The sequence below is a fragment of the Cibotium barometz genome, chromosome 11 (assembly GCF_041138505.1).
Source record: "Cibotium barometz isolate CiBa-2024 chromosome 11, ASM4113850v1, whole genome shotgun sequence".
Taxonomy (NCBI): Eukaryota; Viridiplantae; Streptophyta; class Polypodiopsida; order Cyatheales; family Cibotiaceae; genus Cibotium; species Cibotium barometz.
In genome coordinates, this window is record NC_141056.1 from 17,998,625 (window position 1) to 18,142,803 (window position 144,179).

The window sequence follows — 144,179 nt, forward strand, 5'->3', positions numbered from 1 at the left end:
ACTTCTCAAGAGTCCCACCAATTTTAAGGATTCAGAACAATGAGTTCAGAAGTGAGAATCGATGTTTTGGATATCAAGGTTTTGGTCTTCATTCGAGTACAGCCCAAAAGAAGTTCTTTATCTCTTGGGGAGTATGTGAAGTTATCCCCCAGATATTGTGAGCCTTATATCTGAATTCAATGAAAGTAGGTGACTTAGCCTACAAGCTTCTTTTATCTCTTCATCTCAAAATTCTTAATGCCTTCTGTAGAAAAATGTGTCAAACCCAAATCATGGAAAGACGGTAAAACTTCAGTGGCAAGTTACCGTTGGCTTCTAAGTTACGCTAGCTCCTTCCTTTATATAAGTCGTAACTTTTACTTGTCGCTCACAGTAATCTTACTTCCATCGATCTCCTTTCTTTCTTAATCTCCTTCATGGCTTGGCAACAAGAACTAGTTTTATCCATAATGATTCCTCACCTTCAAGACGCAAGTGAATCTGTGAAGAAGGATTTTATAGAGCAGTATGAGCGCTCACTTTTCCCTCACTTGGGAACTTCTGTAGCGCAAACCAAATGGCGGACCTATCAAAACATAACTAGGGTAACACCCTGGGGTCAGCAGCACTTTCGTAACAATGTCCGCTTGGCCATGGTTATTGAAGCTTTGGGTTTGGGTCCCCGATATTACTGTGTCATGAGATCAAGGCATCTTGGGTTTTCTGAGCGGGTCTTCTTACTGGCATGTTTTCTTCCTCATGAGAAGATATGCCTTTATCCCGTTTTTGGCTTGCCTCTCAGAGGTCCTTTTGTTAGATCACCTCATACCACTGAGATAGGTGCAGCAATAACCAACAGAATTATTCCCATAGATGAGTTACCTTATACTTGTGCAGCTTGTGAGGACTGCTTTTGTGATCATATGATGGACGGGCTTATGGAAGTGTAAAGAGTTCTTCTATCTTTACTGTATAAGTTCCGAGAATGAATAAAGTTTAAATCTTGTTCTTATTTTGAATCTTGCTCTCTTTAAGACGTTTCTTGGTGGTTAATCTTGATTAAAATTTTTCTCTAAGTCTCATATTCGTGCATCTTGCGAAATTATCCCAGTTTGCGAGATGAGGACATCTCGCATTTTTTAAGTGGGGTAGAATGTAAGATTCCTCTCCCACTCCCTTTTTGATGTCTAGTATCTTTCCCTGTAATCAATCCCTCTTCAGAAATATAAAGACCTTGTTTCTATCTGTTTTAGCCTAGAGAGAGAAAAATATTCTAGAGAGAGAATATTCAGATTTTGAATATTTTTGGATAGAAAAATATCTCTTCTAATTCAGATGAGTTCCCCTGAAACAGAAATTCAAAAAGAATTTTCCAATGTGCAATTGGAATTAATTGGAAATAGGTATAAAGAACCTTAGTCTAAGGGTCTAGATTTTCAGAAATCTTTAGACTATGGTCCAATTAAGGTTCCTATGGGCCAATAGCATCAATCCATGTGTAGGGAAGAGATAAATCCAAATTGTAAAAAGAAGATACCCAAAAATGAGTAAATGCTCACATAAGGTGAAGAGTTGAAAATGTACAAGGTTTATTAGTAAAAAACTATGAGCAATATTAAAAATATGAGATATTTTGGGTATCCAAAAATGAGTAAATGCTCACATAATGAGCAATATTAAAATGATGCCATTATGACACATATGTAAGGAAGGGGAATTCTTTAAAGGAGGTGCATATTTCACATAAGATGAAGAGTTGAAAATGTACAAGGTTTATTAGTAAAAAACTATGAGCAATATTAAAATGATTCCATTATGACACATATGTAAGGAAGGGGAATTCTTTAAAGGAGGTGCATATTTCACATAAGATGAAGAGTTGAAAATGTACAAGGTTTATTAGTAAAAAACTATGAGCAATATTAAAATGATTCCATTATGACACATATGTAAGGAAGGGGAATTCTTTAAAGGAGGTGCATATTTCACATAAGATGAAGAGTTGAAAATGTACAAGGTTTATTAGTAAAAAAACTATGAGCAATATTAAAATGATTCCATTATGACACATATGTAAGGAAGGGGAGTTCTTTAAAGGAGGTGCATATTTCACATGCTTGAATGAGTTTTAAACTCATAAAAATTGAGATATTTCATCTCTCCTCTCTCCTCATTCAAGTCTAGTTCCAAAAAGTTAGCTTAACTGACCTAAAAATGGTCAAATATTGACCAAACTGATTTAGAAAATTCTAGAATCAGTTTGTTTGGTTAGGAGCTCAATTTTTCCTATAAATAGAAGCCTCCCCCTTGTTGAAAAATAGTTAGTGTTTATGCATCGTTACTCTACTCCACCTAAGCCAAGAACTGTGAATTCATTTAATAATTCACTAGTTTTTGGAGCTTCCCTCTTTCTTCAATCCCCATTAGTGGCTCCATCAACATACTTAACCAATTGATTGGTTGGGGGCCTCTACCGTGAACAAAGAATCAAGCAAGTTGTAAGGTAATTAGTGAATATTGATCTTTCTATAATTTCTCAATGTTTCTCTCTTCTCAACCCCTCTCAAGCTTGAGAAGTTTAATTGGTATGGTTTTTTTTTAAATACTATTGAAGTTTGAATAGTAGTGAAGAGTTACATAAGTTAATAAATGCTATTGAAGTTAATTTTCATTTATGTTTAAATTCTAATGATTTTTATGTAAACTCTCTCTCTCACTCAAGAAATGGTCATACTCATGACCCGTTCTCAATCCAAATCAAGCTTTTCATAAAGCTTTTCCTTAACCCAAGATTAAGCTATGCTTGAGGCCAATTTAATGGCTTTTTTCTATGCTTTTAGTTTATGCATATTGATGATTCAATCCACTATAGATTAATGATCCAATTAGAGATCATTTTAATTATTTCCTTAATGATAAGCTTTATCCCTTAGAAAAAATTGAGATTTATCAGTCATAGCAGCGGAGCTATGGCAAAATTTTTATAAAAATTATGCATAAAATAATTTCATTCAAAGCATAAAAAGAGGACTTCCTACCATATTATAGGAATTATCATCCTAGATTAATTGAAAGAATTTCATTATAATCATGGAGAAATTGAATTTTAATATCATGCATAAAGGATAATTTTTTTATATCAAAAGTGTTACTTTTATCATTTTTAATTTTCATGCATAGAAGTATGCATAAAGGAAAAATTTTTATATCAAAAGTGTTACTTTTATCATTTTTTAATTTTCATGCATAGAAGTATGCATAAAGAAAATTTTTTTATATCAAAAGTGTTACTTTTATCATTTTTAATTTTCATGCATAGAAGTATGCATAAAGGATAATTTTTTTATATCAAAAGTGTTACTTTTATCATATTGGATTTCATGCATAGAGGTATGCATAAAAGTTGAATATTTTATTATAAAAGTGTTACTTTTAGCATAATTGAATTTCATGCATAGAGGTATGCATAAAAGATATAGGAAGTGATAAGATATGATAAGATGCATGTGGATGTGGATGTGGATGTATGAATGTGGATGTATGGATGTGAATGTGGATGTGGATGTGGATGTATGAATGTGGATGTATGGATGTGAATGTGGATGTGGATGTGGATGTATGAATGTGGATGTATGGATGTGAATGTGGATGTGGATGTGGATGTATGAATGTGGATGTATGGATGTATGAATGTAGATGTATGGATGTGAATGAGGATGTAGATGTGGATGCATGGATGTAAATGTGGATGTGGATGTATGGATGTATGCATGTAGATGTGGATGTATGGATGTGAATGAGCATATAGATTTGGATGTATGGATGTGAATGTGCATGTAGATATGGATGTATATATGTGAATGGGAATGTGGATGTGGATGTATGTATGCATGTGGATGTGGATATGGATGTGTATGTATGAATGTGGATATGGGATGTGGATGTATGAATGAGGATGTGAAAATGGAAATAAGGATGTAGATGTGGATGCATGGATGTAAATGTGGATGTGGATGTATGGATGTATGCATGTAGATGTGGATGTATGGATGTGAATGAGCATATAGATTTGGATGTATGGATGTGAATGTGCATGTAGATATGGATGTATATATGTGAATGGGAATGTGGATGTGGATGTATGTATGCATGTGGATGTGAATATGGATGTGTATGTATGAATGTGGATATGGGATGTGGATGTATGAATGAGGATGTGAAAATGGAAATAAGCATGTAGATGTGGATGCATGAATGTGGATGTATGGATGTGAATGAGGATATAGATGTGGATGTATGGATGTGAATGTGCATGTAGATATGGATGTATATATGTGAATGGGAATGTGGATTGGATGTATGTATGCATGTGGATGTGGATATGGATGTGTATGTATGAATGTGGATATGGGATGTGGATGTATAAATGAGGATGTGAAAATGGAGATAAGCATGTAGATGTGGATGCATGAATGTGGATGTATGGATGTGAATGAGGATATAGATGTGGATGTATGGATGTGAATGTGCATGTAGATATGGATGTATATATGTGAATGGGAATGTGGATGTGGATATATGTATGCATGTGGATGTGGATATGGATGTGTATGTATGAATGTGGATATGGGATGTGGATGTATAAATGAGGATGTGAAAATGGAGATAAGCATGTAGATGTGGATGTATGGATGTGGATGTGGATGTGGATGTATGAATGTGGATGTATGGATGTGAATGAGGATGTGGATGTGGATGCATGGATGTAAATGTGGATGTGTATGTATGGATGTAGGCATGTAGATGTGGATGCATGAATGTGGATGTATGGATGTGAATGAGGATATAGATGTGGATGTATGGATGTGAATGTGCATGTAGATATGGATGTATAGATGTGAATGAGAATGTGGATGTGGATGTGGATGTATGTATGTATGTATGTATGTGGATGTGGATGTATGAATGAGGACGTGATAATGAATGTATGCATGTGGATGTAGATATGGATGTGTATGTATGAATGCGGATATGGATGTGGATATGGATGTGTATGTATGAATGTGGATATGGGATGTGGATGTATAAATGAGGATGTGAAAATGGAGATAAGCATGTAGATGTGGATGTATGGATGTGAATGTGGATGTGGATGTGGATGTATGGATGTGGATATGGATGTGAATATATGATATGTGATGTGAAGGAATCTGAAGTGAAGAGATGGAAAATGATATGATTGGATGAGTACACATATAAATGAAATGTGGAATAAGTAATGTGGATTGCATGAGGGATAATGTGGAAAAATGAGAGTTAATATAGAAATTGTATTTGTAAACTGTTTGTAAATGCTGTTTGTAAATGGCTGTTTTATGTCAAGAATGCTGGGAAAGCATTTTGACCGTCTTGTGATTAAGGTCGTGGAGACCTAACTGATAAAGTTGCAACTGCTGACGGAGAGTCAATGGAGGACGTCTCGCGTAGCAAGGTCGGCCGAGGTCTTGACCAGCCTCGGTTCGATTAAAATGGTGAGCTTCCGGTACGGTGGATGAGGGACCAAGGAAGCGGCCTATGAGTGAAGCGCTAGGTCACCTGCGAAGGATCCTAGAGGGTGCTGACCATACGGTGCTCGGGCTCTGGGTCGCCCAGGATACCCACGCGTGCGTCGAGGAAGATATTGGAACAAGGAGTAAGAGTTGTTTTCTGGAACCGGGCATGGATCTGGTTGACTGACCTTGCTGGTCCTCAACGAATGAGTCCATGGCTCTTTTATATGGATCTGTTGGTTGATCTTGCTGATCTTCAACGAGAGTCCATCTTGATAAGTGATTATATTGTTGAGTATTATGGGCTAGGAACTATTGAAACGGCCCCTGTGTGGACAGGTGGTGAGCGTTCTAGTTGCCAATGATGCCATAGATACTCTGATGAAGGAATGATGGAAAATTATGATTCAACTGGATAATTTGGGAGATTGTGATCAGTGGTACTATGGTTTCATTAAAGGATTGTTTTAAAGTTAGCTGATGCTAAGAAAAAGGCAATTTTCATATTGGGTGTGTAAGTGGTGTGGCTAGTTTTATGTTTGCATGAAATTCCGGCTAGGGGGCCTTGGGAACTCTTTTCCTTGGTACCCGGGACAAAACCTAACCAAATTCCAAATTGGATCCCATCACTACAGTGGTTGGGCGGTTGGCTAACCCATGGGATCGGATGGGGTTAGGCTGGACTGATGGATCCGTAAATCGAGACTCAATTTCTGTTATTACGATAGATAAAGTAAATCCCGGATAGTAATTGTTCTATGGATAGGAATCAACGGCTGTGCCTCCTTGGTGGGGAAAAAAGCGTTGATCCCAATGATCCAAGTGCAAGTTTCTTCCTTGATCTGACCAAGTATCTTTATAGATGCAGTCGGATCTGTTTGATCAGTAAGAGTTTTGACTACGTTAGAGTAAAAATTATCCTGGTGGAATCGCCCGTGCTTTCCAGATAAGGGAAGTTTTTTCGGGTCTGGTTTTGGAAAAACCGACGGATTAGTCTTTTGTCCGGATATCCGTGGATGAGGCCCCGAGTGTGGGACCCTGCCTCGCGCAAGAAGTGCTACTTCCGCTGCTAGTACCCCGAATCCGTTGCGCGGTGGGAACAGGGATCTCACAATCGGTCTCTGGATGATAAGCTGTGCTAAAGCAAAGTTGAGTCCCCAGAGCTTGAAATAGAGACTGCCAGAATTTTGAGGTGAAGTCAGAATCCCGATCACTTACTATCCTTTTTGGGAGACCATGAAGTTTGAGGACTTCCTTGATGAATATTCGAGCAACATCAGAAGCTTTGAAGGTCTTTTTTGCTGGTATAAGGTGAGCTACTTTGGTAAGTAAGTCCACTACTACTAGAATGGAGTCATATCCTCCTTGAACAGTGGGGAGACTTGTGACAAAATCCATACTAATGCACTCCCACTTCATTTGGGGAATATCTAATGCACTCCCACTTCATTTGGGGAATATCTGTTGAAGCTTTCCAGGCATCTTGACCCTTTCAGCCTTGATCCTTTGGCATGAGAGACACTGTTTCAAGTACCGAAGCACATCATTTTTCAAGCCTGCCCAATGAAAGCTCCTTCTTACCGCATTTAATGTTTTTGCATAACCTGGGTGTCCTGCAGACAGCAGGGCTATCATGAGCTTCATGGAGGATTAGTTTCTTTAAAGCAGGATCCTTAGGGATACATAGCCTGTGATTGAAGTAGAGGCTTCCTTCATGAGTGGAGTATCCCTTGATTAGATTCTTCTCTTTCTCCGAATGTCCCCCTTCTTCTACTAACTTTATCATCCTCTGATAATCTGGGTCATGAGATGAGACTTCTACCACCTTGACCAGTATGGGATTATTTGGCATTGATTCAAGAAAGATTTGCGGCTAAGTGCATCAGCTACCACATTATCTTTCCCAGGGCGGAATTTGATGTCGAAATCATATTCTTGTAGAATTTCAATCCATTTCCTTTGCCGCATGTTTTGAGGTTAGGCTGGGTGAAGATCCACTTTAGACTTTTGTGGTCAGTTACAAGCTGGAATTTGCCTCCCAAGAGATAATGTCTCCATAATTTGAGGCAATGAACAACTGCTAAGAGTTCCAAATCATGGGTGGCATAGTTTGCTTCATATTGCTTCAGCTTGCGGGAAGTATAAGCGACTGGTCTTCCTTCTTGGCCTAAGACACCACCAAGTGCTAGACTACTAGCATCGGTAACCACTTCAAATTCCTTGGAGAAATCAGGAAGCTTTAAGACTGGGGCAGAAGTAATAATGACTTTCAGCTGATCAAAGCTGTTTTGATGGATTGGCAGCCACACTATTTTGCAATCCTTCTTAAGAAGATCTGTCAAGGGTGCAGCTACCAAGGCATAATCTTTGATAAAAATCCTATACCAACCCGTGATTCCCAAGAACCCACGAACTTCACGAACTGATTTAGGGGGTGACCATTCTAGAATATCCTTGACCTTGGCGGGATCTACTGAGATGCCGTCTTTGGAGACGATGAATCCAAGATACTCAATTTGATGAGTAAAGAAGGTACATTTGCTCTTCTTGGCATAGAGTTTGTGTCTGCGCAGCAATTGCAGAACTCTACGCACATGCTCCTCATGCTCTTCCATTGATTTGGAGTAGATTAGGATGTCATCAAAGAAAACAAGCACAAACTCATCCAAGTACGGGCGGAATATATCTTGCATTAGGCGGTTGAAGGTTGCAGGAGCATTGGTTAACCCGAATGACATTACAGTAAACTCATAGTGGCCATAACGAGTATTAAAGGCTGTTTTGGGTATATCTGCTTCCTTGACTTTGATCTGATAGTAACCAGACCTCAAATCTATTTTTGAGAAGACTTTGGCCCCATGAAGCCTGTCAAGAAGTTCATCGATGCGAGGGATAGGATACTTATTCTTGACAGTGACTTGATTTAGCCCTCGATAATCTATGCAGAGGCGGAGAGTCCCATCCTTCTTTTTTTGGAAAAGAACAGGTGCTCCCCAATGAAGAGCTACTGGGGCGTACAAATCCTTGTTCAATGAGTTGGGAAAGTTGCTCCTTAAGTTCAATGGCTTCAGGAAGGGATATTTTATAGGGAGTTTTTGAGACGGGTTGAGCTCCAGGGATCACCTCGATTTCATGGTCGACTTCTCAAGGAGGCGGTAACCCTGTAAGCTCGTCAGGGAAGATGTCAGAGAATTCTTGGAGCCAAGAGGGTTCTGTCTCCATACTAGGTTCAATGACTTTGTTGAGTTTGACTAAGAAAACTTGCTGACCCTTACGTGTCCCCTTGAGAAGATGTTTTGCCTTGACTACCCTAGACTTAGGTTTTCCTGTGATTCCCTGAACAGATATTACTTGGCCATGCTCATTTTCAAAAGTGATACTCCCCTGGTTACAATGAATGCTAGCTTTGTTTGCAATTAACCAGTCCATCCCAAGGATTCCATCATAAATTCCTAGTGGCAAGACTCTAAAGTGACCATGAGTTTGCTCATTACCCAGCTCAAAATCAAGGTTTCCTATAGAGTGGCGAGATACTACTTCTTTCCCACTGACTAACTCTACAATCATTTTTCTAGCTAATTTTTGACTCAAGTTTAATTTTTGCAAGCACCTAGGAGAAAGGAATGAATGGGTACTGCCACAATCAATCAAAAGCTGAAATGGCTTACTGTGATGAGTGGCGGGGGCTTGGATTACACCAAATTGTTTATTCGGACCATGGTGTTCTACTGCCGCATGGACGGTGGCGCGCTCTTCTTCAGCCTCTTCCAAGGTTGGTTCTTCACTTATAACACAGGCAGTTCTAGCAACTGTTCCTCCGCGGCCTCTGCCACGACCACTGCCTCTTGCACCTTGGTGGGTAGGGGTTCCACGGCCTTGATTTCCTCTGTTACCTTGGGGAAATGATGTTGCCATCTTGGGACAGTTGGCTCTAAAGTGTCTCGGCTCATTGCACTCAAAACACAGAGGGCCTTCTCTGGAAGAAGCAGCATACGAGCGGGGGGCAAAAGAGTTGCCTTGTCGCCCTCTGTTGTAGTAGGGAAAATTCTGTTGAGGTTTCTTGTAGGGTTGATCTCTAAGGTTTGCCTCAGGGTAAGATCTCTTTTGATTCTTCGGTTTGTTAGCCTTCATTTCTTTCACAAGGGGCTTAGCTCGTATGAGAGCATCCTGTAATGTGCTTGGCCTCATTGCTTCAAGGCGGGAATCTAGGGGTTCATTTAGCCCTTGGCAGAAACGAGCCACTTGCTGGGAAGTAGTCATAGCTGGGGCATACTTCCGAAGGGTAATGAATTTGGAATAGTAGTTCTCAAGAGTTAAGCTGCACTGTCTAAGACTAAAGAACTCATTCATCTTTATGGATTCATGGGATGGAGGAAGATATCTTTCCTTCACTGCCTGCTTGATGTCTTCCCACGTTTGAGAATGCTCGGTGACTTCCTTGTCACGGCACCACTGTTTCCACCAGAGTTTAGCATCTCCAATGAGGCGAAACCGTGCGAGCATAGACTGATTTGCTACTCCAGTACCGGCAGCAGAGAAATAATCGTCCATCGCCTCAATCCAGACTTCAGCATCCTTCTCAACCTTTGAACCTTCTCCTTTAAAGGAGGGAGGTTGCATTTGCTTGAGCAGGAGCTTCTTCTCCTGGGTATCGGTATAAAGCGCATTGGGAAGTGGAGGGTGGTCATCCTGGCCATCATCGTAAAAACAATTTTTAAGATTACAAGATTCATGTTTGCACAACGCTTAATTTTTGGAGAGCAAAACCATTGAAATTATTTTATTTCCAAATATTTACAAGGACAAGTTTTATTACAAAGATCTGAGACTAATATAATTAGTCTTATTTGACATCAAGGGAAATTCCTAGGCTTCACTGTGACATAAGGGTAGAGCGGTCCACATATGTGAAATATGGGGGTTCCGCTGTAGTTTCTAAGACTCTAAAAACTGATGGTAAGGGTGGTAAACTCTGGATTGGGGTAGGTCCCAACACTGCTACTCTATCAGCAGGTAAGACCTGCATCACTTTGTCATACACCCAACGATCCTGAGGTATGCGAACCCCATCTATAGTCACCGAGGTGTCGGCCCTGGGGGTACCGACGAACCAAAATAAGCGGATCATCTTCAGCTTCTCAATCCAACGAATCCGCTTAAGGTCGGTGGTAAGGTTCCCAATCTGATCTGCTCGGATGATGAAGTATCTCGGCCCACGACTCCAGAAATCTCTACCCCATCCTCTCTGAATACGAGAGAAATGAGGGAGGGATATCTTCTCTAATATCTGCACCATGGTGTCGCGGAACTCGAAATTCGAGGAGTGACTAGCAGTCTCAAAGATGCATTGGAAAACTAGAAATTTGGAGTAGGCATCTTCCTCTTCCTACAATCATTCAAACATCGATTTAATTTATTTGTTTTAGTAGGATGTCTTTACTAATTAGCATTATGTTAGGTAAAACATTTATTACAAAACAGTCCTTAAACTGCAATTCCTAGGAGCCAAACTTGCTATGATACCAATTGTAAGGTTCCTTCCTTTAAAAATGGGAGAAACACTTAAGATAGTCCGCTAAGTCTTATCTTGGGAAAAATTTCCTATTCATCGACACCTTGACCCTGTAGAGATTCAAGGATACGATTCATAGGTATGACCTAGCTCTATCCCGCAGGGGGAGCGTGATTTCCTAAACATCAAATCACCCATAGGGCAATTGATCAAAAATTTGGCAACTACTAGACTTGATGTCTAGAGACAACGCTTTTTCCCTCATCTTATGCAAGGCACAGCCGCTGACCTAGTTTTCTAGAATAGAGTTGCCCAAGAACCTAACTATCTAACGTAGGGCTTTCACTTAATCTATTGGAAAGCTACCCGACTAATCAGGTCCACCCATCCGTAGGATGGTGCCGTCAGGGCATTCCATCCTCCCACTTTCCACCCTACTCACGCATCAATTTGTTTTCTAATTAATACTACCACACTGTTTGACATAAATAAACATATTCCTTAATTAGGACCCTTCTTCACAAGGTTCGTTATAACAGCCTTCTTACACAATACAATCATACCAAAGACAAGATGCAATTATATAAAAAGTTTATACATGAATCCATTTCCATACAAGCCAATCCGGCTCTCTTATTCTTATCCTGTCTCGATGATCTAGAATTCGACCTTCCAGCCTCTACATGCTGGGCAAAACCCTACGGGACCATACACCTCATCGTCGGCCGCTGGCGAGGACTCAAGCCGGCCTGTCGCCCTCTCAGGCTCCATCGCTCGATCCTCCCGCCCCTCAGAGGGATGTCTGCACACTAGGGTGGGCTTATTTACCGCACTAGCCTGGGCCCTCAGAACTAGGCAGCCTCATAATCTCTCGCCTCAATCGGCGATCCTTATTCTCCCAAAGGTATGAGGGATACCTTGGGCCATTCCCGGGCTTTGCTAATGACGCCGCCCGGCTACACAAGCACGGAACGGAGTTAGCGTTGAAGCCAAAAGAAATCTTGAATTCCAAAGATAACAACTTCAATGCAATTTTCTAAGTATAGCATTCACAATTCATGAAGATAGCAATTTCAACGCAATTTATCGAAAACAACATCACATAATTCGTAATTTCATATAACTTTTATGTCCTCATTTTAAAAGAAAAAAAACACCATTCATTAATACTAATTTAAGGAAAATTCTCTTCTTTTGAAAATAAACCAAGCTAACCTGGCCACCGTTTCCTTGTGAGGGACTTGAAAAGGGAGGACCGGAGCCGCATTGGGCGCATCTCCCTCCATCTCGTTGTTACGTGCGCCTCTTGAGGCAATATTTTGCCATCTCTGGGATGAGGCCATCTTAGGCGTCGCCTTGTAGAGCTCGCTGTTGCGATCGAAACGCTTCAGTCGGATCTGAATTCCGAGCTCGTTTGCTCACCGTATGAGCAAAAGAATATGGCGCACGAACCCTTGCTTGAGCCAAAAATCCCTTACTAAAGTCTACGCAAATGGGGGGGGGGGAATTGTGAGATGTCCTTAAGGCCAAAGGCAAAAACGTGGAGAGGGCTCGGAGGGGTTGCTGCAAGCCTCTCTGTAAGTCTATTCACACGGGGGGGGGGGGGGGGGGGGGGGGGGGAGAAGAGTTAAGGACACCGGCCTCTAGCAAGAGGGGGATGGAGGAAAATTGGCTTATCTGAAAAGAGCCAAATGAGGGGGTGTGAGAGGGGTGGCTGCAAGGGCGGCTGTACTTGCAGCAAGTACGCTACGGCGGTACGGATGGCAGCACAACAGGGCATACGCTACACAGAAATGCGTGCCGACTGAGGAGCACCCCCCGGGGGTTTATATAGCTGAGGGGTGAGGGTACGGGCGCTGCGCAAAGCAGGGACGAAAGGACGGTGTACCTTCAAAGGCTATGGATCAGTGGCCTGCATGGGTCTACGGGAAAGGTACGGTGTCGGTTGTCTGTGAAAGGAGTGGTACGCATGTACCTTATCCGGTCTGGGTGTGCGCGTGGACCATACAGTGGGCGGCCGTCCTTTGGTTCTTGGGGGGCCATTGTACGGGCGCCCTAGTAAGTGTGTACGGACCAAATTTTGGGGCGGGATGCCCAAATTTGGGGCGTCCACCTCAATTTGCGTGCCGGACCGCCCCGGGAGGCGAAAATTTTTTTTGTCCAGGAGGTTCTCCTGGTCGCAGGGGTTCAGACCGTTCGTCAATCGGACGTGCGGTCGTGTATTTATTAAGGTTTAAAGGTCGCCGTTTTTTAACTAAAATGATTAAAATTAGCGTGTAGGCTTGATCCGGTGTCCGTTTTGGATGCTGTAAAATCCTATATTAAGGTAAAATCGCGCGCAGATTCTAAATTTGGGCTCAGAATTTGAAGATTCTAAGTAGAAATGACTCAAATAATAAAATCATTGATATTTATACCATAAAAACTCATAATTACATGGATATTTCTTTATTAGTGAAGATGTGTACGTTACAGGATATGAATGGGAATGTGGATGTATGTGAATGTGGATGTATAGATGTGAATGTGGAATGTGGATGTGGATGTATGTATGTATGTGGATGTATAGATGTGAATGAGAATGTGGATGTGGATGTATGTGAATGTGGATGTAGATGTGAATGTATAGATGTGAATGTGGATGTAGATGTGAATGTATAGATGTGAATGTGGAATGTGGATGTGGATGGATGTATGTATGTGGATGTAGATGTGGATGTATAGATGTGAATGGGAATGTGGATGTGGATGTATGTATGTATGTGGATGTGGATGTATGAATGAGGACGTGATAGTGGATGTATGCATGTGGGTGTGGATGTATGGATGTGGATATGGATGTGTATGTATGAATGTGGATACGGGATGTGGATGTATAAATGAGGATGTGAAAATGGAGGTAAGCATGTAGATGTGGATGTATGGATGTGAATGTGGATGTGGATGTGGATGTATGGATGTGGATATGGATGTATGGATGTGGATGTATGGATGTGGATATGGATGTGAATATATGATATGTGAGGTGAAGGAATCTGAAGTGAAGAGATGGAAAATGATGTGATTGGTTGAGTACATATATAAATGGAATGTGGAATAAGTAAGGTGGATTAATGAGGGATAATGTGGAAAAATGAGAGTTAATATAGAAACTGTATTTGTAAATTATTGTAAATGCTGTTTGTAAATGGCTGTTTTATGTCAAGAATGCTGGGGAAGCATTTTGACCGTCTTGTGATTAAGGTCGTGGAGACCTAACTGTTAAAGTTGCAACTGCTGACGGAGAGTCAATGGAGGACGTCTCGCGTAGCAAGGTCGACCGAGGTCTTGACCAGCCTCGGTTCGATTAAAAATGGTGAGCTTCCGGTACGGTGGATGAGGGACCAAGGAAGCGGCCTATGAGTGAAGCGCTAGGTCACCTGCGAAGGATCCTAGAGGGTGCTGACCATATGGTGCTCGGGCTCTGGGTCGCCTAGGATACCCACACGTGCGTCGAGGAAGATATTGGAACAAGGAGTAAGAGTTGTTTTGTGAAACCGGGCATGGATCTGGTTGATTGACCTTGCTGGTCTTCAATGGATGAGTCCATGGCTCTTTATATAGATCTGTTGGTTGATCTTGCTGATCTTCAACGAGAGTCCATCTTGATTTTTATAAGTGATTATATTGCCGAGTATTATGGGCTAGGAACTATTGAAAAGGCCCCTGTGTGGACAGGTGGTGAGCGTTCTAGTTGCCAATGATGCCATAGATACTCTGATGAAGGAATGATGGGAAATTATGAATCAACCGGATAAATTGAAAGATTGTGATCAGTGGTACTATGGTTTCATTAAAGGATTGTTTTAAAGTTAGCTGATGAAAAAGGTAATTTCATATTGGGTGTGTAAGTGGTGTGGCTAGTTTTATGTTTGCATGAACTTCCGGCTAGGGGGCCTTGGAACTCTTTTCCTTGGTACCCGGGACAAAACCTAACCAAATTCCAAATTGGATCCCATCACTACAGCAGTTGGCTAGCCCATGGGATCTGATGGATCCGTAAATCGAGACTCAATTTCCGTTATTACGATAGATAAAGTAAATCCCGGATAGTAATTGTTCTATGGATAGGAATCAACGGTTGTGCCTCTTGATGGGGAAAAAAGCGTTGATCCCAATGATCCAAGTGCAAGTTTCTTCCTTGATCCGACCGATTATCTTTATAGGTGCAGTCGGATCAGCGTGATCAGTAATGATCTTGACTACGTTAGAGTACAAAGTTATCTTGGTGGAATCGCCCGTGCTTTCCGAGTAAGGGAAGTTTTTTCCGGGTTCGGTTTTGGAAAAACCGACGGATTAGTCTCTTGTCCGGATATCCGTGGACGGGGCCCCGAGTGTGGGTCCCTGCCCCGCGCATGAAGTGCTACTTCCGCTGCTAGTACCCCGAATCCGCCGTTGCATGGTGGGGACAGGGATCTCATAGTTGGTATCAGAGCTTTTTGGTTAATAAGGATCAATCGAGAAGCCAAATATATCAAAAATTTATCAAGAATCAAAAAGGTTGTAATTGTGTGATATAATTCATACAAATTGATATTCAATCTAAAAATTCATAAATTAGTAATTAAATGGAAGTACCGCAATTATATGGAACCCTCACTTGCTTGAGGCCTAGACATGATGGTATTTACCTTATAGTTCCAAGTATTATGACGACCCGTATATACCGAGGGTATAACTGCAGCTCTTTACCGGTAGTATATACGAGTAAATCCAAGACTTGAAATTATAAGCATTAATGCTATCCAGATGATGATTTCGAATGTGGTTGATATGATTTTAATTTTGTTTGAGAACTGATGAATTGATTTGGATTCTGATTGAAAAATGATGATTTCTGAAATTTAGTTAAAATATAATAACCTGAGCAAAACTACAATGAGGATGAATGGGACGAGTCCCTGTGATGATAAATGATGATAATGATTTCAGCAAATCACTATGAGATTAGTGGATTGTGCTGTCAAATTGCTACTGTTAACACTTGACCATTAGATCAAGTTAAGGGATGACAAATTGAGAACTTACTTGACTGTAATTCCCGTGGAGGAATGTTCAGAAGGAAATTTTTCGGTCTAATGGACCTTTATCATGTTAAAGATATGAATGATATGATCTGAATGAATTGTTATTTAATGATGAGTTCTAAGGGATATTTATCCCAGTATTCTGTTGGGTTGACCAGAATATAAGGAACCCCAGAATACAATTGGATGTTAAGAAAAAGAGTTGTCCTCTACCTTGTTGCGAGATGAGGACATCTCGCACTTTTTTAAGTGGGGTAGAATGTAAGATTCCTCCCCCAGCCTTAGAGATATACAGGAGTAAGAATCTCCCTTTCTGATCTTATAATTATTCTCTCTCTAAAATAAAAAGAAAGATTCTGTTTAAAAAGGGAAGACACTTTCCCCAGAATACCTTCTCAGGAGCCCACTTGTTTTAAGGACTCAGAACGATGAGTTCAGAAGTGAGAACCGGTATTTTGGATGCCAAGGTTTTAGTCATCAGTTATTAAAAGATTGCCCGACTCCTACCATAAGGGCACAAGGAAGTCTAGAACCCAAATTCAGAAACCAATTCCTTCATACCAATCTAATCAGGGTCCGTCTCTCGGACAAGATTGCTTAACTCCATTAACTAGGTCCGACCCATTGATTAGGGTCGAGATGACCAGTCAAATGCTTGGCGACTTACAGCATCAGATGCAAGCAATTCATAAAGATATAAACTCTGCCTAGGATTGACAGAGACAATATACGGATAAGAAGAGGACAGTCAGAGAAATCAAAGAAGCAGTTATAGTCCTCAATTGAATACGGACCAAAAGAATTTCTTTATCTCTAGGAGAGTATAAGTAGTTATCCCCCAGATATTGTGGACCAAAGGAAGTAAGTGACTTAACCTACGAACTTCTTTTATCTCCTCATCTCAAAGTTCTTAACGCCTTCTATAGAAATATGTGCCAAACCCAAATCATGGAAAGACGGTAAAACTTCAGTGGTAAGATACCGTTGGCTTCTAGGTTACGCTAACTCCTTCCTTTATATAAGTCGTAACTTTTACTTATCGCTCACAGTAATCTTACTTCCATGGATCTCCTTCTTCTTAATCTCCTTCATGGCTTGGCAACAAGAATTAGTTTTATCCATGATGATTTCTCACCTTCAAGACGCAAGAGAGTCTGTGAAGAAAGATTTTATAGAACAGTATGAGCACTCACTTTTCCCTCACTTGGGAACTTCTGTAGCGCAGACAAAATGGCGAACCTATCAAGACATAACTAGGGTAACACCCTGGGGTCAGCAGCACTTTCGTAACAATGTCCTATTGGCCATGGTTATTGAAGCTTTGGGTTTGGGTCCCCGATACTACTGCGTCATGAGATCAAGACATCTTGGGTTTTCTGAGCGGGTCTTCTTACTGGCGTGTTTTCTTCCTCATCAGAAGATATGTCTTTACCCCGTTTTTGGCTTGCCTCTCAGAGGTCCTTTTGTTAGAACACCTCATCCCACTGAGATAGGTGCGGCAATAACCAACAGAATTATTCCCATAGATGAGTTACCTTATATGTGCGCAGCTTGTGAGTGCTGCTTTTGTGATCATATGATGGACGGGCTTATGGAAGTGTAAAGAGTTCTTCTATCTTTACTGTATAAGTTTCGAAAATGAATAAAGTTTAAATCTTGTTCTTATCTTGAATCTTGCTCTCTTGAGACTTTTTTTAATTGGTGGTTAATCTTAATTAAAAAATTTTCTCTCAGTCTCATACTTGTGCATCTTGCGAAATTCCCCCCAGTTTGCGAGATGAGGGCATCTCGCGTTTTTCAAGTGGGAGAGAATGTAAGATTCCTCCCCAGCCTCTCAAAATGTCCAGCATCTTCTCCTGTAATCAATCCCTCTTCAGAAATATAAAAGACTTGTTTCTAACTGTTTTAACCTAGAGAGAGAGAAAATATTCTAGAGAGAGAATATTCAAAATTTTAATATTGTTGGATAGAAAATTATCTCATCTTATTAAAATAAGTTCCCCTGAAACAGAAATTCAAAAAGAACTTTCCAATGTGCAATTGGAATTAATTAGAAATGGGTATAAAGGACCTTAGCCTAAGGGTCTAGATTTTCAGAAATTTTTGGATTATGATCCAATTAAGGTTCCTATGGGCCAATAGCATCAATCCATGTGTAGGGAGGAGATAAATCCAACTTGTAAAGAAGATACCCAAAAAAAATGAGTAAATGCTCACATAAGATGAAGAGTTGAAAATGTACAATGTTTATTAGTAAAAAACTATGAGCAATATTAAAAATATGAGATATGTAAGGAAGGGGAGTTCTTTAAAGGAGGTGCATATTTCACATAAGATGAAGAGTTGAAAATGTACAAGGTTTATTAGTAAAAAACTATGAGCAATATTAAAAATATGACATATGTAAGGAAGGGGAGTTCTTTAAAGGAGGTGCATATTTCACATAAGATGAAGAGTTGAAAATGTACAAGGTTTATTAGTAAAAAACTATGAGCAATATTAAAAATATGACATATGTAAGGAAGGGGAGTTCTTTAAAGGAGGTGCATATTTCACATAAGATGAAGAGTTGAAAATGTACAAGGTTTATTAGTAAAAAAAACTATGAGCAATATTAAAAATATGACATATGTAAGGAAGGGGAGTTCTTTAAAGGAGGTGCATATTTCACATGCTTGAATGAGTTTTAAACTCATAAAAATTGAGATATTTCATCTCTCCTCTCTCCTAATTCAAGTCTAGTTCCAAAAAGTTAGCTTAACTGACCTAAAAATGGTCAAAAATTGACCAAACTGATTTGGAAAATTCTAGAATCAGTTTGTTTTGGTTAGGAGCTCAATTTTTCCTATAAATAGAAGCCTCCCCCTTGTTGAAAAATAGATAGTGTTTATGCATCGTTACTCTACTCCACCTAAGCCAAGAACTGTGAATTCATTTAATAATTCACTAGTTTTTGGAGCTTCCCTCTTTCTTCAATCCCCATTAGTGGCTCCATCAACATACTTAACCAATTGATTGGTTGGGGGCCTCTACCGTGAACAAAGAATCAAGCAAATTATAAGGTAATTAGTGAATTTTGATCATTTTCTATAATTTCTCAATGTTTCTCTCTTCTCAACTCCTCTCAATCTTGAGAAGCTTAATTGGAATGGTTTTTGAATGCTATTCAAGTTAATTGATGAATGTTAGTGAAGAGTTACATAATTTGATGAATGCTATTGAAGTTAATTGATTAATGATAGTTAAGAATTACATAAATTTCCATCTATGTTTAATTCTAATGGTTTTTATGTAAATGGGAATGGGAATGTGGATGTGAATGGGAATGTGGATGTATGTGAATGTGGATGTATAGATGTGAATGTGGAATGTGGATGTGGATGTATGTATGTATGTGGATGTAGATGTGGATGTATAGATGTGAATGGGAATGTGGATGTGGATGTATGTGAATGTGGATGTAGATGTGAATGTATAGATGTGAATGTGGAATGTGGATGTGTATGGATGTATGTACGTGGATGTAGATGTGGATGTATAGATGTGAATGGGAATGTGGATGTGGATGGATGTATGTATGTGGATGTGGATGTATGAATGAGGACGTGATAGTGGATGTATGCATGTGGGTGTGGATGTATGGATGTGGATATGGATGTGTATGTATGAATGTGGATACGGGATGTGGATGTATAAATGAGGATGTGAAAATGGAGGTAAGCATGTAGATGTGGATGTATGGATGTGAATGTGGATGTGGATGTGGATGTATGGATGTGGATATGGATGTGAATATATGATATGTGATGTGAAGGAATCTGAAGTGAAGAGATGGAAAATGATGTGATTGGTTGAGTACATATATAAGTGGAATGTGGAATAAGTAAAGTGGATTATTGAGGGATAATGTGGAAAAATGAGAGTTAATATAGAAACTGTATTTGTAAATTATTGTAAATGCTGTTTGTAAATGGCTGTTTTATGTCAAGAATGCTGGGGAAGCATTTTGACCGCCTTGTGATTAAGGTCGTGGAGACCTAACTGTTAAAGTTACAACTGCTGACGGAGAGTCAATGGAGGACGTCTCGCGTAGCAAGGTCGACCGAGGTCTTGACCAGCCTCGGTTCGATTAAAAATGGTGAGCTTCCGGTACGGTGGATGAGGGACCAAGGAAGCGACCTATGAGTGAAGCGCTAGGTCACCTGCGAGCCACGAAGGATCCTAGAGGGTACTGACCATACGGTGCTCGGGCTCTGGGTCGCCTAGGATACCCACACGTGCGTCGAGGAAGATATTGGAACAAGGAGTAAGAGTTGTTTTGTGAAACCGGGCATGGATCTGGTTGATTGACCTTGCTGGTCTTCAATGGATGAGTCCATGGCTCTTTATATAGATCTGTTGGTTGATCTTGCTGATCTTCAACGAGAGTCCATCTTGATTTTTATAAGTGATTATATTGCCGAGTATTATGGGCTAGGAACTATTGAAAAGGCCCCTGTGTGGACAGGTGGTGAGCGTTCTAGTTGCCAATGATGCCATAGATACTCTGATGAAGGAATAATGGGAAATTATGAATCAACCGGATAAATTGAAAGATTGTGATCAGTGGTACTATGGTTTCATTAAAGGATTGTTTTAAAGTTAGCTGATGCTAAGAAAAAGGAAATTTCATATTGGGTGTGTAAGTGGTGTGGCTAGTTTTATGTTTGCATGAACTTCCGGCTAGGGGGCCTTGGAACTCTTTTCCTTGGTACCCAGGACAAAACCTAACCAAATTCCAAATTGGATCCCATCACTACAGCGGTTGGCTAGCCCATGGGATCGGATGGGGTTAGGCTGGACTGATGGGTCCGTAAATCGAGACTCAATTTCTGTTATTACGATAGATAAAGTAAATCTCGGATAGTAATTGTTCTATGGATAGGAATCAACGGCTGTGCCTCTTGATGGGGAAAAAAGCGTTGATCCCAATGATCCAAGTGCAAGTTTCTTCCTTGATCCGATCGAGTATCTTTATAGGTGCAGTCGGATCAGCGTGATCACTAATGATCTTGACTACATTAGAGTACAAAGTTATCTTGGTGGAATCGCCCGTGCTTTCCGGGTAAGGGAAGTTTTTTCCGGGTTCGATTTTGGAAAAATCGACGGATTAGTCTCTTGTCCGGATATCCGTGGACGAGGCCCCGAGTGTGGGTCCCTGCCCCGCGCATGAAGTGCTACTTCCGCTGCTAGTACCCCGAATCCGTTGCATGGTGGGGACAGGGATCTCATAGTTGGTATCAGAGCTTTTTGGTTAATAAGGATCAACCGAGAAGCCAAATATATCAAAAATTTATCAAGAATCAAAAAGGTTGTAATTGTGTGATATAATTCATACAAATTGATATTCAATCTGAAAATTCATAAATTAGTAATTGGGTCTTCAAATGGAAGTACCGCAATTATATGGAACCCTGACTTGCTTGAGGCCTAGACATGATGGTATTTACCTTATAGTTCCAAGTATTATGACGACCCGTATATACCGAGGGTATAACTGCAGCTCTTTACCGGCAGTATATACAGTAAATCCAAGACTTGAAATTATAAGCGTTAATGCTATCCAGATGATGATTTCGAATGTGGTTGATATGATTTTAATTTTGTTTGAGAACTGATGAATTGATTTGGATTCTGATTGAAAAATGATGATTTCTGAAATTTAGTTAAAATATAATAACCTGAGCAAAACTACAATGAGGATGAATGGGACGAGTCCCTGTGATGATAAATGATGATAATGATTTCAGCAAATCACTATGAGATTAGTGGATTGTGTTGTCAAATTGCTACTGTTAACACTTGACCATTAGATCAAGTTAAGGGATGACAAATTGAGAACTTACTTGACTGAAATTCCCGTGGAGGAATGTTCAGAAGGAAATTTTTCGGTCTAATGGACCTTTATCATGTTAAAGATATGAATGATATGATCTGAATGAATTGTTATTTAATGATGAGTTCTAAGGGATATTTATCCCAGTATTCTGTTGGGTTGACCAGAATATAAGGAACCCTAGAATAAAATTGGATCTTAAGAAAAAGAGTTGTCCTCTACCTTGCGAGATGAGGACATCTCGCACTTTTTTAAGTGGGGTAGAATGTAAGATTCCTCCCCCAGCCTTAGAGATATACAGGAGTAAGAATCTCCGTTTCTGATCTTATAATTATTCTCTCTCTAAAATAAAAAGAAAGATTCTGTTTAAAAAGGGAAGACACTTTCCCCAGAATACCTTCTCAGGAGCCCACTTGTTTTAAGGACTCAGAACAATGAGTTCAGAAGTGAGAACCGGTATTTTGGATGCCAAGGTTTTAGTCATCAGTTATTAAAATACTGCCCGACTCCTACCATGGAAAGGGCACAAGGAAGTCTAGAACCCAAATTCAGAAACCAATTCCTTCATACCAATCTAATCAGGGTCCGTCTCTCGGACAAGATTGCTTAACTCCATTAACTAGGTCCGACCCATTGATTAGGGTCGAGATGACCAGTCAAATGCTTGGCGACTTACAGCATCAGATGCAAGCAATTCATAAAGATATAAACTCTGCCTAGGATTGACAGAGACAATATACGGATAAGAAGAGGACAGTCAGAGAAATCAAAGAAGCAGTTATAGTCCTCAATTGATGCAAGCAATTCATAAAGATATAAACTCTGCCTAGGATTGACAGAGACAATATACGGATAAGAAGAGGACAGTCAGAGAAATCAAAGAAGCAGTTATAGTCCTCAATTGAATACGGACCAAAAGAATTTCTTTATCTCTAGGGGAGTATAAGTAGTTATCCCCCAGATATTGTGGACCAAAGAAAGTAAGTGACTTAACCTACGAACTTCTTTTATCTCCTCATCTCAAAGTTCTTAACGCCTTCTATAGAAATATGTGCCAAACCCAAATCATGGAAAGACGGCAAAACTTCAGTGGCAAGATACCGTTGGCTTCTAGGTTACGCTAACTCCTTCCTTTATATAAGTCGTAACTTTTACTTATCGCTCACAGTAATCTTACTTCCATCGATCTCCTTCTTCTTAATCTCCTTCATGGCTTGGCAACAGGAATTAGTTTTGTCCATGATGATTTCTCACCTTCAAGACGCAAGAGAGTCTGTGTAGAAAGATTTGATAGAACAGTATGAGCACTCACTTTTCCCTCACTTGGGAACTTCTGTAGCGCAGACAAAATGGCGAACCTATCAAGACATAACTAGGGTAACACCCTGGGGTCAGCAGCACTTTCGTAACAATGTCCTATTGGCCATGGTTATTGAAGCTTTGGGTTTGGGTCCCCGATACTACTACGTCATGAGATCAAGACATCTTGGGTTTTCTGAGCGGGTCTTCTTACTGGCGTGTTTTCTTCCTCATCAGAAGATATGTCTTTATCCCCTTTTTGGCTTACCTCTCTCAGAGGTCCTTTTGTTAGAACACCTCATCCCACTGAGATAGGTGCGGCAATAACCAACAGAATTATTCCCATAGATGAGTTACCTTATACGTGCGCAGCTTGTGAGTGCTGCTTTTGTGATCATATGATGGACGGGCTTATGGAAGTGTAAAGAGTTCTTCTATCTTTACTGTATAAGTTCCGAAAATGAATAAAGTTTAAATCTTGTTCTTATCTTGAATCTTGCTCTCTTGAGACTTTTTTTAATTGGTGGTTAATCTTAATTAAAAAATTTTCTCTCAGTCTCATACTTGTGCATCTTGCGAAATTACCCCCACTTTGCGAGATGAGGGCATCTCGCGTTTTTCAAGTGGGAGAGAATGTAAGATTCCTCCCCAGCCTCTCAAAATGTCCAGCATCTTCTCCTGTAATCAATCCCTCTTCAGAAATATAAAAGACTTGTTTCTAACTGCTGTTTTAACCTAGAGAGAGAAAATATTCTAGAGAGAGAATATTCAAAATTTTAATATTTTTGGATAGAAAATTATCTCATCTTATTAAAATAAGTTCCCCTGAAACAGAAATTCAAAAAGAACTTTCCAATGTGCAATTGGAATTAATTAGAAATGGGTATAAAGGACCTTAGCCTAAGGGTCTAGATTTTCAGAAATTTTTGGATTATGGTCCAATTAAGGTTTCTATGGGCCAATAGCATCAATCCATGTGTAGGGAGGAGATAAATCCAATTTGTAAAGAAGATACCCAAAAAAATGAGTAAATGCTCACATAAGATGAAGAGTTGAAAATGTACAATGTTTATTAGTAAAAAACTATGAGTAATATTAAAAATATGAGATATGTAAGGAAGGGGAGTTCTTTAAAGGAGGTGCATATTTCACATAAGATGAAGAGTTGAAAATGTACAAGGTTTATTAGTAAAAAACTATGAGCAATATTAAAAATATGACATATGTAAGGAAGGGGAGTTCTTTAAAGGAGGTGCATATTTCACATAAGATGAAGAGTTGAAAATGTACAAGGTTTATTAGTAAAAAACTATGAGCAATATTACAAATATGACATATGTAAGGAAGGGGAGTTCTTTAAAGGAGGTGCATATTTCACATAAGATGAAGAGTTGAAAATGTACAATATGTAAGGAAGGGGAGTTCTTTAAAGGAGGTGCATATTTCACATGCTTGAATGAGTTTTAAACTCATAAAAATTGAGATATTTCATCTCTCCTCTCTCCTAATTCAAGTCTCTCCTCTCTCCTCTCTCCTAATTCAAGTCTAGTTCCAAAAAGTTAGCTTAACTGACCTAAAAATGGTCAAAAATTGACCAAACTAATTTGGAAAATTCTAGAATCAGTTTGTTTTGGTTAGAAGCTCAATTTTTCCTATAAATAGAAGCCTCCCCCTTGTTGAAAAATAGATAGTGTTTATGCATCGTTACTCTACTCCACCTAAGCCAAGAACTGTGAATTCATTTAACACTAGTTCTATAATTGGACACTAAAGTGTCCTGAGGACACTAAAGTGTCCTGAAAGTTAGCATTTTTCTTGATTTTTTGTGGGCAATCTATTAAGAGTTTTGAAACGCTTAACATCCACAGATGTTCCTCAAGACCCAGAAAAAAAATTTGAGATTTTTTAAATTGCACTTTTCTTAGCTTTTGCAAGGCAATATTTTAATTTTCTTAGACGCATGCTGATAAAACGCATGATTTTTGCTGTTTTCAAAATAGTAGTAATTTGTACATAACTTTTAGAAGGGACATAGTTTGATCATGAAACTTGGCTTGATGGAAAGCCCATGATGTAAACTAAATCTTGAAATCATTAAACGATAATTATTGGATAAATTTTTGACTCGCTAATATTGAAATGATGTTTTTTATACAGGTGGAGCATGAATTTTTCTCCTTCCATATGCAAGCTAATAATGTAAAACTTGAGGTGCACCCATGTTATATAGGGTAAATACTACTTTGTTTTGAATTTTCCAAAACTTTAGAGCCACTTTTTGGGCCTCTTCTCATACATGGCCTTTTGCGCAACCTATTTTTAATACGTAAAATGTCTAATTATGAGCCTAATTTTGATTTTCATCAAAGGGGAAAGCTGTGTAAGTGCATTATTGTTGTAACTATAGGTGTAGACTACTTGTGCAAGCATAGTTATGATTAGTTTTTGAAAAAAGATGATCAAATTTTGTATTTTTGTTTTTTACAGTTTTTTTAGAACTAGGCGATAAGAACCTACTTAAGTGGAGGCTAAGTTAGTGTCATACACATCAAATTATGGCTTATTTATCTCATCTCAAGCATGAAAACCAATAATCAACATTCTCATTGATAGGGCTACAATTTTTTTTAGTGGCGTGATTGAGTTTTGATAATATGCGTTACTTTTGCTGATTTTATACAACTTTTTTGAAAAAAATTCTAGAAAAGGAAAATGATTTTTTTGGTGAACTTCTACCTCCTTGGACTGATGTATGCTATCAAAATATCTTGGGAAAAATGCTATTGATATGATTGGATTTTTTTTTTTGAGAGAATGATGCTTGCATATTTGGAAAAATCTTGAAAAATCCTAAAAAATGTTCATTTTCAAGACATATGCTACTTTGTTGCTTATGTACTTCCAAATAAAAAGGCATTTTATATGTTTAGCATTTTTTACATAAGCATAGAGTTATGTTCTACATGCCCAATGAAGCATTTTGGTTTTTAAAGCCTATATTAGGAGTTTGATTTTTTTTCGCAACCCCCAAAAAAGGACACTCAAGTGTCCTGTTTTGGTACCAAACTAGTGTTAATAATTCACTAGTTTTTGGAGCTTCCCTCTTTCTTCAATCCCCATTAGTGGCTCCATCAACATACTTAACCAATTGATTGGTTGGGGGCCTCTACCGTGAACAAAGAATCAAGCAAATTATAAGGTAATTAGTGAATTTTGATCATTTTCTATAATTTCTCAATGTTTCTCTCTTCTCAACTCCTCTCAAGCTTGAGAAGCTTAATTGGAATGGTTTTTGAATGCTATTCAAGTTGTTAGTGAAGAGTTACATAATTTGATGAATGCTATTGAAGTTAATTGATTAATGATAGTTAAGAATTACATAAATTTCCATTTATGTTTAATTCTAATGGTTTTTATGTAATTTCTCTCTCTCACTCAAGAAATGGTCATACTCATGACCCAGCCCTCTCAATCCAAATGAAGCTTTTCATAAAGCTTTTCCTTAATCCAAGATTAAGCTATGCTTGAGGCCAAATTAATGGTTTTTTTTCTATGCTTTTAGTTTATGTATATTGATGATTCAATCCATTATGGATTGATGATCCAATTAGAGACCATTCTAGTTATTTCCTTAATGATAAGCTTTATCTCTTAGAAAAATTGAGATTTATCAGTCATAGCAGCGGAGCTATGGTAAAATTTTTATAAAAATTATGCATAATATAATTTTATTCAAAGCATGAAAAGAGGACTTCCTACCATATTCTAGGAATTATCATCCTAGATTAATTGAAAGATATTCATTGTAATCATAGAGAAATTGATATTATGCATAATTGATTTTCATGCATAGAGGTATGCGTAAAAGATTATTATTTTAACATAAAAGTGTTACTTTTATCAATTTTTATTTTCATGCATAGAAGTATGCATAAAAGATATAAAAAGTGTTACTTTTATCATTTTTAATTTTCATGCATAGAAGTATGCATAAAAGAAAACTTTAAAATCAAAAGTGTTACTTTTATCATTTTTAATTTTCATGCAAAGAAGTATACATAAAAGCATAAAAAAAATTTATATCAAAAGTGTTACTTTTATCATTTTTAATTTTCATGCATAGAAGTATGCATAAAAGAAAATTTTTATATCAAAAGTGTTACTTTTATCATTTTTAATTTTCATGCATAGAAGTATGCATAAAGGATAATTTTTTTTATATCAAAAGTGTTACTTTTATCATTTTTCATTTTCATGCATAGAAGTATGCATAAAGGATAATTCTTTAATATCAAAAGTGTTACTTTTATCGTTTTTAATTTTCATGTATAGAAGTATGCATAAAGGATATTTTTTTTATAGTAAAAGTGTTGCTTTTATCACATTTGAAATTCTTGCATAGAGGTATGCATAAAAGATGATTATTATATTGTAAAAATGTTACTTTTGTCATAATTGGTTTTGATGCATAGGGTTATGCTTAAAAGATATTTTTATACTAAAAGTGTGATTTTCATCATAAATAGATTTTATGCATAAATTAGATGCATAAGAGAAATTCTTTTATTCTAAAAGTGTAATTTCTACTAAATTGAATTTATGCATAAGAAGATGTATAAAAGATTGATTTTAATTCAAAAGTGTCATTCTCATCTAAAATGAATTTATGCATAGGAAGATGCATAAAGATTAAATTTTAATTCAAAGTGTCATTCTCATTTAAAATGAATTTATGCATAGGAAGATGCATAAAAGATTGATTTTTATTTCGAAAGTGTTAGTATCCTTAAATGGAATTTATGCATAATTAGATGCGTAAAGAAGTTTTATATCAAATATAAGAATTCTCTTATATTCTATAAATAGATATGGAAAGGGATAGGATGTGATAAGACGTATATGAGAAGAGTTATGATGTGATAAGATGAGTTAAGATGTGATAAGAGACCTATGGGATGAGTTAGGATGTGATAAGATGAGTTAAGATGTGATAAGAGACCTATGGGATGAGTTAGGATGTGATAAGATGAGTTAAGATGTGTATGGGATGAGATAAGAAGTGTATGAGATGAGATAAGATGTATATGGGTTGTGATAGGGCGAGAATGGATGTGATGTAAAAGAATAGATGTGAAGGCGTATGAGGCCATATGAATGGAAATGTAGAAATAGATGAATGTAGATGTGGATGTATGAATGTGAAAGTGCATGAAGATGTATACGCATAGATATGAATGTGGATGTAGATGTATGCATGAAGATGTATATGCATAGATGTGAATGTGGATGTAGATGTGGATGTATAGATGTGAATGTGAATGTGGATGTATGCATGAGGATGTTTATGCATAGATGTGAATGTGGATGTAGATGCACGGATGTATAGATGTATGCATGAAGATGTATACGCATAGATGTGAATGTGGATGTAGATGTGGATGTATAGATGTGAATGTGAATGTGGATGTAGATGTGGATGTATAGATGTGAATGTGAATGTGGATGTATGCATGAGGATGTATATGCATAGATGTGAATGTGGATGTAGATGCACGGATGTATAGATGTGAATGGGAATGTGGATGTGGATGTATGTGAATGTGGATGTGAATGGGAATGGGAATGTGGATGTATGTGAATGTGGATGTGAATGGGAATGGGAATGTGGATGTATGTGAATGTGGATGTATAGATGTGAATGTGGAATGTGGATGTGGATGTATGTATGTATGTGGATGTAGATGTGGATGTATAGATGTGAATGGGAATGTGGATGTGGATGTATGTGAATGTGGATGTAGATGTGAATGTATAGATGTGAATGTGAAATGTGGATGTGGATGGATGTATGTATGTGGATGTAGATGTGGATGTATAGATGTGAATGGGAATGTGGATGTGGATGTATGTATGTATGTGGATGTGGATGTATGAATGAGGACGTGATAGTGGATGTATGCATGTGGGTGTGGATGTATGGATGTGGATATGGATGTGTATGTATGAATGTGGATACGGGATGTGGATGTATAAATGAGGATGTGAAAATGGAGGTAAGCATGTAGATGTGGATGTATGGATGTGAATGTGGATGTGGATGTGGATGTATGGATGTGGATATGGATGTGAATATATGATATGTGATGTGAAGGAATCTGAAGTGAAGAGATGGAAAATGATGTGATTGGTTGAGTACATATATAAATGGAATGTGGAATAAGTAAGGTGGATTAATGAGGGATAATGTGGAAAAATGAGAGTTAATATAGAAACTGTATTTGTAAATTATTGTAAATGCTGTTTGTAAATGGCTGTTTTATGTCAAGAATATTGGGGAAGCATTTTGACCGTCTTGTGATTAAGGTCGTGGAGACCTAACTGTTAAAGGACGTCTCGCATAGCAAGGTCGACCGAGGTCTTGACCAGCCTCGGTTCGATTATGAGGGACCAAGGAAGCGGCCTATGAGTGAAGCGCTAGGTCACCTGCGAGCAACGAAGGATCCTAGAGGGTGCTGACCAAACGGTGCTCGGGCTCTGGGTCGCCTAGGATACCCACACGTGCGTCGAGGAAGATATTGGAACAAGGAGTAAGAGTTGTTTTGTGAAACCGGGCATGGATCTGGTTGATTGACCTTGCTGGTCTTCAATGGATGAGTCCATGGCTCTTTATATGGATCTGTTGGTTGATCTTGCTGATCTTCAACGAGAGTCCATCTTGATATTTATAAGTGATTATATTGCCGAGTATTATGGGCTAGGAACTATTGAAAAGGCCCCTGTGTGGACAGGTGGTGAGCGTTCTAGTTGCCAATGATGCCATAGATACTCTGATGAAGGAATGATGGGAAATTATGAATCAACCGGATAAATTGAAAGATTGTGATCAGTGGTACTATGGTTTCATTAAAGGATTGTTTTAAAGTTAGCTGATGCTAAGAAAAAGGTAATTTCATATTGGGTGTGTAAGTGGTGTGGCTAGTTTTATGTTTGCATGAACTTCCGGCTAGGGGGCCTTGGAACTCTTTTCCTTGGTACCCGGGACAAAACCTAACCAAGTTCCAAATTGGATCCCATCACTACAGCGGTTGGCTAGCCCATGGGATCGGATGGGGTTAGGCTGGACTGATGGATCCGTAAATCGAGACTCAATTTCTATTATTACGATAGATAAAGTAAATCCCGGATAGTAATTGTTCTATGGATAGGAATCAACGGCTGTGCCTCTTGATGGGGAAAAAAGCGTTGATCCCAATGATCCAAGTGCAAGTTTCTTCCTTGATCCGACCGAGTATCTTTATAGGTGCAGTCGGATCAGCGTGATCAGTAATGATCTTGACTACGTTAGAGTACAAAGTTATCTTGGTGGAATCGCCCGTGCTTTCTGGGTAAGGGAAGTTTTTTCCGGGTTCGGTTTTTGAAAAACCGACGGATTAGTCTCTTGTCCAGATATCCGTGGATGAGGCCCCGCGAGTGTGGGTCCCTGCCCCGTGCATGAAGTGCTACTTCCGCTACTAGTACCCCGAATCCGTCGCATGGTGGGGACAGGGATCTCACAGTTGGTATCAGAGCTTTTTGGTTAATAAGGATCAACCGAGAAGCCAAATATATCAAAAATTTATCAAGAATCAAAAAGGTTGTAATTGTGTGATATAATTCATACAAATTGATATTCAATCTGAAAATTCATAAATTAGGAATTGGGTCTTCAAATGGAAGTACCGCAATTATATGGAACCCTGACTTTCTTGAGGCCTAGACATGATGGTATTTACCTTATAGTTCCAAGTATTATGACGACCCGTATATACCGAGGGTATAACTGCAGCTCTTTACCGGCAGTATATACGAGTAAATCCAAGACTTGAAATTATAAGCGTTAATGCTATCCAGATGATGATTTCGAATGTGGTTGATATGATTTTAATTTTGTTTGAGAACTGATGAATTGATTTGGATTCTGATTGAAAAATGATGATTTTTGAAATTTAGTTAAAATATAATAACCTGAGCAAAACTACAATGAGGATGAATGGGACGAGTCCCTGTGATGATAAATGATGATAATGATTTCAGCAAATCACTATGAGATTAGTGGATTGTGCTGTCAAATTGCTACTGTTAACACTTGACCATTAGATCAAGTTAAGGGATGACAAATTGAGAACTTACTTGACTGAAATTCCCGTGGAGGAATGTTCAGAAGGAAATTTTTCGGTCTAATGGACCTTTATCATGTTAAAGATATGAATGATATGATCTGAATGAATTGTTATTTAATGATGAGTTCTAAGGGATATTTATCCCAGTATTCTGTTGGGTTGACCAGAATATAAGGAACCCTAGAATAAAATTGGATCTTAAGAAAAAGAGTTGTCCTCTACCTTGCGAGATGAGGACATCTCGCACTTTTTTAAGTGGGGTAGAATGTAAGATTCCTCCCCCAGCCTTAGAGATATACAGGAGTAAGAATCTCCCTTTCTGATCTTATAATTATTCTCTCTCTAAAATAAAAAGAAAGATTCTGTTTAAAAAGGGAAGACACTTTCCCCAGAATACCTTCTCAGGAGCCCACTTGTTTTAAGGACTCAAAACGATGAGTTCAGAAGTGAGAACCGGTATTTTGGATGCCAAGGTTTTAGTCATCAGTTATTAAACTACTGCCCGACTCCTACCATGGAAAGGGCACAAGGAAGTCTAGAACCCAAATTCAGAAATCAATTCCTTCATACCAATCTAATCAGGGTCCGTCTCTCGGACAAGATTGCTTAACTCCATTAACTAGGTCCGACCCATTGATTAGGGTCGAGATGACCAGTCAAATGCTTGGTGACTTACAGCATCAGATGCAAGCAATTCATAAAGATATAAACTCTGCCTAGGATTGACAGAGACAATATACGGATAAGAAGAGGACAGTCAGAGAAATCAAAGAAGCAGTTATAGTCCTCAATTGAATACGGACCAAAAGAATTTCTTTATCTCTAGGGGAGTATAAGTAGTTATCCCCCAGATATTGTGGACCAAAGGAAGTAAGTGACTTAACCTACGAACTTCTTTTATCTCCTCATCTCAAAGTTCTTAACGCCTTCTATAGAAATATGTGCCAAACCCAAATCATGGAAAGACGGTAAAACTTCAGTGGCAAGATACCGTTGGCTTCTAGGTTACGCTAACTCCTTCCTTTATATAAGTCGTAACTTTTACTTATCGCTCACAGTAATCTTACTTCCATCGATCTCCTTCTTCTTAATCTCCTTCATGGCTTGGCAACAGGAATTAGTTTTGTCCATGATGATTTCTCACCTTCAAGACGCAAGAGAGTCTGTGAAGAAAGATTTTATAGAACAGTATGAGCACTCACTTTTCCCTCACTTGGGAGCTTCTGTAGCGTAGACAAAATGGCGAACCTATCAAGACATAACTAGGGTAACACCCTGGGGTCAGCAGCACTTTCGTAACAATGTCCTATTGGCCATGGTTATTGAAGCTTTGGGTTTGGGTCCCCGATACTACTGCGTCATGAGATCAAGAAATCTTGGGTTTTCTGAGCGGGTCTTCTTACTGGCGTGTTTTCTTCCTCATCAGAAGATATGTCTTTACCCCGTTTTTGGCTTGCCTCTCAGAGGTCCTTTTGTTAGAACACCTCATCCCACTGAGATAGGTGCGGCAATAACCAACAGAATTATTCCCATAGATGAGTTACCTTATACGTGCGCAGCTTGTGAGTGCTGCTTTTGTGATCATATGATGGACGAGCTTATGGAAGTGTAGAGAGTTCTTCTATCTTTACTGTATAAGTTCCGAAAATGAATAAAGTTTAAATCTTGTTCTTATCTTGAATCTTGCTCTCTTGAGACTTTTTTTAATTGGTGGTTAATATTAATTAAAAAATTTTCTCTCAGTCTCATACTTGTGCATCTGATATGTAAGGAAGGGGAGTTCTTTAAAGGAGGTGCATATTTCACATAAGATGAAGAGTTGAAAATGTACAAGGTTTATTAGTAAAAAACTATGAGCAATATTAAAAATATGACATATGTAAGGAAGGGGAGTTCTTTAAAGGAGGTGCATATTTCACATAAGATGAAGAGTTGAAAATGTACAAGGTTTATTAGTAAAAAACTATGAGCAATATTAAAAATATGACATATGTAAGGAAGGGGAGTTCTTTAAAGGAGGTGCATATTTCACATAAGATGAAGAGTTGAAAATGTACAAGGTTTATAAGTAAAAAAACTATGAGCAATATTAAAAATATGACATATGTAAGGAAGGGGAGTTCTTTAAAGGAGGTGCATATTTCACATGCTTGAATGAGTTTTAAACTCATAAAAATTGAGATATTTCATCTCTCCTCTCTCCTAATTCAAGTCTAGTTCCAAAAAGTTAGCTTAACTGACCTAAAAATGGTCAAAAATTGACCAAACTGATTTGGAAAATTCTAGAATCAGTTTGTTTTGGTTAGGAGCTCAATTTTTCCTATAAATAGAAGCCTCCCCCTTGTTGAAAAATAGATAGTGTTTATGCATCATTACTCTACTCCACCTAAGCCAAGAACTGTGAATTCATTTAATAATTCACTAGTTTTTGGAGCTTCCCTCTTTCTTCAATCCCCATTAGTGGCTCCATCAACATACTTAACCAATTGATTGGTTGGGGGCCTCTACCGTGAACAAAGAATCAAGCAAATTATAAGGTAATTAGTGAATTGTGATCATTTTCTATAATTTCTCAATGTTTCTCTCTTCTCAACTCCTCTCAAGCTTGAAAAGCTTGATTGGAATGGTTTTTGAATGCTATTCAAGTTAATTGATGAATGTTAGTGAAGAGTTACATAATTTGATGAATGCTATTGAAGTTAATTGATTAATGATAGTTAAGAATTACATAAATTTTTATTTATGTTTAATTCTAATGGTTTTTATGTAATTTCTCTCTCTCACTCAAGAAATGGTCATACTCATGACCCAGTCTCAATCCAAATGAAGCTTTTCATAAAGCTTTTCTTTAATCCAAGATTAAGCTATGCTTGAGGCCAAATTAATGGTTTTTTTTTCTATGCTTTTAGTTTATGTATATTGATGATTCAATCCATTCTGGATTGATGATCCAATTAGAGACCATTCTAGTTATTTCCTTAATGATAAGCTTTATCTCTTAGAAAAATTGAGATTTATCAGTCATAGCAGCAGAGCTATGGCAAAATTTTTATAAAAATTATGCATAATATAATTTTATTCAAAGCATGAAAAGAGGACTTCCTACCATATTCTAGGAATTATCATCCTAGATTAATTGAAAGATATTCATTGTAATCATAGAGAAATTGATATTATGCATAATTGATTTTCATGCATAGAGGTATGCGTAAAAGATTATTATTTTAACATAAAAGTGTTACTTTTATCAATTTTTATTTTCATGCATAGAAGTATGCATAAAGGATATTAAAAGTGTTACTTTTATCATTTTTAATTTTCATGCATAGAAGTATGCATAAAAGAAAAATTTTATATCAAAAGTGTTACTTTTATCATTTTTAATTTTCATGCAAAGAAGTATACATAAAAGCATTAAAAAAAATTTATATCAAAAGTGTTACTTTTATCATTTTTAATTTTCATGCATAGAAGTATGCATAAAAGAAAATTTTTATATCAAAAGTGTTACTTTTATCATTTTTAATTTTCATGCATAGAAGTATGCATAAAGGATAATTTTTTTTATATCAAAAGTATTACTTTTATCATTTTTCATTTTCATGCATAGAAGTATGCATAAAGGATAATTTTTTTATATCAAAAGTGTTACTTTTATCGTTTTTAATTTTCATGTATAGAAGTATGCATAAAGGATATTTTTTTTATAGTAAAAGTGTTGCTTTTATCACATTTGAAATTCTTGCATAGAGGTATGCATAAAAGATGATTATTATATTGTAAAAATGTTACTTTTGCCATAATTGGTTTTGATGCATAGGGTTATGCTTAAAGATATTTTTATACTAAAAGTGTGATTTTCATCATAAATAGATTTTATGCATAAATTAGATGCATAAGAGAAATTCTTTTATTCTAAAAGTGTAATTCCTACTAAATTGAATTTATGCATAAGAAGATGTATAAAAGATTGATTTTAATTCAAAAGTGTCATTCTCATCTAAAATGAATTTATGCATAGGAAGATGCATAAAAGATTGAATTTTAATTCAAAGTGTCATTCTCATTTAAAATGAATTTATGCATAGGAAGATGCATAAAAGATTGATTTTTATTTCGAAAGTGTTAATATCCTTAAATGGAATTTATGCATAATTAGATGCGTAAAGAAATTTTATATCAAATATAAGAATTCTCTTATATTCTATAAATAGATATGGAAAGGGATAGGATGTGATAAGACGTATATGAGAAGAGTTATGATGTGATAAGATGAGTTAGGATGTGATAAGATGAGTTAAGATGTGATAAGAGACCTATGGGATGAGTTAGGATGTGATAAGATGAGTTAAGATGTGATAAGAGACCTATGGGATGAGTTAGGATGTGATAAGATGAGTTAAGATGTGTATGGGATGAGATAAGAAGTGTATGAGATGAGATAAGATGTATATGGGTTGTGATAGGGCGAGAATGGATGTGATGTAAAAGAATAGATGTGAAGGCGTATGAGGCCATATGAATGGAAATGTAGAAATAGATGAATGTAGATGTGGATGTATGAATGTGAAAGTGGATGTATGCATGAAGATGTATATGCATAGATGTGAATGTGGATGTAGATGTATGCATGAAGATGTATATGCATAGATGTGAATGTGGATGTAGATGTGGATGTATAGATGTGAATGTGAATGTGGATGTATGCATGAGGATGTATATGCATAGATGTGAATGTGGATGTAGATGCACAGATGTATAGATGTGAATGGGAATGTGGATGTGGATGTATGTGAATGTGGATGTGAATGGGAATGGGAATGGGAATGGGAATGTGGATGTGGATGTGGATGTATGTGAATGTGGATGTGAATGGGAATGGGAATGTGGATGTGAATGGGAATGTGGATGTATGTGAATGTGGATGTATAGATGTGAATGTGGAATGTGGATGTGGATGTATGTATGTATGTGGATGTAGATGTGGATGTATAGATGTGAATGGGAATGTGGATGTGGATGTATGTGAATGTGGATGTAGATGTGAATGTATAGATGTGAATGTGGAATGTGGATGTGGATGGATGTATGTATGTGGATGTAGATGTGGATGTATAGATGTGAATGGGAATGTGGATGTGGATGTATGTATGTATGTGGATGTGGATGTATGAATGAGGACGTGATAGTGGATGTATGCATGTGGGTGCGGATGTATGGATGTGGATATGGATGTGTATGTATGAATGTGGATACGGGATGTGGATGTATAAATGAGGATGTGAAAATGGAGGTAAGCATGTAGATGTGGATGTATGGATGTGAATGTGGATGTGGATGTGGATGTATGGATGTGGATATGGATGTGAATATATGATATGTGATGTGAAGGAATCTGAAGTGAAGAGATGGAAAATGATGTGATTGGTTGAGTACATATATAAATGGAATGTGGAATAAGTAAGGTGGATTAATGAGGGATAATGTGGAAAAATGAGAGTTAATATAGAAACTGTATTTGTAAATTATTGTAAATACTGTTTGTAAATGGCTGTTTTATGTCAAGAATGCTGGGGAAGCATTTTGACCGTCTTGTGATTAAGGTCGTGGAGACCTAACTGTTAAAGTTGCAACTGCTGTGACGGAGAGTCAATGGAGGACGTCTCGCGTAGCAAGGTCCTGACCAGCCTCGGTTCGATTAAAAATGGTGAGCTTCCGGTACGGTGGATGAGGGACCAAGGAAGCGGCCTATGAGTGAAGCGCTAGGTCACCTGCTCGACGAAGGATCCTAGAGGGTGCTGACCATACGGTGCTTGGGCTCTGGGTCGCCTAGGATACCCACACGTGCGTCGAGAAAGATATTGGAACAAGGAGTAAGAGTTGTTTTGTGAAACCGGGCATGGATCTGGTTGATTGACCTTGCTGGTCTTCAATGGATGAGTCCATGGCTCTTTATATGGATCTGTTGGTTGATCTTGCTGATCTTCAAAGAGAGTCCATCTTGATTTTTATAAGTGATTATATTGCCGAGTATTATGGGCTAGGAACTATTGAAAAGGCCCCTATGTGGACAGGTGGTGAGCGTTCTAGTTGCCAATGATGCCATAGATACTGTGATGAAGGAATGATGGGAAATTATGAATCAACCGGATAAATTGAAAGATTGTGATCAGTGGTACTATGGTTTCATTAAAGGATTGTTTTAAAGGTAGCTGATGCTAAGAAAAAGGCAATTTCATATTGGGTGTGTAAGTCGTGTGGCTAGTTTTATGTTTGTATGAACTTCCGGCTAGGGGGCCTTGGAACTCTTTTCCTTGGTACCCGGGACAAAACCTAACCAAATTCCAAATTGGATCCCATCACTACAGTGGTTGGGCGGTTAGCTAACCCATGGGATCGGATGGGGTTAGGCTGGACTGATGGATCGACTCAATTTCTGTTATTACGATAGATAAAGTAAATCCCGGATAGTAATTGTTCTATGGATAGGAATCAACGGCTGTGCCTCTTGATGGGGAAAAGAGCGTTGATCCCAATGATCCAAGTGCAAGTTTCTTCCTTGATCCGACCGAGTATCTTTATAGGTGCAGTCGGATCAGCGTGATCAGTAATGATCTTGACTACGTTAGAGTACAAAGTTATCTTGGTGGAATCGCCCGTGCTTTCCAGGTAAGGGAAGTTTTTTCCGGGTTCGGTTTTGGAAAAACCGACGGATTAGTCTCTTGTCCGGATATCCGCCCGTGGGGACGAGGCCCCGAGTGTGGGTCCCTGCCCCGCGCATGAAGTGCTACTTCCGCTGTTAGTACCCCGAATCCGTCGCATGGTGGGGACAGGGATCTCACAATGGTGGTGGAAAAAGTAAGGCAAAAATCCTAAAAGAAGTGTTCCAACGGTTCTATAGAAGGATACTACAATAACTACACAAAAAAGAAACCTTGAGGTCATCCAAAGTGATGCAAACACTCAGACATATGGAAAGGAAGAGATTGAAGCATTCCGAAGCATTTAAAAACTCAGATGCCATACAAGCACAAAACAAATGGAGAGAACAAAAGATTTTTGTTAATCATGGTTGGACAGATAGATGTAACACATGTCTTTTACAATGTATCTTTCCATTCTAATGACTTTTGCAATTCCTGTGGTTCTGGCTTTCCTTTATACCTTAGCAAACGGTGTTTGTCGTACTCTTCTAGTTCCTTTGGGTTCTCTATGCCTAGAGACAATGCTACTGCAGCATATATATGAAAGTAACCCCTTCGATTGCTGGCATAACCAGGGTAGCATCCAAAAATGTCTAAGGCAGTAGACTTCTCTATCAAAATAATCTTCTCATAACTTTTAGGAATAATTATTCCACCTAGGAACAGGGACAATGTCTTAAATAAAAAATTTGCAACTCTCCCTTCCTGGCTCATAGCATTGTGGTAGATTATCATCTTTGCCTTGGACAATTTCGATAGGTAGTGAGAGCTGCGTCTCGGCCACAATACTCCCTTTATGCCACTGCAAGAATTCGTCATTGACTTCAAATGTACTCTGCAAAACAAAATAATTAAGGAAACATAAATCTACATATCACATTCACACACACACACACAACACACACATACACAAAGAGAGAGAGAGAGAGAGAGAGAGAGAGAGAGAGAGAGAGAGAGAGAGAACCTGAGTCTTATCTGTCACACGAACAATTGGTCTTGCCAAAGGTTAATAGAACTTTTACTATCATCTACTACTCTGTTCATCCATTCCTTTGTGGAGTCATTCAACTTATCATAGCCATATTTGGCCTGAAGCTCCATGAAGGTTTTATCGTCTGGCACAAAGCTATCATCTTTGAACTTATGTGCTTTGCCCAAACATATGCTGAGACAATCTTTACTATTGTAATTTTCCTCCAATGCTAAGTCATCACTCTCATCTTTTGAGACAAAACCACTACCCTCTTCCTGAAAATTGGCAATAGCACATATAGAATCTTCCCTAAGGTTGAAAATATTCTGAGCATCAGATAAGAGTACATAACGTTTGTTATCCAACCACAACGAATTCTGGCAACACTGGCAATATTAGACCACACTGGTCCACTTTAAAGCGATCTACATCTAGAGGTCTCTGTATTGTGCACGTCTTAAGAGCTACAATATCCGTAGACTTTGTCTCCTCTTCCTCCTGTACTAACTGTATCTCTTCCTCAACTTGTGCCTCTTCAGAAGGCAACTTATGTGCTTTGCCCAAACATATGCTGAGACAATCTTTACTATTGTAATTTTCCTCCAATGCTAAGGCATCACTCTCATCTTCTGAGACAAAACCACTGCCCTCTTCCTAAAAATTGGCAATAGCACCTAGAGTAGAATCTTCCCTAAGGCTGAAAATATTTTGAATGTCAGATGAGAGTACATAACATTTGTTATCCACAACAAATTCTTGCAACACTGGCAATATTAGAACACATTGGTCCACTTTAAAGAGATCTACATCCAAAGGTCTCTGTATTGTGCACGTCGTCTTAAGAGCTACAATATCCATAGACTTTGTCTCCTCTTCCTCCTGTACTAACTGTATCTCTTCCTCAACTTGTGCCTCTTCAGAAGGCAACTTATCTTCTTGGGGAATCTCATCTTGAGTCGTACCTTCATAGAGCAGCTCTTCACCCCTTTCAGGAAGCTCTTTATAGAGCAGCTCTTCACCCCTTTCAGGAAGCTCTTTATAGAGGCAGTGCAAGTAGCAGAGGAATCCAAATGGCTCATACAACAGCCTGCAGCAACTTAAGTGCAAGGTACACCAAGTAGGTTTGTAGGAAGATTGGAGTTCCTGGTACTTCTTATATAGAAAACTGTTTGCCTTCTTGCTTCGTGCACAATCCAACAAGTGCACATAAGCCTGATTACTTATAGCAGTAGCCTTCCTTTGGATACTAATTTTTCAAAACCGTCCCTGGTCCAAAATTGACTCTACTTGTTGCAAAGGCTTGTTAAACATCTCAGCAATAATGTGAAAGTCATCAGCAACCTTCCTTTGGATACTAATTTTTCAAAACCGTCCCTGGTCCAAAATTGACTCTACTTGTTGCAAAGGCTTGTTAAACATCTCAGCAATAATGTGAAAGTCATCAGCAATAATGTGAAAGTCATCAGCAATAATGTGAAAGTCATCAGCAGCAACCTTCCTTTGGATACTAATTTTTCAAAACCGTCCCTGGTCCAAAATTGACTCTACTTGTTGCAAAGGCTTGTTAAACATCTCAGCAATAATGTGAAAGTCATCAGCAGCTCTCGTGTTACAAATAAACTCAAAATGTTTCTCATCAATTAAGGCAAGATCATTGCTCTCAAAAATTTCCTCCTTCTTGTCCTTCATGATGTCAGTGCTAAGAACTTGCTCCTTCCTCTTTTTCTTCTTCTTCTTTGGCATCTCTATGTCAGCAGTTGGTCCTTTCTCCTCCTTAGCCTCCATTGAAAAATCAAAATCCCTCTTAATAGAGAGCCTCTGCTCGCGAGCAGGTCATTTAGAAAGGGATGCCAAACTGAGAACACCTACTTTCTCCTATTCATCTGCCTCCATATCCTGGTCTTCTGAATGGGGTTCCTCATCACTATGATCCTTTACAAAGTAAAGGGGGGAACTTGATTCTCTCGGCTCCACAGTTGGAAATCCTTGATCCTCTGTCTGTCCTCTCACAAGCTGTGGCTCCTCTCACAAGCTGTGGCTCCTCTATCCATGCCATAACCTCCGCAAGGTCGTCAGTAGTGAAGTCAATAGATCTTTTCTTTGTGGTCATCAACAACTTTGTAGACTTCATCCGTGCGTCGCTCCTCCCCACAACACTAAATTCAGGATCCAGCAAGTGCCGTGGCCCCCCGCTTAAGCTTTCTCTATTTTGTAAGACACTGGCAAGAATTAGAAAAGGGGAGAACCCTCTGTTTATATTTGTGCAATTTGGCACGATAAAGCACCTTCATTACCCTTACAAGAGCCATATAAGGCCAAACCACACAAACCTCTCTCTCTCTCTCTCTCTCTCTCTCTCTCTCTCTCTACCTCTCTGTGTGTGTCTGTGTGTGTGTGTGTGCGTGCGTGCATGTGTGTGTGTGTGTGTGTGTGTTTGTGTGTGTATGTGCTAGACTGCACAAGCAAGGCATCTATCACAGTTAGTGGTTTGGCACGATAGCGAACTTGCGTTAGACATGCAAGTGCCATATTGTGCCAAATTATAAAAATACCTCTCTCTCTCTCTCTCTAGCAGTATTGGATGTGTATATCTATGTTGTATGTGTTTCTCCTTGTGTGCGTGTGTGCGTGTGTGTGTGCATGTGTGTGTGTGTGTATGTGTGTGTGTGTGTGTGTGTGTGTGTGTGAAAGATTGTGTCTGCCTATGCATGCATGTCTGTGTGTCTGTGTATCTGGGTGTGTGTGTGAAAGATTGTGTCTGTCTGTGTATACATGTCTATGTGTCTGTGTATCTGAGTGTGTGTGTGTGTGCAAGAGAGAGAGAGAGAGAGAGAGAGAGAGAACTTACGTGTTGCCATTACTGCCCGCTTACGTGGGCGTGGATTTTGGATTCTCTCTCTGTATGTCGCTCTCTCTCTCTCTTTCTCTTTAAAAAATGAGAATTGTTTATAGTAGCGTGGGGATTACGTAACTTTATACGAGCCCACGTGTGTAGTAATAACGGACACGTGTGATGTTGACCATTGACACGTGGGGCTTGTGAATATTAAAAACGACACTTTTTTTATTCTATTTGTAAACGGTGCGCAGAGAGAGAGAGAGAGAGAGAGAGAGAGAGAGAGAGAGAGAGAGAGAGAGAGAGAGATCCATCAAACACGACAACGATCCATCGAGAGCACGACAAGCCACCGATGGTTTTGGTATGTCTTTCTCTTGCACATGCTCATGCACCCACACACACACACACATACACACACACAAGGAGAAACACATACACACACACACACACATACACACACACAAGGAGAAACACATACAACACAGACGTACACATCCAGTACTGCTATAGAGAGAGAGAGAGAGAGAGAGAGAGAGAGAGGTATTTTTACAGTTTGGTGCGATATGGCACTTGCATGTCTAACGCAAGTTTGCTATCGCACCAAACTGCACTAACTATGATAGATGCCTTACTTGTGGGGTCTAACACGTACACACACAAAGGACACACACACACGCACACACACACACACACACACACATAGAGTGTTATGTATCTTTCTTCCAAGTTGATTGGTAGCTCATGGCGAGGACAAAGGCTACTGCAAGGAGACAGGGTAAGGGGCCTGGAAGTAGGCCGCAAGGCTGCCTCTCAGAAGAAGCCAAGAAAAGGAAAACCTATCCATATTCTGAAGCAGGCCAGAACAAGGAGATTTTTGTAGAACTTCTAACATTCTGAGGGAGATCAGGAAAGCTCAAAATTGTGTGGAGTTATGTGTTCCCAATCTCTCTTTCCAGAGGGTGTGCAGGTCTATATGTGAGAATTGGAGGCTATCTGCTGTAAGGTGGAAGAGGACAGCCTTGCTCTGTCTACAGCAGGAGGTTGTTGAAGACTTTCTGACCTGTGTGTGTTGTGTGTGCCCATGCAAATAGGATGACTATAATTCCCAAGGACAGTGAGACACTGAAGATGCTTAGGTGGAGGTATGAGAAGATTCTACACCTGCACAGCTTATAGATCCAAAGATGAGAGACATCCTCATGATTCCACCACCAGGAGCTCCTCAGGATAAAATAAAAATTATAGAGATTACACATGATATGAACACAAGAGCCAAGGCAAAATAGGAGGCCAGATGGGAGGAAGATCACAAGGCCAGAAAAGACAAGGATCTACAAGTAAAAAGGACCCCAACAAATCTCCAAGAACAGTACATTAAAGAAACAGAAGAGTTGGACTCTGCCAACCTAGAGATGCTAAGGAGCTTGCAGAGGGGCATTTTTGTCTTTGTGAATATGGAAGATGGTGAGAGATAGCTCTCTCTTGACCTCATGGATGTCAGAACTTTGATGGATAGGACATCACAGATCTCAGATACTATCCTATACATGCATTTAAAGTAAGATGCGAATTGCATTTTTTGATGATATGGTCCTTCCGTCTTTAGTTCTTTCCTTTTTCCTCAACGAGTTACCCTTGTTTTTGCAGTTTAATAAAGTGCCATCTTTTGCGTGAGAGCCATTATGAGGTTATTCTAAACTCTCAGGTGGCACCATTGCTAAGAAGAAGAAGGAGTACTTCTTCCTAGCAAGAGATTCAAAAGTGGTTCACCTATTTGAACATGCTGGAGATTACCGTAGTAATTCTTCCATATGAATATGTTACTTCTCTATCTTGTTAGTCATATGCATCTAATAGATAGGGGATGCCTTAGTTTTAGATATTTCTGCTTTTGAAGGAACCATTGGAGCCTTGCCATTATAGAATTGGATAAGAGAATCATGTGGACCCTTACTTCAGTACCAAGATCACATCCTGAGTTAGGCCTGTAAGTAATTCAAAGCACCTTTCCCTAGTATGGCAAGCCAAAGCCCTCTCAGCACATAGAGGAAGAGCCATGATGAAGTTAACATTGAACAACCCATGGCTAATGGGCAGAGCCAAAGCCTAAAGAGAAGACAGATGCGAAACAAACTGCAGAGACCAAGCTAGGATCTGGTAGGGGGGCGAACAATGAAGAACCTAAGTCTGATGAGGATCCCAAGGAGGCTAGTGAGGATCCCAAGCTTGATGAAGATCCCAAGCCTAATTTACTTGATGTAATGTAACCAACTCAATCTTAAGAATTGTTTCTATTAGGTGTTTTTTGTCCCTTAACAATGATTATAAATTTCAATCATATTCAGATTGATTAGAAGTATGAATCATGTTAATAATGGTTTCAGATACTGAGGAGGCTTATCATCTTGGATGTTAATGGATTGCTGCTTAGAAGACAGCCCAAGAGCTTTGGACCAAGTGTTACAGGAGGGAATTACAAAGTTGGGGGAATGCATGTCATGCTAAGGCCCAAACGGTATCAATTTATCAACTTTGTAACTAAGCACTTTAGATTGGCCATCTGGTCGTCAACGATGACGCATAATTTGAGGCCTCTTGTCACGCTAGTTTTGACAGAATCTAAGATTGAGGAAACAGAATTGTATTTTGTATATGAACAAAGGCACTGTTACATTGACCCAGGTGTTTGTCATCCCAACAACCTGGGGTGCCCTTACTTATGAAGCGCTATGTGGATATCCAACATCCGTATAATCCCACAAATACATTATTAATTGATGATACCCATGAGAAGGCTATGTATAATCCCATTGGAACATGGATATCACCCCTTCCTTTCGAAGGTAATGCAAATGATGTTTATTTGGAAGAACAATTGATTCCATATTTAGATGGATTGTACAAATCAAAAGACTCTGTACAAGATTATGTAATGAGAAATCCATTTTTGTAATGTAATGTCTTCAACTGTTCTGTTCTCACTCAAGTAATGTGTCGTGGAAAATAGTATACATTGTCTTGTTTTTTGAAAGTACTGCTTCTTGTTTTTTGAAAGTACTGCTTCTTGTTTTTTGAAAATACTGCTTTAAACAAAAGGCTCTTGATTAATTATGTTAAAAGAGTACATTCAAATTTTTAATGTCAAGTATGAGTGTCATTAACAAGATAGACTTGATTAATTATGTCAAAAGAGTACATTGAAGTGGGTTTTGTCAAGTAGGAATGATCTTGACTGTGTTACCCAATTCTTTACATTGTATTAGTCGCTCCCTTCTAAGGAGGACCTTTCTTCCATTGTGAATGAAAGTACAGTGTGCCGGCATGTCTTGCAAGGGTTCTTTGACAATATCCTTCCTTAGCTGTAGATTGCATTTCTCTCGTATAGAAACAATTGTCACCAGTGATTGAAGCTTCATCAATCACTTCAATGTCTATGACTTTGTCGTCCATTACACTTGCGGCTTCCTGATCCATTGGTACGAACTCTACATTGATGTAACGGGACCTGCTATACCAGAAGGACAAGATAAAGTTTGAGTTTGCAATCATGTACTTTGCAACTACTGTGTCTCTAGTGCAATGTTACAATGGATATTGTCAAAAACTTTATTCGGCCATCCCTCATCAAGAAGTCTTGCTAAGAGGAGTGTATCCTCGCTATCTTCACCTGAAATAAGCTAAAAAGCTCCACGAACACAGTAATTGGTAGGTAAACCATAATTTTTACTACATGAGTTGCAATGCTCCCTCGTAGAGAGCATTGCACATCCTTGAAGAGCTTGCTCTTTTCTGACACCATTACTGAGGGGTCTATGATAGGCCAATCCATGTAGTTCCACTCAGCTTGCAAAGGTAGCTCTTCCAAGTGGCCACACGACTATGTTTCTTGTGTAGTAGACAGTAGAAATGATCATAGAAAAAGGCTCCTACATCTACAAGGCTTTTGTTTCTCCTTCCCGCATACGGTAGCCGACCAATGTGTGCATGAACCACATTCATAATCCCAATGATGCACTAAACTGGCTCCCACTCCTCGCCCTAGGACTTGAATCATCTATGATGGCATTAGTGGGGCAAAATCGGGATGATATATGTGAGATCCTCTGCCCCCTCCGTGCACGGATTCTCGATTGCTGGCAGCGGAAGCAGCTCCCTCATGCACGGGGAAGGGTTTCCCACTCGGGGCCTCGCCCTCGAATGTCCGGGCACGAGACTAAGCTGGTGGCCATTCCGAAAACCGAAACCGAGAAAATTTTCTATGCCCAGAAAACAGGGACGATTCCACCATTTTGATTTTCTTAACGAATTTTTCTAACGAGTTCAAGATACTGAAATATCCTTCAATTGAGTAAACCCGATAGAAGGAAAACTATCATGACTTAACTTGAAGAAATCAACGCTTTTTTCCTAATTCAAGATCAAGCACAGTCGTTGATCTATTCATTTGAGAATTCTTCAGGTTATTATTTTTGAGTTCTAAGCGTATTCTTATTGTTCAATTTCATTATTAAAACTCTACTGATTCCAGCCTAACCCTATCCGGCCCATGGGTTAGCCCACCACCCTACCAGTGGAATCGGTAGAACCAAACAATTACTCACCCTACCCATAATTGAATGCCTTTCTTAACTTTAGCTTTAGAAAACATATATGCACACACTCCTCTTTAAAAATTGAACTTATAAAATGATCCATTGAATAAACAGTTATTGATTACAGATATCATAACTCAAAATTTCCATCCAGTTCCTTGTTTCTTAAAAACAGGTATCACTCTGGACACTCCGTCGTCGAGACCAGCTGGTCAGCAACAACGAGATCCAATATAATAGATTACAATAATTTTTTTTGTCATCATACATATATATCTTCCACGACATATGCATGGGTGTCCTAAGCACCGCGAGCCCGTGCATCACCAGGTCAGAACCCTCAAAGGATCCTCCTTAGATGTCCTGGCACTTCACTCAGGGAACCGCTTCGTCAGCCCTCGCCCATCGTACCGGAAGCACACCATTTTTCACCATACCACCGAGGCTGGTTTTTGCCGCGTGAGCCATCCTTTGAACACTCCCCAGTTGTTGCAACTGAACTTCCCTTAGAAAAACACATATACTAAATGCTCCCTCCAGCATTCTGGCGTAAGACAGTCCTTTAAGAAAACAGGGTTTCTATGCAAGTTTTCAATTTTGATTTTCTTTTAAATACAATGAGTATATCTTAAATCCGCATCCAAGACTTCTAGATCGCAGGTTTTAATTCCAAATAGAATTCCTTGAATTCTGTAACCTTGATCCTTAGATCAAAATCAAAGGGTCTCAACTTAGTTTCAGATTCGGTGGGTGATTTGAGTGTATTTTTCTTGAACTGATCACATCGTCTTTCCTTGAAACTGACAAAGGAGTTTGGTCTTGGTCATAGCCTGATTCAGGATTTGAGTCTAGTAAGGTTCTTCCTGAACTATCTTTCGCAAAAAGGGGGTGATATTTTAATTACTATTTTTTTAAATTTTATTCATTGAATATTTGCTTAACTGATTTCTAAATTAATCACGAATTCCTATGAAGAATAATTTAATCATTTATCTAAAATTCTGACTTTGATAGGTTTTTCTGAGTTTTTTCATTACCATCCAAGTGAATATGAAACGATAGAATTTTTTTTCTCACAGAGTATTTACTTATTCATTCATCAATTATTCATGGAAATTAAACATAGAATTAAAGAGAACCCTAATTTTGATATAAAAATCATTTATGCATCAATTTATGCATAAAATCAATTTTGATGAAAGTAACACTTTTATAATAAAAAAAATCTTTTATGCATAAAATCAATTTTGATGAAAGTTACACTTTTATGATAAAAAAATTCTTTTATGCATCATTTTATGCATAAAATCAATATTGGTGAAAGTAATACTTTTATAATTAAAAAAATTCTTTTATGCATCACTTTATGCATAAAAATTAATTTTGAAGAAAGTAACACTTTTATAATAAAAAAATTCTTTTATGCATCACTTTATGCATAAAAATCAATATTGATGAAAGTAACACTTTTATAATAAAAAAATTCTTTTATGCATCACTTTATGCATAAAACCAATATTGATGAAAGTAACACTTTTATAATAATAATAATAATTCTTTTATGCATCTTTCCATGCATAGAAATTAAATCTAATGAAAATAACACTTTTATAATAAAAAAAATTTCCATATGTATCTTTCTATGCATAGAATTTAAATCTAATGAAAATAACACTTTTATAATAAAAATATATCCAATATGCATCTTTCTATGCATAAAATGAAAATAACACTTTTAGAATACACAAACGGAGGGGATTACTCTTTTTGAATAACACAAAGATAAAACTTATTTCCACAAAATTTAAGAAAATTTTGCCATAACCTCCTTTGTATGGCTGACCATTTCTCAATTTTTACATTCTAAACCTACTTAGAATTTACCCCAAGATAAATTTAGCACTCTAATATAATCAATTCTCATTTTCTTAAGAGTAAACAATACGAAAAGTTTAATACATCTTGGATAAAGAAGGGCTGAATTCACAATGAAGAGAAGGGGGAAGCCTTTCCATCAAGGCATAACATCCAATTTCACATTAAAAAAAACAAGAAATCAGAAAACCATAGAATAGAATTAAAAAAAATAGAATTTCTAACTTACATGGAGTTTTGTGAGCTTTCCTTTGGCTTGAGGGATTGAGGGTTCTACTCTTGCTTGGATCAAGAGTGGCCACCAATTCTTTGTAGAGGAATTAGTCAAAAACAAGTGAATTATCAATGAATTCAATGTTTTTGGCTCCTCTGGGGGAGGAGTAGGGTAACAGTGCATAAAACACTATTAAGCTTCTACAAAGGGGAAGGCTTCTATTTATAGGAAAAAGTGCGTCTCTAACCAAGCAAACTGATTCTAGAATTTTCCAGATCAGTTTGGTCAATTTTTGACCATTTTTGGGTCAGTTCAGCTTACTTTTTGGAACTAGACTTGAATTAGGAAAGACGAGAGATGAAATATCTCATTATTTGAGAGTTTAAAACTCCACCACACATGTGAAATAGGCGCCTCCTTCATGAGGGGGAATCCCCACTCTGAGGTATCAAAATCTCATTTTTTTAGTATTTCCTTTGGTCCTTAGTCCACTCTTCATCTTATGTGAGTATTTACTCATTTTTGGGGGGTTTTTCTTTATTTCTTCAATTTATCTCCTCCCTACATTTGGATTAATCTGATTGGCCCCTCAGAACCTTAATCTAAAAATTTCAAAAAATCTGGGCCCATAGGCTAAGGTCTTTTTAGCAGATTATAATTTATTTCTACTAATGCACCTTAGGAAATTCTTTTTGAACTTCTATTTTAGGGAATTTATTTTAATAAGAAAGGATATTTTTCCATCCAAAGATATCTAAAAATTGAGTTATCTCTCTCTAAAACATTTTCTCTCTCTAGGCCAAAACAGCAGTTAGAAACAAGATCTTTTATTATTCTGAAAAGGGGATTGATTATAGGGGAAGATACTGGACATCTTGAGAGCTGGGGAGGAATCTTACACTCTCCCACTTGAAAAATGCGAGATGTCCTCATCTCACGAATTGGGGGTAATACAGTTCGGCTTCTTTCTCCCAGGTGGCATCTTCAAAAGTATAGAACTTTCATTTGACCAATAATTCTCTCAAAATTATGTTCTTGAGAACCTTCTCTCAAACATCAAGGATTTCTTTAGGTTGGAGTTCCATCTGCCCTTGGGTTGAAGAAGTTAAGATTTCATCAAGCACATGATTCGGGCTTGGCACATACTTTTTAAGTAGGCTAACATGAAATACATTATGTATTTTGAGATGTGGAGGCTGAAGAAGCTCGCAGGCTAAGTTACCTTCTTTCTTTGTAATCAGATATGGCCCACAATACCTGGGGGATAACTTCTTGTACTTCCCAAGAGATAGAGAACTTCTTTTGGGGCGTACTCGAATGAAGACCATCTGTCTGTCCTCTTCTTATCTGCATACTGCTTCTGTCTATCCTGGGCAGCTTTTATATCTTTGCAAATTGACTGCATCTGCTGCTCCATGTCATCAAGCATCTATCTGGACATCTCGACCCTAATCAATGGATCGGACCAAGTTAATGGAGTTAAGAAATCTTGTCCATATAGAGCTTTGAAAGGGCTCATCCCGATACTTTGGTGATAAGAAGCATTGTAAATAGCGAACTCGACTAGGTGCAGATAGCTTAGCCACTTCTTGGGCTCCCTGCCAGCATGACTGAAGTATATCTTGGATTACTTTGGTGATAAGAAGCATTGTAAATAGCGAACTCGACTAGGTGCAGATAGCTTAGCCACTTCTTGGGTTCCCTGCCAGCATGACTGAAGTATATCTTTGATTACTTGGTTTATCCTTTCTATTTGACCGTCGATCTCGGGGTGGTAAGCTGTGCTGAGATCCAAGAAAGTTCCTACTGCTTTGAAAAATGCAGTCCAGAATCTTGATGTGAACTTGGGATCTCGATCACTTACTATTCTCCTGGGTAGGCCATGCAATCTGAAGATTTCCTTGAGAAACACTCTGGCCACATCCACTGCAGTGTAGGTTTCTTTTACAGGAATCAGATGGGCAACTTTGGTTAGTCTATCAACTACCATGAAGATGGAGTTGTAACCTGTTTGCACTGAAGGTAATCCAGTAATAAAATCCATACTGATACATTCCCACTTCATCTAGGGGATGTCTAACTAATGGATGCAACTTCCCATGCATTTTTACTCTCTCGGCTTTGACTTTTTGACATGTCAGACATTGACGTACACGATTAAGTACATCCTTTTTTAGACCAGGCCAAAAAAAGCTTTTCTTTACAAACATGTAGGTCTTGATGAAACCTAGATGTCCTACAATAAGGCTATCATGGGCTTCATTCATTAGTCCCCTCATCATTGGGAATGCATAGCCTGCGATTATAATACATAATTCCATCATCCACGCTGAACCCTTGAACTCGGTTCAACTCCTGAGGAGTTTTGCTTTCCTGCATAAGTAGGGTAGCAATAGGGCCAAAGAATCTATCCTACGTGATCTTCTCTCTTGCCTCATTAATCAATGGATTTGACACCACTGTAATTGCAAGCAAGGAGGCTTTTCTGCTGAGAGGGCATCTGCTACCACATTTTCTTTGCCTGGGTGGTACTTGATTTCAAAATCAAATTCTTGCAGGGTCTACATCCACCTTCTTTGGCGCATGTTGAGATCCTTCTGTGTGAAGATCCACTTTAAGCTCTGATGATTTGTCTCATCAAAGTGAATCTTTGACCCAGTAGGTAATGTCTCCACAACTTCAGGGCATAGACTACTGAAAGTAGTTCCAGGTCATGGACAACATAATTCCTCTCATGCGTTCTGAGTTTTCGGGATTCATAGGCCACTGCATGACCTTCCTGCATGAGTTTTCGGGATTCATAGGCCACTGCATGACCTTCCTGCATGAGTGCACCGAGGGCAAAACCACTGGCATCAGTCACTACCTCAAAGGGTAGAGAGAAATCAGGCAACTTCAGAACGGGATTGGTTACCAAGGTGGTCTTCAGCTTATCAAAAGCACTCTAGCACCTGGCAGACCATTGAAACAGGGTATTCTTCTTGAGATGATTAGTCAAGGGGAAGCTATGAGAGCATACTTTGGTATAAAAATTCTATACCTACCAGTCAATCCCAAGAATCCCCTGACTTCTTTCACTGTCTTTGGTTCAGGCCAATCTATGACTGCTTGGACTTTTGCGAGATCTGGAGAAATTCCATCTTTAGATACCAAAAAGCCCAAGTATTCAACATGGTCGGCAGAGAAAGTGCATTTTCTCTTTTTTACAAAGAGTTGGTGCTTCCTTAGAATCTCAAGAACTTTTCGGACATGAGCTTCATGGTCAGCTGCATTCAAAATATCATCAAAGAAAACAAGCTGCATTCAGAATATCATCAAAGAAAACAAGCTGCATTCAGAATATCATCAAAGAAAACAAGAGCAAAATCATCCAAGTATTCCCTCAGAATGTCCTACATTAGGCGATTGAATGTAGCTGGGGCATTTGTCAATCCAAACAGCATGACAGAGTATTGATGGACTGTCTTCGGGATATCTTGATCATTAATCCTGATCTGGTGTAATACCCTAATTTGAGATCTATCTTTGTGAAGATCTGGGCTCCATTTAGCCTATCCAAAAGTTCATCAATTCTGGGGATAGGATATTTATTCTTAACTGCTGTCAGCTGGTTGAGACCTCTGTAATCCACACAGAGTCTTAACGTTCCATCCTTCTTTTTCTGAAAGGGAACTGGCGCTCCCCAAGGTGAAACACTAGGTTACAAACCCTTGTTCTAACAGCTGTCTAAGCTATTCCTTGAGTTCAATGGCTTCACAAACTGGCATTTTGTACGTGCGCTGGGCTACTGGCTGAGCTCCGAGGGTCAATTCTATCACATGATCTAGTTCCTGAATCGGAGGCATCTCAGATAGCTCTGCTGGTAATAAATCATCATATTCACTTAATTATTCTGGTTCTTTAGCCTTTAACTTTGTGTCTACCATATTCATTTTGACAACATAAATGAGCTGCTTCTTTCTAAGTCCTTTTAGTAACTTAGAAGCTTTTACTAATTGCAGACTTGGGGATCCTGAATTTTTGGTTCCTTGAACTTTGTTTCCATGAAGGTCATGGAAGGAAATGGTTCCATTATGACAGTGAATGTTTGATTTTTGTGGAGCCAGTCCATTCCAAGGATCCCGTCGAAAACTCCCAAAGGTATGACTCTGAATTGATAGTCAGTTGTTATATTACCATCTAGATTGAACTGAATACGATCTGTCTCATGGTGAGTGAAAAGAATCTTCCCACTGGCCAATTCAACTTGCATAGGTTTCCTTGATTTCTGTTCTAAGACTAGCTTACGCAAGCATCCTGGGGAAATAAATGAATGAGTATTGCTTGAATCAATTAAAAGCTTAAAAGGCTTACACTGATACTCAGCTAGAGTATGGATGGCAGAGAATTGATGATTTAGCCCTTGGTTTTCAATTGCTGCATAAAATTGTCCTCTTTTCTCTTCCACTACTTCTGCTATTGTGACTGCTCTGGCTACAGTAGATTGGGGCGAAACTCTTTCTCTTAGGTTACCCCAGTTCTAGGAAGGAGTTCTGAGACTACTCTGAACAGAGGCAAATGGCTGAGCTGGTGTTCTTCTGGGATTGCCTTGATTTTAGCGAGACGGACCCTGATTTGATTGATACGAAGGGGTTGGTCTCTGCACTCTCGGTCTTTGACTTCCCTGTCCCCTTGACATGGCAGGAGTCGGGCACTCTTTCAGCTGGTTCTCACTTCTGAGCTCATCCCTCTGAATCCTTGAAAGAGGTGGGGCTCCTGAGAAAGTGTTCTGTGGGAAGGGTCTTCCTTCACTTCTGAATCTCCCTGTATCCTGATTCTGATTTGGACCTTGTTGCCTCTTTGGGGGTGGAAAGTTTGAAGTACTTCTTGGGGTTTGGAATCTTTTAAAGTTAGAGGGTGCAGGCTTCGATGGAATCTAACAACAAAGGATTTGGCAAAGTCCTTTGCCATTCTTACAACTTCGGCCATTAAGATAGGTTTAGCATTCTTCACTAAGGTGTCCAATGGCTCGTTCATTCCTCGAATGAATCTGGCCATCAACTGCTCTTCATCCAATTGTGGGGAATATTTGAGGAGAAGGGCAAAGGCCTGATGGTACTCTTCAATTGTCTGGCTATCTTCGTATTGATATTAATACATCTTCCTCCAGAGAACCACATATACCAACGTCCCTCTATAGGATCAGGGAAGTATAGATCCTCAAAGTGATGGGCAAGCCTCACTCTGCTTACACGGGTTGTAGCGGAGTTGACGAGATATTCGAAGGCGAAGGCGATCATATCCTGACTCTGGTAAAGTCCAGGAATGCTAGACAGATTTGGGGTATCCATCTAAAAATCCAATTCAATTTATGAGTTTTCAATTTATGAATTCATTTCAAACATAATCTTAGCAAGTGAAAACATTTTTTTCGCTTTTACTTTAGAATTTTAGGCAATTTCTGCTGCTGTTTCATAAGTTTACAATAACCTCTGATACCAACTGTGAGATCCCACTGCCACCTCCGTGCACCCGATTCTCGGTTGCTGGGGCAGAGCGGAAGCAGCTCCCTCATGCGTGGGGCAGGGTTTCCCACTCGGGGCCTCGCCCCCCTCGAATGTCCGGGCACGAGACTAAGCTGGTGGCCATTCCAAAAACCGAAACCGAGAAAATTAAATATCCTTCAACTGATTAAACCCGATAGAAGGAAAACTATCACTGACTTAACTTGAAGAAATCAACACTTTTTTCTTGATTCAAGATCAGGCACAACCGTTGATCTATTCATTTGAGAAGTCTTTAGGTTATTATTCAACTATTCGAGTTCTAAGCGTATTCCTATTGTTCAATTTCATTATTATTTAAAACTCTACTGATTCCAGCCTAACCCCATCCGGCCCATGGGTTAGCCACCACCCTATCACTGGAATCGGTAGAACCAAACAATTACTCACCCACCCATAATTGAATGCCTTTCTTAACTTTAGCTTTAGAAAATAGATACGCACACACTCCTCTTTAAAACTTGAACTTATAAAATGATCCCTTGAATAAACAGTTATTGATTACAGATATCATTACTCAAAATTTCCATCGAGTTGCTTGTTTCTCAAAAGCAGGTATCACTCTGGTCTCTCTGTTGAGACCAGTTGGTCAGCCAACGAGATCCAGTAATAACAAATTACAATAAATTTTTTTGTCATCATACATATATATCTTCCACGACATACGCATGGGTGTCCTAAACACCGCGAGCCCGTGCATCACCTGGTCAAAACCCTCCACGATCCTCCTTAGGTGTCCTGGCACTTCACTCAGGGACCGCTTCGTCAGCCCTCGCCCATCATACCGGAAGCACACCATTTTTCACCATACCGAGGCTGCTCAAGACCTAGGTAGGTTTTTTCCGCGTGAGCCGTCCTTTGAACACTCCCTGCCAGCTGTTGCAACCGGAGTTCTCTTAGAAAAACACATATACCAAATGCTTCCTCCAGCATTGTGGCGTAAGACAGTCCTTTAAGAAAACAAGGTTTCTATGCAAGTTTTCAATTTTGATTTTCTTTCGAATACAATGAGTATATCTTAAATCCGTATCCAAGACTTCTAGATCGCAGGTCTGAATTCCAAACAGAATTCCTCGAATTCAATAACCATGATCCTTAGATCAAAATCAAAGGGTCTCAACTTAGTTTTAGATTCGGTGGGTGATTTGAGTGTATTTTTCTTGAACTGGTCACATCGTCTTTCCTTGAAACTGACGAAGGAGTTTCCTCTTGGTCATAGCCTGATTCAGGGATTTGAGTCTGGTAGTAAGATTCTTCCTGAACTATCTTTCTCAAAAAGGGGGTGATATTTCAATTACTATTTTTTTGAATTTCATTCATTGAATATTTGCTTAACTGATTTCTAAACTAATCACACGAATTTCTATGAAGAATAATTTAATCATTTATATAAAATTTTGACTTTGATAGTTTTATTTGAGTTTTTTCATTACCATCCGAGTGAATATGAATTGATAGAATTTTTTTCTCTCACAGAGTATTTACTTATTCATTTATCAACTATTCATGGAAATTAAACATAGAATTAAAGAGAACCCTAATTTTGATATAAAAATCATTTATGCATAAAATCAATTTTGATGAAAGTAACACTTTTATAATAATAAATATTATTTTATGCATAAAATCAATTTTGATGAAAGTAACACTTTTATAATAAAAAAATTCTTTTATGCATCATTTTATGCATAAAATCAATATTGGTGAAAGTAACACTTTTATAATTAAAAAAAATTCTTTTATGCATCACTTTATGCATAAAAATTAATTTTGAAGAAAGTAACACTTTTATGATAAAAAATTCTTTTATGCATCACTTTATGCATGAAAATCAATATTGATGAAAGTAACACTTTTATAATTAAAAAATTCTTCTATGCATAAAAATCAATATTGATGAAAGTAACACTTTTATAATAATAATAAAAACTCTTTTATGCATCTTTCCATGCATAGAAATTAAATCTAATAAAAAAACACTTTTATAATAAACTTTTTTCCCATATGCATCTTTCTATGCATAGAATTTAAATCTAATGAAAATAATGCTTTTATAATAAAAATATTTCCAATATGCATCTTTCATAGAATGAAAATAACACTTTTAGAATACACAAATGGAGGGGATTACTCTTTTTGAATAACATAAAGATAAAACTTATTTCCACAAAATGTAAGAAAATTTTGCCATAACCTCCTTTGTATGGCTGACCATTTCTCAATTTTTACATTCTAAATCTACTTAGAAAATTTTGCCATAACCTCCTTTATATGGCTGACCATTTCTCAATTTTTACATTCTAAATCTACTTAGAATTATTCACCCCAAGATGAATTTAGCACTCTAATCTAATCAATTCTCATTTTTTAAAGAGTAAACAATACGAAAAGTTTAACTCTATTTATTTGATTATGCATCTTGGATAAAGAAGGGCTGATATCACAATGAAGAGAAGGGGGAAGCCTTTCCATCAAGGCATAACATCCAATTTCACATTTTAAAAAAAAACAAGAAATCAAAAAACCATAGAATAGAATTAAAAAAAAGTAGAATTTCTAACTTACATGGAGCTTTGTGAGCTTTCCTTTGGCTTGAGGGATTGAGGGTTCTACTCTTGCTTGGATCAAGAGTGGCCACCAATTCTTTGTAGAGGAATTAGTAAAAAACAAGTGAATTATCAATGAATATGTTTTTGGCTTCTCTGGGGAGGAGTAGAGTAACAGTGCATAAAACACTATTAAGCTTCTACAAAGGGGAAGGCTTCTATTTATAGGAAAAAGTGAGCCTCTAACCAAGCAAACTGATTCTAGAATTTTCCAGATCAGTTTGGACCATTTTTGGGTCAGTTCAGCTTACTTTTTGAAACTAGACTTGAATTAGGAGAGAGGAGAGATGAAATATCTCATTATTTGAGAGTTTAAAACTCCACCACACATGTGAAATAGGCTCCTTCATGAGGGGGAATCCGCACTCTGAGGTGTCCAAATTTTATTTTTTTTAGTATTTTCTTTGGTCCTTAGTCCACTCTTCATCTTATGTGAGTATTTACTCATTTTTGGGGGGTTTTTCTTTATTTCTTAAATTTATCTCCTCCCTACATTTGGATTAATCTGATTGGCCCCTCAAAACCTTAATCTAAAATTTTCAAAAAATCTGGACCCTTAGGCTAAGGTCTTTTTAGCAGATTATAATTTATTTCTAATGCACCTTAGGAAATTCTTTTTGAACTTCTGTTTTGGGGGAATTTATTTTAATAAGAAAGGATATTTTTCCATCCAAAGATATCTAAAAACTGAGTTATCTCTCTCTAGAATATTTTCTCTCTCTAGGCCAAAACAGTTAGAAACAAGATTTTTTATTATTCTGAAAAGGGGATTGATTACAGGGGAAGATACCAAACATCTTGAGAGCTGGGGAGGAATCTTACAATATAAAATGAGATTTTCTACCCATAGTTTCAAGAAGAAATGGAGTACAACAGAAGGTAGAGGAAATGAAAAGAGCGCAAGAAATTGTTTAAGCCTAAGAGGAAGTTTGAGAAGGAGGAAATTTTCCCTCCTCTGCAAAGATACATATATTTAATATATGGATAGGAATAGAAGTTTTTCTCCCTACAAAAGTGTAGGTGTGTTTAATGCATTCGGGTGTGTTTAATGCATTCGGGTGTGAAAAGTGACTATCATGTGTAAGTAGAGTACATTTTGAGGTAAAAAAGAAGAGTTTTTAGATTTCGAAAAAAGAAATAGCCTATTTTTCAACGTAACGTTGCCTTCTTTCTGATTGGATGTGCTCCTTTTTCTCTCTCTACCAAAAGGCCCTACGAATGACCTCCAAAATGTCCTAATGACACTTTGGAATACTTCTATGCTCACTGTCCCCCACTGACACTTTGCAACCCATATGTAAATGATGTGGTATCAATCGCATATTCCAAGATTGCCCAAAGGCGAATTGCTTCACTGCAACCTGTCTCGCAAAATACACCTCTTAACATATTGAGTGTGTAAAACGGGAAATTTTCCATGGTACCCTTGAATATGCAAGCACATGCTTACAAGCCAAGGCACGAGAAACACTTAAGAAGAATACAAAAGAACACACTTAGAAATGGGTAGAAGAGCATGTTTTAAAAAAGAAACCAAAAGAGGAAGTAAAACCTTCTAAATCTAAGAAAAACAAGGGCCAACAAAGTGATGAAATACAATGTTGAAATAAAGGACAAGGGAAAGGAGCCCGTGGAGGACCTACCCCCACAAAAGAGACAAAAGATACACATGATGCAAGTGCATCCACCTCAAAGTCTACCACTCAAACAACAAAAGCCACGTGTAAGAGAACAAAAGAGCAAAAAAGAAAGTTCGTTCAAGACCGTCACATGGGCAAACATAATGAAACTTTCCAAGACAATCCAAGGAAAGTCAGAAGACGAAACAAGTTCTAGTACGTCACTTAGTGAGAATGAAACAAGTTCTAATTCATCACTCAGTGCACCTCACAGACCAATCAAGAAACTAGAACCCGTCCAACCACCCCAAGTTGCAAATCATGATCACATGACATATTTAGAACGCAAAAAGAAAGCTCATGAGAGCATGCTTAGCATTGTTGAGTGTTAAATAGGATCACCGATTTTAATTGAACCTCATAATGTCAAACCTAAAAAAGAAACCAAAATACAAAAATCGGAGGAGTATCGCTTCCCCTTTCAAGAGGAAGATGTACTCTCTACAGAAGTCTCTACAGAAGAGTCATTAGAGGCAGATTGCACGAATGATGCAGTTGAAAAAGCACATGAGGAATTTGATGAATCTCTTGGGAAATTAAAGAAGTCTCTCAAATACTCATTTATAGGAGTGCTCTTCTCTCGTGGTGAAGCCAGCATAGCACCAGCACTTGCACCTTTAAAGGCTAAACATGAGTTATACTAAGATATCAAGGGCTACATAGAATAGGACTGTGAGGATTCACAAGTTTCCAAATAGACCTTAGTTAAAGTTGTCAAAGGACCAAGTGTATCATTATACACATTGGGCACTCTTCAAAAAGTTGAGAGCCAAAAAGAGGATAAAAGTGAATGGGAATATGAAACTGAAGGGGTGAAACAAAAATTGAAACTTCCATGATTCCACTTGAAGATTCTATCATGATATGGTTAGATTTCCCTACGGGCAATGATGTTAAGTGCAAGTTACGTGCATTGATTAGCCCTCGAGCTAGTCATGTAAGATCCCTGACCCCACTGTGCAACGAATTCTGGGGTGCTAGCAGCGGAAGTAGCACTTCTTGTGCGGGGCAAGGTCCCACACTTGGGGCCTCGCCCATGGATATCCGGACAAGAGACTAATCCATCGGTTTTTCCAAAACCGAACCCGAAAAAACTTCCTTTGCCCGGGCGATTCCACCAGAATAATGTTTCCCTAATGTAGTCAAATGCCTTAACTAGCTGAACTGATCTGACCGAACTCGTAAGTTCCTTAGTCAGATCAAGGGACAGATTGTACTTGGATCATAGAGACCAACACTTTTTTCCTCATCAAGACTCACAACCATTGATTCTTTTTCCATAGAACAATTTATGTCCGGGATTTACTTCATCTATCGAACTAAACAGAAATTGAGTCTCGATTTACGGATCCATCAGTCCAGTCTAACCCCATCCAGTCCCATGGGTTAGCCAACCGCCCAACCAGTGTAGTGATGGGATCCAATTAGGAATTTGGTTAGGTTTTGTCTCGGGTACCAGGAAAAAGAGTTCCCAGGCCCCCTAGCCGGATGTTCATGCAAACATAAAACTAGTCACACCACTTACACACCCAATATGAAATTGCCTTTTTCTCAGCAGCATCAGCTATCTTTAAAACAATCCTTTAATGAAAACCATCGTGTCACTGATCACAATCCTCAAAATCTTTGGTTGAATCCTTATTTCCAATCATTCCTTCATCGGAGTATCTATGGCATCATTGGCAACCAGAACGCTCATCACCACCTGTGTCAGGGGCCTTTTCAATAGTTCCTAGCTCATAGTACCCGGCAATATAATCACTTATAAAAATCAAGATGGAATCTCCGTTGAAGATCAGCAAAATCAACCAACAAATCCATATAAAAGAGCCATGGACTCATCCGTTGAGAACCAGCAAGGTCAATCAACCAGCGGGTTTCAGAAAACAACTTACTCCTTGTTCCAATATCTTCCACGACGCACGTGTGGGTATCTTCGGCGACCCCGAGCCCGAGCACCATATGGTCAGCACCCTCTAGGATCCTTCGCAGGTCACCTAGCGCTTCACTCATAGGCCGCTTCCTTGGTCCCTCATCCACCGTACTGGAAGCTCACCATTTAAATCGAGCCGAGGTTGGTCAAGACCTCGGCCGACCTTGCTACGCGAGACATCCTCCGTTGACTCTCCGTCAGCTATTGCAACTTTATCAGGTAGGTCTCCACGACCACATTCTCAAGACAGTCAAAATGCTTCCCCAGCATTCTTGACATAAAACAAACATTTACAAACAGGTCACAAATACAATTTCTATAGAACTCTTGTCTTTCCACATTGTTCCACATCAATCCATATTACTTAATCCACATCTAATTCGTATGTGTACCCATTCTCATCCAATCACATCATTTTCCATCTCATCACATCAGATTCATTCACTTCACATAACATCCATTCCTATCTTTCTTAATTTACATTACGTCTCATCACATCCATTTCTCATTACATCTCATTCGTTCACATCTTATATTATTCATTCACATTCTGATTCACATGACATCTCATCTCATCCATTCGCTCATATCGACTTCATATCCATTCACATACATATTCGCATTCATTATTCCACATACACATCCACATTCGTACATACATCCATTTTCACATCCACATTCATACATCCACATCCACACCCACATTCATACATCCACATCCACATCCATACATCCATTTTCACATCCATTTTCACATCCACATTCATACATCCATACATCCACATCCACATTCACATTCATACATCCACATCCACATCCATTCATCCACATTCACATCCACATCCACATCCACATCCACATCCACATCCACATCCACATTCACATCTACATCCACATCCATTCATCCACATTCACATCCACATCCACATCCATTCATCCACATTCACATCTATATCCATACATCCACATTTACATCTATATCCATACATCCATTTTCACACCCACATTCACATTCATACATCCACATCCACATCCATACATCCACATCCATATCTACATCCATACATCCATTTTCACATCCACATCCACATTCATACATCCATACATCCACATCCACATCCACATCCACATCCACACTCATATATCCACATCCACATCCACATTCATACATCCATTTCCACATCCACATTCATACATCCATATCCACATCCATATTCATACATCCACATCCACATCCACATTCATACATCCATATCCACATCCACATCCATACATCCATATCCACATCCACATCCACATCCATTCATAGAATGTAAGAGAATTCTAATTTTTTTGATATAAAGATTCTTTACGCATCTAATTAGGCATAAAGACAACTCTAGCAGGAATAACACTTTTATAAAAATCCTTTTATCTATCTATTTATGCATAAATTCAATTTTAAGGAAAATAACACTTTTGAATTAAAAATAAAGCTTTTATGCATTTTACTATGCATAAATTTAATTTTAAGGAAAATAATACTTTCAAAATAAAAATAAAGCTTTTATACATCTATCTATGCATAAATTCAATTTCAATGAAAATAATACTTTCGAAATAAAAATAAATCTTTTATGCACCTATCTATGCATAAATTCAATTTCAATGAAAATAATACTTTCAAATAAAAATAAATCTTTTATGCATCTATCTATGCATAAATTCAATTTCAATGAAAATAATACTTTCGAAATAAAAATAAATCTTTTATGCATCTATCTATTTCTAAATTCAATTTCAATGAAAATAATACTTTCAAAATAAAAATAAATCTTTTATGCATCTAACTATGCATAAATTCAATTTCAATGAAAATAATACTTTCGAAATAAAAATAAAACTTTTATGCATCTTTCTATGCATAGAATCAAAATTGATAAGAGTAACTCTTTTGGATTAAAAGTAAAATTCTTTATGCATCTAACTATGCATCTAACTATGCATAAATTCAATTTCAATGAAAATAATACTTTCGAAATAAAAATAAAACTTTTATGCATCTTTCTATGCATAGAATCAAAATTGATAAGAGTAACTCTTTTGGATTAAAAGTAAAATTCTTTATGCATCTATTTATGCATAAAATCAAAATTAATGAAAATAACTCTTTTGAATTAAAAATAAAATTCTTTATGCATCTTTCTATGCATAAAATCAAAATTGATGAGAATAACACTTTTGGATTAAATTCTTTATGCATCTTTCCATGCATAAATCCAATTTAGTAGGAATTACTCTTTTAGAATAAAAGAATTTCTCTTATGCGTCTAATTTATGCATAAAATCCATTTATGATTAAAATCACACTTTTAATATAAAAAAATCTTTTATGCATATGTTTATGCATACAAATCATTTATGATGAAAATAACACTTTTATAATCAAAATAACAATTTCAATATGCTTCCTTCTCTATGCATAGAATTTAATTCTAAAGAAAGTAACACTTTTTTAATAAAATATTTTTAGTATGCATTTTTCTATACCTAGGATGAAAAATAACACTTTAAGAATACATATACGATGGGAATTACTCTTTTTGAATAAAAAAGTAAAACTTATTTTACACAATTTTAGAAAAATTTTACCATGACCTCCTTTGTATGCCTGACCATTTTTCAATTTTTAACTCTCTAAAATTAATTAGAATTTCACCAAGAGTATTTAAATCCTTCTAATGTAAACATTTTCTGCTTATTTAAGAGAAACATTATGAAAAACTTGATTTTATCCATTAATCATTCATCTAGGATCAGGAATGGTTGGATTTACTAAAGAAGAGAGGGAATGCCTTTTTTCAATGAGGCATAACATCATATTCATTTTTGAGAAGATAAAAATCATAAAAACCATAAAAATTAAGCATACATGGGAATTTATGTATTTCCTTACTTCCATTCATCAATTAACTTCAATAGCATTAAAAAGCCATTCCAACTAAGCTTCTCAAGCTTGAGAGGGGTTGAGAAGAGAGAAACAATGAAAAAGATCAAAATTCACACTTTACCTTACAAATTGCTTGATTCTTTGATCATGGTAGAGGCCCCCAACCAATCAATTGGTTTGGTATGCTGATGGAGCCACCAATGGAGATTGAAGAAGGAGGGAAGCTCCAATTTCTTCAATTTGGAGAGAATTTTAGAGAATAGTAAAAATTATCATTATTTCAGCATAATTCTGGCATAGTATAATTCTCCTATATTTTTACAAAGGGCTCAGGTTCTATTTATAGGAGAGGGAGGCTCTAACCAAGACCAACTGATTTCTAGAATTTTCTAGATTCAGTTTGGTTGAATTTGGACCAGCAGATTTGGACCTAGTTTGGTTCCTTTTTAATTCGATTTGGTTCCTTTTTTATTCGCTTTGATCCAAGAGAGAGGAGAGATAAAAATATCACATTATTTTTGAGTTTAAAACTCATTCAAGCATGTGAAGTAGGCGCCTCCTTGAAGGGACTCCCCTTCCTTACACATGTGTCAAAATGGAATCATTATACCCAAAATATCTCATTTTTTTAGTAATACTCATAGTCTTTTACTAATAAACCTTGTACATAGTCAACTCTTCATCTTATGTGAGCATTTACTCATTTTTGGGGGGATTTTATTTATTTCTTCCATTTTTCTCCTGCACACATTTGGATGAATCTGACTGGCCCCTCAAAATCTTATTTTAAAATTTTCAGAAAATCTGGACCCCCAGGATGATAAAGCCTTTTGAACAGATTATAATTTATTTCGAATGCACCTTCTGAAAATCTTTTTGAACTTCCGTTTTGGGGGAACCTATTTAAATATGAAGAGACATTTTTCTATCCAAAAATATCCAAAATCCGAATAATCTCTCTCTAGAATATTTTCTCTCTCTAGGCCAAAACAGGTAGAAACAAGATCTTTGATAGTTCTGAAGAGGGATTTGACTATATGGGAAGATACTCGACATCCTGAGAGGCTGGGGAGGAATCTTACAAGTCATAACATCATGAAAATAGACACTTGGGTGTCATTGGGACAACCTAAAATCATCCTTAAAGACAATGGTCTTGCAAGAGGAGCCAATGGATAAAACATTGAAGTTCCAGGTTGCTTTAACTATGCTACTCAAAGAATCAGTGGAAATGTGGAATTTAGATTTCATGTTACCCCAAATTCCCTTTAGTATGATGTCATCCTTGGTGAAACTTGGGTACAAGATGACTCGTGGTATTCAATTGATGAATCCATGCAAACACTCACATTGAACACTCCTGAAGGCATTGTGAAATTGCTATTATGGGAGGAAGGAACCTTGGAGGAGCTGGAAATTCCAACATATCTTACTCAAAATATTCCAAGAGTTATGTTTGGATTGGAACTTTCTAATAAAATCACCACAATCCAAGCACAGCTTTATCCACAACGAGAGCACAATCTCATGACCCTTGAGTTATGGGATTACCAACACTCACGGTTCATCATCCTAAAAGAATTCCATTCACACAAGACTTGAACATGCCATGTTTGCGGTACTTTAAACATACAATATACATTAAAACTAACCCCCTTACTTGCAAGTTTTTTTGTGGTTGAGTATGTGTTGGAAGCACATTTGATCTTGGGGCATAAATGGACTATCGCTGCCCAAGCACCATTGTGCTTTGCTAGTGATAGGATCATCATGATGGTCAACAACACAAAGTTGACAATACCATACTAAACGACGGAAGACAATGCAACCCTAATGGATTTCTATGATGCTAAACGCAAAAAGTTACAAGCCTCTTCCTTGGAATCCCCACTAGATGAAGAAATACCTTCTACGTCAATGACCAACTTTGATAAAGCATCTAGTCCTCCGACTCCATCTTCACCAACAAGAGAAAGAGCTTCTATGTCCCATGTCGAAGCCTCTCCATCGACACAACTATCCTTGAAGAAGTCCCCTAAGTGAAACCACCTATCTCTAAAAATGAACTCAAGGGAAAAGCCTCGGAGCCAATGCCTCTTCATCGACCAACCTCATCAAAGGAGATGGCTGCATGCTCAAAAGCCTCATCATCGAAAGCCACTCCACAAGAGACTCAAGCCTCATCATCAACAAACAACACCTATGAGTCGTAAACCCATAACCTCAATGCCAACCAATGTGAAGGAGGGCCCCAAACTTTCCACTTCAACCAAAAACCACATGGGAAGAAGCATGCAGGAACAAATCCTACTCAAAAACGTTTGACAAGAATCCTACCACAAAAAGGGACATCATCAAAGGCCAATTTCTTCAAATGATGAATGTCGCTTTAATGAATCAGATGAGGAACTGAGAATCACAATTTCGTTACAATGATTTTGTCTAAATTCCTTCGAATCCTTCCAAGTCTCTTCTCCCCTATTATTAACATCTCTTAGATTCCCTACTAACACCAATAACATGTAACTCTGCTTAATTATGATTGCCAAAAACAAAGTGAGGAAAAAATATAACCTACATAAAAATGCTCACAAAAATATACAAATGCAATCACTCCCAAAACCCCCACCTCGTTAGGAATTCCCACTAGTCACTAACCTTTTCATTTACTAACTAGACTTTTTTATTCCTTCCGGAGGAGGAACAAGACCATTGAATGTCACTCTACAAAAGCTTATCAATTCTCCCCACAAAGGTCTTCAACGTGATCTTCACGCGAGGACACGATTGGCATCAAGAAGGAGGGAATGTTAACCCATTCGTAGGGTTATTAAGAGCTACTACTATTATCTTATATCAAGGCATCAAGTTAGACACACCAAAAGGTCATACATTCAAGATATGAAGCAGTGGTGTACGAATCTACAACTTGGATGGGCGCCCGTAATGGCCCGATGGAATACTTATGTGGCGGTTTCGGCTTCAAGAGTGTGTGGTAGTAAGTTAGGATGAAGTCCCAAGTGAGGTACTTCATGGATATATTATGAGAGTAGTCATTGTAATAGCATTAGGCCTCTTATAAGCCTAAAGTGCCAGGCCGACCATCATAGTTTAAGTGAGTGTGAACACTTATGGCCATGTATATAAGTGAATATCTCTCATAATACAAAGAACTCTCCCATTGTGCAATAGAGTCTTTCTCTTGGTAATCGTCTTGCTAATCAAGCTTGGCCAATGGAAAGATCCTCACCAATGACAGTTGTGGTTCACCATGTAATCTTCTTGTTGGATGTGTTTCATGGAGGGTTTGGGTGAGCCATAATAGAGATTGTGTATGGAAAAGCTTTGCCTATTTCAGCTACTAGAATTTTCCACAAAATTGAAGCTATTGATCAATTCATTGTCGATTTTAGTAGCGTTTTGAATGATGTAAGATATTTTATTGCACATGCTCAAGAGAAATATGTTAAGAAAGTAAACCTCAAATGGAAAGCTATCTTTCTTGAAATTGGAGATTATGTACTTTCGAGAATTGAGAAACATAGACTTAAGAGTGTTGAAAACTTTCCAACTATCAAGCTCGCCCCAAGATTTTATGGACCTTTTAAAAATTAACTGGATGTTGCTTACAAACTAGAATTACCTTCTCATTGGCAGATTCATACTTCATTTCATGTTAGTTTACTTAAACCGTTCAAGGAATCACTTCCCAATTATCATGTGTATGAGAATCCACATTTTATTGAGAATCACTTCCCAATTATCATGTGTATGAGAATCCACATTTTATTGAGGGTAAGGAAGAAATTTTGATTCTAGATACTAGCATTAACCAATAGATTACATCGACCCAAACCGGTAACTAATATATCAAATACTTAGTGACTTTTCAAAATCAGCCTCATAAAGCTGCAAGATGGGTGCCTGAGAAATATTTATGTGTCTTTCCTGAGATCCTCAGTTGTTTTCAACAACCACACAATTAAAGGAAATTGCAAACTCAAGCAAGAGGGAATGTTATGAGAATGTATTTTAAGCTCTCTTAAAAATGTTATTCTAGCCTCGTAGATAATTTGGGGATGCTTGGATTATCTTTGCATCATGCCAAATTATGTTAATATCATAGGTGAATCCATTGTAAATATTATATGTTTAGTGTACATTGCATGTTTGGGGCCTCCAATGTTTGTTATAGTTGGTTTGTATGGTAGGGTGATCCCTGGGTTACTTACCCTTGGCAAATATATGTGTGGTGATGGTTATATGGCTATGGAATATTTTTTTACCAAATTATTTTTGGATATTTTATAGGTGAAGAGGATTTACATGATTAAGGAGGATACGCACATTATTATTTGATGGTAATTTTTTTGGGAAATAAGCTGTGTATATATTTGTGCTAGCTTGTGTACATATTGATTTAATTTAGAAGTTTAGATTTATCAAGCTTAGACTTATCAAGTTTAGACTTGAACATTAAAACTTTAATATTTTTCTAAAGCATTACCATGTTGCATGGATGTCACAGTCATTGGAATCTACCTTTTAATGGGGAAGAAAGTGGTAGATTTAGAAAGGTAGATTTTTGTCTTCCCCACTATTTAAAGGTAGATTCCAATGACTATGACATCCATGTAAATGGATGTCATCATCGTTGAAATCTACTTTTTAATGGTGGGAAAGACCTCCCCACCATTAAAAGGTAGATTTCAGCAATTATGACATCCATGGCCTTCCCCACCATTAAAAGGTAGATTTCAATGATTATGACATCCATGTAACGGCCTTCCCCACCATTAAAAGGTAGATTTCAACGATTATGGCATCCATGTTACATGGATGTCATAGTCCTTGGAATCTACCTTTAAATAGTAGGAAAGATACAAATCTACCTTTCTAAATCTACCACTTTCGTAAATTTGGAGTTGATATACTCAACGCCTGTGTCATGGATGTCACAAGCATTGGAATCTATCTTTTAGTAGGGAAGACAAGAATCTACCGTTTCTAAATCTACCACCTTCATAACTTGAGCATATCAACTCCAAATTTGTTGGAGTTACAATCTACTTTTTACAGTATGTCACATGTTGGGGTTTTGATATAAGATACATAAGGTTTACCACAATCCCCATTTTTCTGATGACATGGCTGAAAAAGCTATGCCATTTACATACAAACCAATATTTTGATCATTTTTACTTATCTATAGATGACATAATAGATATAATAGAAATGATCTTAGTTTTACCTAATTGCAAAAGAGTAAAATTCCTTTAAAAAATAATTTATAAATCATACACTCTTTTTTAGAACTTGGCTAAGCATAGCTCAATGCTTATGCTACATTCTTGGCCTCCCTTCAAAACTTCATAAATAGAAGTAACTAATCTTACACAAACGTTAAAGAATACCAAACACAAATAAAGAAAAAGACTTACATTCGATGAAGGTATGTATATATACAAAATTAGGTCCAAATTGCCTTGAGTTAAAGGTATGTATATATACAAAAATACTTACATTCGATGAAGGTATGTATATATACAAAAAGACTTACATTCGATGAAGGTATGTATATATACAAAAAGACTTACATTCGATGAAGGTATGTATATATACAAAATTAGGCCCAAATTGCCTTGAGTTAAAAAAATAGCCTAACCTCCATATTTGGTAGCTTCTATATTTATCCTAGCTTCTGGTGTGTACATCCTAACATTCGCATTTTCATTCCATGAATATATGTATATACGTACAAAAATAGATCCTAGTGTATACATCCTAACATTCATATTTGCGTTCCACGAAGATATGTATATGCATACAGAAATAGCCCTAATTGGCTTAAGTTAAAAATAGCCTAACCTTAATATTTGATAGTTTCTATACTTATCTGAGTGTGCCTTTGACACTTAATATCTCCTACAATCTCACGCTACATAATGGGTGATTCTTACTCAAATTAAACCCTTTTTTTCATAGATTCATTGTTATTAGCACTACTATCTCACATAAAATTATTACATAGCTATAACAAAATTCTATCCATTAAAATATATGATAGTGATGTATACCAAATAGAGGCTAATAATGGGTTCAGGTACTTTTTTCTCCTTATGAGGTTCTTTCACCCCTTGAGCATGTGTACAAACTCTTATGAGTGTGTATAAGTAAACTTATCATGTCACTTCACATGTACTTCAATCATTCTCATTAATCTACTTTGAGTGTTGTGCTTCCTTCTATCTCTACTTACTTGCTATGTATCTCCGTGTGTGTTGTTATCTTTGCCTCCTCCACTCTAAAAATTAATATTAGAACATGTTTTCTTAGCCCTCACCCCCTTTTCATCTCCTCCTTGATTTGCTCTTCTAATTGTCTTAGATTAAGCTATCCTCTTAGGTAGAGAAGGTAAACCCTATAGTGTGTTGTTAATATCATTAAGTTTTGAGCCATTTTTGGGGTGTTTGAGGTCTTGTTCACATGCTGTAAGATTTATACAAATATCTCAAGGAAGTGTGAGTTCAAACTATCTTTGTTTGATTTTATGTTTTCTACATTGCACATCAACATACATTTGGTTGTGCAAACAGAGCCGTCATCTTTGTCTTCGTCAACATCACATCTTCAAGCTCATTAACAACTTTGTTAGTATTGTCATCAGCTTTTGCATCCCTACCAATAACACTTCTACACTTTACACTCTGTCATTTTTCATACATTTTGCAGGTTTCTTCGTTTATCAGTGATCTATAGGCACTAATTGGGCATTGAAGTAGTTTGATATTTGCGTTTTGTGTTAGAGAATTGTTTTTTGTAAGCTAAAACTGTAGGCAATGATATATTTGGCATGCTTTCGACTAAGGATAAGCTTGACAAGACCAACTTTCCATTATGGCCTTATATAATGTGTCATGTATTGGTGCTGCCAAAGGCTTTGGAATGTTGTTATATGTATTAAGGCACGCCCTATCTCACCAGTGCAGGATAGTACAAGTACTTTAGATGGTGATATTAGTTTAGATGTAACTATGGTATCTGCCTCTATACCTATTATGTGCACATCATATTACGTGCATATACTAGGAGGCTAACCCACCCTAGGCATGTGAGCATTGGATCATGGGAGCATTCTTTAGTGGGACAAGGGTTAGACCTAACCTTGGGTTGGGGTATGGTCAGCACCCTCTAGGTATCGTCACAGGTGACCTAGCGCTTCACTCATAGGCCTCTTCCTTGGTCCCTCATCCACCATATCGGAAGCTCACCATTTGAATCGAGCCAAGGAGGCTAGTCAGAACCTCGGCCGACCTTGCCACGTGAGACGCCCTTCGTCCGTCTCACAGAGTTGTTGCAACTTTTTCACTTAGGTCCCCAACGACCTCATTCACAAGATGGTCAAAATGCTTCCCCAGCATTCTTGACATAAAACAATCTTTAAAAAACAAGTTTCACATTCAAATACAGTTCCAAACAAAATTCCCATCTTTCCTCATCACTCCACATCCTTTCACATTATTCCTCATCTTTTCTCATCATTCCACATCCTTTCACATTATTCCTCATCATTTCTCATCTTCCCACATTTTTCTACATCAATCCATATCACATCACATCATTCCCACATCAACTCACATCCAATCACATCATTCCCACATCCAATCACATCGTTTCCACATCAACTCACATCCAATCACATCATTAACACATCAACTCACATCCAATCACATCATTTCCACATCAACTCACATCCAATCACATCATCCCACATCAATTCACATCCATTCACATCATTTCACATCATTTCACATCCATTCACATCCATTCACATCATTTCACATCCATTCACATCCATTCACCTCATTTCACATCCATTCACATCCATTCACATCCATTCACATCCAATCACATCGATTCACATCATTTCACATCCATTCACATTCATTCACATCATTTTACATCCATTCACATCCATTCTCATCCAATCACATTGTTAAAATCCATTCACATCATTTCACATCATTTCACATCCATTCACATCCAATCACATCATTTCACATCCATTTACATCCATTCACATCCAATCACATCATTTCACATCCATTTACATCCATTCACATCATTTCACATCCATTCACATCCAATCACATCATTTCACATCCATTCACATCATTTCACATCCAATCACATCATTTCCCATCCATTCACATCACATCCAATCACATCATTTCCCATCCATTCACATCATTTTTCATCCATTCACATCATTTCACATCCATTCACATCCAATCACATCGATTCACATCATTTCACATCCATTCACATTCATTCACATATCATTTAACATCCACTCACATCCATTCTCATCCAATCACATTGTTAAAATCCATTCACATCCATTCACATCATTTCACATCCAATCACATCCAATCACATTGTTAAAATCCATTCACATCCAATCACATCATTTCCCATCCATTCACATCATTTTCCATCCATTCACATCCACTCCCATCATTTCACATCATTTCCCATCCATTCACATCATTTTTCATCCATTCACATCATTTCACATCCATTCACATCCAATCACATCGATTCACATCATTTCACATCCATTCACATTCATTCACATATCATTTAACATCCACTCACATCCAATCACATTGTTAAAATCCATTCACATCCAATCACATCATTTCCCATCCATTCACATCATTTTCCATCCATTCACATCCACTCCCATCATAACACATCATTTCCCATCCATTCACATTATTTCACATCCATTCACATCGATTCACATCCAATCACATCGATTCACATCATCCATTCACATTCATTCACATCATTTCATATCCATTCTCATCCAATCACATTGTTAAAATCCATTCACATCCAATCACATCCAATCACATCATTTCCCATCCAATCACATTGTTAAAACCCTAAGATCTCTATAGATAATTGTTATGCATAAACATGTATAAATCAGGCATAAACTCATCAACCCGACCACCCCCGAGCCCAAGGGATGCACACATGAACTATAATGAAATACATCATACCTTTACCTTAATGTCCCATACCATCAGGTATAACTCCAATCCAATAGCATGTAGCTATAGTGTGAAATGGTAGGTGAGTAGTTATGATCCTCTACACAAGAGAGCATAACATAACCTAGCCTCAAGCTAACATCAAGAGACCATAGCCTAAGCCTCAAGATAACATAGCCTTGGCCTCCAAGCCTCCCTTGAGTGTGCCCCATGCCTCTATTATATAGGAGGGCCCTTAAGTGACTCTTGACTCTCCATTTCCCATATGTGACCCTTGGATGCCTGACCCTAACCTTAACCCTTAAGGTTAGTCCTAACCCATGCTCCACTAGACCTTATTCCCATGCTCCCATGCTCACAAGCCTAATGTGGGTTAGCCTCCTAGTATATGCACACTGTAAGATTCCTCCCCAGCCTCTCAAAATGTCCAGCATCTTCCCCTGTAATCAATCCCTCTTCAGAAATATAAAAGACTTGTTTCTAACTGATTTAACCTAGAGAGAGAAAATATTCTAGAGAGAGAATATTCAGATTTTTAATATTTTTGGATAGAAAATTATCTCATCTTATTAAAATAAGTTTCCCTGAAACAGAAATTCAAAAAGAACTTTCCAATGTGCAATTGGAATTAATTGGAAATGAGTATAAAAGGACCTTAGCCTAAGGGTCTAGATTTTCAAAAAAATTTGGATTATGGTCCAATTAAGGTTCCTATGGGCCAATAGCATCAATCCATGTGTAGGGAGGAGATAAATCCAATTTTGTAAAAGAAGATACCCAAAAATGAGTAAATGCTCACATAAGATGAAGAGTTGAAAATGTACAAGGTTTATTAGTAAAAAACTATGAGCAATATTAAAAATATGAGATATTTTGGGTATAATGACTTCATATGACACTATGTAAGGAAGGGGAGTTCTTTAAAGGAGGTGCATATTTCACATAAGATGAAGAGTTGAAAATGTACAAGGTTTATTAGTAAAAAACTATGAGCAATATTAAAAATATATTGAGATATTTTGGGTATAATGATTTCATATTGACACTATGTAAGGAAGGGGAGTTCTTTAAAGGAGGTGCATATTTCACATAAGATGAAGAGTTGAAAATGTACAAGGTTTATTCGTAAAAAACTATGAGCAATATTAAAAATATGAGATATTTTGGGTATAATGATTCTATTTTGACACATATGTAAGGAAGGGGAGTTCTTTAAAGGAGGTGCATATTTCACATGCTTGAATGAGTTTTAAACTCATAAAAATTGAGATATTTCATCTCTCCTCTCTCCTAATTCAAGTCTAGTTACAAAAAGTTAGCTCAACCGACCTAAAAATGGTCAAAAATTGACCAAACTAAGTTGGAAAATTCTAGAATCGGTTTGTTTGGTTAGGAGCTCAATTTTTTCTATAAATAGAAGCCTCCCCCTTGTTGAAAAATATATAGTGTTTATGCATCGTTACTCTACTCCACCTAAGCCAAGAACTGTGAATTCATTAATAATTCACTGGTTTTTAGAGCTTCCCTCTTTCTTCAATCCCCATTGGTGGCTCCATCAACATACTTAACCAATTGATTGGGGGCCTCTACCGTGAACAAAGAATCAAGCAATTTGTAAGGTAATTAGTGAATATTGATCTTTCCTATAATTTCTCAATGTTTCTCTCTTCTCAACCCCTCTCAAGCTTGAGAAGCTTAATTGGTATGGTTTTTTAAATGCTATTGAAGTTAATTGGTGAATAGTAGTGAAGAGTTACATAATTTGATGAATGCTATTGAAGTTAAGTAATTAATGATAGTAAAGAATTACATAAATTTCTATTTATGTTTAAATTCTAATGGTTTTTATGTAATTTCTCTCTCTCACTCAAGAAATGGTCATACTCATGACCCATTCTCAATCCAAATGAAGCTTTTCATAAAGCTTTTCCTTAACCCAAGATTAAGCTATGCTTGAGGCCAAATTAATGGCTTTTTTCTATGCTTTTATTTTATGTATATTGATGATTCAATCCATTATGGATTAATGATCCAATTAGAGATCATTTTAATTATTTCCTTAATGATAAGCTTTATCCCTTAGAAAAATTGAGATTTATCAGTCATAGCAGCGGAGCTATGGCAAAAAATTTTTATGCATAAAATAATTTCATTCAAAGCATAAAAAGAGGACTTCCTACCATATTCTAGGAATTATCATCCTAGATTAATTGAAAGAAATTCATTATAATCATGGAGAAATTGAATTTTTATATTATGCATAAAGGATAAGTTTTTATCTCAAAAGTGATATTTTTATCATTTTTATTTTCATGCATAGAAGTATGCATAATGGATAAATTTTTATATCAAAAGTGTTATTTTTATCAATTTTTATTTTCATGCATAGAAGTATGCATAAAGGATAAATTTTTATATCAAAAGTGTTATTTTTATCATTTTTATTTTCATGCATAGAAGTATGCATAATGGATAAATTTTTATATCAAAAGTGTTACTTTTACCATTTTTATTTTCATGCATAGAAGTATGCATAATGGATAAATTTTTATATCAAAAGTATTATTTTTATCAATTTTTATTTTCATGCATATAAGTATGCATAAAGGATAAATTTTTATATCAAAAGTGTTATTTTTATCATTTTTATTTTCATACATAGAAGTATGCATAAAGGATAAATTTTTATATCAAAAGTGTTACTTTTATCATTTTTATTTCATGCATAAAAGTATGCATAATGGATAAATTTTTATATCAAAAGTGTTACTTTTATCATATTTGAATTTCATGCATAAAGGTATGCATAAAAGTTGATTATTTTATTATAAAAGTGTGTCTTTTATTATATTGAATTTCATGCATAGAGGTATGCATAAAAGTTGATTATTTTATTATAAAAGTGTGACTTTTATCATAATTTAATTTCATGCATAGAGGTATGCATAAAAGTTGATTATTTTATTGTAAGAGTGTTACTTTTATCATATTGGATTTCATGCATAGAGGTATGCATAAAAGATATTCTTTTTATACTAAAAGTGTGATTTTCATCATAAATGGATTTTATGCATAACTTAGATGCATAAGAGAAATTCTTTTATTCTAAAAGTGTAATTCCTACCAAATTGAATTTATGCATAAGAAGATGCATAAAAGATTGATTTTAATTTCGAAAGTGTTAGTCTCCTTAAATGGAATTTATGCATAAATAAATGTGTAGAGAAATCTTATATCAAATATAAGAATTCTCTTAAAAAAGATATGAAATGTGATAAGATGTGATAAGAGGTGTATGAGATGTGATAAGATTTGATAAGATGCGTATGGAAAGTGATAGGATGTGATAAGAGGTGTATTAGATGTGAAAAGATGTGATAAGATGTGTATGAGATGTGATAGAATGTGTTAAGATGAGTTAGGATGTGTTAAGATGTATATGGGATGTGTTAGGACGAGAATGGATGTAATATGGTTGTATGAATGTGATGTGGATGTATACATGTAGATGTATATGTATGAATGTGAATGTGGATGTGGATGTGGATGTATGAATGTGGATGTGGATGTGGATGTATGGATGTAGATACGGATGTGTATGTATGTATGTGGATGTGTATGTATGAATGAGGATGTGAAAATGGATGTATGTATGTGGATGTGGATGTATGGATGTATGTATGTAGATGTGGATGTATGGATGTGAATGTGAATGAAGAGGTGGATGTGGATGTATGGATGTAGATACGGATGTGGATGTATGTATGTGAATGTGGATGTATGAATGAGGATGTGAAAATGGATGTATGCATGTGAATGTGGATGTATGAATATGAATGTGGATGTGTGGATGTGGAAATGGAGGTATGGATGTATGAATGTGGATGTGGATGTATGCATGTAGATGCGTATGTATGAATGTGAAATTGGATGTATGATGTGGACGTACGAACATGGATATGTATGTAGAATAATGAATATGAAGGTGTATGTGAGATAATGTGTAGTCTATATATGAGTGAATGGATAAGAACGAGTACACATTGAATGGAATGTGGAATAAGTAATGTGATCCGAGAGTGGATAATATGGAAAGACAAGAGTTCGTTATAGAAACTGTATTTTGTGACTGTTTGTAAATGACTGTTTTATGTCAAGAATGCTGGAGAAGCATTTTGACCATCTTGAGGATTAAGGTCATGAAGACCGAACTGATAAAGTTGCAACTGCTGACGGAGAGTCAATGGAGAACGTCTCGCGTAGCAAGGTCGATCGAGGTCTTGACCTCGATTTAAATGGTGAGCTTCCGGTACGGTGGATGAGGGACCAAGGAAGCGGCCTATGAGTGAAGCTCTAGGTCTCGTGCGAAGGATCCTAGAGGGTGCTGACCATACAGTGCTTGGGCTCTGGGTCGCCGAAGATACCCACACGTGCGTCGTGGAAGATATTGGAACAAGGAGTAAGAGTTGTTTTCTGAAACCGGGCATGGATCTGGTTGATTGACCTTGCTGGTCCTCAACGGATGAGTCCATGGCTCTTTTATATGGATTTGTGGGTTGATCTTGCTGATCTTCCACGGAGATTCCATTCTATTATATGAATATATTGTCGGTTACTATGAGCTAGGAACTATAGAAAAGGCCCCTGATTGAGTGAACAGGTGGTGAGCGTTCTGGTTGCCAATGATGCCATAAGTATACCGATGAATGAATGACTGGAAATAAGGATTCAACCAGAGACTTTGAGGATTGTCATCAGTGATTTCATTAAAGGATTGTTTTAAGTTAGCTGATGCTAAGGAAAAGGCAATTTCATGTTGGGTGTGTAAGTGGTGTGACTAGTTTTATGTTTGCATGAACTTCCGGCTAGGGGGCCTTGGAACTCTTTTCCTTGGTACCCGGAACAAAACCTAACCAAATTCTTAATTGGATCCCATCACTACAGTGGTTGGGCGGTTGGCTAATCCATGGGACTGGATGGGGTTAGGCTGGACTGATGGATCCGTAAATCGAGATTTAATTTCTATTATTACGATAGATGAAGTAAATCCTGGATAGAAATTGTTCTATGAAAAGGAATCAACGGCTGTGCCTCTTGATGGGGAAAAAAGCATTGATCCCAATGATCCAAGTGCAAGTTTCTTCCTTGATTTGACCAAGTACCATTAAAGGTGCAGTCAGATCAATTGATCCGTAATGATCTTGACTACATTAGAGTAAAGAGTTATCCTGGTGGAATCGCCCGTGCTTTCCGGGTAAGGGAGGTTTTTCCGGGTTCGGTTTTGGAAAAACCGACGGATTAGTCTCTTGTCCGGATATCCGTAGACGAGGCCCCGAGTGTGGGTCCCTGCCCTGCGCATGAAGTGCTACTTTCGCTGCTGGTACCACGAATCCGTTGCATGGTGGGGACAGGGATCTCACAGTTGGTATCAGAGCAGGTTTAAAACTAATACGGATAAGCGAATTCTTATCATAAATTGATAATAAAAATTCAAAAAAAAACATTTTTCATAATGTATTTTCATTCCGTAAGCCTCTTTAATGAAGAATTTTTAATCAAAGATTTTTTTTTATAGATGGAAGTTCCCTACTTATCTGGTATTCCCGACCTCACCCAGTCTCAAGATATGACTGCGTTCGCCTTCGAACATCTCATCTCTTCCGCTTCAACTCAATCAAGCCGAGCAAGACTGGCACGCCATTTCGCGGATTTATATTTTTCTACCCTAGCAGAGAGAATACAGCATAAGTGGTTTGCAGGGCAATATGTCCACGCCCCTTGCGACTGCCGTACAATGCTGTGGCAGAATCTCTCATTGACTATGATTCTATTAAAGCTGAGAATGGTGCGTGGTGTCATTCTATATCATTCGACGCCTCGAAATTTCAGACTTTCATGTCGAATTTATAGACTCCTTAGTCGATTTATCCCTAAGGAGAAAATAATAACTCCCTTCGCAGTTAGAGAACTTATGTAACATGGCATGACTATGGCCCAGTATGGTCCTCTTATATGTCTTCCGAGGAGATTTTGAACTCAGAGCCGAGTTGCTCTATGTACATATTGCAACTTTTATATAAATAAAGAAATGTTTTCCGGTTAAAAAATTCCTGTTGGATAAAAGATTGTTTATGGCGAACGATCTGCTTCTGATAAAGAAAAAAAAATCTGTTATCGGACATATGTCATAGATCTCCATTAAGATCTTGTCTTGTATAAGAAATTGTTTTCCGAACTCTTAAGTCTTAGGATCTCGTGAATAATATCAAAATAAAATTTTAATAATATATAAATTTTGGCAGAATCATGAGACGAGGAAACCGTGGTCGTCAACCAGACCCTGTCTCTGAAGATGACGAGCTTGACCTTGATGTTCGCAAGGCTCTTCATAGGTCTCAGCCAGGACCCTTCAAAGGAGAAGGGGAGAACCTGGGTGAGGCTGTGGAGAAATGGGTGGAAGCCTTGGAAGAATATTTTGACGTCACAGGATACAATCATCAGAGCAATTGGCTAATAAAGATCAACTGAGAAGCCAAATATGTCAAAAATTTATCAAGAAACACAAAAAGGTTGTAATTGTGTGATATAATTCATACAATTTGATATTCAAACTGAAAAATTCGTAATTTAGTAATTGGGTTTTCAGATGGAAGTACCGCAATTGTATGGAACCCTGACTTGCTTGAGGCCTAGACATGATGGCATCTATCTTATAGTTCCAAGTATCATGACTACCCGTATATACCGAGAGTATAATTGCAGCTCTTTACTGACAGTATATACGAGTAAATCTAAGACTTGAAATTATAAACGTTAATGCTATCCAGATGATGATTTCGAATGTGGTTGATATGATTTTTAATTCTGTTTGAGAATTGATGAATTGATTTGGATTCTGATTGAAAAATGATGATTTTTGAAATTTAGTTGAAATATTATAACCTGAGCGAAACCACAATGAGGATGAATGGTGTGAGATCCCTGTCCCCACCATGCGACGGATTCGGGGTACTAGCAGCGGAAGTAGCACTTCATGTGCGGGGCAGGGACCCGCACTCGGGGCCTCGTCCATGGATATCCGGACAAGAGACTAATCCGTCGGTTTTTCCAAAACCGAACCCGGAAAAACTTCCCTTACCCGGAAAGCACGGGCGATTCCACCAAGATAACTTTGTACTCTAACGTAGTCAAGATCATTACTGATCACGCTGATCCGACTGCACCTATAAAGATACTCGGTCGGATCAAGGAAGAAACTTGCACTTGGATCATTGGGATCAACGCTTTTTTCCCCATCAAGAGGCACAGCCGTTGATTCCTATCCATAGAACAATTACTATCCGGGATTTACTTTATCTATCGTAATAACAGAAATTGAGTCTTGATTTACGGATCCATCAGTCCAGTCTAATCCCATCCGATCCCATGGGTTAGCCAACCGCCCAACCACTGTAGTGATGGGATCCAATTTGGAATTTGGTTAGGTTTTGTCCCGGGTACCAAGGAAAAGAGTTCCAAGGCCCCCTAGCCGAAAGTTCATGCAAACATAAAACTAGCCACACCACTTACACACCCAATATGAAATTGCCTTCTTTTTCTTAGCATCAGCTAACTTTAAAACAATCCTTTAATGAAACCATAGTACCACTGATCACAATCTTCTAATTTATCCGGTTGATTCATAATTTCCCATCATTCCTTCATCAGAGTATCTATGGCATCATTGGCAACTAGAACGCTCACCACCTGTCCACACAGGGGCCTTTTCAATAGTTCCTAGCCCATAATACTCGGCAATATAATCACCTATAAAAATCAAGATGGACTCTCGTTGAAGATCAGCAAGATCAACCAACAGATCCATATAAAGAGCCATGGACTCATCCATTGAAGACCAGCAAGGTCAATCAACCGGATCCATGCCCGGTTTCACAAAACATCTCTTACTCCTTGTTCTAATATCTTCCTCGACGCACGTGTGGGTATCCTAGGCGAGACCCAGAGCCCGAGCACCGTATGGTCAGCACCCTCTAGGATCCTTCGCAGGTGACCTAGCGCTTCACTCATAGGCCGCTTCCTTGGTCCCTCATCCATCGTACCAGAAGCTCACCATTTTTAATCGAACCGAGGCTGGTTAAGACCTTGGTCGACCTTGCTACGCGAGACGTCCTCCATTGACTCTCCATCAGCAGTTGCAACTTTAACAGTTAGGTCTCCACGACCTTAATCACAAGACGGTCAAAATGCTTCCCTAGCATTCTTGACATAAAACAGCCATTTACAAACAGCATTTACAATAGTTTACAAATACAGTTTCTATATTAACTCTCATTTTTCCACATTATCCCTCATTAATCCACATTACTTATTCCACATTCCATTTATATATGTACTCATCCAATCACATCATTTTCCATCTCTTCACTTCAGATTCCTTCACATCACATATCATATATTCACATCCATATCCACATCCATACATCCACATCCACATCCACATTCACATCCATACATCCACATCTACATGCTTACTTCCTCATTTATACATCCATATCCCGTATCCACATTCATATATACACATCCATATCCACATTCATACATCCACACCCACATGCATACATCCACTATCACGTCCTCATTCATACATCCACATCCACATACATACATACATCCACATCCACATTCCCATTCACATCTATACATCCACATCTACATCCACATACATACATCCATCCACATCCACATACATACATCCATCCACATCCACATTCCACATTCACATCTATACATTCACATCTACATCCACATCCACATTCCCATTCACATCTATACATCCACATCTACATCCACATACATACATACATCCACATCCACATTCCACATTCACATCTATACATCCACATCTACATTCACATTCACATACATCCACATCCACATCCACATTCCCATTCACATCCACATTCCCATTCCCATTCACATCCACATTCACATACATCCACATCCACATTCCCATTCACATCTATACATCCACATTCACATCTATGCATATACATCCTCATGCATACATCCACATTCACATTCACATCTATACATCCACATCTACATCCACATTCACATCTATGCATATACATCTACATCCACATTCACATCTATGCATATACATCTTCATGCATACATCTACATCCACATTCACATCTATGCATATACATCTTCACGCATACATCCACTTTCACATTCATACATCCACATCTACATTCATCTATTTCTACATTTCCATTCATATGGCCTCATACGCCTTCACATCTATTCTTTTACATCACATCCATTCTCACCCTATCACAACCCATATACATCTTATCTCATCTCATACACTTCTTATCTCATCCCATACACATCTTAACTCATCTTATCACATCCTAACTCATCCCATAGGTCTCTTATCACATCTTAACTCATCTTATCACATCCTAACTCAGCCCATAGGTCTCTTATCATATCTTAACTCATCTTATCACATCCTAACTCATCTTATCACATCATAACTCTTCTCATATACGTCTTATCACATCCTATCCCTTCCCATATCTATTTATAGAATATAAGAGAATTCTTATATTTGATATAAAATTTCTTTACGCATCTAATTATGCATAAACTCCATTTAAGGATACTAACACTTTCGAAATAAAAATCAATCTTTTATGCATCTTCCTATGCATAAATTCATTTTAAATGAGAATATTAAAATTCAATCTTTTATGCATCTTCCTATGCATAAATTCATTTTAGATGAGAATGACACTTTTGAATTAAAATCAATCTTTTATGCATCTTCTTATGCATAAATTCAATTTAGATGAGAAAGACACTTTTGAATTAAAATCAATCTTTTATGCATCTTCTTACGCATAAATTCAATTTAGTAGGAATTACACTTTTAGAATAAAAGAATTTCTCTTATGCATCTAATTTATGCATAAAATCTAATTTATGCATCTAATTTATGCATAAAATCTATTTATGATGAAAATCACACTTTTAGTATAAAAATATCTTTTATGCATAACCCTATGCATCAAAACCAATTATGACAAAAGTAACATTTTTAGAATATAATAATCATCTTTTATGCATACCTCTATGCAATAATTTTAAATGTGATAAAAGCAACACTTTTACTATAAAAAAAATATCCTTTATGCATACTTCTATGCATGAAAATTAAAAATGATAAAAGTAACACTTTTGATATAAAAAAAATTATCCTTTATGCATACTTCTATACATGAAAATTAAAAATGATAAAAGTAACACTTTTGATATAAAAAAATTATCCTTTATGCATACTTCTATGCATGAAAATGAAAAATGATAAAAGTAACACTTTTAATATAAAAAAATTATCCTTTATGTATACTTCTATGCATGAAAATTAAAAATGATAAAAGTAACACTTTTAATATTAAAAAATTATCCTTCATGTATACTTCTATGCATGAAAATTAAAAATGATAAAAGTAACACTTTTAATATTAAAAAAATCCTTTATGCATACTTCTATGCATGAAAATGAAAATTGATAAAAGTAACACTTTTATGTTAAAATAATAATCTTTTATACATACCTCTATGCATGAAAATCAATTATGCATAATATCAATTTCTCTATAATTACAATGAATATCTTTCAATTAATCTAGGATGATAATTCTTAGAATATGGTAGGAAGTCCTCTTTTCATGCTTTGAATAAAATTATATTATGCATGATTTTTATAAAAATTTTGCCATAGCTCCGCTGCTATGACTGATAAATCTCAATTTGTCTAAGAGATAAAGCTTATCATTAAGGAAATAATTAGAATGGTCTCTAATTGGATCATCAATCCATAATGGATTGAATCATCAATATACATAAACTAAAAGCATAGAAAAAAAACCATTAATTTGGCCTCAAGCATAGCTTAATCTTGGATTAAGGAAAAGCTTTATGAAAAGATTCATTTGGATTGAGAATGGGTCATGAGTATGACCATTTCTTGAGTGAGAGAGAGAAATTACATAAAAACCATTAGAATTAAACATTAAGGAAATAATTAGAATGGTCTCTAATTGGATCATCAATCCATAATGGATTGAATCATCAATATACATAAACTAAAAGCATAGAAAAAAAACCATTAATTTGGCCTCAAGCATAGCTTAATCTTGGATTAAGGAAAAGCTTTATGAAAAGCTTCATTTGGATTGAGAATGGGTCATGAGTATGACCATTTCTTGAGTGAGAGAGAGAAATTACATAAAAACCATTAGAATTAAACATAAATGGAAATTTATGTAATTCTTAACCAATTAACTTCAATAGCATTCATCAAATTATGTAACTCTTCACTAACATTCATCAATTAACTTGAATAGCATTCAAAAACCATTCCAATTAAGCTTCTCAAGCTTGAGAGGGGTTGAGAAGAGAGAAACATTGAGAAATTATAGAAAATGATCAAAATTCACTAATTACCTTATAATTTGCTTGATTCTTTGTTCACGGTAGAGGTCCCCAACCAATCAATTGGTTAAGTATGTTGATGGAGCCACCAATGGGGATTGAAGAAAGAGGGAAGCTCCAAAAACTAGTGAATTATTAATAAATTCATAGTTCTTGGCTTAGGTGGAGTAGAGTAACGATGCATAAACACTATATATTTTTCAACAAGGGGGAGGCTTCTATTTATAGGAAAAATTGAGCTCCTAACCAAACAAACTGATTCTAGAATTTTCTAAATCAGTTTGGTCAATATTTGACCATTTTTAGGTCAGTTAAGCTAACTTTTTGGAACTAGACTTGAATGAGGAGAGAGGAGAGATGAAATATCTCAATTTTTATGAGTTTAAAACTCATTCAAGCATGTGAAATATGCACCTCCTTTAAAGAACTCCCCTTCCTTACATATGTCTCATAATGGAATCATTTTAATATTGCTCATAGTTTTTTACTAATAAACCTTGTACATTTTCAACTCTTCATCTTATGTGAAATATGCACCTCCTTTAAAGAACTCCCCTTCCTTACATATGTGTCATAATGGAATCATTTTAATATTGCTCATAGTTTTTTACTAATAAACCTTGTACATTTTCAACTCTTCATCTTATGTGAAATATGCACCTCCTTTAAAGAACTCCCCTTCCTTACATATGTATCATAATGGAATCATTTTAATATTGCTCATAGTTTTTTACTAATAAACCTTGTACATTTTCAACTCTTCATCTTATGTGAGCATTTACTCATTTTTGGATACCCAAAATATCTCATTTTTTTAATATTGCTCATAGTTTTTTACTAATAAACCTTGTACATTTTCAACTCTTCATCTTATGTGAGCATTTACTCATTTTTGGGTATCTTCTTTTACAAATTGGATTTATCTCCTCCCTACACATGGATTGATGCTATTGGCCCATAGGAACCTTAATTGGACCATAATCCAAAAATTTCTGAAAATCTAGACCCTTAGGCTAAGGTCCTTTATATCCATTTTCAATTAATTCCAATTGCACATTGGAAAGTTCTTTTTGAATTTCTGTTTCAGGAGAACTTATTTTAATAAGATGAGATAATTTTCTATCCAAAAATATTAAAAATTTGAATATTCTCTCTCTAGAATATTTTCTATCTCTAGGTTAAATCAGTTAGAAACAAGTCTTTTATATTTCTGAAGAGGGATTGATTACAGGGGAAGATGCTCGACATTTTGAGAGGCTGGGGAGGAATCTTACATTCTCTCCCACTTGAAAAACGCGAGATGCACTCATCTCGCAAACTGGGGGTAATTTTGCAAGATGCACAAGTATGAGACTGAGAGAAATTTATTAATTAAGATTAATCACCAATTAAAAAAGTCTCAAAGAGAGTAAGGGTCAAGACAAGAACAAGATTTAAACTTTATTCATTCTTGGAACATATACAGTAAAGATAGAAGAACTCTTTACACTTCCATAAGCCCGTCCATCATATGATCACAAAAGCAACACTTACAAGCTGCGCACGTATAAGGTAACTTATCTATGGGAATGATTCTGTTGGTTATTGCTGCGCCTATCTCAGTGGTATGAGGTGTTCTAACAAAAGGACCTCTGAGAGGCAAACCAAAAACGGGGTAAAGGCATATCTTCTGATGAGGAAGAAAACACGCCAGTAAGAAGACCCGCTCAGAAAACCCAAGATGTCTTGATCTCATGACGCAGTAGTATCGGGGACCCAAACCCAAGGCTTCAATAACCATGGCCAAGTGGACATTGTTACGAAAGTGCTGCTGACCCCAGGGTGTTACCCTAGTTATGTCTTGATAGGTCCGCCATTTGGTCTGAGCTACAGACGTTCCCAAGTGAGGAAAAAGTGAGCGCTCATACTGTTCTATAAAATCCTTCTTCACAGACTCGCTTGCGTCTTGAAGGTGAGAAATCATCATGGATAAAACTAATTCCTGTTGCCAAGCCATGAATGAGTTTAAGAAGAAGGGAGATCGATGGAAGTAAGATTACTCTGAGCGATAAGTAAAGTTACGACTTATATAAAGGAAGGAGTTAGCGTAACCTAGAAGCCAACGATATCTTGCCACTAAAGTTTTACCGTCTTTCCATGATTTGGGTTTGGCACATATTTCTATAGAAGGCATTAAGAACTTTGAGATGAGGAGATACAAGAAGTTCGTAGGCTAAGTCACTTACTTTCTTTGGTCCACAATATCTGGGGGATAACTACTTATACTCCCCTAGAGATAAAGAAATTCTTTTGGTCCGTATTCAAATGAAGACTATAACTACTTCTTTGAATTCTCTGACTGTCCTCTTCTTATCTGTATATTGTCTCTGTCAATCCTGGGCGGCGTTTATATCTTTATGAATTGCCTGCATCTGTTGCTCTAAGTCGCCAAGCATTTGACTGGTCATCTCGACCCTAATCAATGGGTCGGACCTAGTTAATGGAGTTAAGCAATCTTGTTCGAGACGGATCCTGAGTGGATTGGTATGAAGGAATTGGTCTCTGAATTTGGGTTCTAGACTTCCCTCTGCCCTTTTCATGGTAGGAGTCGGCGGGTAGTCTTTTAACTGATGGTCAAAACCTTGGCATCCAAAACACTGGTTCTCACTTCTGAACTCATCGTTCTGAATCTTTAAAACAGGTGGACCCCTGAGAAGGTATTCTGGGTAAAGTGTCTTCTCTTTTTAAACAAAATCTTTCTTTTATTTAGAGAGGGAATAATTATAAGATCAGAAAAGGAGATTCTTACTCCTATATACCTCGAAGGTTGGGGGAGGAATCTTACAAACTTCTACCCCACTTAAAAAGGTGCGAGATGTCCTCATCTCGCAAAGTAGAGGACAGCTCTTTTTCTTAAGATCCAATTTATTCTGGGTTCCTTATATTCTAGTCAACCCAACAGAATACTGGGATAAATATTCCTTATATAGAACTCATCATTAAATAATAATTCATTTAGATCATATCATTCCTACGATAATGGTCCATTAGACCGAAAAATTTCCTTCTGAACATTCCTCCACGGAAATTTCAGTTAAGCAAGTTCTCAATTTGTCATCCCTTAACTTGATCTACCGTCTCAAGTATTAACAGTAGCAATTTGACAGCACAATCCACTAATCTCATAGTGATTTGCTGAAATCATTATCATCATTTATCATCACAGGGACTCGTCCCATTCATCCTCATTGTAGTTTTGCTCAGGTTATTATATTTTAACTAAATTTCAGAAATCATCATTTTTCAATCAGAATCCAAATCAACTCATCAGTTCTCAAACAAAATTAAAATCATATCAACCACATTCGAAATCATCATCTGGATAGCATTAACGCTTATAATTTCAAGTCTTGGATTTACTCGTATATATTGCCGGTAAAGAGCTGCAGTTATACCCTCGGTATATACGGGTCATCATAATACTTGGAACTATAAGGTAAATACCATCATGTCTAGGCCTCAAGCAAGTCAGGGTTCCATATAATTGCGGTACTTCCATTTGAAGACCCAATTACTAATTTATGAATTTTCAGATTGAATATCAATTTGTATGAATTATATCACACAATTACAACCTTTTTGTGCGTCTTGATAACTTTTGACATAATTGGCTCCTCAGTTGATCTTATTGGAGATCTATGACATAAATCTGATAAACAGATTTTTCTTTATCCGATCGTCCGTAAACAATCACTTAAAAAAAACATTTGTATATTTATATACAAGTTGCAATAAGTCCATAGAGCAACTCGGCTCTGAGTTCAAAATCTCCTCGGAAGACATATAAGAGGACCGTACTGGGCCATAGTCATGCCCTGTTACATAAGTTCTCTAACTGCGAAGGGGGCTATTATTTTCTCCTTAGGGATAAATCAACTAAGGAGTCTATAAATTTGACATGAAAGTCTGAAATTTCGAGGCATCGAATGATATAGAATGACACCACGCACCATTTTCAGCTTTAACAGGATCATAGTCAATGAGAGATTCTGCCACAGCATTGTACGGCGGTCACAAGGGGCGTGGACATATTGCCCTGCAAACCACTTATGTCGTATTCTCTCCGCTGGGGTAGGAAAATATAAATCCGCAAAAGTTGACATGAAAGTCTGAAATTTCGAGGCGTCGAATGACACCACGCACCATTTTCAGCTTTAACAGGATCATAGTCAATGAGAGATTCTGCCACAGCATTGTACAGCGGTCACAAGGGGCGTGGACATATTGCCCTGCAAACCACTTATGTCGTATTCTCTTCGCTGGGGTAGGAAAATATAAATCCGCAAAATGGCGTGCGAGTCTTGCTCGGCTTGTTTGAGTTGAAGCGGAAGAGATGAGATGCTTGAAGGCAAATGCAATCATATCTTGAGACTGGGTGAGGTCGGGAATACCAGAGAAATGGGGAACTTCCATCTATAAAAACAATTTCTTTGATTAAAATTTCTTCATTAAAGAAGCTTACAGAATGAAAATACATTAGGAAAATGCTGTTTCTGAATTCTTATTACTAATTTCAGATAAGAATTTAATTATCTTTATTAGCTTTCAATTTCTCTCTGATACCAACTGTGAGATCCCTGTCCCCACCATGCGACGGATTCGGGGTACTAGCAGCGGAAGTAGCACTTCATGCGCGGGGCAGGGACCCACACTCGGGGCCTCGTCCACGGATATCCGGACAAGAGACTAATCCGTCGATTTTTCCAAAACCGAACCCGGAAAAACTTCCCTTACCCGGAAAGCACGGGCGATTCCACCAAGATAACTTTGTACTCTAACGTAGTCAAGATCATTACTGATCACGCTGATCCGACTGCACCTATAAAGATGCTCGGTCGGATCAAGGAAGAAACTTGCACTTGGATCATTGGGATCAACGCTTTTTTTCCCATCAAGAGGCACAGCCGTTGATTCCTATCCATAGAACAATTACTATCCGGGATTTACTTTATCTATCGTAATAACAGAAATTGAGTCTTGATTTACGGATCCATCAGTCCTAACCCCATCCGCCCGATCCCATGGGTTAGCCAACCGCCCAACCACTGTAGTGATGGGATCCAATTTGGAATTTGGTTAGGTTTTGTCCCGGGTACCAAGGAAAAGAGTTCCAAGGCCCCCTAGCCGGAAGTTCATGCAAACATAAAACTAGCCACACCACTTACACACCCAATATGAAATTGCCTTCTTTTTCTTAGCATCAGCTAACTTTAAAACAATCCTTTAATGAAACCATAGTACCACTGATCACAATCTTCTAATTTATCCGGTTGATTCATAATTTTCCATCATTCCTTCATCAGAGTATCTATGGCATCATTGGCAACTAGAACGCTCACCACCTGTCCACACAGGGGCCTTTTCAATAGTTCCTAGCCCATAATACTCGGCAATATAATCACCTATAAAAATCAAGATGGACTCTCGTTGAAGATCAGCAAGATCAACCAACAGATCCATATAAAGAGCCATGGACTCATCCATTGAAGACCAGCAAGGTCAATCAACCGGATCCATGCCCGGTTTCACAAAACATCTCTTACTCCTTGTTCCAATATCTTCCTCGACGCACGTGTGGGTATCCTAGGCGACCCAGAGCCCGAGCACCGTATGGCCAGCACCCTCTAGGATCCTTCGCAGGTGACCTAGCGCTTCACTCATAGGCCGCTTCTGTGAGATCCCTGTTCCCACCGAGCAACGGATTCGGGGTACTAGCAACGGAAGTAGCACTTCATGCGCGGGGCAGGGACCCACACTCGGGGCCTCGCCCACGGATATCCGGACAAGAGACTAATCCGTCGGTTTGTCCAAAACCGAAACCGGAAAAACTTCCTTTACCCGGAAAGTATGGGCGATTCCACCAGGATAACTCTTTACTCTAACGTAGTCAAGATCATTACGGATCAACTGATTTGACTGCACCTTTAACGGTACTTGGTCAATTCAAGGAAGAAACTTGCACTTGGATCATTGGCATCAACGCTTTTTTCCCCAGCAAGAGGCACAGCTGTTGATTCCTATCCATAGAACAATTTCTATCCGGGATTTACTTCATCTATCGTAATAATAGAAATTAAATCTCGATTTACGGATCCATTACTCCAGCCTAACCCCATCCGATCCCATGGGTTAGCCAACCGCCCAACCACTGTAGTGATGGGATCCAATATGGAATTTGGTTAGGTTTGTCCCGGGTACCAAGGAAAAGAGTTCCAAGGCCCCCTAGCCGGAAGTTCATGCAAACATAAAACTAGCCACACCACTTACACACCTAATATGAAATTGCCTTTTTCTTAGCATCAGCTAACTTAAAAACAATCCTTTAATGAAACCATAGTACCACTGATCACAATCTTCTAATTTATCCGGTTGATTCATAATTTCCCCATCATTCCTTCATCAGAGTATCTATGGCATCATTGGCAACTAGAAAGCTCACCACCTGTCCACACAGGGGCCTTTTCAATAGTTCCTAGCCCATAATACTCGACAATATAATCACTTATAAAAATCAAGATGGACTCTCGTTGAAGATCAGCAAGATCAACCAACAGATCCATATAAAGAGCCATGGACTCATCCATTGAAGACCAGCAAGGTCAATCAACCAGATCCATGCCCGGTTTCACAAAACAACTCTTACTCCTTTTTCCAATATCTTCCTCGACGCACGCGTGGGTATCCTAGGCGACCCAGAGCCCGAGCACCGTATGGTCAGCACCCTCTAGGATCCTTCGCAGGTGACCTAGCGCTTCACTCATAGGCCGCTTCCTTGGTCCCTCATCCACCGTACCGGAAGCTCACCATTTTAATCGAACCGAGGCTGGTCAAGACCTCGGTCGACCTTGCTACGCGAGACGTCCTCGATTGACTCTCCGTCAGCAGTTGCAACTTTATCAGTTCGGTCTCCACGACCTTAATCACAAGACGGTCAAAATGCTTCCCCAGCATTCTTGACATAAAACAGCCATTTGCAAACAGCATTTACAAACAGTTTACAAATACAGTTTCTATATTAACTCTCATTTTTCCACATTATCTCTCATTAATCCACATTACTTATTCCACATTCCATTTATATGTGTACTCATCCAATCACCTCATTTTCCATCTCTTCACTTCAGATTCCTTCACATCACATATCATATATTCACATCCATATCCACATCCATACATCCACATCCACATCCACATTCACATCCATACATCCACATCTACATGCTTATCTCCATTTTCACATCTTCATTTATACATCCACATCCCATATCCACATTCATACATACACATCCATATCCACATCCATACATCCACATCCACATCCACATTCACATCCATACATCCACATCTACATGCTTACCTCCATTTTCACATCCTCATTTATACATCCACATCCCATATCCACATTCATACATACACATCCATTCATCCACATTTACATCCACATACATACATACATCCACATCCACATTCCACATTCACATCTATACATCCACATCTACATTCACATTCACATACATCCACATCCCCATTCCCATTCACATCTATACATCCACATCTACATCCACATACATACATACATCCACATCCACATTCCACATTCACATCTATACATCCACATCTACATCCACATTCACATACATCCACATCCACATTCCCATTCACATCTATACATCCACATCCATTCACATTCACATACTTCCACATCTACATTCACATTCACATACATCCACATCCCCATTCCCATTCACATCTATACATCCACATCTACATCCACATACATACATACATCCACATCCACATTCCACATTCACATCTATACATCCACATCTACATCCACATTCACATACATCCACATCCACATTCCCATTCACATCTATACATCCACATCCATTCACATCTATACATCCACATCTACATCTACATTCACATACATCCACATCCACATTCCCATTCACATCTATACATCCACATCCATTCACATTCACATACTTTCACATCTACATTCACATTCACATACATCCACATCCCCATTCCCATTCACATCTATACATCCACATCTACATCCACATACATACATACATCCACATCCACATTCCACATTCACATCTATACATCCACATCTACATCCACATTCACATACATCCACATCCACATTCCCATTCACATCTATACATCCACATCCATTCACATCTATACATCCACATCTACATCTACATTCACATACATCCACATCCACATTCCCATTCACATACATCCACATCCACATCCACATTCCCATTCACATCTATACATCCACATCCATTCACATCTATACATCCACATCTACATCCACATTCACATCTATGCATATACATCTTCATGTATATATCCATTTTCACGTTCCTACATCCACATCTACATCTACATTCACACATCCACATACATACATCCATTTCCACATTCCCATTTATATAACCTCATATACCTTCACATCTAATCTTTTACATCACATCCATTCTCGCCCTATCACAACAACTCATATACATCTTATCTTATCACATACACTTCTTACCTCATCCCCCCATACACATTTTAATTCATCTTATCACCTCGTAACTTATTTCATAAGCATCTTATCACCTCTTATCACACCTCTTATCACATCCTATCACATCTCTTATCTATTTATAGAATACAAGAGATTTCTTACATTTGATATAAGATTTCTTTACACATTTATTTATGCATAAATTCTATTTAAGGAGATTAATACTTTCGAAGTAAAAATCAATCTTTTATGCATCTTCCTATGCATAAATTCATTTTAAATGAAAATGACACTTTTCAATTAATTTTCAATCTTTTATGCATTTTTCTATGCATAAATTTATTTTAGATGAGAATGACACTTTTGAATTAAAAAATCAATCTTTTATGCATCTTCTTATGCATAAATTCAATTTGGTAGGAATTACACTTTTAGAATAAAAAAATTTCTCTTATGCATAAAATCCATTTATGATGAAAAATCACACTTTTAGTATAAAAAGAATATCTTTTATGCATACCTATATGCATGAAATCTAATATGATAAAAGTAACACTCTTACAATAAAATAATCAACTTTTATGCATACCATTATGCATGAAATTCAATTATGATAAAAGTCACACTTTTATAATAAAATAATCAACTTTTATGCATACTTCTATGCATGAAAATTAAAAATGATAAAAGTAACACTTTTGATATAAAAAAAATTTCTTTTATGCATACTTCTATGCATGAAAATTAAAAATGATAAAAGTAACACTTTTGATATAAAAATTTTCCTTTATGCATACTTCTATGCATGAAAATTAAAAATGATAAAAATAACACTTTTGATATAAAAATTTATCCATTATGCATAATATTAAAATTTAATTTCTCCATGATTGTAATGAAATTCTTTCAATTAATCTAGGATGATAATTCCTAGAATATGGTAGGAAGTCCTCTTTTTATGCTTTGAATGAAATTATTTTATGCATAATTTTTATAAAAATTTTGCCATAGCTCCGCTGCTATGACTGATAAATCTCAATTTTTCTAAGGGATAAAGCTTATCATTAAGAAAATAATTAAAATGATCTCTAATTGGATTATCAATCCATAATGGATTGAATCATTAATATACATAAACTAAAAGCATAGAAAAAAGCCATTAATTTGGCCTCAAGCATAGCTTAATCTTGGGTTAAGGAAAAGCTTTATGAAAAGCTTGATTTGGATTGAGAACGGTTCATGAGTATGACCATTTCTTGAGTGAGAGAGAGAATTTACATAAAAATCATTAGAATTTAAACATAAATGAAAATTAACTTCAATAGCATTATGTAACTCTTCACTACTATTCAAACTTCAATAGCATTAAAAAAAAACCATACCAATTAAACTTCTCAAGCTTGAGAGGGGTTGAGAAGAGAGAAACATTGAGAAATTATAGAAAGATCAATATTCACTAATTACCTTACAACTTGCTTGATTCTTTGTTCACGGTAGAGGCCCCCAACCAATCAATTGGTTAAGTATGTTGATGGAGCCACTAATAGGGGTTGAAGAAAGAGGGAAGCTCCAAAAACTAGTGAATTATTAAATGAATTCACAGTTCTTGGCTTAGGTGGAGTAGAGTAACGATGCATAAACACTATATATTTTTCAACAAGGGGGAGGCTTCTATTTATAGGAAAAATTGAGCTCCTAACCAAACAAACTGATTCTAGAATTTTCTAAATCAGTTTGGTCAATATTTGACCATTTTTAGATCAGTTAAGCTAACTTTTTGGAACTAGACTTGAATGAGGAGAGAGGAGAGATGAAATATCTCAATTTTTATGAGTTTAAAACTCATTCAAGCATATGAAATATGCACCTCCTTTAAAGAACTCCCCTTCCTTACATATGTGTCATAATGGAATCATTTTAATATTGCTCATAGTTTTTTTTTTACTAATAAACCTTGTACATTTTCAACTCTTCATCTTATGTGAAATATGCACCTCCTTTAAAGAATTCCCCTTCCTTACATATGTCATATTTTTAATATTGCTCATAGTTTTTTACTAATAATCCTTGTACATTTTCAACTCTTCATCTTATGTGAAATATGCACCTCCTTTAAAGAATTCCCCTTCCTTACATATGTCATATTTTTAATATTGCTCATAGTTTTTTACTAATAATCCTTGTACATTTTCAACTCTTCACCTCATGTGAGCATTTACTCATTTTTGGGTATTTTCTTTTTACAAGTTGGATTTATCTCCTCCCTACACATGGATTGATGCTATTGGTCCATAGGAACCTTAATTGGACCATAGTCTAAAGATTTCTGAAAATCTAGACCCTTAGACTAAGGTTCTTTATACCTATTTCCAATTAATTCCAATTGCACATTGGAAAATTCTTTTTGAATTTCTGTTTCAGGGGAACTCATCTGAATTATAAGAGATATTTTTCTATCCAAAAATATTCAAAATCTAAATATTCTCTCTCTAGAATAATTTTTCTCTCTCTAGGCTAAAATAGTTAGCAACAGGGTCTTTATATTTCTGAAGAGGGTTGATTACAGGGGAAGATACTAGACATCAAAAAGGGGTTGGGGGAGGAATCTTACATTCTACCCCACTTAAAAAACGCGAGATGTCCTCATCTCGCAACTTGTGATAATTTCGCAAGATTCACGAATATGAGACTTAGAAAAAAAATTTAATCAAGATTAACCACCAAGATAAGTCTTAAAGAGAGCAAGATTCAAAATATGAACAAGATTTAAACTTTATTCATTCTCGGAACTTATACAGTAAAGATAAAGGAACTCTTTACACTTCCATAAGCCCGTCCATCATATGGTCACAAAAGCAGTCCTCACAAGCTGCACAAGTATAAGGTAACTCATCTATGGGAATGATTCTGTGGGTTATTGCTGCGCCTATCTCAGTGGTATGAGGTGTTCTAACAAAAGGACCTCTGAGAGGCAAGCCAAAAACGGGGTAAAGGCATATCTTCTCATGAGGGAGAAAACACGCCAGTAAGAAGACCCGCTCAGAAAACCCAGGATGCCTTGATCTCATGACGCAGTAGTATCGGGGACCCAAACCCAAAGCTTCAATAACCATGGCCAAGCGGACATTGTTACGAAAGTGCTGCTGACCTCAGGGTGTTACCCTAGTTATGTTTTGATAGGTCCGCCATTTGGTTTGCGCTACAGAAGTTCCCAAGTGAGGGAAAAGTGAGCGCTCATACTGCTCTATAAAATCCTTCTTCACAGATTCACTTGCGTCTTGAAGGTGAGGAATCATTATGGATAAAACTAGTTCTTGTTGCCAAGCCATGAAGGAGATTAAGAAAGAAAGGAGATCGATGGAAGTAAGATTACTGTGAGCGACAAGTAAAAGTTACGACTTATATAAAGGAAGGAGCTAGCGTAACTTAGAAGCCAACGGTAACTTGCCACCACTGAAGTTTTACCGTCTTTCCATGATTTGGGTTTGACACATTTTTCTATAGAAGGCATTAAGAATTTTGAGATGAAGAGATAAAAGAAGCTTGTAGGCTAAGTCACCTACTTTCATTGAATTCAGATATAAGGCTCACAATATCTGGGGGATAACTTCTTAAACTCCCCAATAGATAAAGAACTTCTTTTGGGCCGTACTCGAATGAAAACCAAAACCTTGGTATCCAAAACACCGATTTTCACTTCTGAACTCATTGTTCTGAATCCTTAAAATAGGCATGACTCCTGAGAAGTATTCTAGGAAAAGGGTCTTCCTTTTTTAAACAGAAACTTTCTTTTATTTTAGAGAGGGAATAATTATAAGATCAGAAAGGGAGATTCTTACTCCTGTATACCTCGAAGGTTGGGGAGGAATCTTACATTCTACCCCACTTAAAAAGTGCGAGATGTCCTCATCTCGCAAGGTAGAGGACAGCTCTTTTTCTTAAGATCAAATTTTTTTCTGGGGTTCCTTATATTCTGGTCAACCCAACAGAACACTAGGATAAATATCCCTTAGAACTCATCAACAATTCATTCAGATCATATCATTCATATCTTTAACATGATTATGGTCCATTAGACCGAAAAAATTCCTTCTGAACATTCCTCCACGGGAATTTCAGTCAAGTAAGTTCTCAATTTGTCATCCCTTAACTTGATCTAACGGTCAAGTATTAATAGTAGCAATCTGACAGCACAATCCACTAATCTCATAGTGATTTGCTGAAATCATTATCATCATTCCAGTTATGAATATCATCACAGGGACTCGTCCCATTCATCCTCATTGAGGTTTCGCTCAGCTTATTACATTTCAACCAAATTTCAGGGATCATCATTTTTCAATCACAATCCAAATCAATTCATCAATTCTCAAACAGAATTAAAAATCATATCAACCACATTCGAAATCATCCTCTGGATAGCAATAATGCTTATAATTTCAAGTCTTAGATTTACTCGTATATACTGTCAGTAAAGAGCTGCAGTATACTTTCGGTATATACGGGTAGTCACGGTCCTTGGAATTATAAGGTAAATACCATCATGTCTAGGCCTCAAGCAAGTCAAGGATTCTATATAATTACAGTACTTCCATCTGAAGACCCAATTACCAAATTACGAATTTTAGTTTGAATATCAATTTGTATGACTTATATCACACAATTACAACCTTTTTGTGTTTCTTGATAAATTTTTGACATATTTGTCTTCTCAGTTGATCTTTATTAACCAAATGCTCTGATACCAACTGTGAGATCCCTGTTCCCACCGAGCAACGGATTCGGGGTACTAGCAACGGAAGTAGCACTTCATGCGCGGGGCAGGGACCCACACTCGGGGCCTCGCCCACGGATATCCGGACAAGAGACTAATCCGTCGATTTGTCCAAAACCGAAACCGGAAAAACTTCCTTTACCCGGAAAGTATGGGCGATTCCACCAGGATAGCTCTTTACTCTAACGTAGTCAAGATCATTACGGATCAACTGATCTGACTGCACCTTTAACGGTACTTGGTCAATTCAAGGAAGAAACTTGCACTTGGATCATTGGGATCAACGCTTTTTTCCCCATCAAGAGGCACAGCCGTTGATTCCTATCCATAGAACAATTTCTATCCGGGATTTACTTCATCTATCGTAATAATAGAAATTAAATCTCGATTTACGGATCCATCAGTCCAGCCTAACCCCATCCGATCCCATGGGTTAGCCAACCGCCCAACCACTGTAGTGATGGGATCCAATTTGGAATTTGGTTAGGTTTGTCCCGGGTACCAAGGAAAAGAGTTCCAAGGCCCCCTAGCCGGAAGTTCATGCAAACATAAAACTAGCCACACCACTTACACACCCAATATGAAATTGCCTTTTTCTTAGCATCAGCTAACTTAAAAACAATCCTTTAATGAAACCATAGTACCACTGATCACAATCTTCCAATTTATCCGGTTGATTCATAATTTCCCCATCATTCCTTCATCAGAGTATCTATGGCATCATTGGCAACTAGAAAGCTCACCACCTGTCCACACAGGGGCCTTTTCAATAGTTCCTAGCCCATAATACTCGACAATATAATCACTTATAAAAATCAAGATGGACTCTCGTTGAAGATCAGCAAGATCAACCAACAGATCCATATAAAGAGCCATGGACTCATCCATTGAAGACCAGCAAGGTCAATCAACCAGATCCATGCCCGGTTTCACAAAACAACTCTTACTCCTTTTTCCAATATCTTCCTCGACGCACGCGTGGGTATCCTAGGCGACCCAGAGCCCGAGCACCGTATGGTCAGCACCCTCTAGGATCCTTCGCAGGTGACCTAGCGCTTCACTCATAGGCCGCTTCCTTGGTCCCTCATCCACCGTACCGGAAGCTCACCATTTTAATCGAACCGAGGCTGGTCAAGACCTCGGTCGACCTTGCTACGCGAGACGTCCTCGATTGACTCTCCGTCAGCAGTTGCAACTTTATCAGTTCGGTCTCCACGACCTTAATCACAAGACGGTCAAAATGCTTCCCCAGCATTCTTGACATAAAACAGCCATTTGCAAACAGCATTTACAAACAGTTTACAAATACAGTTTCTATATTAACTCTCATTTTTCCACATTATCTCTCATTAATCCACATTACTTATTCCACATTCCATTTATATGTGTACTCATCCAATCACCTCATTTTCCATCTCTTCACTTCAGATTCCTTCACATCACATATCATATATTCACATCCATATCCACATCCATACATCCACATCCACATCCACATTCACATCCATACATCCACATCTACATGCTTATCTCCATTTTCACATCTTCATTTATACATCCACATCCCATATCCACATTCATACATACACATCCATATCCACATCCATACATCCACATCCACATCCACATTCACATCCATACATCCACATCTACATGCTTACCTCCATTTTCACATCCTCATTTATACATCCACATCCCATATCCACATTCATACATACACATCCATTCATCCACATTTACATCCACATACATACATACATCCACATCCACATTCCACATTCACATCTATACATCCACATCTACATTCACATTCACATACATCCACATCCCCATTCCCATTCACATCTATACATCCACATCTACATCCACATCCACATTCCACATTCACATCTATACATCCACATCTACATCCACATTCACATACATCCACATCCACATTCCCATTCACATCTATACATCCACATCCATTCACATTCACATACTTCCACATCTACATTCACATTCACATACATCCACATCCCCATTCCCATTCACATCTATACATCCACATCTACATCCACATACATACATACATCCACATCCACATTCCACATTCACATCTATACATCCACATCTACATCCACATTCACATACATCCACATCCACATTCCCATTCACATCTATACATCCACATCTACATCTACATTCACATACATCCACATCCACATTCCCATTCACATCTATACATCCACATCCATTCACATTCACATACTTCCACATCTACATTCACATTCACATACATCCACATCCCCATTCCCATTCACATCTATACATCCACATCTACATCCACATACATACATACATCCACATCCACATTCCACATTCACATCTATACATCCACATCTACATCCACATTCACATACATCCACATCCACATTCCCATTCACATCTATACATCCACATCCATTCACATCTATACATCCACATCTACATCTACATTCACATACATCCACATCCACATTCCCATTCACATACATCCACATCCACATCCACATTCCCATTCACATCTATACATCCACATCCATTCACATCTATACATCCACATCTACATCCACATTCACATCTATGCATATACATCTTCATGTATATATCCATTTTCACATTCCTACATCCACATCTACATCTACATTCACACATCCACATACATACATCCATTTCCACATTCCCATTTATATAACCTCATATACCTTCACATCTAATCTTTTACATCACATCCATTCTCGCCCTATCACAACAACCCATATACATCTTATCTTATCACATACACTTCTTACCTCATCCCCCCATACACATTTTAATTCATCTTATCACCTCGTAACTTATTTCATAAGCATCTTATCACCTCTTATCACACCTCTTATCACATCCTATCACATCTCTTATCTATTTATAGAATACAAGAGATTTCTTACATTTGATATAAGATTTCTTTACACATTTATTTATGCATAAATTCTATTTAAGGAGATTAATACTTTCGAAGTAAAAATCAATCTTTTATGCATCTTCCTATGCATAAATTCATTTTAAATGAAAATGACACTTTTCAATTAATTTTCAATCTTTTATGCATTTTTCTATGCATAAATTTATTTTAGATGAGAATGACACTTTTGAATTAAAAAATCAATCTTTTATGCATCTTCTTATGCATAAATTCAATTTGGTAGGAATTACACTTTTAGAATAAAAAATTTCTCTTATGCATAAAATCCATTTATGATGAAAAATCACACTTTTAGTATAAAAAGAATATCTTTTATGCATACCTATATGCATGAAATCTAATATGATAAAAGTAACACTCTTACAATAAAATAATCAACTTTTATGCATACCATTATGCATGAAATTCAATTATGATAAAAGTCACACTTTTATAATAAAATAATCAACTTTTATGCATACTTCTATGCATGAAAATTAAAAATGATAAAAGTAACACTTTTGATATAAAAAAAATTTCTTTTATGCATACTTCTATGCATGAAAATTAAAAATGATAAAAGTAACACTTTTGATATAAAAATTTTCCTTTATGCATACTTCTATGCATGAAAATTAAAAATGATAAAAATAACACTTTTGATATAAAAATTTATCCATTATGCATAATATTAAAATTTAATTTCTCCATGATTGTAATGAAATTCTTTCAATTAATCTAGGATGATAATTCCTAGAATATGGTAGGAAGTCCTCTTTTTATGCTTTGAATGAAATTATTTTATGCATAATTTTTATAAAAATTTTGCCATAGCTCCGCTGCTATGACTGATAAATCTCAATTTTTCTAAGGGATAAAGCTTATCATTAAGAAAATAATTAAAATGATCTCTAATTGGATTATCAATCCATAATGGATTGAATCATTAATATACATAAACTAAAAGCATAGAAAAAAGCCATTAATTTGGCCTCAAGCATAGCTTAATCTTGGGTTAAGGAAAAGCTTTATGAAAAGCTTGATTTGGATTGAGAACGGTTCATGAGTATGACCATTTCTTGAGTGAGAGAGAGAATTTACATAAAAATCATTAGAATTTAAACATAAATGAAAATTAACTTCAATAGCATTATGTAACTCTTCACTACTATTCAAACTTCAATAGCATTAAAAAAAAACCATACCAATTAAACTTCTCAAGCTTGAGAGGGGTTGAGAAGAGAGAAACATTGAGAAATTATAGAAAGATCAATATTCACTAATTACCTTACAACTTGCTTGATTCTTTGTTCACGGTAGAGGCCCCCAACCAATCAATTGGTTAAGTATGTTGATGGAGCCACTAATAGGGGTTGAAGAAAGAGGGAAGCTCCAAAAACTAGTGAATTATTAAATGAATTCACAGTTCTTGGCTTAGGTGGAGTAGAGTAACGATGCATAAACACTATATATTTTTCAACAAGGGGGAGGCTTCTATTTATAGGAAAAATTGAGCTCCTAACCAAACAAACTGATTCTAGAATTTTCTAAATCAGTTTGGTCAATATTTGACCATTTTTAGATCAGTTAAGCTAACTTTTTGGAACTAGACTTGAATGAGGAGAGAGGAGAGATGAAATATCTCAATTTTTATGAGTTTAAAACTCATTCAAGCATATGAAATATGCACCTCCTTTAAAGAACTCCCCTTCCTTACATATGTGTCATAATGGAATCATTTTAATATTGCTCATAGTTTTTTTTTTACTAATAAACCTTGTACATTTTCAACTCTTCATCTTATGTGAAATATGCACCTCCTTTAAAGAATTCCCCTTCCTTACATATGTCATATTTTTAATATTGCTCATAGTTTTTTACTAATAATCCTTGTACATTTTCAACTCTTCATCTTATGTGAAATATGCACCTCCTTTAAAGAATTCCCCTTCCTTACATATGTCATATTTTTAATATTGCTCATAGTTTTTTACTAATAATCCTTGTACATTTTCAACTCTTCACCTCATGTGAGCATTTACTCATTTTTGGGTATTTTCTTTTTACAAGTTGGATTTATCTCCTCCCTACACATGGATTGATGCTATTGGTCCATAGGAACCTTAATTGGACCATAGTCTAAAGATTTCTGAAAATCTAGACCCTTAGACTAAGGTTCTTTATACCTATTTCCAATTAATTCCAATTGCACATTGGAAAATTCTTTTTGAATTTCTGTTTCAGGGGAACTCATCTGAATTATAAGAGATATTTTTCTATCCAAAAATATTCAAAATCTAAATATTCTCTCTCTAGAATAATTTTTCTCTCTCTAGGCTAAAATAGTTAGCAACAGGGTCTTTATATTTCTGAAGAGGGTTGATTACAGGGGAAGATACTAGACATCAAAAAGGGGTTGGGGGAGGAATCTTACATTCTACCCCACTTAAAAAACGCGAGATGTCCTCATCTCGCAACTTGTGATAATTTCGCAAGATTCACGAATATGAGACTTAGAAAAAAAATTTAATCAAGATTAACCACCAAGATAAGTCTTAAAGAGAGCAAGATTCAAAATATGAACAAGATTTAAACTTTATTCATTCTCGGAACTTATACAGTAAAGATAAAGGAACTCTTTACACTTCCATAAGCCCGTCCATCATATGGTCACAAAAGCAGTCCTCACAAGCTGCACAAGTATAAGGTAACTCATCTATGGGAATGATTCTGTGGGTTATTGCTGCGCCTATCTCAGTGGTATGAGGTGTTCTAACAAAAGGACCTCTGAGAGGCAAGCCAAAAACGGGGTAAAGGCATATCTTCTCATGAGGGAGAAAACACGCCAGTAAGAAGACCCGCTCAGAAAACCCAGGATGCCTTGATCTCATGACGCAGTAGTATCGGGGACCCAAACCCAAAGCTTCAATAACCATGGCCAAGCGGACATTGTTACGAAAGTGCTGCTGACCTCAGGGTGTTACCCTAGTTATGTTTTGATAGGTCCGCCATTTGGTTTGCGCTACAGAAGTTCCCAAGTGAGGGAAAAGTGAGCGCTCATACTGCTCTATAAAATCCTTCTTCACAGATTCACTTGCGTCTTGAAGGTGAGGAATCATTATGGATAAAACTAGTTCTTGTTGCCAAGCCATGAAGGAGATTAAGAAAGAAAGGAGATCGATGGAAGTAAGATTACTGTGAGCGACAAGTAAAAGTTACGACTTATATAAAGGAAGGAGCTAGCGTAACTTAGAAGCCAACGGTAACTTGCCACTGAAGTTTTACCGTCTTTCCATGATTTGGGTTTGACACATTTTTCTATAGAAGGCATTAAGAATTTTGAGATGAAGAGATAAAAGAAGCTTGTAGGCTAAGTCACCTACTTTCATTGAATTCAGATATAAGGCTCACAATATCTGGGGGATAACTTCTTAAACTCCCCAATAGATAAAGAACTTCTTTTGGGCCGTACTCGAATGAAAACCAAAACCTTGGTATCCAAAACACCGATTTTCACTTCTGAACTCATTGTTCTGAATCCTTAAAATAGGCATGACTCCTGAGAAGTATTCTAGGAAAAGGGTCTTCCTTTTTTAAACAGAAACTTTCTTTTATTTTAGAGAGGGAATAATTATAAGATCAGAAAGGGAGATTCTTACTCCTGTATACCTCGAAGGTTGGGGAGAAATCTTACATTCTACCCCACTTAAAAAGTGCGAGATGTCCTCATCTCGCAAGGTAGAGGACAGCTCTTTTTCTTAAGATCAAATTTTTTTCTGGGGTTCCTTATATTCTGGTCAACCCAACAGAACACTAGGATAAATATCCCTTAGAACTCATCAACAATTCATTCAGATCATATCATTCATATCTTTAACATGATTATGGTCCATTAGACCGAAAAAATTCCTTCTGAACATTCCTCCACGGGAATTTCAGTCAAGTAAGTTCTCAATTTGTCATCCCTTAACTTGATCTAACGGTCAAGTATTAATAGTAGCAATCTGACAGCACAATCCACTAATCTCATAGTGATTTGCTGAAATCATTATCATCATTCCAGTTATGAATATCATCACAGGGACTCGTCCCATTCATCCTCATTGAGGTTTCGCTCAGCTTATTACATTTCAACCAAATTTCAGGGATCATCATTTTTCAATCACAATCCAAATCAATTCATCAATTCTCAAACAGAATTAAAAATCATATCAACCACATTCGAAATCATCCTCTGGATAGCAATAATGCTTATAATTTCAAGTCTTAGATTTACTCGTATATACTGTCAGTAAAGAGCTGCAGTATACTTTCGGTATATACGGGTAGTCACGGTCCTTGGAATTATAAGGTAAATACCATCATGTCTAGGCCTCAAGCAAGTCAAGGATTCTATATAATTACAGTACTTCCATCTGAAGACCCAATTACCAAATTACGAATTTTAGTTTGAATATCAATTTGTATGACTTATATCACACAATTACAACCTTTTTGTGTTTCTTGATAAATTTTTGACATATTTGTCTTCTCAGTTGATCTTTATTAACCAAATGCTCTGATACCAACTGTGAGATCCCTGTTCCCACCGAGCAACGGATTCGGGGTACTAGCAACGGAAGTAGCACTTCATGCGCGGGGCAGGGACCCACACTCGGGGCCTCGCCCACGGATATCCGGACAAGAGACTAATCCGTCGATTTGTCCAAAACCGAAACCGGAAAAACTTCCTTTACCCGGAAAGTATGGGCGATTCCACCAGGATAGCTCTTTACTCTAACGTAGTCAAGATCATTACGGATCAACTGATCTGACTGCACCTTTAACGGTACTTGGTCAATTCAAGGAAGAAACTTGCACTTGGATCATTGGGATCAACGCTTTTTTCCCCATCAAGAGGCACAGCCGTTGATTCCTATCCATAGAACAATTTCTATCCGGGATTTACTTCATCTATCGTAATAATAGAAATTAAATCTCGATTTACGGATCCATCAGTCCAGCCTAACCCCATCCGATCCCATGGGTTAGCCAACCGCCCAACCACTGTAGTGATGGGATCCAATTTGGAATTTGGTTAGGTTTGTCCCGGGTACCAAGGAAAAGAGTTCCAAGGCCCCCTAGCCGGAAGTTCATGCAAACATAAAACTAGCCACACCACTTACACACCCAATATGAAATTGCCTTTTTCTTAGCATCAGCTAACTTAAAAACAATCCTTTAATGAAACCATAGTACCACTGATCACAATCTTCCAATTTATCCGGTTGATTCATAATTTCCCCATCATTCCTTCATCAGAGTATCTATGGCATCATTGGCAACTAGAAAGCTCACCACCTGTCCACACAGGGGCCTTTTCAATAGTTCCTAGCCCATAATACTCGACAATATAATCACTTATAAAAATCAAGATGGACTCTCGTTGAAGATCAGCAAGATCAACCAACAGATCCATATAAAGAGCCATGGACTCATCCATTGAAGACCAGCAAGGTCAATCAACCAGATCCATGCCCGGTTTCACAAAACAACTCTTACTCCTTTTTCCAATATCTTCCTCGACGCACGCGTGGGTATCCTAGGCGACCCAGAGCCCGAGCACCGTATGGTCAGCACCCTCTAGGATCCTTCGCAGGTGACCTAGCGCTTCACTCATAGGCCGCTTCCTTGGTCCCTCATCCACCGTACCGGAAGCTCACCATTTTAATCGAACCGAGGCTGGTCAAGACCTCGGTCGACCTTGCTACGCGAGACGTCCTCGATTGACTCTCCGTCAGCAGTTGCAACTTTATCAGTTCGGTCTCCACGACCTTAATCACAAGACGGTCAAAATGCTTCCCCAGCATTCTTGACATAAAACAGCCATTTGCAAACAGCATTTACAAACAGTTTACAAATACAGTTTCTATATTAACTCTCATTTTTCCACATTATCTCTCATTAATCCACATTACTTATTCCACATTCCATTTATATGTGTACTCATCCAATCACCTCATTTTCCATCTCTTCACTTCAGATTCCTTCACATCACATATCATATATTCACATCCATATCCACATCCATACATCCACATCCACATCCACATTCACATCCATACATCCACATCTACATGCTTATCTCCATTTTCACATCTTCATTTATACATCCACATCCCATATCCACATTCATACATACACATCCATATCCACATCCATACATCCACATCCACATCCACATTCACATCCATACATCCACATCTACATGCTTACCTCCATTTTCACATCCTCATTTATACATCCACATCCCATATCCACATTCATACATACACATCCATTCATCCACATTTACATCCACATACATACATACATCCACATCCACATTCCACATTCACATCTATACATCCACATCTACATTCACATTCACATACATCCACATCCCCATTCCCATTCACATCTATACATCCACATCTACATCCACATACATACATACATCCACATCCACATTCCACATTCACATCTATACATCCACATCTACATCCACATTCACATACATCCACATCCACATTCCCATTCACATCTATACATCCACATCCATTCACATTCACATACTTCCACATCTACATTCACATTCACATACATCCACATCCCCATTCCCATTCACATCTATACATCCACATCTACATCCACATACATACATACATCCACATCCACATTCCACATTCACATCTATACATCCACATCTACATCCACATTCACATACATCCACATCCACATTCCCATTCACATCTATACATCCACATCTACATCTACATTCACATACATCCACATCCACATTCCCATTCACATCTATACATCCACATCCATTCACATTCACATACTTCCACATCTACATTCACATTCACATACATCCACATCCCCATTCCCATTCACATCTATACATCCACATCTACATCCACATACATACATACATCCACATCCACATTCCACATTCACATCTATACATCCACATCTACATCCACATTCACATACATCCACATCCACATTCCCATTCACATCTATACATCCACATCCATTCACATCTATACATCCACATCTACATCTACATTCACATACATCCACATCCACATTCCCATTCACATACATCCACATCCACATCCACATTCCCATTCACATCTATACATCCACATCCATTCACATCTATACATCCACATCTACATCCACATTCACATCTATGCATATACATCTTCATGTATATATCCATTTTCACATTCCTACATCCACATCTACATCTACATTCACACATCCACATACATACATCCATTTCCACATTCCCATTTATATAACCTCATATACCTTCACATCTAATCTTTTACATCACATCCATTCTCGCCCTATCACAACAACCCATATACATCTTATCTTATCACATACACTTCTTACCTCATCCCCCCATACACATTTTAATTCATCTTATCACCTCGTAACTTATTTCATAAGCATCTTATCACCTCTTATCACACCTCTTATCACATCCTATCACATCTCTTATCTATTTATAGAATACAAGAGATTTCTTACATTTGATATAAGATTTCTTTACACATTTATTTATGCATAAATTCTATTTAAGGAGATTAATACTTTCGAAGTAAAAATCAATCTTTTATGCATCTTCCTATGCATAAATTCATTTTAAATGAAAATGACACTTTTCAATTAATTTTCAATCTTTTATGCATTTTTCTATGCATAAATTTATTTTAGATGAGAATGACACTTTTGAATTAAAAAATCAATCTTTTATGCATCTTCTTATGCATAAATTCAATTTGGTAGGAATTACACTTTTAGAATAAAAAAATTTCTCTTATGCATAAAATCCATTTATGATGAAAAATCACACTTTTAGTATAAAAAGAATATCTTTTATGCATACCTATATGCATGAAATCTAATATGATAAAAGTAACACTCTTACAATAAAATAATCAACTTTTATGCATACCATTATGCATGAAATTCAATTATGATAAAAGTCACACTTTTATAATAAAATAATCAACTTTTATGCATACTTCTATGCATGAAAATTAAAAATGATAAAAGTAACACTTTTGATATAAAAAAAATTTCTTTTATGCATACTTCTATGCATGAAAATTAAAAATGATAAAAGTAACACTTTTGATATAAAAATTTTCCTTTATGCATACTTCTATGCATGAAAATTAAAAATGATAAAAATAACACTTTTGATATAAAAATTTATCCATTATGCATAATATTAAAATTCAATTTCTCCATGATTGTAATGAAATTCTTTCAATTAATCTAGGATGATAATTCCTAGAATATGGTAGGAAGTCCTCTTTTTATGCTTTGAATGAAATTATTTTATGCATAATTTTTATAAAAATTTTGCCATAGCTCCGCTGCTATGACTGATAAATCTCAATTTTTCTAAGGGATAAAGCTTATCATTAAGAAAATAATTAAAATGATCTCTAATTGGATTATCAATCCATAATGGATTGAATCATTAATATACATAAACTAAAAGCATAGAAAAAAGCCATTAATTTGGCCTCAAGCATAGCTTAATCTTGGGTTAAGGAAAAGCTTTATGAAAAGCTTGATTTGGATTGAGAACGGTTCATGAGTATGACCATTTCTTGAGTGAGAGAGAGAATTTACATAAAAATCATTAGAATTTAAACATAAATGAAAATTAACTTCAATAGCATTATGTAACTCTTCACTACTATTCAAACTTCAATAGCATTAAAAAAAAACCATACCAATTAAACTTCTCAAGCTTGAGAGGGGTTGAGAAGAGAGAAACATTGAGAAATTATAGAAAGATCAATATTCACTAATTACCTTACAACTTGCTTGATTCTTTGTTCACGGTAGAGGCCCCCAACCAATCAATTGGTTAAGTATGTTGATGGAGCCACTAATAGGGGTTGAAGAAAGAGGGAAGCTCCAAAAACTAGTGAATTATTAAATGAATTCACAGTTCTTGGCTTAGGTGGAGTAGAGTAACGATGCATAAACACTATATATTTTTCAACAAGGGGGAGGCTTCTATTTATAGGAAAAATTGAGCTCCTAACCAAACAAACTGATTCTAGAATTTTCTAAATCAGTTTGGTCAATATTTGACCATTTTTAGATCAGTTAAGCTAACTTTTTGGAACTAGACTTGAATGAGGAGAGAGGAGAGATGAAATATCTCAATTTTTATGAGTTTAAAACTCATTCAAGCATATGAAATATGCACCTCCTTTAAAGAACTCCCCTTCCTTACATATGTGTCATAATGGAATCATTTTAATATTGCTCATAGTTTTTTTTTTACTAATAAACCTTGTACATTTTCAACTCTTCATCTTATGTGAAATATGCACCTCCTTTAAAGAATTCCCCTTCCTTACATATGTCATATTTTTAATATTGCTCATAGTTTTTTACTAATAATCCTTGTACATTTTCAACTCTTCATCTTATGTGAAATATGCACCTCCTTTAAAGAATTCCCCTTCCTTACATATGTCATATTTTTAATATTGCTCATAGTTTTTTACTAATAATCCTTGTACATTTTCAACTCTTCACCTCATGTGAGCATTTACTCATTTTTGGGTATTTTCTTTTTACAAGTTGGATTTATCTCCTCCCTACACATGGATTGAACCTTAATTGGACCATAGTCTAAAGATTTCTGAAAATCTAGACCCTTAGACTAAGGTTCTTTATACCTATTTCCAATTAATTCCAATTGTCTCCGTCAGCAGTTGCAACTTTAACAGTTAGGTCTCCACGACCTTAATCACAAGACGGTCAAAATGCTTCCCCAGCATTCTTGACATAAAACAGCCATTTACAAACAGCATTTACAATAGTTTACAAATACAGTTTCTATATTAACTCTCATTTTTCCACATTATCCCTCATTAATCCACATTACTTATTCCACATTCCATTTATATATGTACTCATCCAATCACATCATTTTCCATCTCTTCACTTCAGATTCCTTCACATCACATATCATATATTCACATCCATATCCACATTCATACATCCACATCCACATCCACATTCACATCCATACATCCACATCTACATGCTTACATCCTCATTTATACATCCATATCCTGTATCCACATTCATACATACACATCCATATCCACATCCATACATCCACATCCATACATCCATATCCACATCCATACATCCACACCCACATGCATACATCCACTATCACGTCCTCATTCATACATCCACATCCACATACATACATACATCCACATCCACATTCCCATTCACATCTATACATCCACATCTACATCCACATACATACATCCATCCACATCCACATTCCACATTCACATCTATACATTCACATCTACATCCACATCCACATCCACATTCCCATTCACATCTATACATCCACATCTACATCCACATACATACATACATCCACATCCACATTCCACATTCACATCTATACATCCACATCTACATCCACATTCACATACATCCACATCCACATCCACATTCCCATTCACATCCACATTCCCATTCCCATTCACATCCACATTCACATACATCCGCATCCACATCCACATTCCCATTCACATCCACATTCCCATTCCCATTCACATCCACATTCACATACATCCACATCCACATCTACATTCGGACCATTCCCATTCACATCCACATTCACATACATCCACATCCACATTCCCATTCACATCTATACATCCACATTCACATCTACATTCGGACCATTCCCATTCACATCCACATTCACATACATCCACATCCACATTCCCATTCACATCTCTACATCCACATCCACATTCCCATTCACATCTATACATCCACATCTACATCCACATACATACATACATCCACATCCACATTCCACATTCACATCTATACATCCACATCTACATCCACATTCACATACATCCACATCCACATCCACATTCCCATTCACATCCACATTCCCATTCCCATTCACATCCACATTCACATACATCCGCATCCACATCCACATTCCCATTCACATCCACATTCCCATTCCCATTCACATCCACATTCACATACATCCACATCCACATCTACATTCGGACCATTCCCATTCACATCCACATTCACATACATCCACATCCACATTCCCATTCACATCTATACATCCACATTCACATCTATACATCCACATTCACATCTATGCATATACATCCTCATGCATACATCCACATTCACATTCACATCTATACATCCACATCTACATCCACATTCACATCTATGCATATACATCTACATCCACATTCACATCTATGCATATACATCTTCATGCATACATCTACATCCACATTCACATCTATGCATATACATCTTCACGCATACATCCACTTTCACATTCATACATCCACATCTACATTCATCTATTTCTACATTTCCATTCATATGGTCTCATACGCCTTCACATCTATTCTTTTACATCACATCCATTCTCGCCCTATCACAACCCATATACATCTTATCTCATCTCATACACTTCTTATCTCATCCCATACACATCTTAACTCATCTTATCACATCCTAACTCATCCCATAGGTCTCTTATCACATCTTAACTCATCTTATCACATCCTAACTCAGCCCATAGGTCTCTTATCATATCTTAACTCATCTTATCACATCCTAACTCATCTTATCACATCATAACTCTTCTCATATACGTCTTATCACATCCTATCCCTTCCCATATCTATTTATAGAATATAAGAGAATTCTTATATTTGATATAAAATTTCTTTACGCATCTAATTATGCATAAATTCCATTTAAGGATACTAACACTTTCGAAATAAAAATCAATCTTTTATGCATCTTCCTATGCATAAATTCATTTTAAATGAGAATGATACTTTGAATTAAAATTCAATCTTTTATGTATCTTCCTATGCATAAATTCATTTTAGATGAGAATGACACTTTTGAATTAAAATCAATCTTTTATGTATCTTCTTATGCATAAATTCAATTTAGATGAGAAAGACACTTTTGAATTAAAATCAATCTTTTATGCATCTTCTTATGCATAAATTCAATTTAGTAGGAATTACACTTTTAGAATAAAAGAATTTCTCTTATGCATCTAATTTATGCATAAAATCTATTTATGATGAAAATCACACTTTTAGTATAAAAATATCTTTTATGCATAACCCTATGCATCAAAACCAATTATGACAAAAGTAACATTTTTACAATATAATAATCATCTTTTATGCATACCTCTATGCAATAATTTTAAATGTGATAAAAGCAACACTTTTACTATAAAAAAAATATCCTTTATGCATACTTCTATGCATGAAAATTAAAAATGATAAAAGTAACACTTTTGATATAAAAAAAATTATCCTTTATGCATACTTCTATACATGAAAATTAAAAATGATAAAAGTAACACTTTTGATATAAAAAAATTATCCTTTATGCATACTTCTATGCATGAAAATGAAAAATGATAAAAGTAACACTTTTAATATAAAAAAATTATCCTTTATGTATACTTCTATGCATGAAAATTAAAAATGATAAAAGTAACACTTTTAATATTAAAAAAATCCTTTATGCATACTTCTATGCATGAAAATGAAAATTGATAAAAGTAACACTTTTATGTTAAAATAATAATCTTTTATACATACCTCTATGCATGAAAATCAATTATGCATAATATCAATTTCTCTATGATTACAATGAATATCTTTCAATTAATCTAGGATGATAATTCCTAGAATATGGTAGGAAGTCCTCTTTTCATGCTTTGAATAAAATTATATTATGCATGATTTTTATAAAAATTTTGCCATAGCTCCGCTGCTATGACTGATAAATCTCAATTTTTCTAAGAGATAAAGCTTATCATTAAGGAAATAATTAGAATGGTCTCTAATTGGATCATCAATCCATAATGGATTGAATCATCAATATACATAAACTAAAAGCATAGAAAAAAAAATCATTAATTTAGCCTCAAGCATAGCTTAATCTTGGATTATGGAAAAGCTTTATGAAAAGCTTCATTTGGATTGAGAATGGGTCATGAGTATGACCATTTCTTGAGTGAGAGAGAGAAATTACATAAAAACCATTAGAATTCAACATAAATGGAAATTTATGTAATTCTTAACTATCATTAATCAATTAACTTCAATAGCATTCATCAAATTATGTAACTCTTCACTAACATTCATCAATTAACTTGAATAGCATTCAAAAACCATTCCAATTAAGCTTCTCAAGCTTGAGAGGGGTTGAGAAGAGAGAAACATTGAGAAATTATAGAAAATGATCAAAATTCACTAATTACCTTATAATTTTCTTGATTCTTTGTTCACGGTAGAGGTCCCCAACCAATCAATTGGTTAAGTATGTTGATGGAGCCACCAATGGGGATTGAAGAAAGAGGGAAGCTCCAAAAACTAGTGAATTATTAATAAATTCATAGTTCTTGGCTTAGGTGGAGTAGAGTAACGATGCATAAACACTATATATTTTTCAACAAGGGGGAGGCTTCTATTTATAGGAAAAATTGAGCTCCTAACCAAACAAACTGATTCTAGAATTTTCTAAATCAGTTTGGTCAATATTTGACCATTTTTAGGTCAGTTAAGCTAACTTTTTGGAACTAGACTTGAATGAGGAGAGAAGAGAGATGAAATATCTCAATTTTTATGAGTTTAAAACTCATTCAAGCATGTGAAATATGCACCTCCTTTAAAGAACTCCACTTCCTTACATATGTGTCATAATGGAATCATTTTAATATTGCTCATAGTTTTTTACTAATAAACCTTGTACATTTTCAACTCTTCATCTTATGTGAAATATGCACCTCCTTTAAAGAACTCCCCTTCCTTACATATGTGTCATAATGGAATCATTTTAATATTGCTCATAGTTTTTTACTAATAAACCTTGTACATTTTCAACTCTTCATCTTATGTGAAATATGCACCTCCTTTAAAGAACTCCCCTTCCTTACATATGTGTCATAATGAAATCATTTTAATATTGCTCATAGTTTTTTACTAATAAACCTTGTACATTTTCAACTCTTCATCTTATGTGAGCATTTACTCATTTTTGGATACCCAAAATATCTCATATTTTTAATATTGCTCATAGTTTTTTACTAATAAACCTTGTACATTTTCAACTCTTCATCTTATGTGAGCATTTACTCATTTTTGGGTATCTTCTTTTACAAATTGGATTTATCTCCTCCCTACACATGGATTGATGCTATTGGCCCATAGGAACCTTAATTGGACCATAATCCAAAAATTTCTGAAAATCTAGACCCTTAGGCTAAGGTCCTTTATACCCATTTTCAATTAATTCCAATTGCACATTGGAAAGTTCTTTTTGAATTTCTGTTTCAGGGGAACTTATTTTAATAAGATGAGATAATTTTCTATACAAAAATATTAAAAATTTAAATATTCTCTCTCTAGAATATTTTCTCTCTCTAGGTTAAAACAGTTAGAAACAAGTCTTTTATATTTCTGAAGAGGGATTGATTACAGGGGAAGATACTGGACATTTTGAGAGGCTGGGGAGGAATCTTACAAATGGGACGAGTCTCTGTGTGATGATACTCATAACTAGAATGATGATAATGATTTCAGCAAATCACTATGAGATTAGTGGATTGTGCTGTCAAATTGCTACTGTTAACACTTGTCACGGTAGATCAAGTTAAGGGATGATAAATTGAGAACTTACTTAACTGAAATTTCCGTGGAGGAATGTTCAGAAGAAAATTTTTCGGTCTAATGGACCATTATCGTTTGAATGATATGATCTGAAATGAATTATTATTTAATGATGAGTTCTATATAAAGGATATTTATCCTCGTATTCTGTTGGGTTGACCAGAATATAAGGAACCCCAGAATAAATTGGATCTTAAGAAAAAGAGTTGTCCTCTACTTTACGAGATGAGGACATCTCGCACTTTTTAAGTGGGGTAGAATGTAAGATTCCTCCCCAGCCTTCGAGGTATGCAGGAGTAAGAACCTCCTTTTCTGATCTTATAAATTATTCCCTCTCTAAAATAAAAGAAAGACTGTGTTTAAAAAAGGAAGACACTTTACCCAGAATACCTTCTCAGGAGCCCACTTGTTTTAAGGATTCAGAACAATGAGTTCAGAAGTGAAAAACGGTGTTTTGGATACCAAGGTTTTGGTATTCATTCGAGTACGGCCCAAAAGAATTCCTTTATCTCTTGGGAAGTATAAGAAGTTAGCCCCCAGATATTGTGAACCTTATATCTGAATTCAATGAAAGTAGGTGACTTAGCCTACAAGCTTCTTTTACCTCCTCATCTCAAAGTTCTTAATGTATTTCATAGAAATATGTGCCAAACCCAAATCATGGAAAGACGCTAAAACTTCAGTGACAAGATACCGTTGGCTTCTAAGTTACGCTAACTCCTTCCTTTATATAAGTCGTAACTTTTACTTGTCACTCACAGTAATCTTACTTCCATCGATCTCCCTTCTTCTTAATCTCCTTCATGGCTTGGCAACAGGAATTAGTTTTATCCATGATGATTTCTCACCTTCAAGACGCAAGTGAGTCTGTGAAGAAAGATTTTAAAGAACAGTATGAGCGCTCACTTTTTCCTCACTTGGGAACGTATGTAGCTCAGACCAAATGGCGGACCTATCAAGACATAACTAGGGTAACACCTTGGGGTCAGCAGCACTTTCGTAACTAGGGTAACACCCTGGGGTCAGCAGCACTTTCGTAACAATGTCCGCTTGGCCATGGTTATTGAAGCCTTGGGTTTGGGTCCCCGATACTACTGCGTCATGAGATCAAGACATCTTGGGTTTTCTGAGCGGGTCTTCTTACTGGCGTGTTTTCTTCCTCATCAGAAGATATGCCTTTACCCCGTTTTTGGCTTGCCTCTCAGAGGTCCTTTTGTTAGATCACCTCATAACACTGAGATAGGTGCGGCAATAACCAACAGAATTATTCCCATAGATGAGTTACCTTATACGTGCGCAGCTTGGGAGTGCTGCTTTTGTGATCATATGATGGACGGGCTTATGGAAGTGTAAAGAGTTCTTCTATCTTTACTGTATATGTTCCAAGAATGAATAAAGTTTAAATCTTGTTCTTGTCTTGACCCTTACTCTCTTTGAGACTTTTTTAATTGGTGGTTAATCTTAATTAAAAATCTTCTCTCAGTCTCATACTTGTGCATCCTGCGAAATTACCCCCAGTTTGCGAGATGAGGGCATCTCGCATTTTTCAAGTGGGAGAGAATGTAAGATTCCTCCCCAGCCTCTCAAAATGTCCAGCATCTTCCCCTGTAATCAATCCCTCTTCAGAAATATAAAAGACTTGTTTCTAACTGATTTAACCTAGAGATAGAAAATATTCTAGAGAGAGAATATTCAGATTTTTAATATTTTTGGATAGAAAATTATCTCATCTTATTAAATAAATTATTTTATTGTAAGAGTGTTACTTTTATCATATTGGATTTCATGCATAGAGGTATGCATAAAAGATACTCTTTTTACACTAAAAGTGTGATTTTCATGTAATATGGTTGTATGAATGTGATGTGGATGTATACATGTAGATGTATATGTATGAATGTGAATGTGGATGTGGATGTGGATGTATGGATGTAGATACGGATGTGTATGTATGTATGTGGATGTGTATGTATGAATGAGGATGTGAAAATGGATGTATGTATGTAGATGTGGATGTATGGATGTATGTATGTAGATGTGGATGTATGGATGTGAATGTGAATGAAGAGGTGGATGTGGATGTATGGATGTAGATACGGATGTGGATGTATGTATGTGAATGTGGATGTATGAATGAGGATGTGAAAATGGATGTATGCATGTGAATGTGGATGTATGAATATGAATGTGGATGTGTGGATGTGGAAATGGAGGTATGGATGTATGAATGTGGATGTGGATGTATGCATGTAGATGCGTATGTATGAATGTGAAATTGGATGTATGATGTGGACGTACGAACATGGATATGTATGTAGAATAATGAATATGAAGGTGTATGTGAGATAATGTGTAGTCTATATGAGTGAATGGATGAGAACGATGGAATGTGGAATAAGTAATGTGGTCCGAGAGTGGATAATATGGAAAGACAAGAGTTCGTTATAGAAACTGTATTTTGTGACTGTTTGTAAATGACTGTTTTATGTCAAGAATGCTGGAGAAGCATTTTGACCGTCTTGAGGATTAAGGTCATGAAGACCGAACTGATAAAGTTGCAACTGCTGACGGAGAGTCAATGGAGGACGTCTCGCGTAGCAAGGTCAATCGAGGTCTTGACCTCGATTTAAATGGTGAGCTTCCGGTACGGTGGATGAGGGACCAAGGAAGCGGCCTATGAGTGAAGCGCTAGGTCACCTGCGAAGGATCCTAGAGGGTGCTGACCATACGGTGCTCGGGCTCTCGGTCGTCGAAGATACCCACACGTGCGTCGTGGAAGATATTGGAACAAGGAGTAAGAGTTGTTTTCTGAAACCGGGCATGGATCTGGTTGATTGACCTTGCTGGTCCTCAAAACGGATGAGTCCATGGCTCTCTTATATGGATTTGTGGGTTGATCTTGCTGATCTTCCATGGAGATTCCATTCTATTATATGAATATATTGTCAGTTACTATGAGCTAGGAACTATGGAAAAGGCCCCTGAGTGAACAGGTGGTGAGCGTTCTGGTTGCCAATGATGCCATAAGTATACCGATGAATGAATGACTGGAAATAAGGATTCAACCAGAGACTTTGAGGATTGTCATCAGTGACATAATGGTTTCATTAAAGGATTGTTTTAAGTTAGCTGATGCTAAGAAAAAGGCAATTTCATATTGGGTGTGTAAGTGGTGTGACTAGTTTTATGTTTGCATGAACTTCCGGCTAGGGGGCCTTGGAACTCTTTTCCTTGGTACTTACCCGGAACAAAACCTAACCAAATTCTTAATTTGATCTCATCACTACAGTGGTTGGGCGGTTGGCTAATCCATGGGACTGGACTGATGGATCCGTAAATCGAGATTTAATTTCTATTATTACGATAGATGAAGTAAATCCCGGATAGAAATTGTTCTATGGAAAGGAATCAACGGTTGTGCCTCTTGATGGGGAAAAAAGCATTGATCCCAATGATCCAAGTGCAAGTTTCTTCCTTGATTTGACCAAGTACCGTTAAAGGTGCAGTCAAATCAGTTGATCCGTAATGATCTTGACTACGTTAGAGTAAAGAGTTATCCTGGTGGAATCGCCCGTGCTTTCCGGGTAAGGGAAGTTTTTCCGGGTTCGGTTTTGGAAAAACCGACGGATTAGTCTCTTGTCCGGATATCCATAGACGAGGCCCCGAGTGTGGGTCCCTGCCCTGCGCATGAAGTGCTACTTTCGCTGCTGGTACCACGAATCCGTCGCATGGTGGGGACAGGGATCTCACACACACATAATGTGTATATAACATACTTCCCCTCTCGCAAAACATTGCACTCTTGCAATGAAAAGAAGGAGAACTATGCTGAACAATCTCAACCGACTCCCAAGTCGAATCCTCTATTCCCCTATCTTTCCACCTAATTTTAACCTCAGGGATTAGTCAACTACAAAGTTTCCTTTCCTTGAATTCAAGTACCTTATCAGGTTCATGTGGAACATAGGATAAATATTCAACTTCAATGAGTTGAGGAGTAACTATGTTATCATCACCTCCCAGTTTCCCTTTCAATCTATCGATATGAAAGACTAGATGAATTGTGACAATTGGAGGTAGTTTAGTTCATACGCAACCATGCCAATCCGATGTATAACTCGAAAATGGACCACAATATCTAGGAGATGAATTCAAGCATTTTCCTATTGACAAAGTCTGAGAATCTTTAGGAACATTAAAATAAACCGACGCTCCTAGTTCAAAAGACCAAGTTGAGCGTCCTCTATCAACATAGAACCGTGCCCTATCCTGAGCACTCCTCATAGAATTTCGAGCTTCGATCAGCATTTCCTACATATCATGCAAGAAATCCCTCTATGAATCAAGCTTGATGTCCTTAAGACTGACATCAATAAGTGCCTTGGATTGATACCCATACATAAGAATGAACGGACTAAAACCAAAAGCCGTATGTTTAAAGCTGTTATAGGCAAGTTCTATCATTGGAAGATATTTTTTCCAATTTGATGCTTTTCTAGAGACATATGCACGAAGCATATGTCTACAATTTGATGCTTTTCTAGAGACATATGCACGAAGCATATCCTCTACAATTTGATTCTTATGCTCTATTTTCCCATTAGACTGTGGATGATCAAAGGAACTCATACTCAAAGTAGTTTTCTCGTTGTAAACCATTCAGAATAAAGTAGGAAAACATGGCATTATAACAGTAGGAACTAGGTATCCATCGGCGGCCCGATGTACCCCACATCTACTCATGGAATTATCGGCGTCCCGAGTTGCCCATATCAACATAGAGAGTCATCAACGTCTCGATGAGTCACATATGTCCATCCGTAAACCATCAGGTTGACTGTATAAATCACCTAAAGTATGAAACTAGAGAAAGAAATGCCAACAAAGGAAAAATCTAAATGTCCTTAATCCGAACACAACAAGATAAACTCGTTGAACTTTAAAGAAAGAGATTTCAACGAGTGAAAATGTCGACGAGATTACACTCATCAATACATGTAGGCTATAGATAAAATAAGTTTATCTAGAGAGAATGCCTATACTATAACTTCTAGTGAATTCAAAAAATGAGATTGTCTTTGAATGTTAAGGTCAACATGCTAAGTGATGTAAGCAAAGCAACAATCTTGAGACCAAATTATCCAATAAGATAATATATGTGAGGGATCGCTAGTGTCCCATACCACCATGATACCACCCATACATACCTTACCAATTTGAAACTCCCTAGTATGTTGTCTAGGAAATATGAATAAAATTATGTATAAAAGGAATAAGATGGCCTTATCCCAGACTTTCATATACTAAAACTTGTCTCTGTATACCTTAGACTACATCAAGGAATAACTCTTTTCAAGTACATCATTAGAAAAGAATTTGAATTATTGGCGCCTTTCTAATGATAACTATCCAATAAACATAATAAAGCTAGGATAGAAAAATAACTTACCTAGATACATAAGCAACTAGGTATCCAAGTTAGAATATGTACAAAAGTACAAGCAATATACTCCAAAATTAAGTGCAAAAAATAAAGGCAAATGCTTCCCTCAAAGCACATGAAATTATCCAAAAGATAAAAAGATCCTTATAAAATCATGGATAAAAGCATAGAAGCTCCTCAAATCCATGCAAACCATAGTTGATCATAAAAATCAATGCATGCCATCTAATTATCATTAATCATGCCATCTAATTATCATTAATCATGCCAAAAGAAGCATTTAAAATTGGTGGCCAACTCATCAATCCGGAGTATATGAACATGATGTCGTTCAAGAAAAACTCCAAAGTAAGCAAGTGAAAACACATGTGTGTAGCACTTATTAAAAAACCCCTAGACACACAAGTGATATAGGTAGAACCTGATGAGTCCATATAAAACTTGGAAAACATCCAATAAAATCCACCAAAATAAACCGATCAACTAACCCATGATAGAATTTGTCTTAGGCTTAAGAAATTAAGCACAAACCACACTTAAATAAGTGCAAAATAAATTATCATGGAAAAGTTTCAAAGATGAAACACACTTTGAACACGGATTATAGCTATCATTGAAGAAAGTATGGAATATGTCCAAAAAAATGGCTAAACAATGGTAAAAAAATCGTTTTAGAATTGATCCAAAGAGAAATATCTACTAATACGAGGCATCATCATATTAATAATATGCGAATAACCCGCATCCATCTAATGTCAGCACGAGAAAATGTATTTCAATATTAAATAACCCTCGAAAATATTAAACTCTCGAGAAAAAGAATTATCATGATTTTTTCCAAATTTTCCCTAATTTTATAGGGCCTCAAAATACTATAATTTTAAATTCCACCAAACCTATCTTATGGCATTCCAAACCTATATTTTTTCAGAAAATTTTTAGCAATAAGATTTGCCAAAATACCATTTATATTTTAAAAATACCAATTTTCATGATTTCTAAAAATACTTTCTAGAATTCCTAATTTTTCTTGAGAATCCCATCATTTACAAAATTTCCAATTCTGCACGAAAATTCTCAAATCCAATGAAAAACTATAATTTTAATGGATTTTTTTATTTTTTGGGTCAAAAATAGTCTTTTTTAAAGGAAATTGAATGGTCACGGGCGCTTGAATGAACACACCACATTCCAAACACCAACCCCACATTTTCCAAAAATTTAAAATAACCTTTGTCTCATTTTCAAGAATTTTTTAAAAAAATTAATTTACCCCGAAGGCATTTAGAATACGAACGGTCAAAAAATTTCAGAATCCCAATGGTTTTCCTGGATCGGGGAAAGCCAACAGTTTCAGGAAAATGAAAAGACAAAAAAAATCGGAATGTGAAAGGTCAAGTTTCCAGAATCCGAAAGGTCAAAAGATTTTTTGGAATTCGGAAAACCAAAAGGTTGCCTACGCTGGGAATGCAGAAAGCCAAGAGACTCCAAGAGAAAATTTTTAGAAAAATCCAAAGATTTTTTTATAAATTTCGTATTTTCTCCTCTTTTTTTTCGAGATTTTTCCCAAGCTTTTTTCGAAAGCATGGAAAAGCTTTTTATAAAAAAAGGAATCTCTTTTTTTATTTAAAAAAATAAGCTTTAAATAAAGCTTTCTAAATATAATGTTGAAGGTTATATTTTAAAAAAATGAATTTCATGGGGGGTGGCGTTTCTTGCTGGCCGCCTGCTGCTGCAGCGCCCCCCTCCCCCCCCCCCAAATGGAGAGGGAGAGAGGACTCCCTCTCTCTTCTCCCCTCTCTTCTCTCCTTCTTCTTCTCCATTCCATTCTCTCTCCACTCCCTCCTTCTCTCTCTGTTAACAGAGAGGTTAGCTTTTAACTAATCTTTTTAATCATAACTAAATCCTAATTGTGATTAACATTAATAAAAAATGTGCTTTTTAAAGAGGTACTTATACATGCGGGAGGAAAATAGAAGGAAAATTCAGAATTGAGAGACGAAGAGGGTCCTAGGCACACGGGAGAGCACTCAATGCATCAACATGCTACCCCCTACTACATTTCAGCAAAAAATTGATAGAAATTTGATCGCATACCCATGGAAAAACCAACAAAAATGTATTAAAAATATATATTTTTAACCATAAAAATGCTCAAAAATTTTCTAAAAAGTTAGGAAAAATTTCCTTAAAAATTCTAGAAATTTAGGGAATCCATTCTACCAAAAATATCCATAATAAAATATGTGGTATTTTTGTAAAAATTTCCATTAATGCTTATTTAAACCACAAAAAATAGAAAAAAATAGCATTAAACTCATGGAATTCCCCCGCAGCATCGATTCGTACATTGAATAGTAGTAACATGCGTTCCAATCGCCATATCGACGATCCCGTGTAAATCATCAACACAAATCAACAAAATAATATTTTTATTAGTAAATATTAAAATTTACTTCAAAAAATGCCAAAAATTGCAATAGAAAAGAAGAATCAACAACAATTAACTAAATATTGCTCTGATACCACTGTTAAAACCCTAAGATCTCTCTAGATAATTATTATGCATAAACATGCATAAATCAGGCATAAACTCATCCACCCAACCACCCCCGAGAGCCCAAGGGATGCACACATGAATTATAATGAAATACATCATACCTTTACCTTGATTTCCCATACCATCAAGAGGTATAACTCCAATCCAATAGCATGTAGATATAGTGTGCAATGGTAGGTGAGTAGTTATGATTCTCTACACAAGAGAGCATAACATAACCTAGCCTCAAGCTAACATCAAGAGACCATAGCCTAAGCCTCAAAAGATAACATAGCCTTGGCCTCCAAGAGTGTGCCCCATGTCCCTATTATATAGGAGGTCCCTCAAGCGACTCTTGACTCTCCATTTCCCATATGTGACCCTTGGATGCCTGACCCTAACCTTAACCCTTAAGGTTAGTCCTAACCCATGCTCCACTAGAGCTTGTTCCCATGCTCCCACGCTCACAAGTCTAATGTGGGTTAGCCTCCTAGTATATGCACACATAATGTGCATATAACACAGATCCACTCACATCCGTTCACATTCATTCACACCATTTCACATCCATTCACATCTATTGACGCCCAATCACATTCATTCACGTCTATTCACATTCATTCACGTCCAATCCATTCACATCCATTCACATCTATTGACGTCCAATCACATCCATTCACGTCCATTCACGTGCATTCATGTGCATTCATGTCCAATCACATGCAATCACGTCCAATCACATCCAATCACATGCATTCACATGCATTCACATCCAATCACATGCATTCACATCCAATCACGTCCAATCCAATCCATTCACATCCATTCACATCCATTCACATCTATTCACATCTATTGACGTCCATTCACATCCATTCACATCTATTCACATCTATTGACGTCCAATCACATCCATTCACGTCCAATCACATGCATTCACATCCAATCACATCCAATCACATGCATTCACATCCAATCACATCCAATCACATGCAATCACATCCAATCACATGCATTCATCCAATCACATCCAATCACATGCATTCAAATCCAGTCACATCCAATCACATTCAATCACATTCAAATCCAGTCACATCCAATCACATGCATTCAAATCCAGTCACATCCAATCACATCCAATCACATGCATTCAAATCCATTCAATCACATGCATTCAAATCCAGTCACATCCAATCACATCCAATCACATTCAATCACATGCATTCACATCCAATCACATTCATTCACGTCCAATCACGTCCAATCACCTTCATTCACATGCATTCACGTGCATTCACGTGCATTCACGTCCATTCACGTCCAATCACGTCCATTCACGTCCAATCACATCCATTCACGTCTAATCACATTTACGTCCATTCACGTCCAATCACATTCATTCACATCCATTCACATCCATTCACATCCAATCACGTCCACATCCAATCACATCCATTCACGTCCACGTCCATTCACGTCCAATCACATGCATTCACATCCATTCACGTCCACGTCCATTCACGTCCATTCACATGCATTCACATCCATTCACGTCCATTCACGTCCATTCACGTCCAATCACATGCATTCACGTCCATTCACATCCATTCACGTCTAATCACGTCCATTCACGTCCAATGACATCCATTCACGTCCAATCACGTCCAATGACATCCATTCACATCCATTCACGACATCCATTCACGTCCATTCACATCCATTCACGTCCAATCACGTCCAATCACATCCATTCACGTCCATTCACATCCAATCACATCCATTCACATCCAATCACATACATTCACGTCCAATTCATGTCCAATCACATCCATTCACGTCCAATCACATCCATTCACATTCATTCACATCCATTCACGTCCAATCACATTCATTCACATCCATTCATGTCCAATCACATCCATTCACATCCAATCACATTCATTCACATTCATTCACATCCATTCACGTCCATTCACGTCCAATCACGTCCATTCACATTCATTCACGTCCATTCACGTCCAATCACGTCCAATCACGTCCATTCACGTCCATTCACATTCATTCACATCCATTCACGTCCAATCACATCCATTCACGTCCAATCACATTCATTCACATCTATTCACATCCATTCATTCACATCTATTCACGTCCAATCACATTCATTCACATCATTTCACATCTATTCACATCCATTCACGTCCAATCACATCCATTTCACATCATTTCACATCTATTCACATCCATTCACATCATTTCACATCTATTCACATCCATTCACGTCCAATCACATCCATTTCACATCATTTCACATCTATTCACATCCATTCACATCTATTTACATCCATTCACGTCCAATCACATCCATTCACGTCCAATCACATTCATTCACATCCATTCACATTCATTCACATTCATTCACGTCCATTCACGTTCAATCACATCCATTCACGTCCAATCACATCCATTCACGTCCAATCACTATCATTCACATCTATTCACGTCCAATCACATTCATTCACATCCATTCACATCTATTCACGTCCAATCACATCATTCACATCTATTCACGTCCATTCACATCTATTCACGTCCAATCACATTCATTCACATCATTTCACATCTATTCACATCCATTCACATCTATTCACATCATTTCACATCTATTCACATCCATTCACATCTATTCACATCATTTCACATCTATTCACATCCATTCACATCCATTCTCATCCATTCTCATCCAATCACATCCATTCAATGATTCTCATCTATTCACATCCATTCTCATCTATTCACATCCATTCACATCCATTCTCATCCAATCACATCCATTCAATGATTCTCATCCATTCTCATCCATTCTCATCCATTCTCATCTAATCACATCCATTCAATGATTCTATGAAATTTGTGCATAACCTTCTTTATTTTTTTGACTATTAAATAATGTTCAAAACTCCTCTTTTAACATAAACTTTATTTTGCATAGATTCATTCTCTAATGATATAAATTTTACAATAACTTCCCCGCATTTTCTATGAAATGATAATGATTAAAATTTCACTTTTAGTATAAAAATTATCATGCATAAATTCATTTTCTAAGGCTATAAATCTTGCAATAGCTTCCCCACATTTTCTATGAAATGATAATACTCAAAGTTCCTCTTTTAGAATAAATTTTTTTATGTATAAACCTTCATTTTCTAATAAGAAAATTTTGCCATAACTTCCCTACAATTTCTATGAATTGAGAATGGTTGAAATCACACTTTTAACCTAAGAATTAGTTTATGTATAAACCTAAGCTTAAACATAAACATTAATTTATCATAATCAAAAAAAGTATGGTTTTAAGAGAAAAACCACAAAATAAAATACTTTCCAAGCATGAGGGAGGTTGGAAAGAAGAATAACATTAAAAAGAGAGCATAAACAACATTGTTTAGGCTTACCCTTGGTTTGCTTGATTCTTTACCTTGCAAAAATGGTGTAGCCCTCACATGGAAGAGGCTTGGCCACCAAAAGGGGAAAGGGTAATCTTCAAGAAAGAAGAGGTTTAGTGAAGCCCCAAGAAAGTCTTTGGCCACCAAGAGAGAGAGAGAGTAATCTCCAAGAGAGGTTGGAGGAGAGAGAAGCCCCAAAGCTCTCAAGAGAAGAGGGAAATTAAAGAGATAATAGAAATAAGCTAATTTAGAGAAACTACTAGCATGGTAATGCTCCAATATGAAAATACAAAGGGATGAGGATCTATGTATAGGTGAGGGAGGCCACCAACCAAGTCCAACTGGGTTCTAGAGGTTTTCAGCTTCAGTTTTGACAAGATTTGGATCAGTTTGGCTCCCTTTTTAGTTTGCACCAAGAGAGAGGAGAGATGAAATATCTTGATTTTTTTGAATTAAAAAAGCCAAACAATCATGATAAAAAAGGCACCTACCTCAAGTGTCTTTCTCTCCTTACCAAGGTGTCAAAAATGCATCATTTCACCTAAATATCTCGTTTTTTTACTAGTATACCTTAGTTTTTAATTAATAAACCATGTACTGAGTCAACTCTTCATCTTTTGTGAGCATTTACTCATTTTTGGGCTATTTTCTTTTATTCATTGTATTTATCTCATCCCAGCACTTTGATTAATCCTATTAGCCCTTTGGAACCTTATTTGGACCTTAATCCAAAAATTTCTGAAAATGTGGATCCTTAGACTAAGGTCTCTTATACACATTTTCAATTAATTCCTAATGCACATTGGAAAGTTCATTTTGAACTTTTGTTTCAAGGAAATGCATCTTAGATATCATGAGAATTTTTGTATCCAAAAACATCTCAATTTTGAATTACGTCTCTCTAGACATTTTCTCTCTCAAGGCCAAAACAGGGTAAAACAAGATCTTTTTCCATTTCTGAGGGGGGATGATTACAAGAGACTGAAGGGAAGGTTCTTACACGTGTACATCTCAAAAGCTGGGGGAGAGGAATCTTATAAGGGTAAGCAACCAAGGGTCACACATGGAAATGGAGAGTCAAGAGTCACTTGAAAGCTCTCCTATAATAGTAGCATGGGGCACTCTCAAGGAATGTTCTCTTGTGTAGAGCATAGGATCTACTCTCTTGCCATGTCATACTAGAGCTACGTGCTACTGGATTGAAGACATACCTCTTGGTGGTATGGGACACCAAGGCCTTCATTATTTTGATGTGTGCACCCTTGGGCTCGGGGGTGGTTGGGTGGATGAGTATATGCCTAGATTATGTGTGTTGATGCATAGTGATTAGTTAGAGAGATATATGGGGTTTTAATAGTGGTATCAGAGCCGCCTCTAGTTAATTTTTGGTGTTTTTTCTCCTCTTAATTCTCTCATTATACCAAACTTTTAACATTTTTAAAAAGTAAATTTTAACGTTTAAGAAGCAAAAAATGTTACTTTTTGGTTTGTTTTGGTGTCTTACGCATTGGGAATATCAATATGGTGGTCAAACGTGGCACTTCTTAACTTGGATGGATGTATTGACGATGCGGGGAAATTTCATGAGTCAAAATGCTATTTTTATGGTAAAATAAGCAATTTACAGAATTTTTTACCAAAATACTGCACATGCTATTGTGGATATTTTTTGGTAGAATGGATTCCCTACATCTCTACAAATTTTAAGGAAATTTTTCTAATTTCTAGAACATTATTTGAGCAATTTATGGTAATTTAGGCTTTTTTGCAGGTTTCCCGCAAGAGTGTTGGCTGTAATCTGCAGTTCTTTGTTGGAAATTAGGCGAGAAGCTTGGGCCTCCCCACTCTCTACATCAGCCGCGTGCGGAGGGGGCGGGGGATATTTTTTTCCATGGCCTATGGCAGCTTGCCCCCCCCCCACGATGATTCAAATTTTTTTTAAAAGAAGGCTTTAAAAAAATCATCATTTTCATGATTTTTTTTAAAAAATCATCTTGAATCCTTTGGCCTTTCGTGTCCAAATTTATTTATTTATTTTTTGACCATTCGCATTTTGGGAAATTGCATATCCTTTTGTTTTCTGTGTCTGTTGGGGCTGTTCGGATTCCAGGATGGCTGTTCAAGTTCTGAAATTTGTGTCCCTTCATATTCTCGTGCGTTCGGGGTATAATTAAATTTTTAAAAATTTTGTAAAAATAAGACAAAGGATTTTTTCAAATTTTGGAATATCCGGGTTTGTCGTGCAGCATGTGGTGTGTCCGTTCGGGCGCTCGTGACCGTTCAATTTCCTATAAAAATCTATTTTTTTCCTAGAAAAATAGAAATTCTATTAAAATTATAAATTTTAATTGGATTTGAGGATTGTCAGGCGAAACTAAAAAACTTTGTGATTGATGGCATTCTCGGGGTAATTTTTTCATAGTTACGAGACTTAGGAAAATTTCCAAAAATATTTTAAAAATCCTAGAAATTGGTATTTTTTGTATACCAATTGTATTTTGGCAAACTTTATCGCTAAAGTTTTTTAGAAAATTTAGATTTGGAGTGCCATAAGATAAGATTTGGTGGAGTTCAAATTTAGTAAATTTTGAGGCCCTATAAAAATAAGAAAAATTAGGAAAAAATGATGATTTTTTTTTCTCGAGAATTTAATATTTTTCAGGGGTTATTTAGTGTTGAAGCACGTTTTCATGTGCTGACATTTGATGGATGCAGGTTATTCACATATAATTAATGTGAGTGTGCCTCGTATTAGTAGTTATTTCTGTTTGGATTAATTCTAGACAGTGTTTTCATGATTTTTTATCCATTGTTTAGCCACCAAATGCTAATTAAAGCATTTTTTCTTATGTGAAGTCAATTATAGTGAATTAATTCACTAGATCATTTTGGTCAAGGGTGGTCAAGTGAAGTTGACTAGAGTGATTTATAGTTTTCAAAGAACCTTATTACCATGGTATAAACTAGAAATAGATTTCTTACTATCACAATCTCTTTCCCAATTTGAGTTACAAAATCAAGTCAAGGAATTGCCCAATTTTTAATGCCATACCCAATGGTATGTGATGTATTTCAACACCCTTATCCCTTCCTTCCAATGGTTCTCTTAGGGTTGATTTGAGAACCTACTAAAACAACACCAACTACAAAGTTGATGTTAAGTCGTGTATTACATAGAAAGATCAAACTTCTCACTTTTTGTACTCCTTCATATCCATGAGTGAAGAAGCATCTTCAACAAAAAACTTTGTATTAACCTCCATGGTTGTGACCCCATTGACTTGCACTCACCCATGCCAAGTGCCTTTAGAATTTCTGATGTATACTTTTGCTGAGAAATGAAGATTCCATCTAATTATTGCCATACCTCTATCCCCAAACATAAATACATAAGCCCAAGGTATATCATATCAAACTCTGAACATAGAATCTTCTCTATCTACCAAATCTTCTCTTCATGGTTCCTCATCATAAATGAGGTCATCCATATATAGAAAAATGATCCTATACTTGCCCTTCTCAAAGAAAATATACAAATTTGCATCTTACATAAGCCCATGGTCCATCATATCAAACTCTGAACATAAAATCTCCTTTATATACGGAATCTTCTCTTTATGGTTCCTCTTCATAAAATGAGGTCATCCACATATAGGACAATGATCATGTACTTGCCGTGCTCAAAGAAAATATAGAAATTTGCATCTTAGAAAGCACAATACTTACAAAGAAAGTATGCCCAAGAGGCCTGTTTCAACCCATATAATGCGCCTTTCACAGTCTGCACACTTTGTTTTTTGAATCGGGTATCTCAAACCTGGGTGGCTGCTCCACATAAACCTCCTTCTCAAGATGGAAATGTTGAGTTTATATCCATTTGCAATATCGGCCACTTCTCATGAGTGGCCAAGGTAAGTACTATACAAATAGTATGAATAGTGTCAATCTAGTTGGGGGTGAATATCTTTGAAAATTAAATCCCTTCAACCTATGTAAAACCCTTCACCACACACGCTTTACCTTGTACTTGTCCAATGTACCATCAAACTTATACTTGGCCTTCTAAACCCACTTAGTGCCAATAACCTTTTATTTTGTAGGATGATCCACAAGACCCTAAGTGTAGTTTCTCAAAATTAAGTCAAAACTCTAACTCCATGGCCCCCTTCTAGTTTGGATCTGCTAATGCTTCCTCTAAGCTGGTTGTTAGCTCTTGTACTTTCATGTCTTAGCCACATCAAGTCCACATTGATAATGTGATTGGAGGCCTTCTTCTACTCCTCTATTCTCTTGGATCTACGAATAGCTCTATTGGTGGCTATTCTGTGTGGCAGAGTTTTCCCATCCAAGAGCTGCTTCACCTATTTAGTATATGGCCCTTTATGAGGTGTTATGGGCTTCTCTTCATCATCTAATGAATCCACCTCCTATGAAGTTGGTATTGTCACTGGTAGTTGTTTTCTGGGTTTCATCTTCATTGAAAGATAATGTGAACGATGCCTTCTCCTCTACTTGATGAGGCTATTCCTCAAACACCACATCATAGCTAACAATTATCTTTTTTACCTCTAAATCTTATAATTGGTAATCCTCTAACTCCATATTGTACCCCAAGAAGATATACCTTCTGCTCTTAGAAGCCCACTTTTGGATAAGTCTAGAACATGCTTAACCAATTATCTTGAAATATGCAACCAAGGGTTTCTTATGTGAATAAGCTTCTTAAGGTGTCATGTCCTTCACTACCTTTGTGTAACTTCTGTTAAGGATATGAAGTGCAGTATTAACAACCTCCACTCAAAAACAAATATGTAATCCTTTTCCTTTGTGAGCATACTCCTTGCCATCTCCACCACTTTGTGAGCATACTCCATGCCATCTCCACCACTGTGTGATTCTCTCTACAACCCCATTTTTTTAGGAAGTATGAGCAAATGTCAAATCTCTCTCATGCTCCTTTTATTAGATATAATCTTACATATATGTACATAAAAAACCTAAATATATAGTTTTTTTTAAATTTTATCTCTCTCTCTCTCTCTCTCTATTTACCTCCTCCATGTCTCCCCCCCTTCCGTCATACACCCTATGAGAAGTGGTCATAGGGTGCTTAATTACTTCTTGTGTCAACCTAATCTTTTCCATAATATGGTTGGAAACCCTTCAAAATTATGACTTACATGAAGGGAAAGGACAACATGATGTCCAATTCACTTTCAAGGATGTGGGCATGTTCATTGGTAGTCATCACAGAATTTCATAAGGATTGGATTATGGATATTCAAGAGAGTACATGTTAGATGAAGAGGCATCACATATGGTACAGAAATTATAGCATGGTATATGTGATGATTTGTGTCATTTGAAAGAGTGTATCTTATAACTCACTCGGCATTTAAGCAAAAAGTTTTGGTTGAGATGCATTCTTTACTAATGGCATGACACTTAGGCCTCTTTAAGCCCTACATGCAATAAGAAAGAGCTTTCATTATTAAAAAGGACTATGGAGAGATGTATATGAGTTTTTCTCGAAGTGTATTCCTTTACTAACTCAACAAGGACTCCACACAAAAACCTATTGCTAATAAATAGGAAGGTAAGGTGTACAAAATGCATTTAATGGTGCTCCTTCTAGATCTTCTCTACATATACATTTTTTTTAAATATATATATCTAATGTTTTTTATATGTGTCTTTTTTTTAATTGCGAATCTATATGAGTTTGTCTCCAATTGTATTCCTTGCCAACTCAACAAAGACCCCACACAAAAACCCATACTAATAAATAGGAAGGTAAGGTGCACAAAATGCAAATGGTGGTCCTTCCATTACTACAAATGATATGTAAAGAATCATGTTAATCCAGGAGATCTATGATGGAGAACTTCACTCACAAAATTGTTGAGATATCGAGCTCGTCTAGTGAGGCGATGGACACTGATGACCCGCTTGGGGGATAGGCACCACACTTACACCCCTGGCATGGTCGGTGAGATCTTGGGTGATATGCGGCCAGTGGGATGACAGGCTGTGTGACAACCATTCTAGAGACTGGCATAGTTATAGCGCCAGCTCATTTAGTTGGGTTCACACTACAGAGAACCCGTGTATGTATTGGTTGAGTACCTTTCATATTATGTGTACTCTTATCTTGTATATGGTGTGTTGAGTGTTGAGTGAAGAAGAAGAAGATATTCAGCCTCTCACCTTGTGTGTTCTCTATTAGGGTTTTGTGATTGTGTGTGTGCTTGCAAGAGCTCAAGCTCTCTTCCCCCCTGCATCTTTTCATGGTATCAGAGCCTGGTTCATGCTAAGGGATGGCCTGCAAGCAAGAGAACCACAAGAAGCGGTACGAGGGTAAGAGCTTCACTGCTACTCTTCCCTATTTGTGTTGGTGACTACACCCTTGTCTCGGGAGCTCTACAGGAGGCACCGGCAAACGATCTCTGATTGAGGAGCTTTCTTCGCGGGAGTAAAGCTATAGGGCAATATATAGTCCTATTGGATAGACTTTTTTGGGCCAAAAACGCATTTCGGGCGCGTCTGGACCTCCGTTTTTCAGAAAGCAGGCGATTTCGAGCACTGCGCGGGTAAGTCATCGATTCTCTGCAGAACTCTGTTTTAAGAACTACAAGAAGACAGATTGACTGTGCAGACACTATGGGTGCTGCAAAGAGGTCAACAGTTGCCATTAGGTATATGTATGCACATTGAAGTCACTGGTTGTGACATTTGAGAGTACTACAGTATCGCTGTAAAAAATACAGCAATTTGTGCAGGAAAAACCAAAGTGCTGTTTCTGGTAAATTTGTGTATCTGGCAAGATGTCAAATGATGGCATAACCCAGATTGTGGCTGAGAAGCTTGATAAGAATAACTTCCATGCTTGGAGGTTCAGGTTGACGAATTTCCTGATCCTATTTTGCATGTCAGCCTTCTTATAACATTCTGCCTGCACATGTCCAGGCTTACCACAATAATAGCATTCACGTGCATCATTATACTGCCTTTGCCAATTTCCACGGCCTCTTTGACTCCCCCTGCCTCTGAATTTGCCTCTTCCACCTGTGTGTTGTTGTTGTTGTTGTGTATTTTGGGACTGTTGTTGTTGCTACTGCTGGCCATAATTCTGATTACCTGTTCGGCCACCTCCTTGACCGCGTCCACGGCCTCCTCTACCTCGTCCTCTTCCTGAACTTGTGTAGAAGGCTTGTTGCTCTGAACTATTTTTACTTTGTGAAGACTGTTGGTCTTCACCCAAGCTCTTCTCTTCTATAATCAGCATAGACACCAAATCTGTAAAGTTGGGAATGTTTTCCCGAGTCTGAATAGACGTCTTGAACGCCTTGTATTGTGGCCCAAGACCACGTAGACAGACTTCCACCTTATCATCATCATCTACTGACACACTAATAGATGCAAGGGATTCCACAATACCCTTTATCACATAGTCATTCACAGACATGCTCTTTTTCTCCACAGTATGAAGTTCATTCTTCAACTGTATCTTGCGTGCCTTGGTATTTGTTTCATAGCATTTAACCAAGGTGTCCCACGCCTCCTTGGGGGACTTGGCATCCTGAATATGCCCAATCATGGTGTCCTGTATACTAATGGAGAGCCAATACATAACTTTCCTGGCTCCTTGGTTCCAGTCTTTAAACTCTTTCACATCTGCAGCAGTCGGATTTATGTCCGGTATCTCTGGTGCCTCTTCATGCTCACCTTCTATGTAGTCCTAATAGCCCTTTCGAAGTACTCAAACTTTTCCCTACTAAGTGGCTTTGTAAAGATGTCTGCCACTTGCTCTTCAGTCTCTTCACATACTGTAGATCCACTGTACCATCCAACACTTTCTCTCTGACAAAGTGATAATGGACCTCTATGTGTTTGGTCCGCACATGAAACACTGGATTCTTGGCCAACTATATGCTACTCATGTTGTCACAATGAATGACAACTTTGCCATCAATAGGCTCACTCAAATTAGCCAATAGATTCTTTAACCATATTCCTTCACAAGTAGCAATGGCTGCACCTGTATATTCAGCCTCTGTATTGGATAAAGCAACAGTAGGTTTCTTCTTGCTACTCCAACTCACCACACGGCACTTCCAAGTGTAAAGGCATAACCACTAGTAGACCTCCTATCATACGAGCTACCTGTCCACAATCAGCATCTGTGTAGCCATGTATATCCAAGCCTTTACCATGCTCATAAAGAAGACCATAATGTGCAGTGGTCTTTACATATCGCATAATGCGTCTCACTGCATCCAAATGAGGTTTTTTGGGGCTCTGCATAAATTGGCTTACTAGCCCCACAGCATAACTCAAATCCGGGCGTGTGATAGTCATGTAAATGAGACTACCAACTATCTTTCTGTACATAGATGGGTCATCCAACTCCTCACCAAAATCAGCCCGCAACTTCACATTCTGCTCCAAAGGTGTACTCATTGGCTTACACCCCGTCATCCCATATTTTGCCAACATATCCAATGCATATTGGCGTTGCACTAACCATGTACCTGCATGGTCTTTGATCACTTCAATTCTAAGAAAGTATCTCAATATTCACCCAAGTCTTTCATGTCAAACTGCCCACTCAATGCCTTCTTGACATGCATCACATCTGTACCATGATCACCTGTGATAATCAAGTCATCCACATAGATGACAAGGAAAACAATCCCATGATCTGTTTTCTTCACATAGAGTGAAGAATCTGCTGTAGAAACCTGAAATCCAAGGGAGATAAGATATCTGCTCATCTTATCACTTCAAGTACAAGGTGCTTGCTTTAAACCATATAAAGCTTTCTTCAAGTACAAGGTGCTTGCTTTAAACCATATAAAGCTTTCTTCAATCTGCATACATGAGTGGGATACTTTGGGTGTACATACCCTTCTGGCTGTGCCATATAAACTTCTTCTTGTAGATCACCATTTAGAAATGCATTTTTCACATCCATTTGATGCATTTCCCAACCATTTGCTGCAGCCATAGCAATGGCTGCTCTCACTATTCCCATCTTTGTCACTGGACTAAATGTTTCATCATAGTCCAAGCCTTGGGTTTGTGCATAACCCTTAGCTCCCAATCTCACTTTATGACGTTCAATGGACCCATCTGACTTGCATTTCACTTTGTAAACCCATTTGCAACCAATAACATTTTTGTCCTGTGGTAATGCAACCAAATCCCATGTATCATTATGAACCAATGCGTCCATCTCAACATCCATTGCCTTCTCCCATACATGCTTTCCATAGCTTTTGTATAGCATGTAGGTTCCACATGCTTCACCAAAGAGGTCATATATGCATAATGCATAGCAAAATCACGATATGTCAACCTCTCAACTAGATATCTGACCCTTTGGGATCTCCGCAATTGATGCATGCGGATCACTCTGAATACCTGTCACTCTAGCATGTGGTGGCACATATCTATCCTGCCTAGCACCAAGTGTGCGTAAAACAGGTATGCCAAGTTCCTCATCCAAACTCTCTGAACTTGACGACTCATAACCTGTAATTCCAATTCCTTCAACTTTCTTTTTCCCTTTATCCACAGCACTACTCCTAATGCTCACACTCTCATGTCTCAAACGTCCTGACCATGGACGTACAGTGCTACTCTCAGACTCTGCTGGCCCAGACATAGAAGTAGAACTAGAACTTGCTTGTGGAAAGTTCACATGCACATCAGCTTCAAGAGAATCAATGACACCCTCATCTTTTTCTTTGTACCAACTAGCAAGCTCATCAAACACCACATCTCGTGAGATAACCACTTGCCTAGTTTGTGGATTGTAACATTTGTATGCCTTACGATCCTGTGCATATCCAACAAACACACACTTCTCTTCCTTAGGATCCAACTTCCTCCTTCTCTTGTCATAAGCTATGCATCCAAATACTTTGAGGTATCCAATGTTTGGCCTAAAACCTGTAAGCCGCATCTCTGGCGTACTTCCATATATGGCTGCTGTGGGTGTCTTATTAAGTATGGCTGCTGTGGGTGTCTTATTAAGTATATACACTCTGCGGTAGCACATGCTTCTGCCCAATAATAATTTGGCATGCTCTTTTCATTGAGCATCGCCCTAGCCACTTCACAAATGACTCTATTCTTTCTCTCAGCAACACCATTTTGCTGAGGTGTATACCTGCAAGTCACTTGCCTTCTTATGCCATACTTTCTTAAGAAATGCTCAAAAGCATGTGAGGTGTATTCACCACCTCCATCTGTCTTCAAACACTTTATCCAAGAGCCATATTGCTTCTCTGCAAAAGCTTTAAAATCCATAAACTTTCCCAACACTTCACTTTTCTCTCTGAGAAAGTATATCCATGTCATTCTGCTGAAATTATCAATGAATGTCACATAATATAAACTGCCTTTTGTAAGATTCCTCCCCCACCCCCTTTTTGATGTCTAGTATCTTCCCCTGTAATCAATCCCTCTTCAGAATTATAAAGACCTTGTTTCTAACTATTTTAACGTAGAGAGAGAAAATATTCTAGAGAGAGAATATTCAGATTTTGAATATTTTTGGATAGAAAAATATCTCTTATAATTAAGATGAATTCCCGTGAAACAGAAATTCAAAAAGAATTATCCAATGTGCAATTGGAATTAATTGGAAATGTGTATAAAGGACCTTAGCCTAAGGGTCTAGATTTTCAGAAATTTTTGGATTATGGTCCAATTAAGGTTCCTATGGGCCAATAGCATCAATCCATGTGTAGGGAGGAGATAAATCCAATTTGTAAAAGAAGATACCCAAAAATGAGTAAATGCTCACATAAGATGAAGAGTTGAAAATGTACAAGGTTTATTAGTAAAAAAATATGAGCAATATTAAAAATATGAGATATTTTGGGTATCCAAAAATGAGTAAATGCTCACATAAGATGAAGAGTTGAAAATGTACAAGGTTTATTAGTAAAAAAACTATGAGCAATATTAAAAATATGAGATATTTTGGGTATAATGATTCCATTTTGACACATATGTAAGGAAGGGGAGTTCTTTAAAGGAGGTGCATATTTCACATAAGATGAAGAGTTGAAAATGTACAAGGTTTATTAGTAAAAAAACTATGACACATATGTAAGGAAGAGGAGTTCTTTAAAGGAGGTGCATATTTCACATAAGATGAAGAGTTGAAAATGTACAAGGTTTATTAGTAAAAAACTATGAGCAATATTAAAAATATGAGATATTTGGGTATAATGATTCCATTTGGACACATATGTAAGGAAGGGGAGTTCTTTAAAGGAGGTGCATATTTCACATGCTTGAATGAGTTTTAAACTCATAAAAATTGAGATATTTCATCTCTCCTCTCTCCTCATTCAAGTCTAGTTCCAAAAAGTTAGCTTAACTGACCTAAAAATGGTCAAAAATTGACCAAACTTATTTGGAAAATTCTAGAATCAGTTTGTTTAGTTAGGAGCTCAATTTTTCCTATAAATAGAAGTCTACCCCTTGTTGAAAAATATATAGTGTTTATGCATCGTTACTCTACTCCACCTAAGCCAAGAACTGTGAATTCATTAATAATTCACTAGTTTTTGGAGCTTCCCTCTTTCTTTAATCCCCATTGGTGGCTCCATCAACATACTTAACCAATTGATTGGTTGGGGGCCTCTACCGTGAACAAAGAATCAAGCAAATTGTAAGGTAATTAGTGAATTTTTATCATTTTCTATAATTTCTCAATGTTTCTCTCTTCTCAACCCCTCTCAAGCTTGAGAAGCTTAATTGGAATGGTTTTTGAATGCTATTCAAGCTAATTGATGAATGTTAGTGAAGAGTTACATAATTTGATGAATGCTATTGAAGTTAATTGATTAATGATAGTTAAGAATTACATAAATTTCCATTTATGCTTAATTCTAATGGTTTGTATGTAATTTCTCTCTCTCACTCAAGAAATGGTCATACTCATGACCCATTCTCAATCCAAATGAAGCTTTTCATAAAGCTTTTCCTTAATCCAAGATTAAGCTATGCTTGAGGCCAAATTAATGGTTTTTTTTCTATGCTTTTAGTTTATGTATATTGATGATTCAATCCATTATGGATTGATGATCCAATTAGAGACCATTCTAATTATTTCCTTAATGATAAGCTTTATTCCTTAGAAAAATTGAGATTTATCAGTCATAGCAGCGAAGCTATGGCAAAATTTTTATAAAAATTACGCATAAAATAATTTCATTCAAAGCATAAAAAGAGGACTTCCTACCATATTCTAGGAATTATCATCCTAGATTAATTGAAAGAATTTCATTGTAATCATGGAGAAATTAAATTTTTATATTATGCATAAAGGATAAGTTTTTATATCAAAAGTGTTACTTTTATCATTTTTATTTTCATGCATAGAAGTATGCATAATGGATAAATTTTTATATAAAAAGTATTACGTTTATCATTTTTATTTTCATGCATAGAGGTATGCATAAAAGATTATTATTTTAACATAAAAGTGTTACTTTTATCATAATTGAATTTCATGCATAGAGGTATGCATAAAAGTTGATTATTTTATTATAAAAGTGTTACTTATATCACAATTGAATTTCATGCATAGAAGTATGCATAAGAGTTGATTATTTTATTATAAAAGTGTCACTTTTATCATAATTAGATTTCATGCATAGAAGTATGCATAAAAGATATTCTTTTTATACTAAAAGTGTGATTTTCATCATAAAGTGATTTTATGCATAACTTAGATGCATAAGAGAAATTCTTTTATTCTAAAAGTGTAATTCCTACCAAATTGAATTTATGCATAGGAAGATGTATAAAAGATTGATTCAAAAGTGTCATTCTCATCTAAATTGAATTCATGCATAGGAAGATGCATAAAAGATTGAATTTTAATTCAAAAGTGTCATTTTCATTTAAAATGAATTTATGCATAGGAAGATGCATAAAAGATTGATTTTTACTTCGAAAGTATTAATCTCCTTAAATGAAATTTATGCATAAATAAATGTGTAAAGAAATCTTATATCAAATATAAGAATTCTCTTGTATTCTATAAATAGAAATGAGATGTGATAGGATGTGATAAGAGGTGATAAGATGCTTATGAAATAAGTTAGGAGGTGATAAGATGAATTAAGATGTGTATGGGATGAGGTAAGAAGTGTATGTGATAGGATAAGATGTATATGGATTGTGATAGGGCGAGAATGGATGTGATGTAAAAGATTAGATGTGAAGGCATATGGGGTTATATGAATGGGAATGTGGAAATGGATGTGTGGAAATGAATGTGGAAATGAATGTGGAAATGGATGTATGTATGTGGATGTGTGGATGTGGAGAATGGGGTGTGAATGTATGAATGTGAAAATGGATGTATGCATGAAGATGTATATGCATAGATGTTAATGTGGATGTAGATGTATGCATGAAGATGTATATGCATAGATGGGGGTGTGAATGTATGAATGTGAAAATGGATGTATGCATGAAGATGTATATGCATAGATGTTAATGTGGATGTAGATGTATGCATGAAGATGTATATGCATAGATGTGAATGTGGATGTAAATGTGGATGTATAGATGTGAATGTGAATGTGGATGTATGCATGAGGATGTATGCATGAGGATGTATATGCATAGATGTGAATGTGGATGTGGATGTAGATGTGGATGTATAGATGTGAATGGGAATGTGGATGTGGATGTATGTGAATGTGGATGTAGATGTGGATGTAGATGTGGATGTATAGATGTGAATGTGGATGTAGATGTGGATGTATAGATGTGAATGTGGAATGTGGATGTGGATGTATGTATGTATGTGGATGTAGATGTGGATGTAGATGTGGATATATAGATGTGAATGGGAATGTGGATGTGGATGTATGTGAATGTGGATGTAGATGTGGATGTATAGATGTGAATGTGGAATGTGGATGTGGATGTATGTATGTATGTGGATGTATAGATGTGAATGGGAATGTGGATGTGGATGTATGTATGTATGTAGATGTGGATGAATAAATGAGGATGTGAAAATGGAGGTAAGCATGTAGATGTGGATGTATGGATGTGAATGTGGATGTGGATGTGGATGTGGATGTATGGATGTGGATATGGATGTGAATATATGATATGTGATGTGAAGGAATCTGAAGTGAAGAGATGGAAAATGATGTGATTGGATGAGTACATATATAAATGGAATGTGGAATAAGTAATGTGGATTAATGAGGGATAATGTGGAAAAATGAGAGTTAATATAGAAACTGTATTTGTAAACTGTTGTAAATGCTGTTTGTAAATGGCTGTTTTATGTCAAGAATGCTGGGGAAGCATTTTGACCGTCTTGTGATTAAGGTCGTGGAGACCTAACTGTTAAAGTTGCAACTGCTGACGGAGAGTCAATGGAGGACGTCTCGCATAGCAAGGTCGGCCGAGGTCTTGACCAGCCTCGGTTCGATTAAAAATGGTGAGCTTCCGGTACGGTGGATGAGGAACCAAGGAAGAGGCCTTTGAGTGAAGCGCTAGGTCACCTGCGAAGGATCCTAGAGGGTGCTGACCATACGGTGCTCGGGCTCTGGGTCGCCTAGGATACCCACACGTGCGTTGAGGAAGATATTGGAACAAGGAGTAAGAGTTGTTTTGTGAAACCGTGCATGGATCTGGTTGATTGACCTTGCTGGTCTTCAATGGATGAGTCCATGGCTCTTTATATGGATCTGTTGGTTGATCTTGCTGATCTTCAACGAGAGTCCATCTTGATTTTTATAAGTGATTATATTGCCGAGTATTATGGGCTAGGAACTATTGAAAAGGCCCCTGTGTGGACAGGTGGTGGGCGTTCTAGTTGCCAATGATGCCATAGATACTCTGATGAAGGAATGATGGGAAATTATGAATCAACCAGATAAATTGGGAGATTGTGATCAGTGGTACTATGGTTTCATTAAAGGATTGTTTTCTTAGCTGAAGTTAAGAAAAAGGCAATTTCATATTGGGTGTGTAAGTTGTGTGGCTAGTTTTATGTTTGCATGAACTTCCGGCTAGGGGGCCTTGGAACTCTTTTCCTTGGTACCCGGGACAAAACCTAACCAAATTCCAAATTGGATCCCATCACTACAGTGGTTGGGCGGTTGGCTAACCCATGGGATCGGATGGGGTTAGGCTGGACTGATGGATCCGTAAATCGAGACTCAATTTTTGTTATTATTACGATAGATAAAGTAAATCCCGGATAGTAATTGTTCTATGGATAGGAATCAACGGCTGTGCCTCTTGATGGGGAAAAAAGCGTTGATACCAATGATCCAAGTGCAAGTTTCTTCCTTGATCCGACCGAGTATCTTTATAGGTGTAGTCGGATCAGCGTGATCAGTAATGATCTTGACTACGTTAGAGTAAAAAGTTATCTTGGTGGAATCGCTCGTGCTTTCCGGGTAAGGGAAGTTTTTCCGGGTTCGGTTTTGGGAAAAATCGACGGATTAGTCTCTTGTCCGGATATCCGTGGACGAGGCCCCGAGTGTGGGTCCCTGCCCCGCGCATGAAGTGCTACTTCCGCTGCTAGTACCCCGAATCCGTCGCATGGTGGGGAGACAGGGATCTCACAGTTGGTATCAGAGCATTTGGCTAATAAAGATCAACTGAGAAACCAATTATGTCAAAAATTTATCAAGAAGCACAAAAAGGTTATAATTGTGTGATATAATTCATACAATTTGATATTCAAACTGCAATTCGTAATTTGGTAATTGGGTCTTCAGATGGAAATACCGTAATTATATAGAATCCCTGACTTGCTTGAGGCCTAGATATGATGGTATTTACCTTATAATTCCAAGGGCCGTGACTACCCGTATATACCAAGAGTATACTGCAGCTCTTTACTGACAGTATATACGAGTAAATCTAAGACTTGAAATTATAAGCGTTAATGCTATCCAGATGATGAATTCGAATGTGGTTGATATGATTTTTAATTCTGTTTGGGAACTGATGAAATTGATTGGATTCTGATTGAAAAATGATGATTTTTGAAATTTAGTAAAATGTAATAAGCTGAGCGAAACCACAATGAGAATGAATGGGACGAGTCCCAGTGATAATATTCATAATTGGAATGATAATAATGATTTCAGCAAATCACTATGAGATTAGTGGATTGTGCTGTCAGATTGCTATTGTTAACACTTGACTCGTAGATCAAGTTAAGGGATGACAAATTGAGAACTTGCTTAACTGAAATTTTCGTAGAGGAATCTTCAGAAGGGAATTTTTCGGTCTAATGGACCATTATCATGTTAAAGATATGAATGATATGATTTGAATGAATTGTCATTTAATGATGAGTTCCATTTAAGGGATAATTATCCCAGTATTCTGTTGGGTTAACCAGAATATAAGGAACCCAGGAAAAAATTGGATCTTAAGAAAAAGAGTTGTCCTCTACCTTGCGAGATGAGGACATCTCGCACTTTTCAAGTGGGGTAGAATGTAAGATTCTCCCCCAGCCTTCGAGGTATACAGGAGTAAGAATCTCCCTTTCTGATCTTATAATTATTCTCTCTCTAAAATAAAAGAAAGATTCTGTTTAAAAAAGGAAGAACCTTTTCCCTGAATACTTCTCAAGAGTCCCACCTGTTTTAAGGATTCAGAACAATGAGTTCAGAAGTAAAAATCGGTGTTTTGGATACCAAGGTTTTGGTCTTCATTCGAGTACGGCCCAAAAGAAGTTCTTTATCTCTTGGGAAGTATAAGAAGTTATCTCCCAGATATTGTGGACCAAAGAAAGTAGGTGATTTAGCTTACGAACTTCTTTTATCTTCTCATCTCAAATTTCTGAATGCCTTCTATAGAAAAATGTGCCAAACCCAAATCATGGGAAGACGGTAAAACTTCAGTAGCAAGTTACCGTTGGCTTCTAAGTTACGCTAGCTCCTTCCTTTATATAAGTCGTAACTTTTAATTGTCGTTCTCAGTAATCTTACTCCCATCGATCTCCTTTCTTTCTTAATCTCCTTCATGGCTTGGCAACAAGAATTAGTTTTATCCATAATGATTCCTCACCTTCAAGACGCAAGTGAGTATGTGAAGAAGGATTTTATAGAACAGTATGAGCGCTCACTTTTCCCTCACTTGGGAACTTCTGTAGCTCAGACCAAATGGCGGACCTATCAAGACATAACTAGGGTAACACCCTGGGGTCAGCAGCACTTTCGTAACAATGTCCGCTTAGCCATGGTTATTGAAGCTTTGGTTTTGGGTCCCCGATACTACTGCGTCATGAGATCAAGGCATCTTGGGTTTTCTGAGCGGGTCTTCTTACTGGCGTGTTTTCTTCCTCATGAGAAGATATGCCTTTACCCCGTTTTTGGCTTGCCTCTCAAAGGTCCTTTTGTTAGATCACCTCATACCACTAAGATAGGTGCAGCAATAACCAACAGAATTATTCCCATAGATGAGTTACCTTATACTTGTGCAGCTTGTGAGTGCTGCTTTTGTGATCATATGATGGACGGGCTTATGGAAGTGTAAAGAGTTCTTCTATCTTTACTGTATAAGTTCCGAGAATGAATAAAGTTTAAATCTTGTTCTTATCTTGCTCTCTTTGAGAGACTTTTCTTGGTGGTTAATCTTGATTAAAATTTTTCTCTAAGTCTCATATTCGTGCATCTTGCGAAATTACCCTAGTTGCGAGATGAGGACATCTCGCGTTTTTTAAGTGCAGTAGAATGTA